Source organism: Ixodes scapularis, unplaced genomic scaffold (genome assembly GCF_016920785.2).
Source record: "Ixodes scapularis isolate PalLabHiFi unplaced genomic scaffold, ASM1692078v2 PGA_scaffold0__279_contigs__length_252992795, whole genome shotgun sequence".
Classification (NCBI taxonomy): Eukaryota; Metazoa; Arthropoda; class Arachnida; order Ixodida; family Ixodidae; genus Ixodes; species Ixodes scapularis.
Window position 1 is genome coordinate 100,268,953 of NW_024609835.1, and position 129,088 is coordinate 100,398,040.

At 44.9% G+C, this 129,088-nt stretch overlaps 2 protein-coding genes across 2 annotated transcripts; one reads left to right on the forward strand and one right to left on the reverse strand.

Moving 5' to 3' along the window:
- The first annotated feature begins 24,285 nt into the window (after window positions 1-24,285).
- Window positions 24,286-86,588, forward strand: LOC8024035 (hemicentin-2). The gene is made up of 9 exons (XM_042289237.1): window positions 24,286-24,413; window positions 29,072-29,342; window positions 41,355-41,690; window positions 48,004-48,273; window positions 67,814-68,089; window positions 70,779-70,957; window positions 72,183-72,360; window positions 74,370-74,468; window positions 86,258-86,588. The coding sequence occupies exons 1-8, from the start codon at window positions 24,318-24,320 to the stop codon at window positions 74,453-74,455; spliced, it is 1,692 nt and encodes a 563-aa protein (XP_042145171.1). The 5' UTR covers window positions 24,286-24,317; the 3' UTR covers window positions 74,456-74,468; window positions 86,258-86,588.
- Window positions 86,589-92,062: 5,474 nt separating this feature from the next.
- LOC8024036 (brain-specific serine protease 4) lies at window positions 92,063-104,694 on the reverse strand. Its single transcript, XM_042286235.1, has 7 exons — window positions 104,668-104,694; window positions 104,239-104,442; window positions 99,275-99,375; window positions 98,659-98,747; window positions 95,980-96,260; window positions 92,684-92,859; window positions 92,063-92,292 (listed from the first exon to the last, which is right to left on the reverse strand). Exons 2-7 carry the CDS (start codon window positions 104,324-104,326, stop codon window positions 92,134-92,136), a joined length of 894 nt encoding a protein of 297 aa, XP_042142169.1. The 5' UTR covers window positions 104,327-104,442; window positions 104,668-104,694; the 3' UTR covers window positions 92,063-92,133.
- Window positions 104,695-129,088: the final 24,394 nt, after the last annotated feature.

The window sequence follows — 129,088 nt, forward strand, 5'->3', positions numbered from 1 at the left end:
CGCATACGCCTTTGCAAAGCCGGACTCCCCCGCGCACAAACCCTGGTGCGGATAATCCGTTCATGGGAGCACGTTCCCGCTTCCAGCTGCAACTGTATACGAGCGACGATGCTTGTTCACGTAATCCTTCACGTCCTTCCGACCATCCATGCCTGGGAGACCTCCTTTTTGTTAAAAACTAGAGTGCCTTCATGTGCGCTTCGCATAGAGTGATGCCAACTGCCTGTTTCCCTTTCCCACACCCTCTTCCACCGCCATTTTGTTTCTCTCATTGTTTCCCCGTGCGCCGGAAAGTGGCCTTTGTGTCCATCGGTAATCCCATCCGAGGGGGAAAATGCTAATCCTCCCTCCGTAGGTTCCACAACGCTGCTCCGAACTTCTGAGATAAGGTGCTTGTTTCCGGGAGGGTTATAAGCCCTACGGATTATCGCCGAGGAACAAAATGGCTGCTGGTTTGTCGGCGAGTGGTATTACAAAGGGTGGCATCACCCTAGCAAAGCGCACATGAAGGCTCCCTATTAAAAACGATTCGGGCGCGTCAGAATATTGTAGTCGCCGGCGAAGATTGCGAGTTACCCTTGGGAGATCCTTTTGTTGGACCCGGCTTCAGCGGCGAAGTATACTTCGGTTCATCTTCTGTTAAACCAAAACAATTTTTTTTTTTTTTTCAGTAGCGTAGCACTAGCACTACAACGGGACGGGCAGTCGTCCGGATGATCTCATCGTCGTAGCGCGAGACTTGAACCCTTGACGGTCTGGTGCACTCGCTCAGCTTACTCTCAGAACGACGTCGGAATAAAGAGGGGCCAGTCATAACAATCTCAACTTGACGAAGAAAAAAAAACAGAGGAAAGTTTGTTATTAAAGACCCTCTACCCGAGGCAAACCTCACAAGTTTCGTCATGGACACCTAATATGCCGACACTCGCTTACCCGACCCTGCACAGCCTGTTTCTCAAATTCAACGCTGCCGTTCCACCCAGCCCGTCGGCGGAACGTCTATTTAGCTGGGCTGGGGACGTCTTTAGAGGGAAAAGGGGAAAACTCTCCTATCAAGAACTTTGAAAGTCAATTGCTTCTGCGAGCGCGTAAACTATTTTGGCGAAAACGCAAGCCATAAATAGACTGCATTTATTTTAGGCTCGCAGGGTTTTTCAATGATCAAAACTGCTGTTCATTTTGCTACCACAAAAATATAAAAAAGTAACTTCGAAAGTAACTTCAAAGTAACTCGCTACTTTTTACAGTAGTTAGTAGTTTACTCAATTACTATTACGAATGCGTAATTTCTACTCTACTCTAATTACTTTTGGCGTCGATACTCAGTAACTTAACTTCACTACCTTTTTTGAGTAATTTGTACATGTCTGCGCCGATGCCATCTGTCAATAAGCGCGCCAAGGCCCCGTAACTCGACCTGGTCGTCTGCGTCGCCGTCCTCCGTTGGCGAGGGCAAGTTTCTTGGGCCTATTTTTTACAGAGACAAAGCTACAATTTGTATATTAAAAAAAAAAATAATAATAAAAAATAAAAAATAAAAACGACCCGTGAAATACATTTGCGACGAAAATTTTAAATTGCTTCGTGCAGGCGCCAATTATTACGGTCCCTTTTAGACCAAGCCTGGTGACTTAGGACACCATTTATAAATATATATATGTATACAGCATGTAAACTAACGCCTCTTAGGCACTTTGGACGACCCGCAAAAAGTCGGTCCTTCAACGCATGGCGTTGCAACTTATTACAGAGGTGCAAGCAGGTGGTGAAAGTTTACAGTGACAAAAATAAAAGAATGAACTTACCTCGTTCAAAAGAAATAAAACAAAAACATGTCCTGGACAACCTACGCCGCCCCTTTGCAGACGATGCACGACTAGAGAGAAGTGCTGCCGACAGATGGCGGCGAAGGTCGTCCATGACATGTTTTTGTTTTATTTCTTTTGAACGAAGTAAGTTCATTCCTTGATTTTTTCAACGTAAACTTCCACCACCTGATTGCAACTCTGTAGAAAGTTGCAACACGATGTGTTGAGACCGACTTTTTTCGAGGGTCGCCTAAAGTGCTTTAGGAGCGTTAGTTTACATGCTGCAGTATGTATGTTTTTACATTCTGCCACGTTTTAATTCTAGTTTTAGACACATGTAAAAAAAAAGTATATATAAGCTTTAATTGAGCAGTCCCGTGTAAAGTATTTATTTAAGCTGGAGAGGTGCATAGATACTCATACTTGTTGCGCCTTGTATTCTAAGCTCTCTGGTATATTTTCTGGTTCTCATCCCTGTTTTGCGGTGGCGGATCTTTTCTTATCAAACAAGGAAAACGAACAAAGGTCTCCTTGCAAAATGTCATTTTTTTTTTCTCTCTTTTTGTTAGGAGTATACGACGTTCGCGCAAGTAAATAAAAAATAAAAATTTATTAAAAAAATACGCGCTCCAGAATCTTCCCAGCTGTAACAGCAACGATTACAGGTTCCACAAGTTTTTCCTTCGACGACACTTGTGTCGGAGAAATATCACGCCTCCTCCGCAGGTCCCACGCTCAACGACACTCTGGAAAATGTCCCATCTTCGCCGTCTTCCTCCCAATCTGCCCTCAGTCTCAACTACCCCCGTTAAAAGGCGAGACCCGCAGGCAAAGAAAAGACAGAAAAAAAGAAACAGAAGGGAAAAAAAAGCGTTTGTGCGAGAAGTGCGAAACAACGAAGAAAGTGGCCGTTTACCCTTCCTTCCCTGGATCCTATGTCTGGGGCTTGTTGCTGCTGCTCCCACAAATCACAGAGCAGTTTCGTTGTTCTTTCGCTTTCCAAAAACAACAAGAGCGTTCGTGGCGCACTCGCGATCTCGTCGTCGCCGTGCCCTCGGTGGTGCCCCGTTGCGCCCAAAGGTCCCCCTCGCCCCGCAAACACATCTCCGTCAAGATCCCGTGAAGATAGGACCCTATCTCGACGGCCCGGCGACGCTCCACTGAGCCCGGAATGCTCGCCTGGATAGATGGATGCTCGCGGAGGTACCACGGCCTCTTCCTCAGCTCCAGGCCGGTGGATGGACGAGGCGCGGCGGACCCGGCCAAGAGATAAATTTGGAAGGGCGGTTGGTTGCTGCCGTTGCCGCCAGTGCGCCCCTTGCTCTCGCTGGCGGCAGCGGTGGCTTGCTAGCGCGCCCGCCTTGGCAAACGGTGCGGAAAGCGGCGGCTTCCCCTTCGCGAACCCTCTTGCTCGTGTGTTTGCTTTACGGCTCTTTAGAGTACTCCGTCATGCTTCCGGCTTTTATCCTCGTTTTTTTTTGTTTTCTTTCTTTTTGATTTTTGCAAAGTATATACACTATTTCTTCGCTTGCTCGTGTTTGAGAGTTACCTCTTTCCGGCGTGTTCCCCACGGAGTGAACTGCGGCTGGTGAGAAAGAGTGGGAGGTGCCGAAGGCGCGTGTGGACTTTTTGACTGATAGACAGATCGTAGCGGTTGCGAAGCTGGGGGTTGGTAGCGGTTCCGTCTCCATTTTAAGGGTTTCTTCTCGTATTTGTCTGGTGCTAAGTTGTCGGTCGGTGTTCTCAAAAGTTTTGTTTGTATTTTTTTTTTTTTGTAGGAACTACGTTTAAGCTAGGAGGGACATGTCGATAGTTTTAAACCAGGCTCCATTTTTTTAAAGTTTCTATATACTAAGTGCCAATGACTATAATGTGTTTCACTCTACATCCGACCGCTATCGACGCCACGCACGCGAAGTGAAACTAGTTTCTGAAGGCGAGAGAGTCGTTTCGTCCCGCTTTTTGTTAAGCATCCAAAACAGTGGATTCAATGCGAGAAACTCCGTTTCACATTAAGTACGACCGCGGCCGACGCTATTGTTGTAGCCATTTAAACCGCGCAAAAAGTGCATCGTCACGGCGCTCGTCGTCCTTGTGCGCTTGTAATTCCCGGCTAAACAAAACAGGTATAGTAAATGCCCAATAAAACTGCGTTCTTTTTTTCCTTTTGGGAGTAATGGTTAAGCCGGTAATAGAAAGCGCACAAAGACGACAATCAGCGGGGCGATGTGCTTTTGACAGGGCCTAATTGGCCCCATGGGATCGTAGCATCGGAACCTGTCGGAGTTAATGCAAAAAGGGGCTATGGTGGTCTCGTAATTAACCAATTTTCGAATGCTCAACGAAAATATAATCCGCACGAAACAACTTTTTCGCCTCTGGAAGTTAGTTTCACTCTATGCGCGAGCGAAGATGATGATACAAGTACGAACGTTTGGCTTTGAATTGTGCTGGCACCGCACGTGCGCACGAGCTTGCAGGGGCGCTCAGAGCCGTATATGTAGAGAGTTTGGTCATTCGTTGGGAAGTATAGCAGACAAATGAGGAGGCGCCACTGGCCGAAAGCGGGTTGGGCGTGTTCCAGGGCGTCTTCAGAAATTCGAATTTGGCCATCCAGAAGCCGGAAAAAATACCCTGGTGGTGGTCGCGAGAAGCAAATCGGATAAGTGCGTCGGAGTAACTCTCGGTTACTGAAAATATGGTGCACGTAATGTTTCAATCTTGGTCATCAAAAATCATGGTGGAAGAGTTTGACTAGCGAAACGATCGACATAACTCGTACGCCAAGCGCCGAGGGCCGGAAACCTGCCGTGCGAGCAGTCACACTCTATTCGAGCAAAGCAGAGTCAAGCGGCGCATTCGTTTCTTACATCTTTCTGGATGATCATGATCGAAACATCACGTGCACCCTATTTTCAATTATAAAGAGTTACTGCACTTCGCTCTTACGTGCTTATTAAAACCATATACCAACATATACGTTGGACCAAAACAGTTTCTCGCTACCACCGCTAGGGGTTGTTTTAGGCTTCTGGTTGGTCAAGAAAGCATGGCAAGCCCACTTTCTGCGTCTAGTGCGCGCCCTGGCTCTGCCCGCGCCTCCCATTGACGAAACTCTCTGTATACACGGCTCTGGGGGCGCTGAAAGCCCGACGCTTAACCCCGCCTCATCTTACGTTCGACCGCAGAGGGCGGTACGAGTCACCTCAGCCTATAGATACGGTTTCGTCTTTTAGGTTAAATCCGAAAAAAATCCGACAACACTCGCCAATAAATTTTCCGTCGATTCGGATTTCTCGGAGGAACTCCTGATTTCGAGGTCATAGCGACAAAACAAACAGCAAAATGGACGGAGGTTTACGACTAAGCTTTATAAGAGCACAATGTGAGTGGTCCCGAGGAGATTCCACTTCAGTTTCCTTTGAAATGTAGAACTACTGACAAAAGGGGTTTGCCTTTTAACACGTCGAGGTTCTTTCGGGACAACAAGTGATGGTACCCAGACCTTATTTAATTTGTTTTTTAATTATTTTTTAAAGATTTTTAGCAATAAATTGAAATTTGAATTAAAAAAAATATTAAGAATCCAACAAAAATAAACTCCGATAAACCCGTAATCCCCTGCGAAAAATAAACAAAAAAAAAAAAAAAAACACACTGCGAATTTCACGAGAAATAAACTCCGAAAACACGAAATCCTACCTATAGACTGTATCGATATGATCCGCTTCCGAAGCAGAGTGCCGCAATATGGTCCTCCCAGGGCGGCTATCTTGGATGCAGGGTGCGCTACGGGAAGCGACCGTCGCACTTGCAGGACCGGCGAAGGTGCGGCTGGCGTGGCGGTGAGGCAGCGTGCTGCGGCATGCGGAGCGGTGAAAATATAGTGTGGCGGCGCGCAGTGCTTGCGCAGTCGTCCCGTCATTCGTCGCCAGTTTCCCTTTATGTCCTCGGTAGAACGCAGTGGCCGACGAAAACGTCGTCTATTTGCGAGCCGTAGCTGTGCATGTAGTCTGGTCCGAGGTACTTGGATGTGGCGGTCGCGTATCACTCCGCGAGCGCCGCAGATGCGAGCAACGCGATCGTAATCTGACAGCTTCCCAAACTTTGAAAACATGTCTTAAAATATCGCTGGCGTTATAAAACAACACGAATATGCTGTACCCAGTGGCTACCTATAATTTTCAATGATCGAAAAACCTTCCAGCTCGTTCGATTTTGGTGTAGGACGTACGTTTCACAAACGCAACATGAGAAACATGCTCTGCCCGAAACTCGGCTCCTGCAAGGTCACTCTCCCGCAGGCAAGTTTGATCCAGCTCTATGCACGTGACCGAATCTCCAACAATACAGAGTTAGCGCCGGAAGAGAGGGGAAAGCGATACTCTGATTCTACAAGCAGAGTCCATGCAGTTGCTCTATCTCAGCCAATCCAGCCCACTGAACGCAGCACGTGACTAGGCTTCGCGCGCGTCACGGCGCTTCCTCTCGAAGGTTACGGGAAACTCACGCGGCCTTGGACTGGCTCCGATGGCTCATCGCATCCACTACGGCAGGACGTAAGGTGACCGTTAAAGGGGCCCTGCAAGCACTTTTTTACTAATTTTAATTTGCACCAAACCTGAGCGCACTGACCGTAGTAACTTAATGTAACTTTTCTTTTCTTGAATTTCGCTTTATTTTAAAAGTTATAGGCAAATTAAAATTACAAAAACAAGCAAAAAAGAATCTCCCTCATGACGTCCTTGGTTGCTTTAGTGGCCGTGAACTATACAGGAGGGGTAGTGAGCTCAACGAGCGCTCACAGCTGCCGCGCTGCCGTGTCGACGGCGCGAGAGGGCGCCACTAAAGCGTGTTCTGGATAGGCTGTATACAGCGGGCAGCTAGAGCGGCTCTCATTGCGTTTGCTGCGCGATTAAACACTAAAGCGCGAGAGACATGGACGGAAGAATTGTGCGATCCGACGTCCGATCCGACAGTCCGAACGCCGCTCCGAATCGCCGCACGCGACAGTTTGAGACACACGCTTCCGACCTTGCATGCGACACGACGATCCGTTCGGTTCCGCCCAGGAGATCCAGGCTCTCCACCGGAGGTCCGCGTTCACAGATCTCTGGTCCCAAATTGACGGTTTAGCTCACACGAGTAAACTTAGAAGCTCGTTCTCGTTAGCGCGTGGATTCTTTATTGGGGATTTCGAATGGGTCAGCGGGATCCACGCGTCCGGCTTCCCGTCGCCCGTCCCGTTTTCTTATTCGTCCCGCCAGACTCAGTACGTCATCATGACGTTCGCGCTAGCTGTGCTGTCATTGGCTGGACGCATCCGACAATCCGTCCGCTGTGCGAAACTATCTGGCGCGTTGGACGCATGTCGGATCGCCGATCCGACGTCTGAAGCGACCAAAGTTTTCGGATCAGGCAGTCGTATTGCCGGATCGGACGTCGGATCGGATGGATTTTTGGCGCATGTGTCTCGCGCTTAATTCGGCATGACACTTCATTGGCCACAAACGACAGCAAACACGGGGTAAAGATCAGTTCAGAATGGGAGTCAGTTCGCACTGCCGTACCGCGAAATGGCCAAAACGCAAGACAAAGCTACTCGCTGAAGGCCTTCGGAACGCTCGGAGCCGGTCGGATCTTCCAGTCCGTAAACGACCGCAGCGCCGCCGCGTACGTCCGGGACCTTTCCGTGTCGGCGCCTGATCCCACTACTCTTTTCTAGTATGCGCCGCCTTATACACCGCTTGGTGGCGGTTATGTCGACGGGTCATTTCTTGTTGCCGTACTTTATAAACTGCATGTGTTTCTTTTCTGATCTAAAATACTGAACAAAAACTACTTTTATAGATAATTGAAACGGTTCGCGCCACTTATATTTTGTATTTCGACTAAAAAGAAGCTTTTAGCGGCTCTGACCAGTAGTAAGCCCAGGACCAAAGACGTCACATTTCGCGCGCTTTTGGTACCACGGGTCGCCCCCGTCGGCGGAGGAGGTTTCCGCGTCGTTCGGTTAAAATATGATACACTGATATTATATTTAGTTACTCTCTCCGTGCCCGCTGGCTTGCCCGAACCCCAAGAGACGTGGAAACCCCAAAAAAGGTAGACGCTTAAATATGATTGCAGGGCCCCTTTAAATGGAGTATGTTCTTGAAGCTTCTGCTACGCCCGCAGCTCAAACGAAACGAAGTACGGAAGGCATAATAGTGTATCTATAAAATACTATATTGCTTTCTGTTTAGAATTACCACAAATAAAGTGCGACAAAAAAGGTGTCTCTTCTCCAATATTTGTACACGCTTCTTAAAGGGAAGCTGAAAAGCTTTTCGAAAAAAATGAGTTAATGGTTGATTCTGACGTGTTTGTGCATGCTGAGTCCAAATATCACAACCTTTTGACCCAAAATAATCCCTAAACGCGAAAAAAAGCGAAGAAACCAGAAGCGATCGCCGCAGTGGCACGCCATTGGCTAGCCACCCGTGACGCGCCACTACGTCATAAAAGGACCATCTCGATTCTCGTTTGCTCGGTCGCTTGCGGAAGTTGCCGGGCGCCGGGTCTTCTGCTCTTGTAAATCGGGTTCGGCTTCTGATTTTTCAAAATCTTTCGGTGGATCCGAAAGACGAATGTGTCCAGACGACCCTCGACGTGACAAAGTACGCGTTCCAGCCGTTGGAAAAGTAGGAAAATGACCCCCGCTGTAATAAACGCAAACACGAGGAACCGCTTGCGCGGACGCGACATGGCAGGCTTCATACCTCCAGGAACGTACTGACTGCTACTTATTGCAACCTAAAACGTTGACAATAAACGGAGTGCTATTGACGGGACGCCTCAAATACTTTACGAGCCTCAAGCCGGATTAGCGTGACCCTCCCCAAAACGGTCGTCAAAGGACAAGAATTCTCCACACATCGGCGTTCGTGCTTGGCAGCCGCTGAACGCGTGAGCGTGCAGGCTGCATTGTTCATCAAGGCTGAAGTGGTTTGAAGGGATAGTATAATCGGCTTCGGGCGACGGGAGAGCTTCCCCTGAGATGAGACGGGTGATAAGATAGGGTGGCCGTTATGCCACCGGCATGTCCTTGCGCACTATGCGAATAACTGCGCAGACTATTACGTAGAAAAAGCGGAGATGTGTGCCCAGCAGCCTTTAATTTGATGTCGAATCGTGAAAGCTTCCTGGGCCTCTACATTCGCGTACTTCTACTAAGATTTCTTGACTACATCACACCACCACCAAGCATTATCATCGTCCGACCGCATTTCTACGGCACAAAGAATTGCTGCATGATACAAACTTTATACGAAAAACATCGCGTAACTTGTAAAAATAAACCTCAATTCAGAACAGAAGGTCACATGCTTTTTATTTCCGCAAAGCTCTCCTGAACAGAATATGAAGCTTAGGAAGAAAAATTTAACAAAATTTATGTTTACGTTTAAAAAATATGAGACCTCAAATAATGTCAGCAACTGTAAAAAAAAAAAGTTTATGCTAAAACAAGTTGCCCCGTGAAAGTCGCATTATGAATTGCATGACCACTTATTAGAGCAAGCCCTCCTCCCCTCCCAAGTGACTGAATAGCCGAGTAGATTAAAAGCAAAATAAAGTAACCTTGGGCTACCCCATATTTCCTTTTGTTTCCCAGATTTCCCGGACCGGAGTCGGTCCGGAAAATATGGTCACTTCAACAATATAAGAAACCAACACTAAAACACTAATATAAAGCGGTTAACACAAGAAAGCCAGTAGAAACCCGCTATTCGGCTAAATGATCGCGGCTTTTCTAGCACACTGCACAATTCTAATAACTTAATATCTTTTTTATAAAACAGTCGACTTACAATTCCTACCTAGTCACGTTTCCTCTGTGCTTGTGACTTTTAATCCGCTGAATTGCCTTATTACCTTCAAGGATGGTCGGCAGAGCGTCGGGTTCAGGCGAGCCTTCTTCAGACCAAAACCCATACGTACATAGTTTTCATACGCGCCGTCCGAAACACGTTTCGAACAAAAAACGGTGTACTTGCTCAAACCCACCCACCCCTTTAAAATCTCGGTGACAAAGTTGAAAAGACGGTAAGCGGGAAGAACAACTGCGACGAGCGCTGTTCGTGAAAGCTGGCGGCTACACATGAGTACGGCATCGTGCAAAAGCACGAGTCAGTTAATTCGTTGCCACGAGAATTCTGCAAACACGTGAACAAACAAGAGAACAATCAACACGTCAGGCGATTGAGTCAATAGCATGACCGGTCAAGGGACAAAAGCAAGCGCTATGCAACGGCAGAAGGACGACGGCTCGAAAAGGCACTAGAGCAGCCTACGAGGAAAGCGCGGCCATCCGCGGCGGGGTCCCCCAGGCGGTCCTTTTGTGACGCCGGCCGACGGGCTTCCTCCTCTCTCCCCTTTCCCTCTGCTTCGGAGAGGCGTGGCTTCGGCGCTACTTTGAAGGCGCTTTTCCGGTTAATCCGCGCAGAAAACGACCAAACGAATACGATATTCGTGATGGCTGAGGTTTCATTAACTGGGCTCAGGTGTTTTTTCTCATATTTAAAACCGCTTCAGCTTCCCTTTAATACCTTGCCTGGCGGGTTTTGAAGGACATAAGGCTAGGTGGCACGATTTGACTTAGTCCTCCGTCTTTTTGTCTTCAAAATCGCCATTGTGTAATGCGAGTTGCCAAGACGATGGAGCATGTAGAGTGAGTGCGATGTTTTTTTTGTTTTTTTTCTTGCATTTAAATATCATTTTGCACTTAAGCAATAAATAAATGGAAACAAGGAAGCAAAATCGTAAGGAAGGATCAAATAATAAATAACAAGATCTTGCTTCCGCGGTATATTCTTGAAACCTACACGAGCACGATCATATTCCAAATGCGGCGCCACCAGAATTGGCGCCAACAAATTAATATCTTCGCCAACTTCAGTCACTCCTTCCCACTCTTTCCACCGCTAATATCTTTCACCCGCGCAAAGCCGTCCGTTATGCAAATCGCACGAAGAAACTAGTCCCGTGAGGAGAACCATAAAAGTTATGCGGTCGGTAATGCTCAGTCCGGTGTGACCGTGCACCCAGTGGCGAGGGGAAGGGGAGGAAAAGGGGGGGGGGGGGGGGGGCGCCGTCATTAATTAAATATAAGACGCCGCGAAGCGTCTGTTTCACGCCACAGTTCCCCAACCTCCGCTGCGCTGGTGGTTGGCGTTCACCGAAAGATGGCTGTCTTTGTTTTACCCGGCAGCCTATCCGGTTGCCAGGTCGAAGCAATCGATGTCCCTCGCTGTCCTCCCTAAACTGACAGTTCAGGAAAAGCTACGTCCTCGTGAGACCAGTCATACGTCTGTCTTTGGCCGCGTAACCACGTTCCCGTCTCATCCTGCGGCGGAGTAAGCGGGGTCAGCTGTTTAGAGGGAGACGGCTCATTGGTCCGGTGAACGCCACGTAGCGTCCACCGTACTGTCATCTGGGGAGTGAACGGAGTATAGGCCTCGGGACACCCACGCTTAATTGCCAGTTCCGTTCGGGTAAGCAAACCAATTTTCCACTTTTCCTTGGTTTTTATTCGCCCCGAAGAAGCTATGCCTTCCGTTCGTTGTTTATGCGCCCCGCAGCTCTGGTTTGTTTCCGTGGCAAGGCGTGGCACAGCCGCGAACCGCGTGACTTGGGAGTAGTGTTCCCGCGGCCATTTTTGCATTTTTTTCTTCGCAGTGGCGGCGCGGGTTGCCTAAGTGCTTCATAAGGGGGCCAGCAAATTAGGCGCAGCTGCGTTACGCGACGTCGTTCGAAGTTAACGTTGGGGTATGCAACTCTAGCGCCAGATTTTGCTCTCCCATCTCGCGGGCGTTCTCCGCAGCCACTCCCACAAAGTTGTTGGAAAGTTGTGCTGCGAGGCTAACGGCGCCTCGTAAACTATAAGCGTTCCGGAGAGTATCGCGGGTGGCGGAAACGAGCCTCCGCGTGCTCTCGAATTCATCAATGCGTCCATGCGCGAAACTGGTTCGTTTTCCTCTTGATGACGCCGAGACTTGTTTCTCCGGAGTAAAGTACGCTTTGCTAAGTGGCTTTAAGCTCACACCCGTATTTACCTCAGTATTTGCCGAGCCTGAAGTGAGAACGACTGAAAGACATTGGGTGAATACGAAACCCTTGGTGACAGAAGCGAGAGATGTGTTGAAGTTCATGAAATTTATTAATCTTTGTATTTGCCGGGGCTTGGTGAACTAAATTGAAGGATAGTTTTGTGAGCCGTCAACGTCCGGAGTTAAAAAGCAAAGGGCGCTATATAGTTCACGATGCCTAGTCCCACTTGCTCTGCGATCAAGAGTAGATCTTAACCTGGGATCTTAACCAAAGGAAGATAACATGAGCGAAGTCGAATCTTTGGAAAATTCAGGTCGCGAGCACTGTAGTAAATGCCGTGGGAAAAAGAAATTCTACCGCTATGAGTCCCTATTTCCAGCCTTCACAGTTCTCTAGTTCAATGATGTTGTCTGGGCTTTTTGTTCACGGTGCATACACAAGAAACTAAACACATGTCCGGTGTGAATCGAGGGATAAGCAAAAACACTTTTCAACCCTATAGTTTGTTACTGTTAGCGCAATAGATGATCCACTGACGCTTAATCCTGCACACCTCTTGCGGCCTGGCACGAGGCGCATGATGCGAGTGAGGACACTACCTGCGCCTCAAACACGGCAAGTAAATATTACGCCTTTATTTTTCCCTTTTAGGGGGAGTAGAGAGCAAGTCTATATTCGCACATGAGGTGAATAATACGCGACTGAGAAATGGTAATAGAAATCCAGCAATATTTTTTTTTTTTAAATTCAATTTAAGATTAGCATTGTAAAAAGAATCAACCCAAAAATACGAGACCGAGGTAAACATATCGTTAAGAAATATCATTATCTTGACTCAGAAATTCTAGCTTAGTCCGAACCAATATTTTGCTGCATGTGCGCTAAGCGGTCGTGTTTAGTCCGCTTGCTTTTTGCAGGAAGACAGCTAATGCAAAGTGCAACACTATGAATTCAAAGGCAGTGGGCGCGTATCCTGCAGCAATCGAGAATAGAAGTTAGTAGATTGAATATAAACAACGACAGTAACAGCAAGAACAAAAACACGTTGCTTGGCATTGTCTTGACCACTGCCAATCTACAGATTAATCACGGCCATCATCAGCCTGTTATACCACAACATAAAATTTTATCTTTTTGCACTTGCGTCGGCGCACGCTTCCAGTGGCTACTCAGTCATCCCCAAAAATATACCTTTGTACTTAAACTCTCACACGAATTTTTATTCGACCTTAGAGGACAAACAAACGTGTATACTTTTACGAACAAACTGAAATTGTGCTTGATACAGCAAGATTAAAAAAGGTTATGAAGGGAAATTTCATCCCCATTTATGTCCTTCTTTTAACTTGAGAAAACCAAAACTCATGACCCATTCCCCTCTGTGAAAGTGGATAAGCAACGAAGCTGTTTAGACACAGGCGTGGCAGAAAATTTTGAACAAACGTATGAACACATTAATGCACGATCTTCATCTGTGGTGTTTGCCGCCCACCGCCGCCGCTGACATTCTCGTTGCCGTTCCCGCCATTGCTCTTCGTAGGCGCGTTGCTCTTCGGAAGGCCGGACTATAGGCGGCCTCCCCATTACGACGAAAGAAGAGAAGTGAAATTGAAAATAGAGAACAAGCTACTTGTCGTTCTGTTTTTTTGTTTTTTTTATATGTACACTCGCGTTGACGACTATTGCCGACCCGAGGAGCCGGAGGAAACTGGACATGCGCGAGAGGTCCGGCACCCGGCGGAAAGTAGACACGCGCGACGCGACCGGCATTCGGGGAAGGCGGAAAGTAACTAGGCAAGCAAGCGCTTCGAACGACGACAAAGAGAGCACGCTGCGAGTTTTCGTCGACGCACATGAAAAGTCCAGGGAATCCTAGCTATGAACAGCTTCGCTGTAAGACTAGTTTTCACACATAAAATACCTGTCAAATTGCTTTTACCAAACAAAATATAATTCGCGGCGGCTTTAGTTTTGTTGATTGAACGAAGCGTGAGGTCCTAACGCCGGAATGTACAGCACACAATAATTAATGGACAAGGTGAATTACCGTACGACTTTACTAGGAATTCAGGTTCATTTTATTTAAAAGAGGTGGGTTTAAATTCCTTACCGTAAGCACACCAATCTAGAACCCGTAAGGGTATGTGAGTGGTCTTTGCTATCGTACGTACGATAAACCTTGAAAATGGAATCACATTTCAGTTAGTGACACATGCAGTTATTGCGAATACGACGTCAGTGCTTTTTCGCATTGCATTGAAATGCACACTCTGCACCTGTAGTAGTGTTAATAACTATCTTTAATATTGTAAAAAAAAAAAAACGCAGTCTTTTTGTTACTTTTTTGCCGTAAAAAAAATAAGCTTTGCATCGCCGACTGCCCAGTCTCCATCCCAATACAACACTAGCGGTTTGGACCAGATTTCAAAGTTTTCAAGTTTACAGTTAAATGATTAAAAAGTAATAAGCGTTTTTCGATACTTTTCAGGGAGGAAATGACGACCAACAGAATCCACGAACACAAGGGGGCGAATGGCGTCTGCTTTGGGGAACGGAACCCTTTTCCTTATTCAAAATATGCGAAAAATCGCCCAACACTTTTGCTGTCAGTATCCCTTTTCGGCGAGATCCGGCGGCGTACGAACGCAAAAACCCACGTGATAAGGGGAGTGGGTGGGCACCACATTATCGCCGCAGCGCTATCGCTTCTCACCACTACCGCCGTCCCTCGCATAACCACGTCGTGTCATGCCAATGCAAGACGCGCTATCGTTCCTTTTTTTTTTTTCCCTGACCGCAGCCCGCATAGTAGCTCCGAAAACGAAAACGTCGCCGGCACCACTTCGGCCTCCTAGAAGATTGTCCGGCGCGTCTACAAAGAAAGGCGCGGCTCAAGGCGGCGTTCGCGCAGTTCGGCGGCAGCGGCAAGAGAACAACGAAGGGCGCAGGAGCCAGACTATCGCGCAGGAGATGCAGCGCGTAAGCGCCCGAGGTGTCATAACTCCCATGTCATCAACTAAAAGCAAATCTACCAAAGTACATTTATGAACAACACAACAGCTGGTGCTGTCAGCCGCAACACACTTCTTGCGGATCATTTTGTAATTTATGAATCAGATGACAGTATGTTCCGATACTTTTGAAGGAGTGGCCAGTCATCGGCCGATTCTAGCCCGATGGCTGATGGCCAGTGACCATTGGCCAATGGCCAGAGAAAGGCCATGCATCGGCCGATGGCTCGCCATTGTCTGGCCACAGGCCAAATGGCCATTGCCAGGCATTGGCCAATGATTGACCAAATCTGTGTTGCTTGGGCGGTTCCAAGGGCTAGTGTTACATTTGGGCAAAGAGTGAGTTATCGGCGACGAGTCGTTTATTTTGCATAGAGAGAAAACAGGTTTCCCTTTTCTCGCAGACGCCCGAGACTTCACGCTTTGTAGCATCTCTGCGTTAAAGTGTAAAAATGCATTGCGGGAACTCGAGCGCAGAATTTGAAAAAAAAAAAAAAAGTTTAATTCGTTGTGAAATATTGAGGTGTCGTGCAATATTTCGCGCTTGCCTCGCTTTCCGAGGCAGCCCCCGATCGTTTTATATCCTGCAACAACCCATAAACAGCCTGCTAGACAAAAATAGAAATGAATAAAAGTACTTGCTCGGGCCGCACGCCTCGTGTGCTCCGGCAGGTGCCATGTTTACAAGACGCTCGCTTTTCGCTAAACGGCGACGGAAGGCGTCGTAACCCTCTCGATTCACGTTCAACTGAACATAAAGCTGCATGTCGCCGCGGAAGGACGGTTCCTGGAGCGTGTGTTCACAGCGTCTTCGAAAGTGGCCTCTCGATTTCAACCCAATGACGTCATAAAAGTGTCACGTTGCTTGCCGCGATCCTAGCGGTGGCACAGACAGCAGTGGAGTGGATGTGGCAGACGCCCGTATTGCAACGGGTTCTTCTGTAGTCAGACAGTCGACGCGAACCAGAGCAGACACGGGTGGAGACGACGGGATGACAACGACCGTCGCGGCTGCCCCGCCCTTTTCTCGAGCATTCGTACGACAAACCACCAGGATCGCGACATCCGACAGCATGACAGGTCAACTCCTGTAACGCGATTCGTTGCCACTTCGAAACCACTTCGAATGCACGGGCGGGAAAGACGCTATGCGCACCAGTGGAACACGTTCTGCTGACACCAAAGCGCTGATACGTCATAAAACGATAATAATATAGGAATATTAAAATTGAAGACAAACTTAATGTGGGGATGATGAAGACAGCTGGAACTACAGTTTTTCGTGAAATGGAGTAAGGTGACCTCTTCGATTCCTTTCGTTGAACAGTCTATACTCCGCGACAACTTTTTTTGGCAGTGCAGTGGAAGGTACAGGCCCGCGTCCCCTCTCCCATTTTGAGTGTGCGCGGGCTCTCCTCCTTCCCCATTTCCGGGGAGAGGAGGAGAGGCCGCGCACACTCGAAATGGGAGAGGGGACGCGGGCCTGTACCTTCCACTGCACTGCCAAGAAAAGTCGCGGAGTATAGCTATCAAATTAGGGCTGTTGACCTGGAGCCTTCAAAGTCCGTCTATGAAGATTACATGACCGCACGACGGGACAATGCGCTTTCTAAATCGAAATGGGTGATTGAATATATATATATATATATATATATATATATATATATATATATATATATATATATATATATATATAAACGCTTTCGCTAGCACGTGCCCATTTAACTACTGAGCGGCTAAAAAGTAGCAGAAATAAGAAAACAAGATACATTCTGGCTCTCAGACTTGTTGTTGGGAGTTGCTAATTATATATTTGAAATTATATTTTTGTTGGATGAAAGCTCAAGGACCGTTCGAAACGTGCCCGAATGCATAAGCCAAAGAGGGTCCCTTACAATTAGATTACGCATCCCGCGTTTATGTTTTTGTTTTTCTCTGCCTTTTGCGCGACGTTAATTAAGAGATCCAAGAGAGAAGACAGTGGCATCGCAATAATACTATTACGAAACAGGCCCTTCTAATTCAATTTACGCGCAAATAGTCTCAGTTTACAGCGTTGCTATTTTTTTTTTCCTGTTATTAAGGATATGTGTGAATCGAGGAAAAATAGGTATATTAAAAAAATAGGCAATTATTCCCTCAAGTGGTTTCTACTTCGTTGTGTTTTTATTTCTGGCTTATATAAATGATTTTTTTTAATCTCCATTTTCGCGAAAACGTTCTCAAAAGAATGTGATCCGGTGGTTATCATTTCTCTAACTATACTCTATATTATTTTACATATATAGTGAAAAATAAAAACCATTGTCATTACTGTAGCGTACAGTGGCTTCCTTTCATGTAATCGATGCGTTATTACGTTTTCTTTCTTTTTTTTTCTTACGGAGCGCTTTTGAACACGCTCACGATCACTGATAATAGGGAGTTTTAGCAGGTCGTTTCCACACGAACGGTTCGCCCTCGAACGCATCCGCGACGCCACTGCGCATGCGCGCGCGAGTCGTTCGGGGAGTCGGGAGGCTCTTCTCGTTCGTTTCTCCCATTCCGGCCGCTCGAGTCGTCACCGCAACGCAGCCAGCACCGTTCACGACTCGGGTAAAAAAAAGATGGCGATCGGTTTGGCGACCGCCTTCGCCCACCCAGACGAGCGTTAGGCTTAGGACAGAGGGAGGCGATTTGTCGTCCTGTTTAAATCTGCTTCATTTGAGAGGTTGAACCAAATCATTTCGAGGACTGCTCACAATGGTAAGCGATCGTGAATGCTGTAAACTGCGCATGCTAGTAAATTTTTGCGATCTGCGGGCAGACTAGCTGCCGTGGCGACCGCGAGCAGACGAAATGATTTGGTTCGACGGCACACAACGTGAACGATCGTTCAAGTTGAAGATGACGGAGACACACCACATACCTTTACGGTCGTTCAGACACTTTTTACTCTATCTAGCTTCGCAGTTCTTGAAATTCCGACCGGCAAATGTTACGTTGGCCGTCTTGTTTACATCAGTCGTACGCCGGAAGCACGAACCGCCTCCACGGTGTCCGCCACCATCGCCACTGTTTACACGTTGCAGAATGTTTCACATGTTTACTAGAAGATGGCGCCACCGTTAAGCCCAATCATCATCATCGTTTACACGGTCGTGCCACTTTCACGATTCGCTAAAGTATGTTAAATTTGAGGTACGCTTTCACGGAACGAACCAGCTGTACCGTTCGTGATTTCGGAACCGTGTGCTTGAAAAACGACTCGCTAAAACTCCCTAATAAGGAAAAAACAAACAAATAGTGACTAGTTGTTCCTGAATTTCGTTTCCACTTCAAGCTTTCTTTTTTATTCTTTTACGGACGACACACAAGCAGACTTGAACGGCACTCGTTACAAGTAAAATTACTTATGATCAATTACAGTAAGGAGTAATTTTGTTATAATTTGAATACATTTATTAGAGCAGTAATCAAAAATTTTTTTAATACTTTTGGAAGTAATAAAATAACTTGTGACCGTTGCGACTTCTCCTTTCCTTTCTAAGGGTGCCCTTGGTCTCAACCAAGATACACTCGAAGAAAATTAACGAGAGGAGGCTATTTCACCTACTGTCGGTAAATTAAGACGATGAATATCTTTATTCACCGACTTCTTAATATCTGGTGATAAGGTGATTATATTCCAATAATGAGCAGCAGTAAAGACCAGTTTTAAAACCAGTGGAAACACGTGACGTTTTGAGAATCCGATCTAATTATAAAAGTAACGGTGATTCTTTATATGTAACGGCTAATTAATTGTTTTCTCAAGTACTTAAGTAATCTCATTTATTAGTTTTTAACCAACAGCGCCAGGTAGAGACCGATGTTTCTTTTTAGGTGTCCTCGGTATACTGAGAAACGTAAGGCCATCCTGCAAAGTTACCTTCCGCACGACTCAAATATTTTGAGCTCTTTCTTGAAATTTGTCTAAGGGAGAGAGAAAAGCAATATTTGTAGAAACCTTGATGAACAAGGTATTCCCAAATATTTAGGAAAATAAGGTTGTTGTAAACTCGTTATTCCGTCCCCGGGTGTAGCATGGTCGTCCGTGAAGATCGTGGAAAAGGGGCAAAGGGAATTCGTCAGGAATATGAAATCCATCTCGGCTCAGATTTGATTTCTGGGACAGATTTGTCATCATCTTCCACGGGGACGTGAGCAGCTGGCGAATGGACGCACATCTAAAGATATTTTTATGTGCAATAAAGGCGCACGTGTATGAAAACTCAACCCAAGATTGCATAAAATTTGGAACAAGCGGAATTTTTTTCATGTTCTTTGGGAAAACCGACGGTATTCACTGCACATCAAGGTATTAATTTAACTTTTTTTTTTATTTGCACACAATAAATGTTTTGCGTTTTTTTTTACTTTTTTTTTTCGGAGCGTTTTTTTTTTTGTTTTTTTTGAAGTCACAGATTTCGCTTGTTTTACCGTTGTTTTTTTGTACACGTGTTCCAGCCTTTAGCTGGACAAGGAATGAAAATTAATAAAACAAGTGTTTTTGCGTAGATTGGGTCATTATCTTTGTTTGTATAAGAAAAGGGGCCTACTCTGGTAGTTACGTCAGGAATGGCTGATCTCCACAAAGTCTTGCGATTTTTTTTACAAATAAGCTCCCCTTTCATTCGTTTCTTGATTTGCCCTCGAGGACAGAGCCGGACTAAGAAATTTCGCTGCCTTGGGTTAAAGCTGCTTCTGAGGCATTCATGATAATGATCATGATTATGATGATGAGCACAACGAACGATGGTGATGACATCACTAATTAATAAGGTACATTTTGGAAAGCCCAAGTTAATTTAATTTTTTTTACATTTATTTGTACCTTCTTGAGTTTCATTTATGAGCAACGTTATCATTGAAAAAGAGGAGAAATGTGATAACTTCAAGAAATTACTTTTATAGGTGAACGGATTGCGGCAATCTAATGACTGCCCTGACTTACATTCCAGCGAGCGCTCTAAGTCAGAAGTGCCGAACTGAACTGGCCACAAGACAGCGGCCTTTTTTTTTTCGCCAACTTTAGAACACAAAACCGGTGAACCGCATTATCTCTCGGTCTGCTCTGAACCTCGAACGATTTGCGCACGAAACAGAACACACGCTTTGGGCCGTGAGGTGTTGTTTGGACAGTTTCACTGTGACTAGCGGCCTTTCTTACAAAAATGCAAGTGTCCTCTTTCTGAGAAGTAGGAGAATATACAGGTCAATTTGAGAAGTGTTGCGATTCTTTCTCGATGCACTGGGTTCGAAAGTTATCAGGTATGGCGGCAGGCCACTTTACCGGGTCGCTTTCTACGCGGATGACTCTTACCTCGAGGAGTTACGCATATAATTACAGGCAGTTGTCAGAATCTATGGAAGGAGATGCAAGTATTTCTGAGACACCTTTACTTTCATGGACAGCAACTGGCTCCGGTACAGTTCACTGCATATAGCCACTGATGCGTGAGAAACAGTGTTAAACACGCTGATGGAGGGACCCCTAGAGGCGGTCTTCGCGGCTATGAGGGCGTATTGTTAGGTGGCCCGTGGCGGGCGCACACACGCAGTAGTAAGCGGGATTGAACAGAGCAGATGAACCAGCATATCAGGTTAGTCTCCTTGGCAGTTAAGTTAGTTTTTATACTTCTTAATAATCTTGACGGCAGAGATTTTTATTTTTTTTTTCAATGTCTTAAGACGACCGGGGACATATTAGGTAAAATTCGATAGCTTGTGGGATTCTAGTTTACCCCAAAGTCCTCAGTGAGGCAAATACCCACTCCGTAACTCGTCGGATGCAATAAAGTAGGTTTCGACTTACCTTGCTGATCGCTGTGAGGCAACACCCACTCCGTAGTTCGCTGCTATGGCGGCTACGGCCGGGTCCGTCCGTTGACTGCCGTTAGGCTCCGGTGGACGGGAGACCACACCAAACACAGGGATACCGTAGAAACGTGTTTATTGGCCTTACGCCACACGCTTTGCGCCCGTAGGCGGAACAAAAGAGAAATGAGGTTGGCGCTGCCTTAATTGACAGGATCACCAGGAGAAGGGTCCGCGCTGCCGGAACTGGCAGGATCACGGAAAAGGGGGAACAGGAAAATAACGATGAATACTCCGTCGAGCGTAGCCCCCCCTAACCAAGAGCCCCGGCCACAGGTGGGTGGCCGGCTTATGTAGCCTGCGGGAAATAGACGCGCCCGGGGAGGCCGGTAGAAGGTCACTCGAAAACGGGACGCGTCCATAATCACTCCCAAGGGTGTGCCGATGGCGCGTTCACCCAAAAGGGCAAGGGAGAACCGGCCCCTTCGGGGAATTCGGCCTCGTGGTTCCTTGTATCCGGGAGGCCGACGCCATTGGTGACGACGACTCCCACGGCCTGCTTGAAGCTAGGCCTAGATAGGGATAGAGGGAACCCAATGGTTCCCACAAGCTTTTCTAACTTTCCTCTTTTTGAAACTGTGATTTTCTTTTACACGCAGCAATCACATTCTTGTGACATGATATTTCGACTGCGAATTTAAAGGAAATGTGCCACCCGAAGAACAGCCTCGTCCGAATAGCCAGTTTTCGTGACACAAATCAAAGCACTGAAATAGGACTGGGGCAGTCGAATAAGTGATCTGGTTGGCTTCTGTGTATTTTAACTCTCTGATTCAACAAAATCGGACATTCAGAGGCAGAAACATGAAGCCCAGTAGCTAAGAATATCCTCCATTTTGCTGTTTGCAGCGCTGTCTTCTCTGTCGTTATTTCTTTTTTATGAATTCCCAAGAATGCTCCCACACACTAAAAAAAGCCCGTGCGTCTGCTTTCCCGCACAACACTCGGAGAGTCAATCACTGCAACTTACGTAGGCAGATCATCGAATGAGGATGCCGAAACATATGTTTAGACCAAAAAACGCAGTCTAAGTTGTGACATTAAGCAATGCAAGCGTGACGTTTTGCATTGCTTAATGTCACAACTCAGAGTGCGTTTTTTGGTCTAAACATATGTTTTGACATCGTTATTCGCTTGGCTGCTTCCGTAAGTTGCGCTGATTGGCTCTCCGAGTGTTGTGCGGGAAAGCAGACGCACGGAACTTTTTTAGAGTGCATATGTAACTTCTTCCGCGAAGGCTGACGAAATTTCTTCTGGCTTGTAATAGGCGGAGGCAGTTCAAACTCATTGTTATAGAAACACGTTATCCACTTTGCTCAATGGTACCTGCTTTTTAAACGGTCCAGCATGGAAACAGTGAATACTTTGAGAAGTAAAACCATTTGTGCAGCTTTCAGCGTAAGCACGGATATGGCTGAAAGCACACTATTGTTTTCAACCCCCCCCCCCCCCCCCCGCCCCGCCCAAAAAGAAAAAAAGAAAATAAAAAGGTATAGGCATTTTGCCTAACTTTAATTTAAAAAAAAAAAAAAAAAAAAAAAAAAAAAAACTTTGCTTAGATTTTTGCAGAGACAACACCTCTGTCCCCTCCGCCGTGGAGCATCGAGTTCAAAGGCCGCTCTTCAAGAACACACTTTTGCAGGCACTGTGAAAGTAGGCACGAGCACAATATTCACGAGGATAGAGGGAGACACCATTTATGGTGCTTCCTTTTTATTTTTCCAAAGAGGGCTTTTTCCTCAAAGCTGTCTTGAAAAAAAGAACATGGAGAAGTAGCATGGGGGGCCGGTCACACTTCAAATTTATGGGCTTTTCTCTACAAACAGAAAATGAATTAGGAAACGAAAATCGCCGCGCAGTGTTATTTAATTTCGCTTGCAGTGCCATCATACTTGTCATGCCTGTCTGTTCGAATGCAGCGGGAATGTTTTTCAAAATATGTTGTCTTATCTTATTAGAGAAAAAAAAAATACATATATATATTTACTTATTTATTTATTATTTTGTTAGAAATATTTTTGTTTATTTTTTTCCTACGACTCACAGCATTGGGCCTCTGAGGTTCGGAACTCCTGCGTTGCAGCTCCCTTAGCCCGTATCTTATTCCGAACCTGCTCAAGACAGGAGGCGATATTTTTGTTGTGGTTGTTGTTTCACGAAAAAAAAAAAAAAGTAAGACACTTAAGACTGCTAACGTGTCGGTATCCGAAAGTATTCGTATATGTAGCGTATTCTTCTAAGCTACTGAGCTCGGCCGTGCGGCCTCACAGGAGTCTGCCCGGACGGGCTCTGCTGGCTCTGCGGCCGGCCGCTCCCTCTTACCTGCAGCCGGCCCGCTGCGCCATGGAGAGGGCTTGTCTGTGGAGTGGTGTTCCTTGGAACTACGCCGCGCTCTAGCCAAAGGGATGGCTGCTATAGACTACAGGCTTCGCTACATGAGACAGGGAAATTTATGCGCCGTTTGGGGCGGCTTCAAAAGTCGAAAACGCCGCTTCGCTCCGTGTGACAGCTAATGCTTTTAGTATTAATAGAATAAAATAGGCAATGCGGCACAGTGGTATTAATTTTTGGCACCATCTGCTAGATAAATTTGACCTGTGAAACTTAAAATTTTTTTTTGCGAAATGGCTGCTACCTTGTGGGTAATAAAGTGGCTTTATGCATTCTTCAATATTAGTGCATTTTGTGTATAATTAAAACCTGGCATTAGACGCAAGATAAGTATGAGACTCCTGATTGGCTAATTTATGGGGCATTACTGCGAGGGACGAAACAGGAACTACCCAACATCACAAAACGAAATACAAACTGAGCTGTGCTGCTCATGATGGCATGTAATATCCACTTTTTTCTAAGTGAAACATTTTCGTTATGACAAAAGAAAAAAGCCATGTTTCATTAGACAATTTTATCATAACGTTACTTTTTCACCGTTACATTTGCCGCCATAACGAAACCAGGCACCATAACGAATTGCGTAAGAAAACGTGTTTGCAAACTGCCCAAAAGGAAAAAAAGACGATATAAAATGAGTTTCCTAAACCTTTTTTTTTTACTATTATTTCTCAGCTAAGTGACGGCATAGCGGTAACGTTCAGGATGTGACGGTAGCAGTCTGCTAAATGTCTGTAATATGCCTTCACCACGACCTTATAGAACAGGTAAAAAAGAAAAATCTCAACTCAAACATGGATGGCCGTGACAGAGTCGAATTAGTTCCTCTCTGTTAGTGAAGGAGTTATACCTGGGAGGCCAACATTAGGCTTGCTTGTCGCGGCACAGGGGCACGGATGTTTAGTGGTATTCATATTGCTTGCACTTTTGAAATATTCGGTAAAGAACGAGTAAACTATTGATTCAATAATGGCTCTGAGCTGAGCCGGAAACGTTCTTTTATCATATATCTAGTATGATGCAGTAATAACGTGATGTGTTACCTTGGTTCATATTTCTTTTTCCCCCTTTTTTTCTAGGGCGCACCTGTCGGAGCGTCCATACTCTTACCATCCTTATGGTCATCTTTCGTGCTGCGCATGTCGCTTACGCAACAGCTGCTGGTTTCCCGTCTGGGGCTGGAGCCCCTACAAGCGCCGAGCCACCAGAAAAAGTAACGAAATTGATTTTTGTTTTAGTACATTAAGATGGTATTGGGGAGTTTTAGAAAATCGTTGGGTTACCTCCGATAGCGACACACGATAACGATACGATGCTTGCTCAATGACGTTAGCGGAATATCGGGTATCGTTATCGGGGTTATCGAAACGATCTACTAAAGCACTCGTTTTGTCTGATTCTGGCTAGCACGTTAATGGTGTCGAAATTCCGACCTAATTCGAATATTCAGTCTCGCAAATACAATAAAGATAGCACGTATCTAACCAATTTCTCCTGTTGCGCCCATACCATGTAAACGACAACCACCCTTGTCCAAAGAACTTGTTATTTAGGAGCTGTAAATATCTCATGCTGTTCTAAATTATGGCATTTGGCAGTCAGGTTTTCAGATAAGTTAATAGTGGGGAGTTGTGTGAATATGACAAGTTGTGTTCTGTGATGACTTAGAAAGAAAGTTCAAAGGTCGTATTTACCTAAGAATATGCTTTTAAAAGTCTAGTATTATGATTTCTTTTAGGTAGGCCTAGCCGATGTGCCACATATATTGGCGCTCACGTTTTATATTAAAACGACTAATATAATTAAACTTTCTGTCCATTCCCCCCCCCCCCCAAAAAAAAAGGAGGGGGGGGGGGCATTGAGAAAGTACGTTATTTCTTTCCAAGCAGACCGGTCTGGAGAACCGCTCCCGGAATATCCACCCCCCTGATTCTGCTCACTCTCATATTGCAGCAGGTCTGCTCACTTTCGGAGAAAATATTGGCGAATTAAAACCAAGTTCCGCAAATGTAAAATCAATTATTGGAAAACCGATATCTATACACGTTTCTTTCTTTGACAGGAAAGAGTAGGTCATGATATATATATATATATATATTGAGTAGTCGAAGAGAAGCACTAAATGCACTGAAGCTATACTAGCTTTGAGTTCTAGTGTGGCTAAGGCAACGAGCAGTATGGGCTTGTATTGCTATTATTAGTACATTAGCTACGGTGTGTAAAAGGCATTGAGCCCCACAGGAGTTCATGTACATCGGTCGTCAGAACGGGGAGAGCAATCGCGCATCACGCGAGAGTACTCGGATCATCTTTCTTTTTTTCTGATGTACTTCTTTCAGGACGAGTTCAAAATCATGCTTTAGAACAAAAGCTTCTGGAACCTAATTACCGTTCTAGCTGAAAAAAGGGACGCGCGTCTTATAATCTTTTTTCTTCATTTATGTACTTCGCACATGGGTTTGCTAAAATCCTCGCTAAACCTGGGGGTTCCTGCCACCTAATTGTTTACCGTTGCCTCCATACGGGATGAGCAATCTGAGCCCCATATTGATATCGAAATGTGCTAACCTTAAAAAAAAAAAAAAAAAGTTTCGCGCTCCGATCAAATTGTCACGGATAGCAAATTAAACAAAAAACGAACAAATAACTGGAAAGAGTGTTTAATAAGGCGAACTTGTGCCTACAAACTTTAAGATAATGTATCAAGCATCCTGCGTCGGCGACGGAAGAGTCACTGACCCTAAGCCGCGCATTACCGCTGCTCTCATACAGGCGGTATGCTCAGGAATGTGCTGAACCACAACACGCGATTACAGCCAAGAATAGGCTGTAACTTCTCAGAAGATTGATCGATTAAAGAAAAAATCAGGCGGAGTGGATTCGAACCGCGTTCTTCCGCGTGGCAGCCGTGTGCGTTCCAACTTCTTCACGCTCGCGTGAATATATCAAGTGAATCCTATAAGCCTCTATGCGGTGGCGTAGACGCTAAAAAAGTAATTAGAGAACACCTAGAAAAACTAAATCTGAAACAAACAAAGAAATTTAAGGGCACCTAAGAACTTCTTATGAGTTGTGAATGCGAAAGCATTAATGTCGTTCTTCCGCTCCCTTGGTTCGTCTGCGGTGTACTGGCGTGGATGGCTACGTTCGCTACTGCCGAGGTTGCGGCTGCCGACGATATTGATGCCACAGGCGCCGCCATGTTCCTCGGCACGAGAGGAGCAGAAGCGGCCGCAGTCCCTCACCCCCCTCCCGCAACGCCTGACACGAGAGCAACGGCCAAGCGCATGTTTTCGCGAAGCGGTCCGTCTTACGGAGTGAACTATCAAGGCGTAGTTTCCTTCCTGGGAAAAATGAGAGCAAAAATTCGTCAAGGTTTACGTTAGGCCCGTCTGCGAACGGCCGAGTCGACAGCGCAATTAGAGTAACTGTATAGGCTCTGCTTGCAGAGCCAGAGTATCGCGTTCCTTTTCCTTTCGCCGCCATCTCCGTATTGGCGGAGGAGTGGTCACGTGCGCAGAGCTGGATCCGACCTTTGTGCGGGAAAGCGGCCTTCTAGAGCGCCGAGTTTCGGGGGAACATATTTTCGGCTTTGAGTTCGCAATATATAGATCCTAGACTAAAGTCGAACGAACCGAAAGCTTAATAACTCATTGGACACTATGTGCGTCAACTGGGTACAATACAATCCTGTTTTTTTATAACGCGAGCGATGTTTTAGGATATCCGTTTCCAAGGTATGGAAAGCAGACGAAACGGCCGACGATCGCGTAGCTCGCGTCTGCGGCTCTCGCGGAGTGATGCGCGATCGGCACATCCGGCTATCTCGGCGAGTCGGCGAGCTCTCGTCCCTCTCGTCCAAAAGCGAGGGGACGGCGTTCTCGTCAGCCGCACTATTTTCCTTACGTAGCGCGCCGCAGCACGCCACAGCACGTCGCCTCGCGTCCGCGCCTTCGTGTCCCCTGGGAAAACCGACCTTGGCTTCCCGCAGTGCTTGGCTCCAGAATGGCACCATTGCGGTACTCTGCTCCGCAAGCGGAGCGCAATTAACTTGCTGCACCATCTGCCGACAGCCGCAGCAATCAGACAACGAAGTGCGTCGTCTGCTGGCTGCGCGTATCGGTAGATGGAGCCACAAGCTAATAGCGTCGGTAAAGCCCATCCATGCGGCATTAAAGGTCGTAATTAGGGATGTCGCGAACCGGCTCAGGTTCGAGGTTGACCAAGTTTGGCTTTTTCGAACTTTCAACGTGATGTTCGACAAAGATTCGACTGAAGTTCGACTTTTGTGCGCATGCGCAACAACTAAAAAAAAAAAAAAAAAAAAAAAAAACAAGAAAGGGTTGACTTTATTTTTAACATTTTGGACAAAACCCCCAGACTGGGGGAAAAAGGACAACACACTTGATTTGTGGGAGAAAAGTCCAATATTTGTTGGGCGTATTGGCATTACTGATTCATATTACTAGCTAACGAAATTATTAAAAGCGCTTATTTTAGGTTTTATATGGTGTAAATATTGGTAACCATTGTATAAAATATAAAATAAACTACTTTCTAAATTATTTATTTCCCAAAATTTGAAATACACGTGTAGAAGCCGGGAAACACTGTCCATAAGTCGAACTTCTTTGAACTTTAGTGAAAGGTCGAAGGTTCGGTAAACCAGTCGAACCTCGAGGTTCGACATCAAAATCGAAGTCCGACAAAAGTTCTCTACAGTAACAATCTTCACGGACTCACAAGAAACAATGAATGCCTGCCAGACGCACCACAAAATCACCCCTTTAATTAAAGAAATCCAGAAATTAGACATAATGACGAAGACAAAAGGCACTAAAGCAGTCTTGAAAGAGATCCCTGGAGCGGACATGAGGGAATTAGGCGCAACGAGATCGCTAACGGTGCGGCGATAGCGTACCACCGTCTCCTCCTCCGCAACACCGATGTTGGCAAGGGTCCCGGTCCATGCCTGCTCCATGCATGGCCAGGGACTCAGACCGCTGACCAAACCACTGCTCCTTACAACACCGTCGGACGGATAGCGAACGGCAACGCCATCTCAAAAACGATTAATTAAACGAAATAAAGGGAAAGACAATCCTACTCCTAGATGCTTCAGAAGATACTAGATAGTACTCCTGCGAAGAATCAGGACAGAAAGTGCCGATGTACAAGTCGAAACGAAGAAATGGACAGACACCGCAAGCTTACGGAAAAAGCCAAACTTTGTTCTTACAAAGGCAACAGGCCCATTCTGCAAGGCCCAGACAGTACCCGAAATGACTCATTTCATGTGGAAGTGCTGCCACTTTAAGAACGAGCTGGAGGCCGCTCCTGCATCAATCGCTGCGCAAAACAGGCCGAAGCAGTTCGAAGACTGGTTGCACCCGACAGGTGACATCAGCCATAGAAGCAATATCCTGGGCCCTGTTCTAACTACCTTGAGAGGACGAAGCTCGGGAATGAAATCTAAGCCTCTCTCCCCTCCAAACATCCAACAACGCAATTTTTCCAATAAAACTTTCACAATCCACTCTCGTTACACCTCCTGTACGTCCCCCTCTGACCCTACCGAAGTGTTATCGCCAGAGTAGAATCGGAAATCAATAAACGTTCTTCCACTCCACTCCACTCCGCCGTCTGCGAACGGGCCTAACATGGGCTTTAGTAAGTATTTTGCACTTATTCTTTTTTTGCAAAACGTGATCTGCGCCTTGAGATTTCACACGGTAAAACTAACCTACTCACTGCACATTCGGTGAAAGTTTAAGCTTACTATCTGTAGGCGCCGATTTTTCTGGCACGTTTTACAGCCGAAGGTCCGCTTGAGACACCCTACACCTTTTTCCCGACCTCGACGTCCATCAGGTGGTGAACCCCGGGGAAAGCCTGAGCATCCCGTGCTTCCTGGAGACGCCCGGCGGCAGCGTGCAGTGGATGCGCAACGGCCACCCCGTGGTGCTCGACGTGGGCTCGGGTGCCGGCGGCCGTCGCCAGTGGAACATCTCGCGCGACGGCACGGCCGCCCTTACCATCACCCAGGTGACCAGGGCAGACGACGGCCTCTGGGAGTGCCGGGAGTTCGGGGACGACGACTCTGTCAGGAGAGTCACCAAGGTGCTCAAACTCGTCGTCACCGGTACGCTAGCTGTCTTCTGCCACGTTTTTCTTATTTTGTATTAGGACCGAAATACGGTCAGGTGTTGTATTATACGAGAAATCTGAAAAAGCATGGGAAATCCCAGCACCTAAATATTACTCTTGCAAAACTAAGGAAGAGCTTCTTCGGGCAGGGGAAATGGGCATATAAGGAACTTGAAGCATTGTAGGTACAATGATTTTGACCGTCGTAAAAAGTCTGAATGAGCAGAATTGTGTACTCAAAAGGCTAATTAAGGTGCAGGGAATGCTCCTTAAGACATCGTTGAGATAAAGAGAGGTAAGGGTGCGTCGCTTGTTGAAACAGACGAAGATAAAATAATCTATTTTCGGTAACAGATTGTCACATAAGAAGGAGCCAAGAGCGAAAGTCATAAGTAATCCCGCGTTATCGCAGCTAATTAGTTGCGAGTTTACATTTTTCACTTAGTGTTCACTTTTGGAGCAAGAGCGCTCGATAATTGCATTTTTGTATAAAGAGGAAAGGTATTGAAAATACAATGTAATAAAATACCCGCTCCTAAATAAGGCATCGCATATCTTTTTTCATGGCTTTTCAAATCACTTCTTTTGCGGTCGCGTTTACTGAACTCCCGTGATTTCAAAGCTTTCATCAAATGTGATTGGATACTTGAAGCCAGTAACATTGAAAATAGCGCAAGTAAAAGTTATACTAAATATTTGTCAGTTGCGTTTGCTTTAAATAGCACAAAAATAATGCGTATTATTTTTCCTTCTTTGTGCGTTTCGTGGACGAAACTATTCTATTTCGAATTAAACTGGCTGCTTAAATTGAAAAAAATGTCATAGCTTATTTTGCAGAAAATTAACAATATATATAGGGCTCGTTTTGTTTTTTCCTTCGCACGTGCGGGGATATTGCAGACTTCAAAATATGATATGCTGTTGACCTACATATTCCTAAAACGCGCGACTGAACTATGGTAGACTCACAGACGCAACTGATTCAGAATAGCGGCATTGGGCTTTCAATGCCTCCTGCAGATATAGTTTCGTGTTTGGTTCTCTTGTCAAACAGCGCAGGCTATTCTACGCTGATTTTTTTGCCGTCAGCAGACATAGAAACTGACAAGTTCCATCAACGTCTGTTCATCAAGGGCTTCAAGGAATTTAGTGAGCATTCACGCATTGACGTTTTGGTGGTGTACACTGCTTTCATTTGGTAGAGAGAAATTGCGTCTTTCAGCCGCGTTTCTTTTTTTTTTTTCAAGCACTTTCCTAGCCAACAAAATATTCATATGTTACGTTCGCAGACAACTTTTGCTTTTGCGTTCCTTCCAGAAAACTGTTTAAAATAATAGCCTCCAATATTTAGCTGTATGCCAAGTAGCCCGCTAATCGTTTAAGCGGATAAAAAACGTCAATTCCATTTTACTAAAGACAATGTTCACGCGATCCGAATGATGGCAAGCTTGCCTGGGCCTCGGTGCCTCGTCGGACAACACGATCGCCTTCGGCGCCAAGAGCCGTTTCAAAGAGTGTACCCTTTGAAATAAATAAACCGAATGGAAATAAATTGAGGACAGTTTTTTTTCTTAGAAAACAGATCACGGAATGAAAGAGCGGAAGAGGAAAAGATGGGAGTTCGAGAGAGAGAGCTTGAGACAAAAGTGAAATCATTATCCGCGAAAACGACGCGTTCCTTTAGGTGTACTTGGGCGGTGAGCATAATATTCCAGAATCATTACAGTACTGACGCAATAGTAAACATGACTCGTGAGGCTGTACAATCCGGTAAACGCTGATTTGTTATACTATAAACGCCTTATTTCTTGCGAAAACCTAATTTTCTCGGATTTCGCAATTTTTGAATTATCGCGAAAAATAGGTCCCACGAATATGTTTTCTCATGGTGAAAAATGCACAGCATACCATTCTTATTCGCAAACTTTTGTGGCCGCGAACTTTTTTTCAGAACTATACAATGCGCCGAAATCTGGAAATATTGAGCCCGCTAAAATGAAGTCCTTTACAGTATATCTAAAATAAAAGAGTACACTCTGTCGAAGAAGGTAAGTTTAAAAAAAAAATTAATCATTGTTTGTATCCGAACAGAGGCGCCTCTTTCAAAATCATAATGACGGGGCAGAGCATTTAGTCAATAAAATTAACTTTGACCTCGGAGACAAAAACGCAACATCGTGATCGTGTTTCAGTGACGTAACTTCCTCTACTTCGTCCCCTTCTGTCCCACTTAAAGGCAGAGCCACAGGCAGCTAGCGTACCACAAAGATATAGGTTTGAACGTTTACACATTTTTTAACTTAATCATGGGGTAGGAATAACATACTTAATAATGTTTGAAGACTGCGATTGACTGAAAAATTATGTGTATTTGAACAACTCCCTCCGCAATGTGAAACTACTTGAATTGACCTCAATAACGTATCTACGAAAAAATAAAAAAAAGTTGAAGTATACGTCTATGACAGGGCTCGTTTTATTGTTACGAATGACAATTGACGAGGCGTGAAGTGACTGGAAGAAACAAAACGTGTAATGGGACAAATTTATGCCCAAAACAAAATAGAAACAGGCTAGCGTCGCAGGCGTCGAAGGTGGCGTAACAACAGGATCAAGCGCAGGCATAAGAGGGACTCCGGCTCTCCACGTGGAGTTCCTTAAGTAGTACACGCATCGGCTTCTGGAACGATCGGCGTAGAAGGTTCCGCGTGTGGAATATTGGGTCCTCGAATAAGCAACATAATACTCGAATACACCAAAACGCGACATTCAGAGGAATAACAAAATGTTGCGTCCGCTCCCAGTCATCGAACATCGGCTCTTTGTGTGGGAGCCATGCGCGGTAACAATTTGGTCACGGGTGCGTTGCCTACTTGGCTGTCTGCGCGCGCAGCATTACTCTCCCGTTAGAAAGTGCATGGACCCAATGCAACAAAAAACAAAGCAAACCGAAAGAACGGCGCACTATAGACTAAGACGGAACACGAAACGTCCTCAGTCCTATTCAGCATAGAACGGCTTGAGGCGAACGATGTAAATCACCCCTAGTCCCGGCCGGCGGCATGAAGAAAGCTGGGTTCTGTGAAGCGCCACTTCGTAGTTCAAATCCCCTAGGCGGCGGAGACTCTTGTCAGGTTCAAAGGTACCTCTTTAACAGCTTCTCACTCAGGCTGCGGCGACGGATCGGTGTCCACGCCCAAACCCCCGTCTCCGGACTGCAAGTGGACATCCCGACGACGGAGGTTGTAGCATGCAGCGTCGACACGTTTCTGGTCTTGAATCCTGAAACGGGCGAGCTGGAAGACTTCTGCCCATTGAGCAACTACTTGGGCGTCGTCGCTCCCGTCGGCATCTAGCTCGTGGGGCAGCATAGCGTTGTGCATCGTTGTTACCTTGCGACTGTGACCGATCTAACATGGTAAAACTACGGTGGTCTTTTGAACCGCTTTGTTGTCTGCGAACGTAACATACTGCAAAACTTCGCCCCACGTCTTGTGTTACACGTCAGTGTACATTAACATTGTGTCGGCGACGATCGTGTTCAGCTGTTCCGTCAGCCCGTTGGCCTGGGGATGGTGCGCCTTGATTCGACTTTGACTGGTGTGGCTGAGAAAAAGGACCTCTTGCGTTCGCTGCGCCATGAACGATGATCCTCGGTCTGTAATCAGGATCTCGAGGGATCTGTGCCGGAGGACGAAGAATTTAACGAAAGACTTGGTGACTTCCACGGTAGTTCACGATGAAAGGGTTTTCGTCTCAAAGTATCGTGTTAGGTAATCGGTTGTGACAATTATCCACCTGTTGCCTTGCTCTGAAGGCGGGAATGTGCCGAGAAAATTCATTCCGACCTGCTCGAACGGAGTGGTCGGTGGTGCAATGAGTGAAAAAGTCCTGCCGGCTTCATCGGTGGTTTCTTCCGTCGTTGGCATTCGTGGCAGGACCTCGTCTAGTTATGTACAGTTTTTGGAGCTTGGACCAGTAAAATTTACGTATCCTGGCAAGTGTTCCGCTTTATCCCAGGCGCCCAGCCGTCGGGTCATAATAGCATCCTTGAAAGACACCTTTGCAACTGCTGGTAGGAACTGCTGTTGCCAAATTTCTCTTTGAACAGCACACCTTGGCGAATGGCGAAGGTTGGCACAGCTCGTAAGAAGGCTTGCTTGGGGAACTGTAGTCCGTCGTCCCTCTTAGAGCTCGATGGGGGCTCGCAGTTGAGGATAAGCTCATTGAAAAGCTGCCATGTCGCTGCCGTTTACTTCGCCGAGAAAACACTCGTTGTCATCATCGTCGGAGCAAGCGGGTTCGGCTTTGACAGGGGCCCTTGACAGACAGTCTGCGTCACTGTGCTTCCGGACGGACTTGTACACCAGGCCAGGGTCATTTCAAACTCCTGCAGTCGTAGGCTCTACCGATCGAGGCGTCCGGAGAGGTCCTCCAGATTCACGAGCCAGCAAAACGAATGGTTGTCTGTGACCACGCGAAAAGGACTCTTACATAAATACGGGCGTAACTTCGTTATTTCCCAGACGACAGCAAAGTACTCCTTTTTAGTCGTTGAGTAGTTCCTCTCCGATTTACGTTCTGACTTGAAAAAAGGTGATCACTCGCTTTGCTCCCTCCAGCCTGTGGACCAGTACCCCGCCAAGTCAGGTGTTACTGGCGTCCCTGTGAATCTGTTTCAGCGAACTAGTCGGAATTGCCAAGAATCGAAACGTCTGGAGTCTTTGCTTGAGCTTATCGAATGACCGCTGGTGTTCTTCTGTCCACTCAAACTTTACGGCATACTTTTTGAGGTGCGTCAACGGTGCGGACAGCTTTACGAAGTCTGAAAGAAACCATTTGTAGAAGGCAAAAAGTACCGAAAAATTTCGTCCGGCCTTTTTGTCAGATGGCGGCGTAAATGCGGCTACGGCGCGCGTCTTTTCGGGGTAAGGGCAAACACCTTTGTTGCTCACGACGTGGCCCAGGAACTTTAGTTCACCCGAGGCGAACCGACATTTTCTAGGCTTGAATGGCAGACCGACACTTTTGATGATCTGAAGCACGTTTCGAAGTCGTCTTAGGTGTTCGTCGAAATACCGCAGAAATACTACCACGTTGTCGAGGTAGACGAGGCACCTTTGCCATTTCAGACCCGCCAAAACTGTGTCCACAACACGCTAGACGGTGGCTGGTACTGTAAAAATTCCGAACGGTATCACTCTGAAGTCGTACAGTCCGTCGGGTGTGACGAAGGCAGTTATCTCGCTGTCGTGTTTGTCGACTTCCGTGGACGAAAACTATTGATAGTGGCGCAGACGGTCCATAGTATCGTCGATGCGGAGTAGTGGATAGACGCCCTTCTTAGTCACAGCGTTAAGTCGGCGATAGTCTACTCAGAACCACAGAGTTCTATCCTTCTTCTTTACAAGGACGACAGGGGGCACCCACGAACTTATTAATGATTGAATGATCTCGTCGTGGAGCATTTCCTGGACTTGATCTTAAATCACCTTCCTTTCCTTCGATGAGACTCGGTACGGCGAGCGGTGGACGGGGTGCGCGTCTTGTGGTGTTTCGCTACCGTTGTTTGCCGCACCCTTGACGTTATGGCAAAATGCTCGTCAAACTAGTTCAGAGGGTCAAGCAGCCGTCTTCGTCCGGTAGCTGGAAGCTTCGGGTCGATGTCAAGTTCATGGGGTGGCTTTCTCTTGTGCTGCGATGAAGTGGGCCATTCCGAAAGTGCAGCGATTGCGGCTGAGTTCTGAAGTTCTTCGATATGGCCTAGGGCGATACGTTTCGTAAGGAGTTGCGACTCATGGCGGAAATTTGTAACCAGGACCATGGCACACCAGTCTTGAAGTTCTATTACTCCTCTTACGACACCGATTCCTCATTCTAAAAGCAACTGGGCCTTTTCTCGAGCGGAGCTTCGCGCAGGAATCTTCATCGGCTTCGACCTGTACAAAAACGCTCGAAGGCGGCTGTACCTTTACGTGGTTTGCAAGGACTGGGACTGCGGATAACGCCGCTTCGCGTTCCTCCGGGGATTGGGCAAGTTTTGGTAGCGTCAGCCGGTTTGCTACGAGATCGGTTACGGCGCCGTACTCGCATAAATAGTCCATTTCGAGGATAGTGTCCCTCGCACATTCTTGCAGAATAACGCACTTCAGATGGCAGGTCTCACCATGGATGTGAAATAGTTCAGTTCACATTCCAGTCGGCGTTATTAGCTGACCTCCGGCGGTACGTAATTTCGGTCCATCCCACGGCGTTGACACTTACTGAAGACGGCGTGCAAACCTCCCGCTCAAGACGGAGTAGTCTGTTCCGATTTGAGTCTCGACGCGTAATGGCTGTCGATGGTCACGCTGAGGCTGTTGGGCACCATCGCAGAAGCGTCGCTATAACGCATGGCGTCGGTCGAGTGGGAGGTCTCCGGCGTTTTTGGGAGCTCTTTACGTCGTTGGTTTACGGCAACTCCACCTCCAGGGGTTGCCGTGTTTAGTTTTCCCGGCGCGAAAGGGGCGACAGATTCTCACGACGGGGTCGGTGTATCGGTGAAGCTGCACGTCATGGTGATGGCGACCGGGACCTGCGGCGAGGTGCACGTTTGAAAGACAGGTTGTCGAAGGTACTCTTCGAGCTCCCGCGGTCGCTCACAGTAGCATGGACATGGGTCGTTCGGGTGGATGTCGCACAGCCCTATTTGCCGGCAGGGGAAATTCCGGTAGTTATGGTCGGTTTCCCCGCAGTGATAGTACGACGGGCGTCGATCGGCCGTCCTCCACACGTCGGTCTTCCTTGGCGCAGCTTGTTCTGGACTGACGTGCGCCCGATCTTCCTGGCGTCGTTGATATTGCGGCGCCGGGGGTTCATGTCGGGGGCCACCATGCACGGACGTGGGGCTGGTGGACCACTGCGGCGTAGCTTAGTACTAGCTACTCGGGTGCTGCTACGGTGACGTGAGCGTCAGGCTGAAACACTCAGTGAACCTCCACTCGGACGACCTCAGAGAGTAATAGTGATTACGGGTGAACAGTAGCGGGTAGCATCTTGCGGAGCTCTTCCCGGACGATATCCCGGGCGATCTCTCGAAGCCTGTCGACACCGGCGATGTTCAGGTCCAGGCGGGAAGCTGCGACGGTTGTAGCAACACGCAAGCTGGAGAGTCGGTGGTAGTGGCCTGCTCGGGCCGTCAGTGCTCGCACGATATTGGTGGCTTCAGTTACAAAACCTTCGACAGTCGCTAGGCGATTTCTCACTAGGCTTCGGAAAATCTCACTCTTCAAGCCACGGATAAGGGCGCGAAGTTTCTTTTCCTCGGCGGCCTCCGGATCACCTCGGGCACTTAGGCGCAGGGCATCTTCAACAAAGCTTGTCACGCTTTCGTTGGGTCTCTTGTGCTTGCTTGAAGAGTATCCTCCGCTTGCTGCCGACGGTGATGGTTGATGAATATTCACTTCAGTTGGGGTGGGCAGAACTCCCATGAAATAAAGTAAACTTAGTAGTTCTCGAACCAGTGTCTCGCAGTGTCTTCAAGTAAAAAGTAGAGGTTCTGGAGGCGCTGCTCAATCCTCCATCCGTTTTGGCGGGCTACACGTTCATCCTCTTGCAGCCAGTCCTCTACATCCACGTGCGCTTCTCTGTGAGAGGACGTCGGATTGCGGGGAGTGATGGGTAGGACGACGACGGGCGGGGGGGTAGTCATCGTCGCGGTGTTCTTCCGCTTCAGCGGCACGAAACCGAATTCCGGGGGTTGACCTTTGGTACGGAGGTTTACTCGGGTTTCCGCGTCTTTTGCGAAGGGTAGCATTCCCGGGGTTGATCACCTGAATGGGCCGGGATGTCTTCAAAGGGGTACGCGTCACGTAAATAAAATTTGATACCTAGCACCTCCACCAAAATGTCACGGATGACAATTGATGAGGCGGCGAATGGCTGAAAGAAACTAAATGTTTAACAGTTCGAGCTTGTGCCGAAAATGAAATAGAAGCAGGCTAGTGTCGCAGACGTCGATGGCGGCTTAACTGCAGGATCCAGCGCAGGCGAAAGAGTGACTCTCCTTCACCACGCGGAGATTCATATTAAAAATAGCGCAAAAGAGACGGGACAAAAAGACGAAGAAGCACACAGGACAAACGCTAGCGTTTGTCCTGTGTGCTTCTTCGTCTTTTTGTCCCGTCTCTCTCATGTAAACGCGTGTGCTTCTGAAACAATGGGCTCAGAAGGTACGGAGCATAGAACATTCGGACCCTGAATAAGCATAATAGTTCTGGAATAAAACAGGACACGGCATATACAGAAATAACGAAAGTGCGTGTCCGCTCGCAGGAATCGAACCTCGGCCGTTTACGTGGGAGCCAAGCGCGACAATCATTCGGGCATGGGGGCGCTGCCTGCTTGGCTAGCTTCGCGCGCAATATCCTGTTCTCTTTACTGGAGAACGCGTGATTTAATCACTAAATGCCAATTGCTTTTCAAATTGCCTAAGAATACTTAGAAAGCGAATGTATATAAACTTGTATAGATTTAAATGTTCTAAAAATACGAACAAAAATGGTCATTTTCCAATCGATGGACAATCAATTTTTTCATTGAAAAGAAATCCTGCATGAATAACACAAAGCATTTTTTTTACAACCTGTGAAAGAGCCTTAGCGAGACTTTTTGATAATAGATAGAACGGTTTTCAATTCAAAATATACATTTCCTTTGCGTAATGTTATATTTTTATGACACGCGTAGTCATAAATCTTGCTTGTGCAGATATATCAACCGGCGGGGGAAACACAAAAACATTAATTTTTCGCTATAGTAGATAACTGCGTGAAGATATGAATATAACTCTCCTATCTAAACCCTAAACTGTATTTTAACTTTGACAGAACATACATAGGTAATCGCATTTTGAAGACACATCCTCCCATATTGAAGTGAGCATGGCTACGATACATAAATAAAAAGGTGAATTAAATTATTCTCCTTTCCAAGGATACGTATCGCGCTGTTTCAATTTAATTCAGATTCTCATGAACGTCTGCCCCCCCCCCCCCCCCCCCCCCCAAAGCATGGACAGTTCTCAATAAGACGTTCAAGTTGCAAAGAAAATCTTTTCTGTTCTTGATTTGTTCCACCGGGTTTCGGTGCATCGTATTTTACATGTTATCGCTTATATAAAAAAAAACCAAATTTAAGCATAGTGATACATACATTTACACACACTTAGGATAACACGGGTTCTACCGCATTGTGCATACCAACTAACTACCGCAGTGTGCATACCAAAATAATAATTTGCAAACTTTTTTTTGTTTTTGTTTTTTTGCGAGAGGAAGACATTGTACTTAAGCTTGGCGTACCGTCTATCGTACAATATGCGAGGCATGCGCATCTAGTTAGAGTACGCTAACAACCTCCGTTCGTGAAATGTCGCTCTCGGAGTAATTGATATCGATTAGACTTGTCCGCCAAAAATGTCAATCACATTTCCGGTGGGTGGTTAGCGGCTACGACCTCGAGCTAAATATTCGACAAGAAGCAGTGTACACAAATTACATTCCTTATTAATTGCGGTAGAGAGCACCAGACAGCGAACGCACGATGAGAAGAAAAAAAAAAAGAGAGTATAAAAACGTACGTCGATTTTCCTGGAAGGTTGTTAGCAGAGAAGCCGTTATTTACCTTCGCTGCTCAAATAAGAATGAGTACAATGAACTCACCCAGAAAATATAAGTAATAACGAAATGACCAAGTAAAAAACAAATAAGGGCACATGAAAAAAAAAAAAAAGAAAAAGAAGACGAATTAAGGACGAACTAAACGATAAAAAATAATTCTTAGTGCGGCGGAAACTCCGACTTTTTCTCGGACTCAAATTAATTGACTTCTGGGCACACGATAATACGTCTGAGTGCACCGTTCCGTTGAACTCTCCGCTAACACTCAATCTAACCACCCGCGCATACGAGGTTACTCATTAAGGCTCCTCCTCACACCTGCTTAATTATGGCTTCGTCAAAGTTCGCCGATGAGAAAATTAAAACTTTTTTCTTTTCCTTTCTTCGCTTTACTGTTATCTCAATTCTGCCCTTTCGCTACATTCGGAAGTTCGGCAAGTGCTTTCTCGTGTTCCCCGCTGGCGCCAAGGAGGAAGTGACGTCATCCGAGGGAAGCTTCTTCTTAATTGAATCGGGATAATAAGGGCAGCAGCGTTCCATCACAGGGAGCGGAAAACGAGAGATGGTGTTTGCTCTTGGAGTAATCAAAGGGCGGAAATGCGGGAGGGTCCAATACGAGTTCGTACTGCTGACTCGCTTGTCGTCCCGTCCTTCGTCTTCAAGTTTGTCATTGCTATTTTTCTTCTCACTGGGTCGTCTGATATACCGGGAGTTCCTGAGAAGAGAGAACCGTGTTTCTTCGGTCGGGTAAATAAACTATGCATCAGAGGAATCCCAAACCCCGTGAAAATGTGAAGCTAGCGGTTGGTATAGAAATGGAAAGTTAGACAACATGACGTTACCTGGAACAGAAGATAATTGAAAAATACGAAATTTATTTATGAGCCGACGTCCACCCAAGCCAAAACTTCTGAAAACAGGAATTGACGTTGTAGGCGCCTGTGGCATCTATTTTGGCGAAAGAAAGTTGTCAGCGAGAAATAAACAATATCCTCTTTCTTGCTGAGAAGTGTTTTCCACTGGTATAAATACCACAAAAATCCACAATGCGGAGTTTTGTTTTGACGATATTAAGCTTAGGTGGACGTAGGCTCATAGATAAATTTCATTTTTTCAACTATCGTTTTACGTAGATAACATCATGCTGTCAAACTTTCGCGTTCTATCCTAACCGCTAGCGTCAAATTCTTACGAAGTTTAAGCTTTCTGAGGTGCATAGCTTACTTACCCGGGCTGAGAAACGCGGTTCACGTTTCTCGGGAACTCTCTGTATCTGTGGTTCTAGTCGTTCGAGGCTACAATTTGAGTGCGTGCTTTTGTAAGAGACAAAAAGAAATAGTCAAGTGCCTTCTTAATGGAAACGCGAAACCGATTGCTGCCCCTCGAGGAAAAAACAAACATTCAAAGATGCAACAATGGCGCGAAATTAGAAAAATAAAATATAAACTACGTTCTCGTTTTTTGCAATTTTTTTTGTATACGGCTACATTTCTGATTTGTCATATTCGCGACTGCAACTAAGCGCCCCCGACCTAGAGGGCTAAAAAGTAATTGTAAAAACAATAATGGGAATATGTTCAATAAACACACGAAAGCCCGTACGTTAGTGCAGTAATTTACATAGGAGTCCTATATACTCTAAGTTATTTACTGGAAAAAACATAATATATTGGTATGTGCAAAATGAAATTGCCTCTCACACATAAAATCGTATGACAGGTGGACGCTCTAGCATTGGAAACTCACAAAATTTATTCATAAAAAATATTCTCTTATATATTTGCAAGATGAGATTATGTCTGAGTTCTTTTTATTTTATTTTTTTTATTTTTTTTTTTGGGGGGGGGAGGGGGGTTAAGTATTTTTGAATTGCACGAAAAGGAGTGTAGCATCAGCACACACAAAAGAACAAAAATAATCAGTGGGCTATTTTTTCTTCTTTCTTCGAGTTGGTAGCGAGACGTGTCACCTGTTCCAGACTGTGACGATATCAGTCCCATAACGCATAGGCGGTGTGCACCTACTCGGCGTCACCATGTTGCGCATTGAACAACAATTCCTTCAAATATCGAATGTTCCTTGTTGCTTCCTTTCTTTTTATGTTCTATCTGATATTTGTGTTTTAGCATCTGGTTTTGTATCGTTCTTCGTGAGGTCCTTTTGTTGTCCCCACTGTAAAACAAAAAACTTAAAAAAAAACATCTATATTTTTTTTGCATGTATGCTGTTGACATGTTTCAACGTGTCTTTCTTTTCCCTGCAATCTGCGTACCAACTTGTTTATTTTATTTTTAATCTAAACAAACGAGTGCATATTTGTGTCAGCAATCCCTCTTTCTGCTGCCTAGGAGCCCCCGAGGAGCCCTTCATCACGCTGGGCGGCGATCGTCTTAAGGACGGCTCCAAGATCACGGTCCAGGAGCGCGACGAGGTGGAGGTAGGCTGCGTGGCGCGCCGTGCCGTGCCCGCAGTGCGCCACGTGCACTGGATGATGGGCGACACCAACATGACGGCCGCCAGCCACCTGTTCGTCGAGTTCTCACCCCAGGAGGACTCGTACACCACGCGAAGCGTGCTCAGCCTTAACGCCTCCCGGGACCTGCACGGCGTCCAGCTCTCCTGCCACGTGTACCACGTGTCCTGGCCTACGTCCGCCGCTGTCAGCGCCTCTCTGGATGTGCTTTGTGAGTACGCGTCTGAGTGACACGGCAGACGTATAGTGATAGCATATTCAATTCCAAGCTTCTTTCACTTTCGACGTAAATGGCTTAATTGGCACCGGCGGGTATTCGTTCAATTGCTGCTGCGCCGTGCAAGTTAGAAACCCGCGGTTAGAACCTCGAAATCGTAGCTCACAGCCCAAATTGTACCTTTACAACGAGTTATGGTTTTAAAAAATAATGTCTGTGCTACTTCGCATTAACAGAAGGGGATTACTTCGGGGAGTCTGGCAGTCTGATAGCTGCTGCAACATCGGATGATAGTCCGCAAAATAATCATTTAAATGTGTTTTCGTTTCTTTTTGTGAGAAAGAGAGAGGGAGGGGGGTTCATGGGAATAAAATCGAGCAGTTCGGTAAGACAGGCTTTTTTACACTTTGTTTTTCTGACATAATTCCACTATGCTAAAACAGGTAATCCAAAGTGCACGCCAACACAACAGAAACCAGAGTATTTGCCACATGCACTATCTTAAGCAGGGCTTTTATCCACAAATACAGTATTCTGAAGCCGGTTGGCGAAAGTTTAGCTCAATGATGGCTACTAACAAGAGGTTTTGGCATGTCTGGAAACAGTGCTTCTTCACTGTTGTTTTCTGGAATCTCATGATTCAATTTCATTGTATGTCATACTCACCTATTGCTTGTAGCCAATGTCACGAAGCTAGGCCTGCAATTATCAAGGGTGAGGCAAGCAAGAAAATCGCCACTTTCTCGCACTATGGTGGCAAAGGTAATAGTAGCACTGAATATTAAGCAGCGGCAAGCTACATGCTCAACGTCGCCTCGCATACTGTATATTATACACAAAAAATAAGCAAAACATCACATGCAAGGTTGTTTTGGATATCTATTTTACACAAAACAACGGCGCTGCGTGTTGTAAAAAATTAAGTTGAAAAGCACTCGAACAATTTCAACTCGTTGCCGCAAAGGGAACACGCCTAAATTATTGTTTGCTTTCTTTTTTTGCTTATCTTATTTGTCGTTCTCTATCGCGTTATTTTTCTGGAAAAACCCGGTGATCGCTCTGTCAACGTCTGCTATAAGAAGCGCGTCACTTTATGTTTGATCACGTGATGTGATCCATGGGAGTAACTCGGATCTACTCGAGCAAGTTTTGTAGCACAGCGAACGTAACGACGAAAGTAGCTTAACAAAGCCTGGAATATCTGTAGGGCACCTACGAAGGGTGTACAATAATTTCTCTCTCCCAAGAAGGGAGGAAAGGAGCAAGCCTTTTGAAGCGTTCTTTCTTCTTTATTTACTGCCACTTTGCGGGATTAAATAAAGAAGAAAGAAGGAAGAAAACTCGCAGCTTGTTAGCTCCATCTTCATAACAAAGCGCCCTTTCACATCTCACGTCAATCACAGGCTGCCATGAGAGAATGTTATGGGGGATCAAGTATAGCTGAACTATCCACAGTACAGTACTGGCCTGACTCCGGCGAATTATTTTCTGTTCGGAGGTTTGAAGCAATCTTTCCGTGGACGGTAGTTTTGAAGGGATGAAGGTCAAACGGGAGACTTTTTTTCTTCGTCTACCGGTTAAGATCATTGCAGTAAAATTGCATAAAGTGTATAGAGCTATCAGGGAACTGTATTAAAATTAAAGTAAACTTTAACTCTTTTTTTCTATTGAGGTGGATAAATTACTAAGGCCAGCGCGGAGCACAGATCGGACACCAGTTCAGCGGCAGCGTACGGTTGAGAATTGTGTTCAATCAATCAGTGAGGAAAAATATTCCAGCCGAGAGCTGATGTTTTCTCTTCACTGAAATGAGAAGCTGGAAATGGTGAGATATCAGCCATATAACACATTGTATCTAAATTAAACCATAAATACATTTCCTAGAAACTGATTTGGTGGTCGAATTGTGAGCCCCTACAAGTTCCCAAATTAATAAGATTTACGATATCCGCCTTGGCACAGCATGCAGCTGTTCACGAAGATATGAGTAGTTCTTCAGATGTCTAGCTCCGTTCAAAAATACGTTTAATCTGCACCGGACGCCCACCATTTGAATAAACTTAAAAGCACCAATACACTTAACATATACATAAGATAACAAGGTCTGTATTAATTTGCTCATCTTTGTGTTGTATCCTGCGCTAACGTATGACGAAAAAAAAAAAACACTTACTAAAAGCGAGAGCAATCTTCTTTGATAGACCAAAAAGGACGACTTGAGTACGTATGAGCACGGCAGGAGCAGCAAGTGAAGAATCCATGACCTTATAAATCATTTCGTGTGATTGCACGCGCTTCGCTTAAAAGTGCACGAATCTGCGAATGCATTAGGTAGAAAGTTGAGATATAAAACAAAACCAAATTAAACGAAATAAACAATCAGACATTAGCAAATAGCAGTACGTGACAATAAAGGTCTTTAAAAAGCTTTTTGTAAGACGTTATGCAATTTATGCCATCAAAAATCAGGTTGACTAATTTATGTACGAGTAAATGCAAACAAACTTAAAAATTAATGGTCTACTTGGCAATTTAAAAGAGGCAGGCAGTTAACGTACAATTCTTCTTAATTTTTACATCTACCATTTATTTGTTTCATTGCCCCGAAGACATAGATGACAATGCCGAAACAATTGAACACAAAAGGACGAGACAAATGAATGCATTCAGAGACGTGTTCCTGTCTATGAAATGAGAGTTTTTTTTTTTGTTTTTTTAAGTGTTCTTGATAAGTTGCTTTTTCTTCGATTCATTATGGATGTTACCGGAAATTTGCCCCACCTTTCATGGTTTTCCCTGTACACCTCTTTTGTTTATTTTTTCTATACAGCTGTTCATACACTTAACGCAGCACAAAATAACAAATGGTGCAACACACACCAGAAGAGCCAAACACGTGAGAGTCTCACATCAAAAGCGACGACATGAATCAACCATTTCGTCGTTTACCCTGAGTCTGGGTTTTTTTTTTGAAGAGCAGAAGTAACAGAAAAAACAGACAGGTTCTTCCACCAGCTCGCCTGTACTTTGACTCTTTTCTCGACAGGAATCACTCTGACAGCTTTAATAAGCATTAATTCTTCGAATGGAGTGGAGGTGATAGGATATTTTGCGTTCCTTTTTTTGTTTTTATTTTAAAAAAATACTAACAAAATTGTTTACTGAACAAATTTATCAGCCGAGTAAAAAAAAAAAAAAAAAACTCCGCATTTTGATGCGGAGGTTGTCACATTTTCAACCTGTTCCGAGACAGCTTCAGACTTTATGGAAATACTTCTCCGAACCAAGGAAGCGCACGCATCTAAAGCTACCTACGTGGGATTGAAACATTGTCTTTACAAAAAACAAAGTACAGAAAAAAACAAAATGACAGATGTTCAGAGTTCACTACCGTATTTGCTCAAGTAATATAGCCGCGCAGTTTATGAACTAAGCTTGTGGGGTTTTTTTTTTGTTAACACGGAACACGGGAACAGTGAATGAACACGATTGATAGAAAAATGGCAGCGAATTATGGGGCAAAAATAACGTCTTGACGCTAAATGCTATCTGCTCAGATCGCATTTTACGGAGAATTCTGTTTGCAACCTCGTTTTTCGCTGCGTTTTTTATCCAGTACGTAACGATTGACTGTACGTGTGTTCTGCAAAAACGTAGACGCTACGGCCTTGTTCATAAGAAGTGCGGCCATTACTCGAGCAAAAACGGCAATTCAAACATCATCTCTAAACGCAAAACAAATTCCCCCGAAACTTTTATGACGAATTTAGACAAAACACAGTATCTGTGCCCAAACTGACGCTTTTGAAAGCATTATAATTGTTTCAACTATTTTCCTTCGTGTTTTAAGTTATAATGTTTTCACCTACGTATCCTCCTGCATTTCCTGGGCCGTCGGTATGCGCGTTGACGGCCTCATAGTAATTTTTCAATGGAACATAACTCTGTGTGTACTCTCTGAGCTCCAAACATTTCGCTATAGCCTACTTTTGCCATTTCGTAATATATTTTTAGCTAATTATTTAAATACTCTATAGCACCGCGTTACACTTCGGCATTTTCCGAACGCCTAATGATATAACGGAGCACTCATTGTGCAGATGCTATTACATATTATATGCCATTTTCAATAAATATTTAAACTAAACATTACGCAGGGAACAAGCGCAACAAGTTCAGAACGTTAATATATAAAATGGTCTCCACTGGTTTATTTTTTCTGACTTCTTTTGAGAAAAGGCGGGGAGGGGGATTACTGTGATGTTCATTTTGAAAATGAGACCGCCATAAAAGTAGCCGATATATATTTTGTTTATTTCTCAGATTCGGCCATAATAGGAAGCGCCATTTCTAGACTCCCACTAAAACCAGGCTATAAATGAGGTACTTCCGGTTGACGAGGAGGATTTCCGCCTAAAATTTTCTCAACCGCGCGATTTCATTTCGCAAATCTGGAATCAAAAACTCTAAAATACTAATGATGCAATATTGAGGCCATTCATTCATCTTGTTAATGCGTCTCCTATCTAATGAAAAAGGAAACTGGGAAGAAAGAAATGTGTTGCGGAAGCCTCTCATTAGAGATGCATATGATACGTTTTAGGAGAAATGCGAGATGCAGTCAAAGCATTTTATATTATTTTGTATTTTGTCGCTTTGGACCCCAGCCTGTTTGGTGAAATTTATATAGTTGTAGTCGCTGCTGTACCGTAAAAATAAATTATTCAATTTAACCAACCAATCGAATATTTGGGGCAAAATTGAAACGACGAGTTATTGCGTAAATCCGTCAATCAATCCGTTTAACTTGTTTTATCAATAAATTGTTTCGGTGTACGTAAACAAGGAGTATTATAATAAAAGTATGTAGACAAAAATTAAGCAAATTTCACAATGAGCAATGCAGTTAACAATTTATTACTAAACAAATGTGTCGCCATGCCGTCAATGGTGGGAAATCCACGGCTGCATTTATTCACGAAATGTTATAAGGGATGCTTTTTCTGGTATTTCGTGAGAACGAAAATTCGCGAGTAAATTAACGCACCACCTAATTCCATTTATGTCAATTTTGTAATTCAATATATCCAAAAGCAAATAACTTTTATATAATTCATCCCTGCTACATCCAAATTAGGGTACCGCTACTAGAATCACGAGAAATAAAAAGAATATCGAAGTTTCACAAAGCAATACAGCTAATAGTGGTGTGAATATACTAATAAAGCATTTTCATATCTTAAACGCCGAACCTGGGCACATGAAGACATAAAACAGCTCAAACAAAATTCATGGACATACAAACGTAGACGACGACAAGTGTAACAAACTAACGGGATAGACCGCGGTGTTTTTCCGGGCTCATGTTGAAGGAACCAGGCACAAGCCTAGGAATCTCTCTCATCCAGGGAACATGCCTGTGACACAAATACTTGCAAATCATCCCTCTACAAGTAATAGAAGGAAACAATAGATGTGTGGCGGTTCCTGAAGAAAGCAGTCGCCTAGCGGGTATTTAGTGAGGGCTGTGCGCAGGCTAAAGACCAAACAATGATAGCAGTAGTTAAAAGATTTTTGCCACGAAGCGTGGTGTCCTTTCACCTCAGTAAAGCTTTAACTTCTTTTTTTTTTTCTGAGCTTTTAATAAAATTGGGTTGGGGTTAATTTTCGAGGTTTATTGGTATATGTTGAAAATACGGAACCCTATTGTAGGTCCAGACTTCAGACTTCTATTTTTATTGGCCAAACATAATTCGTTGCTCTCAAATTCACACCAATGTTAGCCCCAGAGATGGTCGCTCTATATTGCATTTCACATTCGGCCATGGGCACCCAGCTAGGCAAGTAGGCAGCGGGCTGTGGCCGGATGGTTATCGTTCTTGGCTCCCACGCAACGTGCCGAGGTTGGATGCCCAGGAGCGAACGCGCCTTTTCCTTATTTCTGTAAATGTCGCGTTCTGGTGAATTCGAGAACCATGGCGCTTATTCGAGGATCGAATGCTCTACGCCCAATTTTCTACGCCGGTTGTTCCAGAAGCCCACGCGTGTACATAAGGAACTCCTCGTGGTGAGCCGGAGGCAGTACCGCCCCAGAACTCTATCGTACTGTTTCGCCGACATTGACGCTTGCGACGCTTACCTTCTTCTATTTTGTTTTGGGCAAACGTTCTCCCAATTAAACACTTAGTTTCTTTAGCTAGTCGCCGCCTCATCATTTGTCATTCGTGACAATGTGCCACCAGTGTATAGCCAGTCAATGGACCACGTGTCTCGTTGACGATCCGCGCTTCTCTTCTTTCCACTGCAGACGTGCCGTCGTTCTCCATCAGCCGGGAGCCCGGCTTCGGCTTCCCGATCCTCGAAAAGATGCCGGTGTCGCTTCACTGCGCGGTGGACGCCAACCCGCCGTGCCCGCCTCAGTGGCTGAAGGACGACGGGCCGCCTCCGGTGGAGCAAAGTCCGGACGGCTACCTGAACTTCTCATCCATCGAGCGGCAACACGCCGGCTGGTACCGCTGCGCCGCCGTCCACACACTCGGCACTTTCGCCTCTTTCGGCTACTTCCTCAACGTGCGATGTGAGTGGGGAAATAATACTCCGTACATCTTCTCCGCAACCGGCGCGGGGAAGTTGAGGCGTTGTTGGTTTGATTGCGTGGCTCATCAAAAATTCAGTACGCTGCCTTTTCAATGTGCACGCGCATGCTGCAGTTCCCTCAGCATGAGTTCACGCACGCTGATACAACGTACTGAAAACACAGCCATAGCCAGTAAGAACGCAAATTAAACGAATGACGAAGGAAACAAAAAGAAAACGTGAACATCAATAAGTCACGCCATGCCTTTCTTTAACGTATAATGAGTATAGAACCCAATGTTGTTACGCTGCTGAGCGCAATCTATGAGACATTGGCTATAATTGTGGCGGACAGCTTAAGGAAGGAAGCTATATAGCGCCTCTCTGTTAAATCGATTTCGCTGCATCTTGAAAAAGAAGCCACTCTCTCATTTGCACTCGCCTGTGACGTACGGTTTTACACCTCGCGGAAGTAGTAAACAGCCCCTATGGCTCGTCGTTACAGGCATTTCAGCGTTGCGGAATAATTCACTTTTTCCTGTCGGACCGCCACGTGTTGATTGCGTCCATATATTGAAAATACCGTCGAGGAGATTGTATCTGCCTGGACTGTCAAACCGCAAAAATTTCCAATACAGAAAAAAATGTGCCTCATTATTATATTTTATCTTTTAGGTCAACAGGTTTCGCAGACAGAGAGACACTTTGATTGCGCTACGTTGTCATGAACAGTATCTTGACGGGGTCATGTAAACTGACATGAATAGCCCGCTTTTTGTCTTAAAAAAATTGCAGACTGATATTTATATGGAGACCCGATTGTGTAGCAGCGCCCCCCGTAGTAGTTTGCAAGTTTGAATGACCCAATGATGTATGCGTATTGTTGTACTCTTGCACCGAGGGTGTTCGGTAGAGAAAAAAAACAACCCCGGTGTCGGTTCATATAATACAGCATGCTTCTCCTATGCGTTTTGTACACAAATCATAAGCCCGCATAGCGACCCGAATCACATGATCTAACCGGCTTTAAACAAATGGCGCTAATTCAACCTTTCGAATGTTTTAAAACTGTAATTTATAAACCCCTCCACCTCCCTCTTTCGCAAAGAAAAGAAGAATATAAAAATGTATTAGATGGAGCGTTAAAAAAAAAGTCAAAATAATAAGCTATAATGAAAAGTTAAGAATTAAAACTGAAGTTTGCCTAGTATTCAAGAATCAACATGACTAAACAGAAAGAATATACATTATTTGTGTACCAAGTCCGGCGATTTGTTACCACTCCTCTGAATCCCCGCCTTACGTGTCGGGTTGGTAACCAAGATGGAGTGAATTCTTTCTTTTCAAGCAATTACGAAATAAATGTTGAAGGCTTTTTCTTGGATTTGTCTGGACAAAAAGGATGCAAAAGGGACGTCAAAAATTTTTTTATACTTAAAGAAATGTTGTACCGCACTTTTGATTTCGCAAAATAAGGCCACAAAAGCGTTGAATGGAACGCTACGAACTCGAAAACATCACTCTTACATCAATATCTCAAACGGATGGCCGTATTTTCATAAAAGAAGGGCGTGATCAAGCGAGGAATGGGATGTCACGATTCTCTTCGAACAGATGAGAAAGAGGGGAAGTGGTCTTGCTTCTTTCCTCCTCGCTGTGGTTAACCTGCTCGATGGCACGAAACGAAGGGGAGAGGGAATGAGAATCGCGATGTCGCATGTCTCGTTGGCCGTGTTAATTCGCTAACCTTTCCAAAAATACGGCCGTCCGTTAGAGATATCGCTGTATGAGTGATGTTTTTGGGTCTTGCAGCGTCCCGCCTATCACTCCAGACTTGTTTTGTGAGCTTTAAATTTCGGTTCAGTATCCCTTTAACACGCCCCCTTCTTCCCTTCCCCTGTCATTTTTTTTAATTTTATTTTTGGTGAATGAAACGATATGGTTGGCAGCTACTACTTTTTTCCATTGCGGTGCAAATGACCTAGCTTTATATTGATTCACTGGAAAAAAAAGTAGACTCTTATTTGTTATTTATGAGGAATGGAAGTGCTTTCATTTACCGCTTTAAAGCGACTAACGCACTACTCTCTAAGGAATCTGCAACGTCTACTTTCCCGCCAAGTACTCGGTAGTGCCAATGTTTTCAATCTAATGGGTGGAACTGAGCCAATGAGAAACTCGTAACATGTATCAACATAAAAAGAAAATGTTTGGGTTGTGTTATTACGCTTGGTGAAACATCATACTTCGTGCCACGGCACTTACTGTCTTTTTTTTTAAATCTAAGTTTAAACATAATACTAACATTGTAATTGGCCGAGCTTTCTTTGTACATGCAGCGATTAGCTCTTCCGAGTATTGTGCGGGAAGGTAGATTCTCCAGATTTCTTTGAACTTCGGGAGAGTTACTGTGCATCCAACGTAGGTTGTGCTATTTATTTAAGGTGGGTTTGATTGTTTGGCCAATTTTGTCGTGTTATTGTAAACTATTCATAAAGATGCATCTGAAGCACTCCGACAGCCGCTGACTTTGCAATGTGTAGAGGCGGCTTGGGGGGCAATCGAAAAACAAAATTGCTTCATGACTCAACAATCCGATGTGCGCGTATAAAGGGAGCATGTGCAGGTTCAGACTCCAGTATGTCTCAACCTGAGTCACTTTCCTGAATTAAAGCACTCATTGGGAGTCCTTATCTCGTGGGCTCCCTAATTTCATCCAAGTGATCGGCCAATCACTAAGGTCGTGAGATGCCGCTTTTCATAACGTTTTAGCAGCCTTTGCTGATGAAACTTGCTTTTCGTACAGAAAATGGCAAGGGGACCCTACCTATAGGGTGTCTCTGCCATCTTCCTGATATGAGAGAGCATCCTTGCTATTAGGGTTCGAATACAATAGAAACGTGATAGCACTTAAACCGAATGCGCACAGAAGGGTACTTTTGTTGGATGTGGCGCGTTTCAGCTTGTTACGAAGCATTTTGACATATTCTTTTTTTACTTAAGCTCTTAGTCACTCAAGTCGACGCGTCATGCATACGTCCAAATTATGCCTTTGTTCCAAAGTTCCAGCGAATGAAAGCTGAACTTTGTTGTCTCTTCCAAAAGCGACGTTTGCTTTGAGCTTTAGTTTCCCGGCTCCGCGTGTAAGCTGAACGGGCTTAAAACAAAGGTTCGTCGAATCCATAAAAGGAACCCCTCTAAAATTAACTTTCCGCGTCGCTCGTCTAAAGTTTAACGATATACTGAGGAAACCGAAACCCTCCTCTCGCGCGAACAAAGGACTCAAAGCTGAAAGCGGGCGTTTTAATTTGCTAGTTTCATTTTGATCGACGAACCGCGAAGCAAGCAGACACGCCGTAGTCAACTTTTAATTACGCAGTTGACTGCTGGGGCCTTGCGTGCGCTGCTGCTCTCTAGCCTCCTCGACATCCTTATAATGAGGGAGACACTTGTCTTGGAAACCTCTTGTCGTGTGAGTAGCTCCTTAAGAAGAGGGTGCCTGTAAGGCAGCGTCTACATGTCAAGCGTTTTCTTCTTCCCGAGGCTAAGTTCTGAATGTAAACTTAGCATGCCTTAGCTTGTTGCGTATCTTTTTGCTTCACTATGTGGCTGCTGGCTTGGCAGCTGCTGTCTGCTTTCTTCTGGTTAAGTCTTCTGCCCACTTTCGTGAGTTTTCGCTCCCCTTGTTTATAAAAAGGCACACATAAGGTCGACCGGCTACAAGCGGAAACGTTACTGTGACAGCTTGTTCCAACGCCATTCTGCCTTTGCTTTCTCAATAATTTGCATATGGAGAAAACTTTCACAAACACGTGCGTGCGTTGATGATAGACCTAGCTACATCATTTAATGGGTTCTGGCACGATTCACTTGATAACGTTTTTGCACGACAGTAGGCAAGCTTTTGGAAAAGTAGCATACTACAACTTACCGTCACAAAACTATGGTCTAATTCGGGGGTTCATTTTCTAGCAAAATATATTGGCATCTGTTCTGCAATTGCGTTCGCGTGGTCAGTGGCGTGCTAGGCCGCCGGCACCCGGGGCCCTTATGTTTTTTTTAGAACCCCCCGCTCTCTTCACTCCCCCAGATCGCAACCTATAGCAGTGAAGCAGAGAAGAAGGGGGGGGGGGGGGGGGGGGCGGGGCTGGATGCTGCCACTTCTGGCAGCAGCCAGCACCTCCCCCCCTTCCACTCCCTTACGTCTCTAAGACGCCTGGGACGCCTGGTACCTATGGCCCCCCGCCTTACCGGTTGATACACCAATGCGCGTGGTTAAAGGCTGGCGATTGCGCGCCGTTCAGGTGGAGCTTTTCTGGCGTGTGCCGGCAATTTTCCGGCACAATTTTTGCCCGAGCCCCAGGAGGTCGGGCAGGTTATCTGCCAGATTATCCGGTATCGTCATATCCGTACCGGAAAGGGAACCAGAGGAAACAATGCTCGCCGTTAGCGTATTCGAGTAGAAAACGAAGGCATTGAGACAGACACTTTTTTGTGCTCCGAGACAAGATAGCAAAAACAATGAAGATAACGATAAAATATATTAAAGGCAGCTTGCGCAAGGTCAGTTTACTCTGGGACATCGCCCTCTTATAACCTCGGCCACGGTGGCCCTTTCCTGTGTTCCTAGGAAAAAAAAAAAAAAAAAAACCCAACAGCACTCAAGGCCGCTCAGCGGATAGCGTGGCGGGAGAGACTGCAAGCACTCCGCAAAAATAACCCGCAACCTCGGCCAAAATGCACTTACTCCCCCTGGGAGACGGTCTGCCTCAGGAGGCTACGCACAGGGACCGCGATGGTTCCAAAAAGAACGGCTAAGTACGAGTGCCCCAAGAGATAAATTGTGGCCCTCGCAACTGGGTTCAGACAAGACAGCACAGATTCCGTACATGATACACATACGCGTTTATGCGCACAGTGCAAAGTAGACGACACAGAAGAACACATATTCTAGGAATGAAAGCACAACTCCGCCAAGAGAACCGAAGTGCTCAAGCGAATCCCCGCGGATCAGAGAATGAAGAGCTGGGAGGACTTAGCAAGACCATCTGGACCTACCAAACACCGCAAGGAAATACACGACGCCCTCCTTCGCTTCGTGAAGGAGGCTGAGCTTACTCATATTAGTTAGATCCCGTTACCCACCGCAGGAAGGCACCACTGGCCCGAGTCCAGTCTTTCAGCCCTCTTTTCCTTATCGTTTCAATAAAGACATTTCAAGAACAACAAATATGCTCTGAGACACAGGGCGTCATTAGAGCGATGTAAACAAAACAAAAATGTAATGATAGTGCTACAGCTGTACAGTTGAACGCCGCGCTCGTAAGCCTTCTGGGAACCCTGTAAAATGGCAACACTTCTTTGGAAATCCAAACAAGATATATTAAAATTTCCCGCACGTGCAGCACACATATTCATTATTCTTCTCTCCTATTAAAGTTATAATTTAATACCCTGTAAGCTGTGCGGGCTGAGAGAATGTCTGCAAGAAAAAACAATTTTGTGAAGCCATTTTTGTTTACCCACATCTCAGAGTCCGAATATATGTTGCTGATGCATACAGCGTGCCTATTGTACCATAAAACACTTTAATAAGTTAACAAATTTCACGCACGGCACGGGCAAACCAAAACGTCAGTAACCGGCGCTTTGTGTTCAAGCGGAGAGGGCCACGTGGTGCGCCGCTGGCGCAGTTTTGGTTGGCGTTGCCGCCGGTTAGGGCTCGCCGGCGATTGATTAACCGAATTCGCTATAAGTGAACCAATTCGATTCTTTCACGCGCTATCGTGCTAAAGGCAGCGATAACATAGATTGCATCGTGTGTTGCTTAGCAGTAACGTGTTCCGATGTATGTTCAAACTACGGACGCAACGAGCCCATCTTTCATAACACACGCAAACGTAAGTGCAGCAAGCGGAACGATTTCGTTCAGACTACAAGCAATTGTACACTGAACGCACTCGTTCCGCTTGTTGCGCTTAGATTTACGTGTTATGAAAGATTGGCGCCTTCCGTCTGCAGTGTGAACATAGCCTCAGTGGTGAACATTTTACGCTTGTTGTGCCTTGATGACGCGAACATCGTCGTACGTAGCGTCTCTGAAAGAAAGGCCCACGAGTTCGACTCTCTTGCGGTCGCCCGCGCACCCTAGCTTTATAGCCTCTGTGTCTCGCCTCCCCTTTTTTCTCCGAGCACGTTCTTTCTCCTCATCAGCCTCGCCTCATGCATGCTTCCCCACCATGTGTGCAAGCGCACTCGTTACCCTATGACGACATTCCAAACTTGGTTTTCCATCGAGCGCTGTTTGTTAAGATATTCTTAATCAATCAATTTCGGGCGTATACTCGGCTATTGCGCACTATAAACTTTTACCGGCATTAATATTTTATTTTGTTTTTTGGTGTTTTTTTTTTTCCTGCACATATTCTGAATCACGAAGAAAAGTTCACCGGAGGACAGCTCACCGCAAAACCGGCGGGTGCGGAGAAAAGTTCACCTGTCCTTGAGCGGATGCGGAGATAAGCTCATGGATCTTTTTTTTCTTCTTTTCATGGGAGGCTGTCGGATTGTTGTAACATACATCAATTTATTATAATTAAAGTTCGTGTGTTTTGCCAAAAACGAAAATGTCCCTTTTTGTAATGTTTGTGAAGCTTATTAGGTATATTGCTCCCAAATAAATAATAGTAGCACTGGTGAGGCCCGATGAGCCCTCAGGATCCACACCCCCAACTCCCAGCCACATGAAGGAAGCTGCTACAGGGGCCAGGCACAAACGATCACATACAGGGAATCGGTCACTTCGGCCAAGTACAAACCGAATGAGGCACATGAATGTATGTTTTGAAAAGATGGCGGAGCTCCAGAAGAAAAAAAAAAAGTGAAGAAAGATGAAAGGGAAAACGTGGCAGCACAGAGAGAAGCAAGGAAGGAAGAGCGCCACAAGGAACTGCTGAGTGCTCACTGAGAGCACATCCAAGCAGCCAACAAACTGCTGGAGTGCAGCGAAAAACCTGCTTGCTAAAGATACCACCGTCAATTTGGAATCTTGAAACGTAAATGGCACGTCCTACATGATGAAGAAGTCATTCACACGGAGTTTTTTAAACTTTACGTCAAACAGAAGAGCAGAAGGGATCTACGAAAGCGTCATTATTCAACCAGGACGTCTCATCTGCAGAGTGCGGTCGGTAGGTGATATTGTTGTCGTAGCTGTTTCTGGGAACCCGTACATCTAGCGGCCGTGTCGTCGTGTTTAGTTTGGAGCACAGTAAACTCGCGATAATTCAAACTAGGATATTCTCTACTTCCGGTTAATTCAAACAAATTTCAAGAATTTTGGCTGCCCCGCTATGTTTTCGATGCAATAATAAGTTGCTTAATTCAAACAGCGTTTTCACTTCATGTATACTACGTGTTGATCACAGCAGGCTAGCCCCGTAGAGTGTGCTTCTCACCAAGCACCTGCTTATTGCGGGAAAGCAATACCCATCAAGCTTGCGGGCATTGGTTTCCCCCACGGCACGGTAGCTCGGGGTGAAGCGCACTTGATGCGACTAACCCACCGGGATTCCGCAAGCAGTAATGTCCTGATAACCTACGTTCATTATCCGAGCTTGTTTTTTTTTTTTTTATATATTTTTGGGGAGGACAAGTTTGAAATTTCTTGGAGTCGAAAATGAAACGGAGTTCCCTTTTAAGACCGGTCTACGTTACCATCTTTGGCAGACAGAACAAATTTCCTACTGGGTGCCTATATACCCTTCTGCAATTTAAGAAAAGCAGGACGACCTCCTACTCCACTCTTTCCACTTCAGCAGAAAGTGCTGAAGAGGAGGCGAGGAAGGACTCGCCTCCTCTACAGATTTTGCTCTGCAAAAGTGAAAAGAGGGGACGGGGAGCCTGTCCTGCTTTTCTTAACCTAAAACACGGTATAGTGACATATTTGAAGAACCAAGAGGGAACTTCTCCGGGATACTGAAATAACATTGTGTTATGCTAGTAGAAAGACCCATTGAATTTACGTGGGTTAAATATAAAAGGGCCACAATTCCGAACAAGTATGTAAACCAGAATTTTCAAAAAACTTTTCACGATCCTTTCAAACATTTTGTGAGAACTTCAGAGCAGTGTGTAATCTTGCCGCAAAGTGTGGTAAAGAACTGTAAATGGAGGATGTGAGAGTAGTGTGGGCCACGTGTGTCTGACAGTGTGACAGTGACAGGCCACAGCACATCTTCGAGCCCGAGTTTATCCTATTCGCCTAAATGTATCACGGGCTCTATCAGCAACGGTTTTATTTATGTTTCCTCTTTACATACAAATATTAGATCAACTTGACAAAACACATTCTGAAAAATAAAAAAGCATCAAACTTGTAAAAGCAAGTAGGAAGAACTTGAAAATAAACGTCCTGGGAGCATCACAGTGGTAGCAGACATTTCCCTTGGGGATTAACCGTCGTTACAAAATGAGTGCTACCCTTCTCACCCTTTCAAGGAATATCCCAGTTTGGTATTTCCTCTCCTTAGTTCCATTAGTCGACCAATCTCCTCAAACTCGGCAGCCAGGGCCTCTATGTCACGAGGAAACTTAACTACGTCAGTAGCGTCGTCCCAGGGGAAGTCCATAACTCGTTGCACTATAACGAACTCAGTCGAGTCGCTTGTATTAAAACGTCCCCCAACTTCCCTCAGGCATGTCTTGTTTTCGGAATACCTGAATAAAAAATATTAATCTTAAAAAGGTGTTAACCAATCAGTTGGCTACTCTAGAAGTAACATATAAGGTCATTACATAACACTTGTTACAGAAAACGACTAAGTAAGCGTTCAAGTTCTGCATGTGTAGTCATTTGCACCATCAGTGAGGCAAATGTTTACTCTACTAGCCTTAAGCAACAGCTGAGATAACGAATTAGTAACTTATTTTCCACAGTTTAATGTCAGTATCAGTGGCCTGCTGAAATCAGCTGCTCAATAACATATAGATGGTATTTAAAAAATAAAGTCAATATTTCGTAAGTGCAAGTGAAGTCTAAACTACAAGCATCAGTATGTTATCTTAAACGGTGCAAACACCGTGCAAATGTGTGTGCATGACAGCTTGGATCAATGCTTGGACGCGCGCATCTAACTTACGAAACCAAAAAAAAAAATATATAGGGCATTCTGAATGAGGTCATGCGCATTGGGTTAAAATAACTACTAGAGAGCAAGTACTTTCGAGTATCCGCCACAAATATTTCCTTTTCTTTGGGTTCCGGAAGGTTTTTAGACAAGGTGAATAATCTCCTACGAATAATTGTAAACGTGCAGATGAATGAACCGTACTGATCGAATGGGATAATTGTACCGAAGTCGTCGAAATGAAGAAATCTTCGGTGGTGCTGAGCTTCATACAATGGGTCTTATGGTAAGCCAGTGGCCATTTATATTTTTTTCGAAAACCCGAACTCCAGGGGCAGATGTAGAGACCGGCACCAGACAGAGCTCAGCTGAGCCAGATGGGAATAAAGGCTGCCACGGGTGTGGCAGCCTTTATTCAGGGCTTAGAAACAAACATAACAGTAAGGCGGTGCCCTCTATGATAGTGTTTTAGAATCATGTTAGTATTGTTAAGAGAGACGCCTGCCGGTAACAAAAAACACTACAGCAGGGAGAGAGGAATACAACATGACGTATAGCAGAACGGTTATATAAACTCCCAAATAGCAAACATTGTCAATAATGTGTCGATCCTGGGGCTCACTGTTCAAGGTACGCTACCGCCCAATGTCTTCATGGCCCTCGTGGTTGAGTTTAAGTATGTTTTTTTGAGATGATGACTAAGAAGTTTTTTTCAGCAGTAATCTGTCTGAGACCGTAATACTGCTTTGCAACTTGTAATAGTCACTCAAATAAATAGGAACCTTCTATACTTTCTTTGGCCAGCCGTAACTACGCAACCGAAGCTGCTTTGCACATACAAGGTCTTCCGCCTGGAAGAGGCAAAGACTTTCAAGATGAGACAATGTGAAATATTCAAAACCCCTACCCAGCTTGAAAAAAAATATTCGCTTGTCCAATACAAATATACTCTGTCTCATTGAAACCTCGCAGTACAGCCGAAGCTACAAGGCGAGAGCGTATCCGAACCAGTTCAAGAGGAGGGGAAGGAGGAGCGGGAAAAAGAGGCAGGGATTCCCAGCCTCCGTCGAAATTAGTGTACGGGCTGCTTCTGCCTGCCACAAACGCTCGATTGATCGAGCAGAAACAATCGATTAGCTTTCGCGAGACGTTGCTATGTCAACAATATTCCTGTCCCTTCAGGCTTAGGAATGGCCAAAATCAGAGGACGATCTAACAAACGGGGCTAGATTATCGCTCATACTTCGTGATTTAAGTGAGGTAATGCAACGCGAATGTCTGCTACACCCTTCATTTCCGACGAACCTGCCGAATAGTGCAGCGCTATGACGCATTTGTCCTAAAGCGAGCGATGCTCGCTAAGGAGGGCTCTGCCATGTTTGCCACCGCAGCCTGACCCCAAGCTGTTAGGCCGCCCCACGCCCTTGCTCTGCAAGTAACGTGACCTAGAATTCCCCCAGGTAGCTAAATCCAATTAACTTTCTGCCGTGGTTAAAGTTAACCAGCTTCGAGCAAACAGGACCGGGGTTCAGTAGCATAATGAAGTGTCCTGACCCGCGCTTTGCCAATAGCTTGTTGAAGCCCGAATCTGTAGAGTCCCCGAACAAAAGCACCCGTTTCTCGTAATTGCTGGGATTCCAGCGCTCAAACTTCGGTGGAGGTGTCAGTTCCACTTCAGCGAATAGATGGGCTAGTACTGCTATAGCAGCGTGAAGAACTTCCACTCTGCCATCGTTTATGTAGGAAGGTGGTCAGTTGGGCGAGATCGCACTGATTGAACATAGTTAAAGTTGCGCACAAAAAGACTGCGACAGAGAAGAGGAGCATGTACATGACAGATATGCGCACGCTCTGCGTGGCTAGCGCTCGAGCTGATTCCGTGCTTTGCAATTCTTTCATTCCTTCTTTCTTGTAATATATGCGAGTTTTGTGCGCGCACTTACCTGTCGTCTATGTGTTCCTCTTCTCTCCTTTTGTGTGCAACTTTGAAATCGTTTATGCTATAGAATTCGGGCTATAACCAACACCTCCTAGACAGCTTTGAAGCCTGCGCGTCACGTGACGTGACATCACGTCCCGGAGGCCTGCACGGGCGCTGATTAGATTCCAGTGCCGCATCAGCCTTCGCGTGGGACTATGATAGGAAACGAGTCCCACGCGAAGGCTGACGGGGCACTCCCATCCAATCAGCCCCCGTGCTGGCCTCCGGGACGTAACGTCATGTCACGTGACGCGCATTCTTTGAAAGCTATTTAGGAGGTGTTGGCTATACGTGGAGGCCGCTGTTGTGAGCCCCTTCTGACATCATCTGGGGATTAGCACGAGCTAGTCGCCCATATCTGGGAAAGCGGCACCCTTTTGCAGTAAACGAAGCATCCAAGTGCACTTCATAGGAAAGTGTGGCGACAAAGATAACATCATTATCGTGGCGCATGCACCTCGCCCACGGCATATTGTGAGCAGCGTCATGCTTGTCACCCCCGCTACAGTCGGCGACAGTAGACGCGCATGCAACCCAACTGCCCCCCTACAGTTGGAATCAGTTTTTTATCGAAGACCTACTAGACAACTATACTTTATCTTACAATACTTCATACACCTCTAAAGTGCCGAGGTAGCAAAAGTAAGTCAGCTGTCACGCGGAAACATAGGTCCGCATAATCCTTTTCGCATGAGCGAAAAACTGGTTAACAAGTAAACCAGTGTGCAGAGTGCTGTCCGATCGTGCTCTTACATAGCTTTCAAGTGCCACCTGACCGGGCTCCTACCAATATATGCCTTGCACGTGACGTCATATGGCACAATAAAAGCCGCAATTCTCCGTACCATGCACATGTGCCCGTACCTTCTGCAGCATGCATTTCGCACAATCAAATTTGTTCTTCTCGGTAGGCCTTGCTGAGAAGAACAAATTCACCAGCGCGAAATGAAGGCTGCAGAAGAAACGTGCACAGGAGCATGGTAGAGAGTAATGGCGACTAATGTGACGCCAATGAAAACCATTTATTGTTCAAATACTGTCCCTTAGCAAGGAACATCATGCTAATCGACATATAGTGGTCGAGTTTACTATGCCTGTTTTTCCTGCACATATAGTTGTGCTCGAATAGCAAATTATGAGCACACTGAAAATAAATATTTCAGAAAACTTTCTTCATGAATAATGCTGAAAACTAATATTTATAGCTCGCTTCAATAGCGCAATGGTTAGCATGCCTGTGATCTCCCCAGAATATTCAGGCTTGTTGCTGCACCCCTCGTGTACATTTTTTTGTGCTTTTTTTGACAAGTTTTGTTAACTTTGGTGACAGCAACTACAAAAACTCTGTTTTTGTAGTTGCTGTCACCACCACCAAGCAACGTAAGATCCAAATTCAAATTTATTTTAAATTACACAGTCGTAGCTTTCGTGAGTAAACGTGCCAGGCTAAACAAACGCGAATAGCCCGAATGGTTGTATGGCGGTGACATAAGGAAAGAATGGTGCTCGTGGCTGTGAATTTTGCCTTTGTCGAGCTTAGCGATAAAACAAATCAGTGGCAAGAGGGTGATGGAAAACACATTAGAATAAGTGTAACGCCTTCGGACGGCACTTGAACGCTCGTAAGAATGCCGCCGGAGCACTTCAGAAACAGCGTCGCAGTAACATGTTTTTGATTTATCAGAACTGCGCAGATTATTCGTTTCCAAGTCGAACGTTTTGACCCATGGCCTAGGAGACTGCCCAGTACGTGGAAAAGAAAAGTACGTGATCCTCGACAGACTCGGGACTCGCACCGCCATGCCGCCTGTCTCTCGGACAAACCTCGGATGTCCCGAAACGAGCGATCAGGTCGTCGCACACGGCTCTTTCCAGTCGAAAGGTCCTGCAAAAGTGGGAGATTAGGACAGTAATGTGCGCGAGTTCTTTCTTGTTTTCAGGCTTCATCATGCGTGCAGAAAATTCAAGAGAACACTACCAGGTAATCCGAGTAGGCGTGGACGACCTTGTCAACGTAATTTTCAATCTTAGGTATATGCTGCGGCACGCTGAAGTGTTTCGCAAACCTTTCAGCGTAGAACTGGTTGTCGTTTTCTGAAACGCTGCTGCCTGAACTATCGTCGCTATTGACGTTCGCTGAAAAAAGTGGCGAGCACAGTGCTGCGCGCAAGGCGAGCCCCTAACGCTTCGCCATTTTCAACGTCGTCTTCCCCGGCTTGTCGGTGAGAGTCGTCACAAAAACCACGTGACATGTACCACGTGACCCCGGCTCTCGTTCCAAGACCACGCTACTCCGACGGCCCGAGCGAGAGTCCGCGGCTAAGAGCGCTCTCGGAGGGTAGAAAGTCCTCGGACCGAACCAGGCGATTACGTCGCCGCCCTCTTTTCTATCCACCCGATCTGGCGCGCGCTGCAAAGAGCGTTTGAGAGCGCGCTGAAAGCACCACACGAATTCGCCACAAGTATATAAGGAGCTACCGCTGTGACACATTGCATGTGAACACCAGACAATTCGAACACATTGTCGAAATGCCTTTTATTTTAAGGCGAGAGCCTTATACGTCTCATTACGCGAAAAGGCGTCAACGGAGTTGTGCCAGAAAGATGGTCATCAAGCGCGCGCTGCTCAAGCTCAAAGCGGACGCGCCTCAGAAATCAAGCACAAAGAAAAGCATAGAAACGTGAATGCTTCGTCACGGAAGCTGTGAGGCCGGCGGGGGCGCCTAGCCTGGGCAGTGGGAGAGCGTTATGTCATTGCCGGGGCGCCGTGTGCAAAAGCAAGACGTGTCGCGCTGTTTGTAGGAATGCGCTGCGTGTAGGAATACACACGTAAGCAGTCTGAAGTGTCCTCGGCGTGTTTTCAATTCTATTGAATGCACCAGGTCGGATGGTGCACGGTACAGGTCCATCATTATTTTAAATAATAAGATTCTCGCTGCCCACATAAAGAAACATTTTATTCTAGTTTATAAGTCGGCGGATTTGGAGAATACTCTTTCTTTGCCAATCGCGAAAAAGGCGACGTGAAAATAAACTCTGCCTTAAATGATTGCGACAAGCAGACAAACTGAATGATATCACACTATCGGCTAGTTCACTTTTTTTGTTTCTCTCGAAATGTTCGAATGGAACTGGCAACGTCTTTATAAAGTATTTTCTTTTAGTGGTCTTAAAGGCGGATGCTCATCTTGGTTTTAGTATCGCTTCGTGTCCGGAATGATGTATTCAAAAGCTCCCGGTTTTTATTTTATACGTCTAAGAGCTGGTCGATCACAAATTCAAACGTTGTAATCGCACAGCAAAAAACATACTTTTTTTTATATTATCGACGTTTGGAAAGCAGCTTCAGCCAAAATATAGGAGCTGACTACAATGCCCGTTGATTTACATTTACGCTTAAAGATATGAGAGACAACGTCGTCAAAGCGGAAAGACGTCGTTTATTTCCCGGAGCGCAAAAAGGGTTCAAAGAGTCATTTATCTGCATGAGTCATGCAGAAAAAAGGTCCCCAGAAGGAGGTCTTTGAGGCTCATTTTTTCGCTCCCTGAGTGCATAATAAAAAAATAAAAGAATGTTTCATCATTTCCGCAATTTAATCAATGATATGCAAAAAAAAAATAATAGAACTAACCTCGAATTTCTTAAACTAGCTCGTATAAATATGCTCAAGATTGTACGCAAAAGTTGATTACATTTTGACGTATGTGCTTGCTGCATTACACAGCTTTTTCATTATTAGAAATTCATGAAAATGAAGTTTCCCTTGTGACATAATAATTGTCCACCATTTAGAGAAAAAAAATCAGTATTTACCAGAAGTACTCTATACATTTTTGCGTGTGGGGGTGAACTGTACAAATAGAGATTGTTCGCATTACAGCAACAATATTTGTGTTATGTCGTTCTCTGGATTTCCAAGCACCTTTATAAAAATGGTCTTGAAGGCCTTTTTTTTCTCTCCTATAGTTGTAAACATTTCCCTGATAATATCGGTAATCAAGAGCAATACCGCTGATCTTTTAAAAGCTAAAATTGCGACTCATGATACTGGTGCTAGCACGTTTCCTCGTGACAAGAATGTGGAAATATTTAAACCGTTATCTGCTGTTAGTTTGTCTCGACCACCACATGTTATGAATAGAACTCTTCCTTGCTTACCACCACTGAATGCCCAGCGTCGATTTCCCATCTCATGCCATACAAAATGACGCAAAACGTTAACTTTGAAGTTCAATAGTGCGTTGAACGTGCCAAACGTCTCTGACGCGTGTACGAAGCTACGCTTGCGTGAACTTTGACGCTATTACCGCAAATGCAAGATCAGCGCTACGTTTTATATTACAGGTTGAGTGCCAACACGCTACTGGGCACTCATATCCTTCCAAATTATACTCCGACTGCATGTTCTCTGATCAAAGTGGGCGGAAAGTGGTGATGTCTGCGCAATGCAAACCCAATGTGTTCATTACGCCTGACCACCGTTAAAAAAAAAAAAATACAGGAGTGCTGCGAATGGCGTAAATAAAAAACGTTCCCGTTTTTATGTACGATTTTTCACACAGCTAAAAAAATTTACTTCTAGGAGCTACTTGGCTACGTACCAGTGATTCATCGTCCTTGTTCGCGACGTTGACCCACACGTTCCTGACAAAAATGATCAACGAGTTTCAATGGAGTTTCTAATGTACTCCTATGGCGTCTATTGAAAATAAATATAAACTCAAGACCTAATGAGTGTGATCATAAGAAACTAAATATTGATTCTATTAAATTTACTCATCAGGAACGCAATTGAGTTTGGTCATAGAAACTGAATAATAATTATATTGAATTGACTCATTAGGAATGCAATTCAGTTTGGTCATAAAAATTCAAGATCGATTATATTGAATTTACTCATTAAGAACGAAATCTAGTTAGGTCACTAAGAAATCAATATATATTCTTTTCAATTTACTCGTTAAAATTAAACTGAGTTCGTTCCTTGAAATGCGACATATATTATTCTGAATTTACTCATAAGAATACAATTGAGTTGGCTCGTTATAAACTCAATATACATATTTTTGAATTTACACATGAAGAATGCAATTGGGTTTGCTTATTGTGAACTTAATATCTATTTATTTGAACTTACTCATTGCATATGCCAACGAGGTTTATCATCAAGAACTCAATGTCAATTATTTTGAATTTACTTAATATATTTGCAAATGAGTTTCACTATGATTTTAAGTTTAGTTATTATATATATATATATATATATATATATATATATATATATGAGGTTTGTCGTTTAGTTTTTTAATTAGTCACTGGACATGCACTTCTATTTTTTTACTTGACAGACATTTTTTTTTTACTCATAAGAGATTCAAACGAGTTTTTATCATTGAGTAGTTGACATCAGCTGGTTTGCGCCCCTTGCTGTTGAGGAACCTAGCGAGGGCGCAGCTGCGAATAACCATGAGTACTCTTAAGTCTCTGAGGATAAACATATTTGCTCAGGTTCATTTGTGCAAGAAATGGAATCCAAAACTTTTGACGCCTTCGACAGCATAGCTTGCATTATAACAACTCTAGGGTCACTAACAAGGTAAGAACAACTGGGAGCGGCTTCACTTGTCTCCAATGTGAAAAAACGGTAAAAGGCATGGAATCATAGTGAACAGAACCACACACAAAAAGACAAGGACAGAGAAAAGAAAAATGCACGACAAACAACTCGTACGAACTCGCCCAGCTTACCACACTTTTGAAGGCATGGAGCGCGTGCTAAAGGCCGGGTGTTTGAAAGACACGCCATGCTGTTTTTACTCTTTCAATCATTTTAGTGACATCATTGAGTCTATTCTAGTGGCCACCTTGTAAACGAAATAAGCGAAATGAAATATTTTAAAGTGAGCAACTACCGTGCCTCGTCCTGTCCTGAGTGGTGCTATGCAGAGAAGCGATAACACACCGACTAAGAATTGCTTTTGTGGATTTAGCGACTGTACCGAACGAATATTGCTTGTACCAATATTTGTTTTTATTAAGGGATAGAGTTTAATGACGTCGAAACTCTATTTAGCATTTATCAAACTTCCGAGAAGGAGATAGCGTACTGGGAACCTTAATAAATTCTGAGGTAGTCACCGGCCAAATGAATAGGTTTCATATGTAGGGAATATAGGCCGGAGGGTCGTATTCAAGGGAAGTGTGATTAGTGTGTTGTGAGTGCTTTATGATGGTTGTGCTAGTTTCCTCTGTGTTTCACGCTCTAAGGAATTATAAGATAAAAATTCCGGACAAATTGCAAATTTTTTACACCCTTGCAAAAAAAAGAAAAAAAAATCCATTGAATCGCAGTTGCAAAAATTTTATTCACACTTAATTTCAAAGTATAGAGTGAAACACATTTGCAAGAATTCAATTAAAGCACTATCATCACTAATTGTATTGAAACACAATTGCTGAATCAGGTTAAAACTCGGTGGTGGCGGTTCAATAGGAACTTAAAAGAAAAAACCTATTAAGTTTCAATCAGACTTGTACCGTACGCATTACAAGTAATCAAATTACTTGTAATCGATTACTTTTTGGAGTAATCTTGTAATCAGTTGATTACTTTTATTAGGCAGTAATCACAAGAGTAATCTGATTACTTTTTGAAGTAATAAAATTACTTGTAACCGTTACAATTTGTCCACGGGACCCCCCCCCCCCCCCCCCCCCCCCCCCCCCCGGGCACACGACTTTTTTTATAAAATAACAAAAAAAAATTTGCTTTTTTTTTTTTTTGAGCGGAAAAAAAGAAAGATTTTTACGGAGCTGTAGGAAACAAGGTCAACCACTTTGTATGTATAGTTTCTGTGGAATGTTCGGTTTTTTTGTTTTTTTTTTTCGAGCTGGGACTGGGAGTGGGAAGCCCCCGGAAAGCCAGTGTTTGACAAAGGCCACTCAGGGCGAAGTTTGAGGAAGCAGAATGTAGCTTTGTGAGTCCTTCGTTCGAACTAGCCTCCTCACGCACACACACAGAGAAATAAACAAAAACAATTCTGCTAAGGGTACCTACTCGCAGCCCGTAGGAGAACTAGGACCGAAGAATGCCTAAAGCGGATGCAAAATGTAACAAAGGCAGTTGAAATATTTTCCCATTTCCCTACGTGGTCTTTGTGACAAGCAATGTTTCGAGTTGAGAAGTGGTCGGGCGATCTCTTCCGCTAATGAATACTACACATGATCCGTTTCAAATCCTGGAGCTGCTGCTCTTTTGTATAACATGCGAGCTCATCCACATGTGAATAATAAAATGAGCGACGCAAACTTTGAGCGACAACCCTTGCTCAAGCTTAACAAGATCTAGAATTCCCTCCGCTTCCCCCCCCCCCCCTCCCACACACACACACACACTGGCGAACGCCCAAATCATTAAACATCTTCAAATGAATTCTATGCTTGTGTCCGCATTGTGAAGGTGCAACGACCACGAAGAGGGAGCCAGTTTTTCTCCTTCAATAATTGTGCAAATGTGAAATATAGGTTGGAAGTAGTTCATTGTTATGAGCGCTAAAGATGTGTCTTCACACAATAAAGTAATCGGAAAAGTAACGATTACTTCCTTAAGTAATGTCCAATTACTTTTGCCGTCGAGTAATCAAGTAATCTAATCGAATACTTTTAGCCAAGAGTAATAGTAATTGTAATCGATTACTTTTTTTTAGTAACGTGTACAAGACTGGTTTCAATTGAAACTCAACGCGGTGTACTGAGTGAATTATTTACACTTTCAATTGAAACTCGCTTCATTTTTTTTGTAAGTTGTATTTTTCGCCGCTCAACCAGGGACGGACTTGAACGCGCATTTTCTTACCACATTTTCTCTCACCTATGAGCAATGAGATTGTTTCTAGCCACCTGAGGACGCGACCACACTACCCTTTTCAGTACTGCATGCCTCAGTTACCTTGAACATAAGTTTCAACCGCCGTCTTTGAAAACGGGTGGTAATATAATCATCTATAATAACTGCAGTGCGCTCATACGAAATGTTTTGACTTCCAGTAAGTCGATGCTTTTTTTTTTTAAAGGTTTATTTTTCGGGAAGACTACTAGAAAAAGGTGATCCGCGTAAGTCCCTGCAGAAAGGCTGTCTCATCACACGTGACTAACTTCTCTGGGAATCGCTCTAGCATAATTAGAAGCAAAGGGACCAGCACCAGGAAATTGGGGTGCCTCCACAAAAGGGGTTTAGCGCTTTAGTAAGTGTAGGGTACTACACCTTATCGAGTTGCGGCGGCAAGGAGATATGACACCGAATGCGAAGGCCGTAAGAGAACGTGCAACTTCACTCTAGCCCGGCCGTGGCTCAACCTTTTCAGATATGTCTTCCTCTTGAGCATACTTCATGTAGCCCAAAATGGCTTTGTTCCCTTCCTTCGTCCAGCAGATGGTCCAGAGATCGTGGACCAGCCCCCGTCCCAGGTGAATGCAGATTTCGGCGAGCCCGTTCAGCTGGACTGCAAGGCAGATGGGAAGCCTCCCCCGTCCTACTGCTGGACCCGCGTCCGGTCGGGCAGACTCGAGAGCATGGCGGCCGAGAGCTCGCTCGTGCTCGATCCAGTATTGTACTCGGACGCCGGAAGCTATCAGTGCACCGCCACCAACCACCTCGGATGGAAGGAGGAGCGTGCCAGGACCAGGGACATCCTACTCACCATTTCAGGTGAGCCGATCGACTTTCCCAAGTCAAACGGAAACTTGCGATGAACATATGTTAGCTGCCGAATACTTTCCCTCGTGTAAATCGCGTTTCTTTTTCTCCCAGATTTCCGTCGGTGCGTCTTCTTCAATGGTGTGACGTGTCTCACCTAGTTATTTTCTGCGCTTCGGGGAATTCTTATTTTAAGTGTCAATAAATATATACGAAATTCCGTATTTTAGCTGAATTGTACCATGTTTTCTGACAAGCAACACTCCGTTCACCTCTGAGCTGAGAGCACGGTGGGGGCTGCACGCTAGCTGGACCGGTCAACCGCCTCTTTTTAATCACCTGGCCCCGCTCTCTGCTAATGGGTAAGGTGGACAGCGTGATCACGTGACGAAAGATATACGTGCGACTGGCCCAACGAGCAAGCACTTATCTTCCACCACTCTTTCAGCTAGCGGTGGACAAAGTATTATCAATGCACCAGAAGCTCAGTTACGTCGAGACGGGAGCCTGTGCTTCACTTTTTAAACCGGACCTCTTAAGGGGTGTCCAAACAGGACACTACAAAACGCACGACTCCGACAAATCGTGAAAATTGAAGCGGGCGCGAAGCGGGCGCGTCCGCTTAAATTTTCACGATTTGTCGGAGTCGTGCGTTTTGTAGTGTCCTGTTTGGACACCCCCTTAGGCGCCCGTTTCCGGCTTGAGCGGCGTCGCCACCGGCGTCGGCGTAACCGCGCGCGTTGCATTAAGGGCTGTTTATACTCCGTCGTAACGCCTACGAGCGCGCGCGCTCGTTCACGCTCGTTGGCGCTCTCTGCGAACGCGGTGTCTATACCCCAACGTCAAGTTGAACGCGGCGTCGCGCTGAGCAGCTCGACGCGCGACGTCGTAGCTCACGACGGACTTGGACATGCTCTACGTTCGACGTTGGACGTCGGCGCTGCCGACGCAGGCTATCCCAGAAGCCCTCGCGCGAATGCCTCATTCGAGAATCCGGTTGGCGGGGTCGTCGGGGCCGGTCAAAGTGTTGGAGATGCTGGTTTCTAGGTTTTGAACCTGTCGTTCTTTCCGTGTGTCGTGTGCTTTTGTCGTGTTCCCGTGTTGGTGTGCTTATTTAACGTTCGTGCGCTTGACTGGGCGGTTGTGTGCGTGGACGTGGACCGCTCCGAAAATGCGCTACCCTCGATTTTCGATAGGCCTATCGACCTAACGAGCCGGTGGTGTTGGGGTGCCGGCAGAAGTTGGAAGCTCGATGACGCGCCAGAGGTAGGGTTAACTAGAATTAAGGGTGACCTAGTGTGTGTGCTATTTATGATCATGTGCCAATCGCACTCACCGGCAGTCGTTCCCGATCGAAAAAGCGTCGTCGAATGTACGGGAGCGGCGGTAATGGAAACCTCTGAACTATTTAGCCGGCCAGAAATTTTCGATTGGGCTGTCCCAGTTTGTAAATGGTCTCAGCTTGTAAGCTATTGTAGCGATACGCGATGACGATTGGACTGAATCCTGTATTGTTTGTATAGGCTTTGTAAAGTGCGTTACCATTTCGAACGCGAACATTGCGTAATTTAGGCACCGTCCGCTCTCTTCGGTGTCCGTTTCTTAAATCAGCATGAAAGTCTACTATGATAATAACATACCGGCTACCTGTCAGAAAGAGGTTTCTGTGGAGTATCGAGTGCATGGATTTCATTGAAGCATTCCGGCGAAATTGGCGGGGTCGCTTCGCACGATTCCGGCGAACCTGCAAGCAGCTAAATTCGACATTTATCGGCTTTTTTTTTTCGTTGACATTTGTGTCGCATTTAGGAGGAAATAATTGCTGGTTTGCACTTGTTATCACAATCATTTGCTTGTTTTTGAGCTGCTAACCGCTACCCCGAATGGTGGTTTTGAAGCGTGACATGACAACATGAGGACGAACCACACTGACCGATTGCCTCTAGACTAGATGGCGCAAGCTACCGCCCATAGATAACCAGTAGAGACGATGCGGTTGCCTCGGAGACGCGCATGCGTAAAGTGGGTCAGTTCGTCGGGGCGCGCTGGACCAGCGTTGGTCTGCGCTGGACTGTAAACACCATCGTTCGCGCGCTTCTCGGCGCAACGTAGTGGCCGACGAACGTCGTGTCTGCGCCGGCGCGCGTTGCGTCCGTCGACGTCGGAGTATAAACAGCCCTTTATGCAACGTTTCCCACCTTAATTTTTGCGGGTTACGTTTCCCGTCTAAATTTAGCGAGTTAAGTTTCCGCGATGAATTTATCGGGGAAGTGGACATCACGTAACTTCGAAACCAATGCAGTTTCCCCGCTAAGTTCAACGGGGAAAATGACGTCACGACTTCGTGTCCCTCCACCCATGAACAAAGTCAGCGGCAGGAACAGAGGAGGAGGAGGAAGGTAGGAGAAGGAAGAGGAGAGAAAGAGGCTAGTAGGAGGAGGAGTGGAGGGGAGGGTATGGAGAACGAAGAGGGGCATACCTTCCTCTCCTCCTCCTCAGGAGCTGCGCTCTATTTTCGAATTACAGAGATTTGTAAACTTTTTTCATTTCTTTTTACAGAAATCCAACTTTTATCTCGAAAGTTGATACTCGCGTCTCGGTTTCCAAACTTCGTTTGCTACGTGCCGGACGCGATCTTTAGCATTTGACAAAGCTTCGCAAACCGCATGTTTCAAATGAACCGTCTTCTTGCGCCATGCAGGTCGCCCAGATGTCAAGGCCCTGAACAAGACCTTGATGGCCATCCTCGGGAAGCCCGTCAGGGTGTCGGTGCTTGTCTGTGCCAATCCGCCCCCGACTCGTGCCTACTGGATTGTAGGGAGAACACTTCTCAGCCCCGGAGACGTCAGCCGTTCTCAATATATAGCCCACAACTACAGTGTATGTGCTTCGCTTTCTGCAACTATGGATAGTTTTATATGAATAATGCGGGTTTATAATCAAATATTCAATAGAGCTGCTAGTAACTTTATTTTACTGTCACTCCGCTACGTATAGAGAGATTATATATATTTTATACAGCACTATCATCAATAAATAAAACAACGTTTTACGATTTCGGGTTTTAATGTTATGCCCAATTTCCTTGACTGTAAGTGTGCTCTGCACACGACTGCACAAAGCAGAGATAATGTGGACACGCACAAGTCCTGTTTTTTAGTGAGTCTAGCGAGTCAAATATATTTTTACAGAAATGCATATAAATGTTCATAATAGCAACTGAAGCTAAATTAAAATAACGAGCAGTCAGTGCCTCGTGAATGAGAATATAAACCTAGCTTAAATAATAAAAAGCACTGGTTGTCGTGCTTATACGTTATTGTTTGTACTCGTGTTTTGCATGTTTGTCATACATCATGAAGATATACGAATATTTGCATTTATTTTAAAGTCTAAACACGCAGAATAAATCTTCGATCTAGAAGTGCAGTAGTAATGATCATTTCAACCTTCAAATAGTCACTACATAAAACAGTTTTAAGCTAACTGCAAACTGGAATGTTAGAGCCCACAAAGACCTATTTGGAATCAACAAGCTAATGCTTGTTCCTAAAGAAATCACATGCACTGAACAGATAAAAGGGACAAATTTTTGCTATACATACTTTATCTAAATGAAGCAAATTTGCGAAGTCTCGGAAACATTTTGGCCCAAAGATTAGTAAACAAACCTGGCAGCGAACGAGAGATTAGGCGTACATAGCTTTTACAAGGTTCACTGAATATAACCTTCATTGTGTATAATCTGATTCAAAAATGTTCTCAGGTTTTAGAGCGGTTTTAGATACTACCGACTCGCTGACTGTATTAAACGGTATCATAGATGTGCGCTAAAAGGTACGGCATTTTTTTCTTTTAATACATTTTAGATGATCTTACATAGTTATGCCTCGGGCTAGAAATACCGAATTAATATTTGAAACTACTCGTCAGAATTTTCTTGTTCTTTTTTTCTTTTAAGGCGACGTAATTGCGAATTTTACCCCGGAATAAGAGGAGACCAGCTCAAAGAGAGGCGCAGCTACAGAACACTCATGGATATGTTTTGTCTCCTATTGGAGAGATGTTTCAAATATTACGATGATGCTCTTCTGTTTTGTTCCAGAGCGCCGATGCACCGTTTTGCCGAACGACCTCTCTGGAAATTAAATCGGTGCATCACGAAGATGCCGGGGAAATATTGTTCGTTGCCAGAAACGCCAAAGGCATAGACGATGCTATAATCATCCTAAATGTCACCCATCAAGCTAGCTTCTCTTTTGCCGAAGATAGTTCTTCTGTAGGTGAGTAAGATTATTCGCAGATTATGACGTCTGCATGGCCATCAACATAAGTGGACGCTCTTGCACGACATTACTAATTTACTACATAAAGATACATTACTAATGAGCAGTGGCCAAACAGGCAAGTTTAATAACGATTAAAAAATTAAAACTACTTCATTTGAGCAGGACGCTATTAAACTTTGCCTCAGAGGCTGCAAGCATGCCATTTTTAATTAAGTATAATTATACACACGTTTATTAAAAGAGCTACCGCCCTTTTTTTGTGTCGCGGATTTTTCCAACTCTGGAAAATGCTGCTAAACAATACTCTTTAATGAGAAAAAGAACAGTAGCCCATAGTGTTTACATTTAATTCCACTATTTATTAACTTGTCTAAGCGTTAAGTTAAGAAAACTGCATAAAGAAGATATAATTACTGCCGAAATTTATAAACTCTCATTAATTGAATATTCACCTAAGATTAAAAACAAAACATTAAAGAAATTGTCTTGGAAAAGCAACAAAACATTTAAGACAATTTACTTAAAATATGATCACATTAATCTCACTTTCAACTTGTCTAGTTCACTTGATATCAACATCTGTCTACGGCGTGAACCGGTGTTGTCATAGTAGAGTAGTCTTGCCTCAAGCCGCCAAAACAACTAATCCTTGATATGCTTGGTATTGTTAACCTACACAATATATTGTTTTAACTAATCACTTAAACGAGCTCTCCGCTTTTACTTTCTCAGGACCGGACATTATACTGGGGTAATACTCTAAACCCTTTATTTCACTGCCCCTATTTTTCGCGAATTGGTCACAGAAGACTTAATCGCGGTCACTAAAGTTCGTGAATTCCAGACGCCTGCATTGAAACTCTTAAGGATCGAAATTTTCGCGTGCCCTCACATTTCGCGAATTTTTTCAATTCGCGAAATTTGCAGAAATTAAGTGCTCGCGAAAATTAAGGGTTTTACAGAATGCTTGTTGGTGTCTGGGAACTGATATGTAATTTTTGGAGGCCTTTGGCAAATATGCCTAAGACATGATCTGAGTTTAAACACTTACTAGATTCAGATTTTGAAGCAAGGCTTTTATTCCTTACTCAATGACATCAGAACTCTCGTTCCAAAAGCAGGTTGTTCACTGCAGGTTACTTACGCCCCCTGCTTCGTTGGAGGGCAGTATTTTATAGATACGAGTAAATGACGTCTTGTCATCTCTTATTCGTCTATTTTGAACTAGCACGGGTTAATCTGTATTGTTCTTGTGTATTTATAATTCTAAAAAAAAAACAAAAAAAACAACAACATCGCTCTTATACGTAGTCCGTTCTTCAACTTATCCTCACTTGCTCTCCGATTTGGTCTTCGTGCTGGAACACTTGAATGAACCACGCACGCATAAGTTTACACACGAACGCGCGCGCACACACACAAACAGACACGCACACATACGACGAACTTGAACTGCAAAGCCGGTAGACTGTCCAACTTTCTCATACTAATATAAAAATTCCTGGAACCATTCAACCTCCAAGAGAAAACATTTTATTCGCAAGTTCGTTTAGACTTCGTGGTAGGATTCACAATACGGGAGTAACTGTATAAAGAAAACACACCAACACTGCAATAACTGCACTACTCTAATTTTCTAATCAAGAATGTCTTTCCCAGCAAAGATACTCTAGGGATAGCAAGTCTTCATAGTCTTCACTCTCAAAGGGAAAATAATTTATTGCCGTGAAAAGTATAAATTATTGAATGGTCCTTCGACGATGAAAAACGCACCTCTCTGTCGTCTGCTATATTTGCTCTACCAATGCCCGAGGCGAATCCAATCCAGGAAAAATTCAATCAGTGATCCCGTTTAAAGTTTTGATGACTACTTGTTTTTTCCCAGGGACAGTTACAAATACGCACGTAGAAAAAGGGGTTGACCAAAGGTTTCTCCAGCCTGGTTACCCAATCAGTCATTGAAGGCAAATAAAAAGGTTAATGTTGAAATTTTTTTTCTGCAGGAAGAGCCAAAGCAAACTGGATGGTGGCAATGTGGATTAGTTTAACATGGCATTATTTGGACAGACTACAACACTCAGGCAGCTGACACCTGCTTTGAGGTATGTCGTTTTCTTTGGGGAGCTTTACATTCGTCTACGAAGCTCGAAAGCATATACATCAAAAAGTCGTGGAGTGCCTATTTAGTTATGACTTCCCGTGCTTTTTAGACACAGCCACACAAAGCTCGTACAAACTTTGCGATGCCGACTTTTATATCTTTCTGTGTATCAAAACTTCAAAGAAAAATGACTTAATAAAACCTTGGTTTGGGCTAGTTGGTTTATGGTAGGTATAAGGTTTAAAAGCGCAAACATATAGGGACGATAGAAAATAACACAAACGACAGGGACAAGGCGCTTCCCTGTAGTTTGTGTTATTTTATATCGCCCCTGCCTGTTTGCAGTTTTAAACCTTAAAAGAAAACTTTGACTAAACGTTATGTTCTTTGCAAAATTTTTAATACATTTACACAGCGAAATATAAAGGCTATTCTAATTTCCTTAAGAATCGCAAAATTATGGTGTCAATAGACAACACAGCAGTCAATCATGTTTTTGATAATGAGTTCTATATTTACTGAGAAAAGCAAAGTCAAACTGAAATCAGACGTGAGATTTGACGGTATATGCCGTAAAAAAAAAAAAAAAAAAAAAAAAAAACAGAAGAAAATTTGGCTTGTTTGCACTCGCTACAGTTCGTTCAACCTATGTATTTGAATCAATGTAATTTTAATTCATTAAAATTTTGCTTTCTGAAATATATTTTTAAAATAAGGTGTCCCGGAGGCCCTACTACTTGCAAATATTCTGAGTTTTGTGTCATAATGTCATGGGACCGAAGGAAATACAGGCAGAATCCTTCTTCACCAATTCACGACGTTTACTGAAGTATCCTTCAGCTCAAAATCGGACCAAGGAAGCCCCATTTTCAACTGTCCTTTTCCGATAAAAAGGCCAAAAGGATAAAAGGAGCTCGGTCATATCTGATTTTTAATAGAAAAGTTTTGACTTTTTAGCCTAAGGTCCTTATCGTTCTGCCAAAATATTATGGCCGATTTTTTTAATGCCTGAGCGTGGTTTTAAGTTTTAAAATGGAAGTAAAACTAGGCATCATTACACTCGGCGTGCAAGTTCATCTGCTCTTCGTGCACCTCGTGCGTTTCTTAGCTCCCCAAATATGCCTTTATGTGCTTGTGTCTCCCCTGACCTCAATCAATGATGGCGCGCGGTTGGCTGCCTTGCCATCGCGCGTTTCGTGTGGATTCTGCCAGTTGCCTTTGGATTGGCGCGTCCATCCTTGCGTTTCGATGCGCCGAAGGCTCATTTGGAGCACTTTCTCGCCGTATAATAAAGTTTTAATTTTATTGCGAAAGAATTAACTGTCTTATGGCTTTTGAAGCCGCTCCAAACGTCCCATGAATTCCCCTGTCTGATGGAGCGAAGCCTGTAGTCTGTAGCAGCGAATGATGGATAGACTCCCATTGGCTGGCGCGCGGCATAGTTTCAAGGAACGCCGCCCCGCTGCCATGGAGCAGCGGCCCGGCCGCCGGTAAGAGAAAGAGGGTGGCCGGGCTCTGCGGAGCGGGTGGCCCAGAGCCCGCCCGGACAGCATCCGCAATAGTTGCCCAGCCGGGCTCAGCGCAGCGTGCCTTCGTAGATTTTTTTTTTTTTTAGAAGCGCTTCACAAATTATTTTATAAAATTCTAACGGTTTTTTTGCTTGCGATGTTGTGATAATTATAAAACTTTTATTGTTAAAATATATTTAAACAATGATTTTAAAACGCAAAGAAATTGTATAGTTCTCAATTTGTTTCAATTATCGCTTTCTGCCCGGAAATTATACCTTTCGCTATTGGAAGCCCTATAATATATTACAAATGAAAAATGCTTGGAACACTGCGACTAAGAACTTAAAAAATAAAATTTGAAAGTTTCCAAAAAAAGTCAGTTTTGGTGCCTAAACAGTCGTTTATTTTACCTTGAGGTGGTTCAAGTAAAAACACACAAAAAAACGGATTTTCGAAAAAGAGTTTATTGCTTGTTATTTCTGAACGTTTAATAAAAAAAATTATTTCTAAAGTGAGAAAATACAATATTGAAGTTGAGCTTCCGTGTCGCAACCTGCCATTGTCTCTTAGCGCCTCTTCACCGCACAAAACTCCACCAGACGCGAGAGCTGACACTACAGTTTATGAGCATTGGGCGCACTCAAGGCAATTGCTGCTCGGGAGTGTGATTTTCGCAAAGGGCTCTACGCATGCGTATTCTTGACTCGCAACTGCATTGCGTATACAGTCACTCTTTACAACTGAAGACGCGCCACAGTTCCCCGCGGTCGCTTTCACTCCTTTTTTTCGGCTGTACCGCAAATAACAACGAATATGGTGTGATAATCGTACGTGCCGCCACTGCATAGCAGGGTCGTTGCGCACTTTGTACCGATGTCAGCTCTCCTCACTTCGAAACTTGATGCCTAACTGCGTTGGCATCACCTGACGGGAACTTCTATCCAGGAAACGCTATAACGGTAGAGCGAAACCCTTACCGGGTCTTAAAAGGAAAGGACCGACGGCAAGAAAGGGCAGAAAAAGGAGGGGTTTTGTTTCGAACGACCACTAAGTTAGTTGCACTCGGGAGCTTGCCCAAGAAAGTTTATTTTTTCGCTTGAGTACGGTGCCATGTTAAAGCAGATCACTTGGCACAGGCAAGTAATTCTGCGGTTTGTGCGGATGCTGATGAGGTTAAGTAGGAAAATCTGATTGTTTTGTTTTCTCAACTATGAGGATAGTTGTGTCGTGTTTACTCATCGCTAATGTGTCACCTGACACACACGGATCGAAGGCTCCCTTCTCTTCGCTCAGCCGGGCCATGAGCAAAAAGAAAGGAGCCGTCGATTTTTGTCCGTCAGGTCTTAAGCATCAACGAGGAGCCGCCTTTGGCGTTCGTAACTTCGTGGCAACCACTTGCATAGAGAGAGCACGGAAGAAGTTCGGTTTATGCAAACAAACCATAAATGTTTACGGCACGCAGTGCACATAAAAGAAAGCACTCTTACCCACTCGGACGATTCGGGCACATAAAGGAAAGGTCGTTCATGACACAGGCCAGTATTGTGTCCAAACCAGTATATTCAGGTTTAAAACTTTCTCACTCGTTTAGTGACAAGGAAGAGGTGAATTAGGTTAACTCCAGAAAAATCAATGCATTATTACAACTTTCGCTCAGATAGGTGTTACATAAGCATAACAAAGCGAAAGGCGTACAATTATTTTTTTTTCTTTGCGGTAGTTGATTTGCTAAATGCACGAATTGAACCGATGGAACTGAACAGAGGCGGTGACAAATTACTGATGAGTCAACACGACACCAGCTATCTTCCTAGATTAGAAAATAAAGCAATACGGCCTCGCAAGTGGCCTCATTTTCGTCTTCTGCGCATGAGAAAGGAAGTAGCGGTGACGTCAGAACGCCGAGCCCCGATTGGCTGATCGCGACCCCCTATCTCAGCGTCGTCTGCTCCTTTGCAATGTCGTCTGCTCGCAACGTCGTCTGCGTCTGTCTTTCCTTTCCTGCGACTTTCGGAAGTGCAGGTCTTTCTTTACGAGCGAGCTCGACTTCGCCTTTCAGAGAGGGCAGACGAAATAACTCGAGCGGTACGCTGTTTTTGGCTAACAACTAGCAGACCCGCATCAAGGAGGGAAGTCAAAGGACTCACTGGCGAGGTGTCCCGAGGCGCCGAGGTTTGTTTGCTAAGAACCGAGAGTGAGCGTGTTAGTGTCCGCAAGTTTCTCCCAAATACTTTTTCTCTCCTTTCGTGTGCGGCGCGACTCCTCACTCTTTAATGGCGTCGGCAGGTTGGCGCAGTTAACGTCGTCTGCTTTACGTCTGCTAGTCAAAGCGATGCCTGCTTTACCTTTCCTGCGTCTGTCGGAGATTCACCGCTTTTTCACCGGCGAGAGTCACCGTTGCCTCGGAAAACAAGGAGAGGAAAAGAGGAAGAGATTGACCTCTTAATCTAAAATTGAGGTCAGCGATCGAAGTATAAAACGGGAAGGGTTCACAAGGGTCGCGCGGGCATATTCCATTCAGCACGCCAGCCGGTCGTGGGCAGACGGTCGCCGAGTCGGAGTGCCTGCTAGGCCTATCTGCCGAGCTCGCTTGGCCGTTTTCGGTAGAATCGGGGCCGTTGGAGCTTTTCCCGGGTGTTTGTGAATTTCGCGTTCTTGTTCGTCGTGGTCTGTTTCAAGTACTTTTTACTATTATCTTGCTGCTTGAAGTCGGGACGCGTGAGAAGCGCACGTAGAAAAATAAATGACCGTTGATCGTCGCGACCGCGACGCTGTCGGCCATGTTGATTTGATCGTAAGAAGTGCGTAAGACAGCTTCGGAGCTGTCGTAGGATTTCGTCGTGTCCTGCGGCAAACTTACGAAAATACGAATTTTTTCTCAAGTTTTGTCTTACGCATATTTTTGGGGTAAGATCGTTTTGTGAACCTGACCTCTGGCCTCTGCACTTTCCAAAGTCTCAGGCAAGGTAAGAGAGACGCAGACGACGTTGCAAGCAGACGACGTTGCAAAGGAGCAGACGAGGCTCAGATAGGGAGTCGCGATCAGCCAATCAGGGCTCGGCGTTCTGGCGTCACCGCTACCCCCTGCGCAAGAAGCAGACGAACTTGCCCTCCGCATTATAATGTTCTACTTAACCTCGTCAGCATCCGGACGAACCGCAAAATGACTTGCCAGTGCTGAGTGACCTGCTTCTTTTATCAATATGGCACCGTCCTCCGCAGAAAAGTAAAATTAATTCGGCAGATTCCCGGTTGAAGCTAGAAAGATGCCGTTCGAATAATTTCTCCTCGTTTTTTTGCCATTTCTTACCGCCGGCCCTTTCCTCTCAAGGCGCCAGTAGGGATCTCGCTCTATCGTTATCGCCTTTTCTGAATAGATGAGGTCCCCGTCAGGTGATGCCGACGCCGTTAGGCATCAAGTTTCGAAGTGAGGAGAGCTGGCACCGGTATAAAGTGCGCAACAAGCCTGCTATGCAGTGGCGGCACATACGATTATCACACCATATCCGTTGTTATATGCGTCACAGCCGAAAAAAAAAGGACGAGTAGAAGCGGCCGCGGCAAACCGCGGCGCGTCTTTAGCTTTAAATAGTGACTATAAGCGCACGGCAATAAAATCTCAAGAATGCATATATGTAGGCGTTAAAACGCGGGAGCGCGAATTTATTAATAGTTTTCCTCGTTTAAACAAATTATTAAGATAATTGAACTTTTTGCAATGACGGCAATAAACTCAAGTTCTAAAGTCGTTATTTTTTACATTTTTACCGGGACCACCTCAGGGTAGAATTAACAGCTGTCCAAGCAGCCAAACGGAATACTTTTCAATTTATACTATTTTTTTTCTGGTAAGCATTTTATGTTACGGCTTCAAACACTTTTCTTTGTAATATTTTTACGGGCCTTCCCTTAGCGAAAAGTCGTTCAAAATCAGTATACTGAAAGTATACTAATAGTGAACTTAGGGTATGTACTGAAATCGTACTAGTTTCACACTTTTATGAAACAAAATAGTATACCTTTAGTACACCCCAAGTACATATGTAGTATACCATAAGTGCACCTCGAGTGTACTTTTAGCATACTATAAGTGCACGTTTAGTGTACTACATGTATGCTTTTAGTGTACTCAATGTACACTACCAGTACATATATGCAGAGTGTCCCAGATAACTTGCACCAAACTTAAAAAAAAAACAAAAAAAGAGCGTTCTGCGGGAGTGAAACTAACTGTAGACTGTTAGAAAGTCTCTTGCGAAAGTGCACGAAATTGTTTTAGTGTGCCTAGTTATTTAATTAAGAGTAACAAGCTAACTTTTGAAATCTTCGTTTAAAAGCTGAGGTGTGAAACGGAAAGTTGCAGAGCGCATTAAGAAACACCCAATTAAACCATTTTCAACAAGGTGCACTTTGCATGCTCCTTTTCCCTAGCCTTCAAAAAAAAACGCCCGCGAAATACAAAAAAATACCGCGTGACAACTCGCTTCCCCAATCACGGCGTGCGAGCGCGCCGCGAATGTGCGTTCTTTGAATGCCGGAAAAAAGCACGAAAACGTATTATGTTTCAAGCACTTTAATTGGATGTTTCTCAATGCGCCCTGCAACTTTACAATTGACATCTTGGCCCTTAAAAGAATATTTGAAAGGTTAGCTCATTAATCTTAGTTATTTACATAACCAGGCGCATTAAAAAAATCTGTGCACTTTCTCAAGACACTTGCTAACGACAGTTGATTTCACTCCTGCAGAGCCCTCCGGTGCTTTTTAAGTATGGTGCAAGTTATCTGGGACGCCGTGTATGTTGGGCGTTCTGAATGGAAAGAACGGTCTCAAATTGACCAGAAAAATCGGCGCCTGCATTTAAAAAGCTGACTTTTCAAAGGTGTCTTTTTGAACGGCTGTATTCCCAACCTGTGAAATTTCATCTCATACAGCTCCATTCTCGTGAAATGTTAAGAAACGCCGTTGACAACTCAATTGATGATGATAATGCGGAGGCGCCACCATCGGGAGATGCACTCTTAAAAATGAGTCAGGAAATTAACGAGGAAATCTTTGGCAGCTCTATTCCTCGTGAGAATGACGTACCGGCGTCTTCTGAAACTGTGTGAGAAAAGCCATAAAGAAGAGGTGCACTGCATTTTTCAACTGAAAGTATGTATGTGTAGCATACAAACATTATGATCAGTGTTCTTCGCGTAACTGATAAGACAGAAATTGAAATCCTACTTATCACTTTATTCAAGTTTCCGAGCCTGCCTCACTGTACACTCTCGTTTTTGATGATGGTATGCCATTACATCCTGCGTAAAAAGGGAAGATAAAATTACCCTATGCCACTCTATGATATAACATCACATAATTCGCTCAAAGGACCACTATGTGAGGAAGGCAAGATAGTAACAACTTCATCCTGACAAAAGGGCGAGGAAAATCGGACAATATCGTTTCTGAAAACCTGATACCTGAAAGAAGCTCTAACGCAGAGCAAACAAAATGATTGTCATTTTCTTAATGCCTCCTTTTCTTTTGCTGTGAACACACATACAAGTCATACGCTATTACACATTCAGTGGTGCGGCTTAATTTACGATAAATGCTTTTTTTTATATAACTTCGAGCTTTTAGAGAAAAGATTCAATATAATGGGCCGGACATAAATGGTTGCTATGAACTTTACACATAAATGGTTGCTATGAACTTTACACACATTTATACATTATCTGATATCATAAAAGCACTAGAGCAGGGTAGGGCTGTACTGCATCAATTATAAATTTCTAACCAATTAAAAGTTGGCATTTATTTAATTTATTATTATTGGCTATTATTCTTTGACAAAGAATAACATGGGCGAGTTGGTACGTTGGTAGTCTTTCAACTCCATCGAATATTCAGGTCCTTTTAACATTTTTTTTTATGCTTTTGCTTTTTCTAACTGCTCTGCCTTTTGTAGCGGCTTTCGCCGCCACTAAAAAACGTGACATCCAAACTCACTTTATTCACAACACAAAATCGCAAACTTGGAAAGCGTGCCGCTTCGGCATACGCAAAGAGATCGTCCGTCTCTACGGCATAGGCATCAGCACGGGCAAGAAATGCTGCTCGCTCTTGTAACGTTTTTCACGCTCCCGCTTTATGAAACAAATCGTTGACGAGAGACTGTCGGAGCCACACCTCAGAACTAGCATGACCTGTGATTGCTTGAACTGTCGTCAGACTGTACTCGAACGCTCCGCAAAAGCGTCGTCGGGCGACCGTCGTAGGGACGGCGCCCAGGACAGGCCCTCGGCTGGCCCTCGGTTCCGCCGCACGCGAATCTTTCTCACTCTGCGGAGAGAGCCATAAATTCTGAAGATACGCTCTTTTCAAATAACGAAATAAAACCGGGTAGAGCATAGTGAGAGTCAAGCATAGCTTAGCAAGCACACGGTACAAAACAAAGTTTGAAACAGCGGCGCACTTCGCAGAAACAAAAGGAACTTGCTCACCTTCGCTTGCACCAGTCGGCCATGACTGTCCGCCACTTGCGACGCTGTGTCTCACAGCTCTCAGTAATCGCTTGCTATTATTGAACACGGTATTTGTCAGTAAGGTATCTAAAATATCCGCAAAAACGGCTAAAACGTAAAAAGGAAGCCATGCTCGGACTCTCCGGAACTCCAACGGCGGCCGAACGGAAGCTGCGGAAGCCGCGGAAGCTGATTGCAATAGCGATGGTCTTGCGCAGTTTTCAAAAGTCTCTTCTTTTTTTTTTTTTTTGAAGACAAAACTAAGCAAATCAATATATTAATAATAATAATATCACTTTATTATATTCGTAAAAAATTAACAAAACGTTTAGTCTATCTTAGGTTTTATCTAAACTTTCGGTTTTATTTTTCAGTGTAAAACCGAAACTATCTCAAGCAATTTCTCCCTTGTCGCCAAGGCTATTTTGATTCATCAGCGCATGGTTGCACCGCTGGTATTTCGGCTTTTCTGGAAGGATCGGCTCTCGCGGACATAAATGATGAGGGCAACCTCGTGTTTTGAAACAATGAGCGTGCCCGTCTTTTTTGACGAGGGAAAGACACGTTAAATTTACGTCGATTTTTTACAGTGTGGAAATCTCGATCGACGGTGTTGTTCGTTGTTGCAATTGTCAATCTCTTTTCACGTGAATTGAGATGTCAGAGTTTTGCAAGATACATCTACACCATGAAACACTTTCGGTGAAAGCTTGAGGTTGTGACATAAAGGCGCCGATTTCTCCAGCCAATTTCAGAGCGAGCTTTCATTCATAACATCACTCCGCTTACGCGGTTCGGAAGTTGATTTGCGCTGCATGCGACCATGCAAGGTGGAGGATCTTATGTCCCCATTATTAGCCGTGGTTTCTTTTGCCTTCTGTCCTTTTGATTGTTGTGGATGCAGATATCTGAAACAGCGTATAGTTACGCTGAGACCTGCATTACAAAAACACCAGATTATCCTGCAAACGTAATTTGTCTACTAGCCTATGAGGCAGAACGCAAGTGGCGGTGCACTTTGAAAACAAAGTCATGTGCATGCTTTTTCATCAGCAGCATTAAACACTTGGTGCGATTGCCCTCGATCGCCCAGCTTCCGAATAGTGCTAACAGTTTTTTTACAGTAAATTCTTATTCTTCAATAAAGGTAACAAATACAGCTCAGGGAAAATAAAAGCTATCTTTGCAATAAAAGTAGACTGTTCAATTGATAAATATAGTAGAAATGACTAGCTAAAACAATTATTGACAAGTTAGAGAACGCTAATTTCCGTGGCGTACAATGTAGCTAATTTTTCTATTTGTGCTTTTTTTTAGGCGTAAATCCATGTTGTATTTGCGACGTAAGTATGCTCTGACAGTGCCGGTCGTTTCTCCGGGGAACTTTTGGACCACGTGGTCTGCAGTGAAATGAGAAATGAAGCATCCCTTTGTCACATTACGTCAGCTATACCCGGTGATATTTTTTAATCAACTGGTTTCAGGAAAATTGGGGGCTCATATCATGTTGATGCACTCTTCATGTGTGTCGTGCGACTCGGCGGACATTACATGGGTGAATAACCGTGGCAACATCTTTTTAAGTAATTAAAATCCGTAAATTTACTTTTTCTTATTATTGCTGTATTAGAGGCAGTCGTTATTGGAGCCTAACACAATCAAAACTATTCACGAAACAGCAAGGGGCTTTAAGATATTTATTTATCAAATTTCGCACTTTTTCCCTCGATTCAAAAACCACGCGCGGCAGGGGCGGGCAAAGTGGAGAGTGAAATTAGCAGTTTTGACATGGCATATCGGTGATGGCATGTTTGTTTGTGTTAGCGAGAACTTCTCATATTGGAGTTCTACGCATTATTTAATTTTCTAGTGAAGTTACAACCCTCATAAAGTGCTGTCGCATTCAGCATGAACAAAGTTGTACTCTTTTGAAAGCGTGCCTTTGGTGGATGCTCCAGCATCATACTTCCAACGGTTCGACTGAAGGAAATACGTAAGAATAGCATCCTGCGCTCTGTCCAGTGCGCTGTTTTTAATCAGGCGACGAAAGGCAGGGTTTTAGCTATGAATAACCCAAAACTCGTCACCTTTTCGCAAATTGTTTCAGTTGGGCTAGAGTTTATTCATAGCCCCTTTAAAATTGAAAATTCAACATGATCAATTACACTGTAAGTTAAAAAAAGTTAATTAGACAACGTACTGTTACGTTTCTTTACTCATCTAAATTCCTCCGGGCTCTACAAATATTCTGTGAAAACGGCATCGGCCTCTCCATCACGTTTTTAAAGTGTTGATGTTAAAAATCGCACTATATATATATATATATATATATATATATATATATATATATATATATATATATATATATATATATATATATATATATATATACCCGTTATTATAATTTGAGTACACTGACTGCAAGCACTGAAAGTAGACCTTTAGTATACTTAAGTGCACTTTCGGTATACTGATTTTGAACTACTTTTTACCGGGCGCACTACGATTCTACTACATGTACTAGTTTTGTACGGACGAGTATACTTTCAGTCCACCGCCATTTTTACTGGAAGTATACTTTAAGTACACTTAAAGTATACAATCAGTACAAAGACCGCACTGAAAGTATACTTTTAGTATACTCCAGTACACTTCGAGTGTACTGATTTTGAACGACTTTTCGCTAAGGGTTCCAATAGAGAAAGTATCAGTTGCCTGTCACAAAGCAATAATTAAACGAACATAAGAAATGTGCAATCTTCTTTTTGATATTTGACGAATTTTTAAGAATTTTTTTAACAATAATATTGGGATATTTATAACAACATAACAAAGTTAAAGACGTTTAAATTTTATGAAACAAATTGTGCGACGTTTAGAAGAAATCGTGTTTTTATTTAATCATTGAACGATGCCTAGTTTTACGCCCATAAAAAAATCAAACAACTCTCACGCCAAAAAATAAAAAAATAAAAAGGAAATCGGCGAAAATTTGTCAGGAAGAGTGTGAATACCTTGTGGTAAAAAACCACGACTTTTCTTTTAAAAATCGGGAATGGTCGAGCACAACGTCTGGGACTCTTGGCATGGAATGACCCAAAAGTGACACTGATATGAGTACATGTAGCATAGTTAATTGGTATTTCACACGCAGTAACATCCACTACAACAAGAGAGGACACACCACCCATCGTAAAATATGCGAGGAAGAAGAGTGGGAAGCAAACTTGGATTTACCGGAATATTCCGAAAAATGGCCCACCTATAGCTTGAGAGCAAATTGTGTGAAAATAAGTGGTGGGGTAACTTTTGATGCACAACCAAGAAAAGTTTAAAAAAACAAAAAAACGCTCTTTTTAGTTTATGTTTTCCTGCCAAACAAGTTGTAATTGCGACGGGGGACAATCAAGCAAAAATGACTACCTCCCAGTGGGCAATGTTCGCTTACTATATCCCGCCATAGCTAACTAGCCCTATTTACGCCGAAGCAACCGCTGATCAGAACACTACGATTACTAGGAGTGAGCTATTTTTCGGTGTTTAAAAGAAAATAGCAACTCAAGCCAAAAATAGGGGTGAGTTATTTTTCGGTGGTGGGACATCTCTCAAAATATTACGGCAGGAACCTAACGATAACTTGCACTGCCTGGTGACCGAAATATGGACTAGAGGAAAGATAATGAAATGCACATGGTTGAAGTTCCGAGTAAGCGTTACGTGGCGGCATATAAATCGGGTAACACATATTTAACGTCATTTATTTTCAGGTACCTTAGGTCTACGTCGAAACCTCGAACGTCCTAGACATGAAGTGAGGAGCGTAGCTACCAGAATCGCACTGACTGAGCGTGCAAACGAACTCCAGGTGGGAACCCTTCGTCCAGCAGGGTACACCCTACCGCAAACGCCAACTCCGAGCCCCACGGCGGTCGAACGTCCAGACACTGGTGGCACAATACCACAGACAAAGTCACTATTTGTATACAAACATCGCAGGAAGCAATGTTGTAATCGAGTCACTACAATATTGTATATGACGAGAGTATGTTGTAAATGTTATGTTACAATGATGTTTTAATAAACTGTGAACACTTGTTACTACATTCATCAAAGCTGTAACGTAATGTCGGCAGCTTGTGCGGCATGCATGACTAGAAAGTACAGAACATTTTCAATTATGAAGTTTAAGCAAATCGTCTGTCATTGAATAGCAACGGGAGAAAGCAAGGCGATTCGTCATCACTTCTTAGAGTATACAATCGATTTCAATTATTTCGCCTATGTTCGTTTCCACCGAAAGGAATAAAAATATAAACATGCGAAATCAACCTAAAGCCTACTGAAATGCAAGAAGTGCGCTGACTTTCTGCAAAGTCGGTGTTCTAAAATTAGTACCTCAAAAACGTTTAATCAAACTTAATATTTTTCGTGCATTAAATGTGAAAAGTAATTTGTTAACCTAAAGGCTACATGAAGTGAGCTTATTCAAAATCAAAACATGAATAATCATTCTAAACATGGTCTTCTAATTTCGAAGTCCCTTCTGCTCTGCGTTGAATGAGATACGTGTTAGCATATTGGATATGCACTTTTTGGAGTCGGGAAGTGAGTTAGAAATGATGGCAATCATGTTTTGATATGTCTTATGCCCTCACGTGATACGACAGATCTCACATGATATAATATATGTATTCAATGTGATGTGCTCTCACATAGAATACACTTTGAGCATAGTGAAAAAAACAATTCCAGCTTTGTATTACGTAAGGAGGGCCAAACATTATATTTTAGCAAAATGGTGCGGCGCTGACTATCTTCGCACATTATCATCAGATGTGCGGTGGTACATAAAATATAAAAACAGGTTTCGAACTATTAGTGTCCCTGGAATACTCGGCGCTATTCTAATGCAACTGAACAACGAAGTTAACAAGGAAGAAAATATAGCTACGTATCCGCGCAAATAAAAATCATGTTTATCTAGTGAAAAATGTGATTGATCCGGAGTTCGTCTAAGCACCAAAAATATTACTCTTAATGAAGCCGTTCACGCTGAGTTGGTTTATTGTGGCATAAGATATCGTCATATCGAAGAGCACTCGTATGTATCAAATTTCGTGTAATGAATGTCTGGAAAGTGGGAGGATAAGCCTGAAAGTTGGACAATCGAGGTTTTAATTTACCGATGACCAACGGGAAGATAAGTGCTAATCTCTAACTCCGTTGGGATCGTTGAGGACGCTACCCGGGGTGACCAAGCATAGATATATTTATCCCAGAAGTATGCTATACGTAATGATGTTAGGGAAAACCTATCTTTTATCTGTACTTCAAGATGGTATTGTTTAACTGTGCAGATAACAGGTTTGTTTTACCGAACGTCTCATGATCAGATTTTGATTGTAACTTCATATACACGTAAACACAAATTCTGTTTAGTTATTGAAAAATGTGCTTAAGACTGTGTTTGTTTGAGCACTCTTAAGCACTAAAATATTGCTTTAAATGAAGCCGTTTACGCTGAACTGATCTATTATAGGATAAGATATCCTATCGAAGCGTGCTGGTATGTATCAAATTTCTTCGAAAAAATGTCTGAAAGTGGGACTATACGCTGCAAAGTTGGATCATCGAGCTTTTAATTAATCAATGTCCGACTTGAAGATAAGGGCTAATCTTGAATTTCATGGGGTCATCAGGGACGTTACCTAGAGCGACGAGCACACACGCACACACGTATATATATATAAAACGAAGTCTGCTCTGTGGCATTACCCAATGCAAGCATGCCTCTTTGCATTGCGTAATGCCACAGCGCAGACTTCATCTTTAGCTCTAAACTGATGTCCCGCCTCATCATTCGCTGAGCTGATTTCGTAGATCGCAGAGATTGGCTCTTCAAGTGTTTTGCGGGTAAGTAAACGCGGAGGCATTTTTTAAAGTGCAGCAACCATTTCCTTTTCCTCGCTGCCATGGACGTAGAGCCGACATGTGGAGAACCCTGGACTCGACCAATTTGCTTTTCATTTGGTCTGGTTGGATATGTCGCTCGGTTTTGTCGACGTCGGTGCACTGGAAGCTGTAGTCTCTCCCCCCCCCCCCCCCCCTTCCCACCCCCATCACCACCACCACGAGCTTACTATCGACCAGGCTTCGCTGGCAGTTGTCGAAGTGATGCTTTCCAAGATTACTCTGACTACCAACGACAGCACCGACCAAGCAGATCTCAGTGTCCCAGACTTCGCTCGCTGTCTCTTCTCCGCCCACGTACGAGGTCTCCTGCTCTAGAGGGAAACTGTTAAAAGCAGTTTTAGAGACTAGAACTGCAAATCCTTCTACATCCTTAGGTCCTCGGCATATTACACAAAATAGGATGGATATTCTAATTGATGGTTTGCACGTTCAAGCATTAGTTGACACCGGCGCTGCAGTATCAGTCATTAGAGCTGACTTTTGTAATCGCTTGAGGAAAGTCATGACCCCTTTTGCTGGACGTCCGTGCGCAAAACGTTGTCCCTACCTGTGTCTGCACAGCACCCATTGTTATTCAAGAAATATGTTACTGTGTCGAAGTTGTGGTGCTTCCTTCCTGCTCTCACGACGTGATTCTTGGTTGGACGTTTTGGAAGCTACTGTTAACGTCCAGAAGCGGACTTTGCTGAAATTCGGCTTCGTGAAGAAATTGACGCTGTCGAAACGATCAAATTACTGCCAATAGAAGACAAAAGAATTCCTGCATTTTCTTTTGTGTTCCTACCGATTCACTCATCTAGACTCGAAGTGCTAGTCCTAACGGCATCCCCATCTGCAGTTTTTTTTCGCAAGACACGTCGCCTTGGTTCCCTTTCCTTGCTCAACCTTGACAACGGTCATGGATTTATTATGGCTGTCAATGTCTTTTTTCCAAATAGTACTTCCTGCCGGTCCCTCTCCTACATATTGTTGTACATTAGTCCAGCAGCGACATGACGAAGACGAGTTTTTGTCATCCACTGGAGATGGCCACTTTACCAATTTACTGCGTAAATTTAACGCCATATTTGATCACACACAGTCTACTTTGGGCCGTTTCATGTCTGTAGTCTACCACATTGATACGGGTATGGTGCCTAGAACGCGTCTCCGACTGGTGTGTTTACCGCGGCCAAAAAAGTGGACCCTCGATTTTCGCCTGATGGTGTCATACAAGTGTCATGCTGTCGCCGGTCGCGACCCTGGCGGCGTCCCAATGGTTGTGGTATAGTGGCAGACGCCTGTTCCGCTGCAGGTCGCTCTCCACTGTGACAGTCCACGGAAGCTGAAGCAGCCGGAAGTTGGGACGCCTGGGACGCCGTGAGGACAGCGACACTCGCGTTCGCTCGTGCTTTTCGCCAGCTTTTCTACGGCCAACCGCCAGGATCGCGACAGGCCACAGCATGACACTCCGTCTTGAGTGACGTCCTTTGTTGCCACTTCAGGACCACTTTTGATATATAGGCGGGATAGGACGCTAAACATACCAGCCGAAGACGCGATCTAGCCACCATTATACAGGCAACGAGAAACCCTTACGTCACCCTTCCATACCGTGTCTCAGCATCTGAACGAAGCATAATTGATGAAGAACTTAACGACATGCTAGACAAAGGTGTCATCACACCATCTACGAGTTCGTGCTCTTCCCCAGTCGTCTTCGTCAAGAAGAAAGATGATAGGATAAGATTCTGTGTTGACTACCCGCGGCTGAACAAGATTACGCGCAAGGAAGTATATCCAATGCGAAGAAGCGACGATGCCCTTGACAGCTTACAAGGAGCCCAGTATTCTTCTCCGTTCAGACCACTGGCAGATTCCCATGGCCTCCAACGACCGAGACAAAACCGCCTTTGTTAAATCGAAAGGATTTTACGAGTTCAACGTCATGCCCTTCGGCCTATGAAACGCGCCCGCGACGTTTCAACGTATGACGGATGCCGTGTTGCGCTGCCTTAAGTGGAAAATATGTCTGTGCCATTTAGATGACGTAGTTATATTTTCAAAGACATTTGAGGAGCACCTCCATCGATTATCAACCGTGTTGTCCTGTCTCAGTCACGCCGGCCTCCAGCTAAATGCCAATATGTGTCGATTAGCGGCGCGGCAAATAAAGGTTCTGGGCCATCTCGTGTCCAAAGACGGAATTCAGCCGGATCCTGAGAAAATTCAAGCCGTTTCCAACATGACAGAGCCAACCACAAAAAAAGAACTTCAAAGATTTCTTGGACTATGTTCCTATCTTTTCCGCTTTGTGACTGGCTTCGCATATGGCGGTGGAATACCGCTGGCGCACAAAACTATTTGCGACCTGGCATCCTTCGAGGTCCTATACGATTCTGACACATGAGCCACCCTAACACTATCCAAAAATAAGACACTATTGTAATTAAAAAAAGAAATATACATTTTGCTCTCAACTGTTTGCTTATATCGTCACAACCGAGACTATATTAGACACCATTACCTTTCTGAAAACCAAAACCAGATACACCAAGCGTGCTGCTTACTCAACGAGAACCCGAAATTTTCAGTCTTCAGGAAAGTATGATATTGTAGTTGGCTCACACTTAACTAAAAGTGTACAAAAAGACGTAAAGAAAACAATCTTAGATCCTGTGTAATAACCACAAATACACTCTCTGGAATGAAGGAAAAATGTAGATATTAACCCTGCGGGTTCGTTATAATAAGGGTTCCGTGTTTTAGGATAAATCCGAAAAAATCCCAAAAACACTCGCCCGTAAATTTTCTCTCAACTGAGATTTATCCGAGAAACTCGGAATTTTGAGGTCACAGCGGCAAAATAAAGAGCAAAAACGACGTAGTTTTCCAACTAAGCTTTATAGGAGCACAACGTGAGTGGTCCCGAGGAGTTTTCACTTCAGTTTCCTGTGAAATCTAGAACTACTGACAAAAGGGGTTTGCCGTTTAGCACGTCGAAGTTCCTTCGGGACAACGGGTGATGGTACCCGGGCCTTATTTGTATTGTTTTTGAATATTTTATTTACGCAGTTAAATAAAGTTTGAATTTCAATACATTGGTAGTCTACAAAAATACACTCCAAGAAATCCCGAATCCGCAGTGAAAAATAAACTCCAAAAGACACCCTCCGAATTTCACAAAAAAATAAACTCTGAAACACGGAATCCTACTTATAATGTGTTCATGTATGTACGGACAGACCGTGAATGCACATGTGAACATTCAAATGTGGAGAGAGTTGTATTATGTCGGAGCCTTCTTTTATATAAATTATTAGTAGATGCGACTAAAAAACAAAGGAGGAACCTTGAAATGGCCAACACGGCGCTTTATTTCTATCGGAAACGCTGGTAAGCGAGGCAAGTTGACTAGCTTTCACAATGACAAACAAAACACATGAGCACATATTTACAAATCTGAATGCCCTTAGAAAAAAAATTAGGAGGAAGTTTGAAATAACTGTTCATAAGCACCTGAGCGCTTATCTTGTATATCAAGACGTCCATGAGCACATCTCCGTAAAAAAAAAGAAATCAGTTGTAGTGAGGGCGCAGATTCACGCACAGTTGAAACCACTGGCCGAGTCCAAGCGCAAAAACACTAACAGCGTATCAGTCCGCGACTAACTCCTCCCTTGTGCCTTGCTCAGGAGTTGATGTGTTTCTCGAACCATGAGGTGTACTCAGATACCCTTGTATAAAGTCCAGGGAGCAACGGCCTGGCACATCCGAAGCCAGCCGATATGACGCCGATAAGCACGTATCTTGAACCATCGTAGAACATCATCGGACCTCCGGAATCACCCTGAAAGGTAAGAACATCCTTCAGTAAAGCGGGGGTTGATATATCTACGAATTTTACGTCAGGTGCCTGGCGTTTAATAAAAAGGCGGGGAATACAGGGACAATTGAGAACAATCTACTGAGTTTACAATATAGTTACAGTTTGCCTAATGCCCATCAAAGCATTGAGTTAGCCGTAATCAAATTATAATTACAAAGAAAATATCTTGAAATTCAAAATCAATGTCTGCGTTCGGCACTCTGGATGCTGGTTGGGACAGAGTGCGCCACAATCGTCCAAGTCTCTTGTGACTGCTTACGACCGGATGCGCAGCCGCTCGTGAGCAGTCGCAAATGTGTGAGGCAGTTATAACAAGCAGTGAGAGAAGAATTCGACTTGTAAGAGACAACACCTGACAAGCGTCTTTCTTGCCTTCCTTGAAGCCCGCGCAGATCTGTGTCTTTTGGAGCAGAACCAACTTTCCCGACTGGGCGTACCAGGAGTTGCAGACCTCGTTCGAAAGAATGGGAACCGTGACTTTTTGAAGGACATCCTTTCGGGCTCCTTGGAAGGCATCCACGAGGGAGTCTGCGAATGGGACAAAACGATTTTCATTAGGCAGCGAATCTCAAAACTGGGGAAGAATTATACTAGCATTCCGAATGCAGTTACGAAGATTTTGAATGACTCTTTGCCCTAAATGACCCTCAAGGTACATCCTCACTTTTGTAAAAGCCAGGAGTGGTGCTCCCCACGAGCTGCACAATGTTACAAATCCAATGTACCCGAAAATTGCCGATATATTTGGGGCAAGGAATATAAAAATAAAGTCCTTAAAACAGAAATTTTCGCCGACTACGAAGGCTCTAGGATTCCCGCTTCCTAGTATATGATGATTTCAAGGCCGACGTATACAGGGGGTACCGAAACAAATTTACAGGTTGATTTTCTTACTTTTTACCGGAGAATAAAACTACGCATTGCCTAACGCTCTTCTTCCCCCGAATGTAGTCGTAGCTGTCCGAACCAGGTGCCAAATTTTAAGAAACAACCGTTGTGTTATTTTAATATTGTAATTGATATTCTGAAATCCTCAATGGAAAAATGGCGGCCGGCAGAACTCTCAAATACATGGAGCTGAAAGGCATAAGTTACCGAAAACTGGCGGAAACTTGCCCTATTTTCCCATTGATATTTTCGGAAAATAACTCATAGCCTTTGAATGATATAACAGGTAGTTCTGAAATTCTGGCACAGGGTTCGGTCCGCTAGCGCTATACTTGGGTGGAGAATGAGCGCTGAACGATGCGTAGTTAATGAAGAGTTTTCGTAGAGCATTTTTGCCGTCCCGCAACCCGCTACGATAGCCGAAAATGTACAGTCAAGGCCATCTACGCCAAGCGCAATAGTGGCTTCTTCGTTGCGGAGGGATTTGCGGGGGAACGGGGGGGGGGGGGGGGGGGGGGGGGGGAGAAGGGGGAAACGCGGTCTACAAAACTCTGTAATGTTTCTGGTTAAAAAAAAAAAAATTGTAGGTGGAAGGGGCGAGAGACACGCTGCATTTGCTTGCTCTTGTCTCGTATTTTTTCTCGTTCAAGATTTTAAAAGGGTAACATTTCCCGCGAATAACCAAGTTTTTACGACTGTCGTTTCCATTCAATAATCGCAGAGATCTAAGGCATCTCAGCTAATGCCAAATGCCTGATATTGCAAGCACTGGAATTGACTGCGTTTTATTTGTGTCTGCGCGTTCACGTGTGCGAGCATAAACAATCGGGACTGACAAACATAATGTACCTCATTACAAAGGTAATAGTATGTTTTCATCATGCAGAGATCGGAATTTTTTACACGCGATAGTTGAGGCGTTGCTGAAAATATGTTGTTTACTGTGTATAGTGTTCTCTCTTTTTTTTTTTTTTTTCCATGGCACGTTTTTATTTGCGGATTCGCAGGCGGACTGCGGAGACCTACTGATTTAAATTTTACGCCAGGGTCGAGTCGATTTGGCCACCTGGCTCCAAAATCCACTTTCTGCCTGCCTGGATCAGTTTGCGAGTCTGCGAGTGTTAACGCGCCAATTATACAACATTCGCACTGTCATTTGAATCAGAACCGTAAAGTAGATTCACTCTTTGTGGACACAAAATACGTGAAATTATTTTAAATCTCTCGGCCGCCGTCCGTACAAAAAAAAACAAAAAAAAAACGAAGTGGAGAGCGTTAGATCTCGAGAGCTTACATCGCTGGCCCCGAGAGAACGAACATATATGGGAGCGACGGGAACGCAGGATTATGCGTTCTCAGATTGCCGCGACATATTGGAAATGTTCATTTTCTTGTCAACTTCAGTTGTCTTGATTTAATCCCGCAGACACGACTTTTTTTCTTCTTTTTTTTTTCAAAAATAAGAATAAAGCTACTGATCTTACAAGGGGAATCTCCATATCAGTTCCTTGCGTTTATTACGCGGCTTCACCGGGTTATTGTTTATTACGGGGCTTCACCAAGCGAAATATGCGAGGAGGTGGCAGGCCATTTTTCTTAAGTGTGTTAAACGAACCTTATTTTAACAACTGCCTCTCGAATTTCAAGAATTCACTTCACCTGCCATTGGAAATGCAACATGTGTTTTGCCATAAAGCAAGATTGATACCGACTATAGTCGATATCGATCTTGCTTTATGGAAAATCTTCTCCAACCTCGCTCCGCTTTATCAAAGAGAACGACGGGTTCACAGATGCAACATGAAAGGTGTTAGAAGAGTTCTGCGATGGTCTGAATCTAGTGTTTATTAATTTGCATGTCCATTGCGATGGAAAGATAACGTGGGATAGGAACAACTCCCACGCAACAACTGACTACAATCTATTGTCCCACAAAGTGTACAACAAATTAGTAGGCATGGAAATGTATAAGAAAGGTACACGCATTATAGAAAGTGACAACAAGAGAATTCATTTTTAATTTTGAGATGCAGAACCCGAACAAGCTCAGGAACGGGAAGGTGAATCAAGCCTAAATAAAACTTATGAAACTCGAGGCACTATGAAATTATAATAGATACGAAGTGGTCAGGGACATATGGAAAAGAATTATGGTGCCCGGACTGTCACTTGGCCATTGAATACTGTGCACGAAATGAGAGGTTCAATCAGGATGGGAAATTCGACAAAGGAGCGTTGGCAGTTTAGCACTTTCGAGAGCAGGGGTAACACACAAAATGAAATTTCCACGGTTTCTCGCCCTGTATGCGTCAGTGGCGCCATCTGTCGTTATCTCTGCCAACTAGCGAGAGGCCGGTGCTGGTTCTCGGCGAATATAAAACTAAACGCAGATATTCGTACTCAGCACCAAAAAAACAAATATATCGAAGCTAATCCTCTTCCTTATTATTTAAATTGCCGATGCGCTGCGTATCTCATTAGAAATACTGTAAACAGTTTGCTCAAAAAATAAGCACTGAAAAAATTTAGTGGTTCGATGCACTAGATGCACTGCAGGAAATGACTGGCAGAGATTCAATACTTCCTAGACAGAAGAACTGTACTGCTGTATTCTCGGCGCCACCTAAAGAAAGCTAACGTGAGGCAGATGCCGCTCGATCGCTGGACGTTTATCATCGCCCCTTGTTACGTAGGAGGCATCGACAGATCCTGGGAAAGCACAACGTCCGAGGAAGAATAATCAACAGCAGACTGCCTCACCTTTCTCGACGTCCTTGATGTTTCCCCACCCGGCGATTGTGGCCGATCTCCCTGTCAGGTTGATCGTGGTGTTCGGGAGGCAGATGGGGATGACGTAGCGGTTGAACTCGATGTCCTTGGACAGCTCCAAGAGAGCGATGTCGTTATTGTAGCGCTTCGGGACCGAGTATTGCGGGTGGATGACGTAGCGCACCAGGCGAATGTCTTGGATGGCATGGTCGGGCTCAGCCTCTCTCACGTTGTACTCTCCCAGCCGCACCGTGAAGTAGCGAGGGGGTTTACTGCACGCGCATGGAAGAAAAAAATGACCGCCATTAATAAACCATGAAAATGTGCAAAATGTTCACACAACTTTGCCTTATCGCTATTTTAAAATATTGTAATAGAAAATCAAAAGGAGGTGGAGGAGTCAGTCATGTTGCCTACTCCGCATTTAGTGTTCTTGACTACAGCATTACCTGAGAGGCTTTTTTGTCCCTAGTATAGTTTATTGACTAATGAGCAAGGTAGTTTAAATAACCTACACTTAGTAAGGTAAAAATTACGGCGGTCCGCGTGCATTTCAAATATATATTGAAAGCCATTATATTTCCTGTGGAAAAGAGACACATGAAAAAGGCGCACGAACATCCATGAGAAGAAAGATTGTCTAACATTTTTTTCGCTAATATTCCTCGTTAAAAGCGCACTTTCACTGCGCTTATTTCTCAATTGATTATCATATGTATTTCTCAGAGTCGGGGCTCCTATTGTTGAAGGACTAAGAAATGTAAAACACGTTAAAGTAAAATTACAGATACTCGCTCACCGAAGCCCTTAAATAGAGAAGACGCAACGTTTCCAGACAGGCTCGGTCTTCTCTTTATGGCGAAACTCTCTTTCTTCCCGCCTGGGCCGAATCGCGTCATTAATTGGCGCAGAGAGGTGGTAAACTCCGTGAAACTTGTTATCTCTCCTGGTGCAGTCGGCTACGCCTCCATTTGTTTTCTTAGTGAAGCAATGTCTCGGAGTAACGCGAAACGTATGTATTTAAAATACTGGGTGTTTTCTCGTTGCATTTGTGTACATTATTTTACCGGTTTTATTACTATATTAATATTTGCAGCAGACGCTGGTAAATCACACCTCACAAGATTTTTGTGGAGTTCACTCGGCAAATGGTTCTTAATCTTTAAATGGCGATCTTACAAATATTGAGGCAGTAAACCTTAAACGATCGAAGAAAAAAAACACACACATAATCAGAGTTCACACAACCTAACATTTAATACATACGCCTTGCACTTGACGTCATGCAGCGAAGGACGGGGCACTGCGCCATGCAGGTGGTGTACTTCACGCCGCGCGGATGCGCTTACCAAGGCGTAGGATGGCGTTAACTGCCCGGAAATGCGCTGGGATGCACCATATCATTCATAAAGGTAATAAGTTGTGTTACATGTGAACTTTCGAAAACGTGCCGAGCTGACGATGATGACGTTCAGACTTCTTCGGCACCGGTGCGATTGCACTACGAGCAGAAAGTTTTCATAAGCCGCCGACAAAGTTTTGACGCAAAGTGCTGTAGGGACGCACCCCTCCCTTCAGGAAAAAAATCGTGCGTTTTAAAAATTTACAAGCAGCTCTAGGAGTCGCTTGTAGAAAAATGTTTATGATTTTCGAAATATTACGGAATTTTCGTAGACCGCGTTTCCCCCCTCCGCAACGAAGAAGCCGCTACTGCGCCTGCGCGCCGATGGCCTTGACTATAGGAGTGCCGGGTACCGTAACGGATTGCGGAGGGCGCTGCGGGACGGCCAAAACGGTCTACGAAAACTCCCTACTTATAAACAACGCAATGTTACCGCCTAAATCCTGAAACAAGGATAAATCAAATAACGGACAAGACAACACTCATTGTCTCAAGGTTTATACTATGATGTTTCCTAACCGGCTCGCGTGCATACTTTCGCTCCTTGCAAATGTTCCCGTCTCGCGGACGGAACACACCGATGCCCCGGGGGCGGTGTCTCGGCCAGCTTGCAACACAGGGGCCGCAGTCAACCGATCGCCGTGTGGCCGGGCTCGCGGCGCGACAGTCGCTCGTACTAGGCCAGAAGCCCCGAACGTGCGCTCGAAGCGTGGAAACGGCGTGATGTAACGAAAGGCAAAGGGCACCTACACCACGAACAGGCGAAAGCCGATGCAAAGGCATGCGCGAACGTAAACAACGGTAGAAAAGTGCCATCGCTCGCCACTATGATATGCGCTCTACAAACTCAGTAATCCGCGGCCGCATCCCGTTCATGCCGCTCATTTTTTCCTGACTTGACGGCTACTCTGTCTCGCGGGACATGACGACGAAACTATCGTCGAGATACGTAGTAATCGCTATAGGGCCGTCGAGGCAACCCCCTGCATGGTGTTCACCGGTGTTCGACGCCATCATGTGACGTTGGTGCAAAGCATTTACAGAACTGTTATCATCTTCGTTTAATGATCATAGAAACGAAGAAGAGAAAAAAAGCCTGCTAGACATCACTATTCCCGGAGACTACAGAACATACAAAGCAAAAGAAACAACGAAAAAAGACTAATATTTATATATTAAAATAGATAGCCAATTCATGTTATCGCACTCTGTAGCCAAATATAAAAAAAAAGGAGTTTGCGTAAAGTGCACTTGGTTACTGCGCTTACCTCCGTAAGCAATGAGCTGCCGTGACGATCCAACGTTTGTTGAGGATAGTCCCTCCGCAGAAATGTTGTCCATAAAGTCGAACAGATGCCTGGAAGAAGAAAACCCTTTGAGAAACAAAATCTTAACTGTTAAATACAAAACACCCTCATCGGCGTGGTTGCTGATGTCAGCCCGCTCCTTGTTTTAAAGGCGGAAGTGTAATCAGGGCCGTCGCATGAACTATATTTTAAAGCAGCTTTCAATGATTTTATGACTTAACCAATATTAAAAAAAGAAAAAAAACTTGACAAAGCAAGCATTAGTTGTAAAACACCGAAAAAGGTTTTCCACGTCGGACAGGGACAGAGAAACTATAGTAAGGTACAGATAAAGAAGGTAGGGCGAGGGAATGGAAGGCCGGGTAGAAGAAAGCAGACGGAACGTTTGAGGAGAGGTGGAAACCTCCTCCTTTCTCCAGAGTTCTGTCTGCTCCCTCCTCCCCTTTCTCATTTCCCTACCTTCTTGAGTTGCAGGAGACTATAGATGTTATCACGAGAATGAAGAAATATGTACGCGACAGCGTCAAAATATTCGAGAGTGCCAGCCGCTACTTAGAAACAGTAAAGGAATACTTACAATCCACGGGAATTCTCCATCGTAGGCGTCGTCACCACCAACGATTCTGCCGTCCCTGATCTTCTGTCGACCGCAATCCGATAGCGAAGGAAGGGTTGAAACTAAGTAAAAATAAAAAAAAATAGTTAATTAGATTGGTACACTAGTTGTTGGTTAGTGAAGCTAAGCAATATCTTTGAAATTATTTCATGGTTGATTAGAATGAACGTTGCACTTTATCAGAGGGAAAGACAAGATTAATTAATTATGTGGTGGACATTGAAAGCAACGCCCCTTCATGAAACGCCATTTCATCGTGGCCGTTTCATCAAAAACCGCCTAATCAGTACAGGCTCCAGTAGTATCGATTCTCATCGGTTTATATATTTTGAATGTATGGATGCTAATGGATGTACACTTTACAACTGGTGGTATCATGCGCTACCTAGCATAGAAACCTAAATACCAAAGTATCAATTAGATGTTACTACGTTAAGTGAAAAAGGAAGTGCAGAAAAATTTAATAGTGCCATTTTTTTATTTGGCCATATATTTACTCTTTCGAACACTACTACCCGTTTTCCTTTTCAAGTAGACTACCTAGCATAACAAGGTCATGCTCATCATGAGCGATTGCAAAATGATTGTTAGATTCGGTAGTGTCTATTTTCCCGGGATCCTAAAGAATGATTTCCTGAAATATTATCGACAATCGCCTCCCAATAGCGGTGACAACCTGTGTATCAAACGACGTTTCATCGACAGAGTGTTTCAGCGACAGTTCAGACTAACTTTTTTTTTGTAATTAGCTTTTTATGTTTTATTTTGCAATAAGTTTTTTAGGCTGCCGCCGCAAAGCGGCTTGTACGGGTGGGCCAGGTGGGTTAATATTTGTTGTAATGAGCCGCCGCGGACTGTCGCTGCGAAGTGGCGTACACAGGTGGGCCGGGTAGGCAACACACGCCAGAGTGATACACGTGCGACAAAATGTCCCTACAGCGTGCAATTCACTTAACGAGTCTCGGCGAAACCTGTCGAGGAAGCCAGTGTTCATGAAATGTGTACCTCCGAAAACGTGTCCGTGAAACGTGTTTCTGCGAAGTGCCGAGAGAATAAGGAAGGCAGTAATCTGCCGGTAGTTTGCCTCGTGATTTCAGACATCAAATGAGAGGCCACTGCCGGTAGAATTTCGCGGAAATTATTCTCCTAGCTTCCGGGCGAATAGAGAGTGTTTTAAAATATCCTTTGCTTTTCAAAAAGAACTAGTGTTCAGATATAATAGTGAAAAAGAAAGCGTCAACATGCCACACTAAGACCCTGTAAATAACGTACATGCGACCTGATTACTCTAATTGAAGTAATGCCAACTTGTCCACTAACGTACCACATTTTGGTTCCAAAACCCAGAATGAGCTCAATAAACAAGGTCATAAAAATCAGATCCAATAGCCGAAGCTCACTCAGTGACGGGACGAAAACTGACGAACAACACGTCCCGCAAGCGAAACCAATAACAAAAGCATTAGGTATTGATTAACAAAATGAACATACCGCCCACAAAACGACATATAAATTAACCTCCTGACAGTTTTCGATTTAACTGGCGATCTAACATTCAACAGATGAAATTGCACAAGTAAACTGCGATCAGAAACCAACAATGCACACACAGAACTCTCAGGTGAAACAACAGTACAAGAACTGAAGGAGATGATCAAACGTTAGGGTGGCTCACAGGGTCGGCTGACCATTGTTGACCTAAACGTTTAGACAAAGACCTCGAGAAGGTATAATCGTGTAGCCTGATCGAACTACAGCGACATAATCATGTATTTACTTTTCAATACGGTCAGCTCACTAGGGTCATTTATCTTGTCAGACAGAACATCTAGACCCACTAAAGGGAGGAAGCAGGAATTCTGCTTGTCAACCGCTGTCCAAAGCCGCACCTACCACAATATGCGACTTCCAAGAACATAGCCGGACGTCCAAGAGAGAGCACGACGCAGATAAGCAGGACTTGGAAGGAGAACACGCCTTCGGGTGTCAGCAATTATTAAAGGCTTTATCACAGCAAAACATGACTATAAAAACCTAGAAAACGTGAAGACTGCGTTACCATCGGAGGCTTTTTCTTAGTTAGAGGTCTACTTCAACACCGGCGAACATTTCGAGCCAGAAAACGCTGACTACTAACACAAACCAGCGAAGGTATATTTGAATTTAAAAACAATCATAATCACGATGCTGAGCGAGACACGAGACACCGCCGACTGCAGGCCACGCGTAAACAGTACGTTTCACGAAATAATGAATGAAAGAAAGTTCGGTAAGATGGTTGCCTCAATTGTGTCTTTGAAATGAGCAGACGAAAAGCGAGGTTGAAACGTGGTAGAATTATCGATTACAATGAGCCAAAGCGACGAAAAGGTCGAATACAGATATCGTCAAGGATTGAGAAGCAGCAATGTAAGATACAGGAAGAACTCGATCACAACAGGATGAAAAAAGCAGCGGAACAAAAAGTATCTGCTACAAAGTAAGAGGACAGATCAATAAATGGTAACACCAAGAAGGCGGGCCGCGGAAAGAAGTAACACCTAGAGGCGACTGACTCAGTCCATATCCAAACCACCCGGCCGCCAGAGAAAGCCTCTGGAATTATCTCACTTTGCAAGACCTGATTGAAAGAACCGCAACCGGGCTTCTAAAACAGGAACACGAAAAGTGCACAAATATGATAAGTTCAAGTAATGGTAAGTAAGTGAGTAAGAGCTATACGTCCGTCTCGCAAGTCGCACGCACTATGGTTTAGGTAGGATCTACTACATTATGTTATTGGTAACGAGAAGACTGATAGAACCGCAAAAGCTGCCGAGGGAAACATAAAAAAAAGTAGTGGTTTCGGCTCCAACTTCGACGAGCGGCCAGGAAAAAAACGACGACACAGTGCTTGTCTTTACGAATCCCAACATCGTATTTAAATCGCCTTGAATCCTTGACGATCCCGCACACCCTATTTTCTGAACCGCATTGGAAGAGCGACGAGACTGTAGAACATGCAACGCACCAAAAGCGATAAAACACCTGGTCATGGTTTGCACTCACAGCGTCAACGAGCAAATGGCCTAATTAGCAGGTCAAAACAAGATAGACTTTCAAAATGTGACCACTAAAAAAAATCGATAACTTGATTGAATATTTAATCCGACCGTCATACCGAAGCGCAGTACAACGTACCGTCGAAGTGTACTCTTCCTGCATATAGAACGGTCATGTGTTTAACCCCGCAGGGAGCCACAGTTTCAGCGAACGGGAGGACATCCGACCAATATGGCATAATATTTTGCTTTATCCCTGAAAAAGAGCTACCACCGTGTTCTACGTTTCTTTCTTTTTTTTACCTTTCAGCGTAATGGAAGTTATAAAAGGCGCTGCATATGGACGTGAATAAGATATGCTACAGATTTTTCTTATTTCGCTCAAACTGAACAAAGCGGAAACCTTATTGCGGTGACGATCTTCCGAACTGTATCGCGAAAAGTGTTAACTTTCCTCCAAGAAAAGGAGTCAGGTATCCAAATAACCACACCACACCGCTGTTCGTCACTGATGTCAGACCGATATTTCCTTTCTAGTGATATACAGATTGCTCATTTGTCTTACAGGAGACAAACGGTCGGCGAATAGAACAGCAATGAGTGCCAACTTTTAAGATATTTGAAATAAAGATTATTAATTAAATGAGAACAGCCAACGAAGAACATCAAAGCAAAATATGGGGAGATGATCTGATATGAGTGGAGTTTGTGAAGCGGTGGGAAATCAGACAAGGACGCCTTGTGCCCTTGTGCAAAAAATAGCTTTAGGAAAATACATAATTTAAAGATAAACTAAGCTTGTGCGGATTATAGGACGACAATCAGGTATTGCGGAGGGTACAGAAAAGTTCGAACGTAGGCGCTTCAGCACGCCTCCCAAAAAAAAAGAAACAAAAACAAATAAAGGCAGGTAAAATAACATCGACTAACCTTAACTGGGAGGTTCAGTCAGATTTAGTATAACAATTAAACATATTGACATGACTGAAACAACAAACACATATGAAAGAAACCTTTAAGGTGGCCTTGCGTGTTGCGTACCACTGCAAATGCCCAGCAGGGGAAGTTATTTATTTACAAAAAGCGCCGTACGGATAGATAATAAATAAACCCGGAAGGGGGGAATTGTGCAGCAGTGCATAAAGCATCATGATGCGCTGACAGGCTTTAGTCCGTGACCGAGACGATTGTCTTTCCACCCCGGTTAGCTTATGGCGGCAGCCGAGTCCTCTCTTGGAAAAGAGGGAAAGCGAGTGTCCTCAGCCTGGAAGCAGGAACTGTTGCGAATGCGCGCCTGTTTTGTCCGGGCGGATTTACTCGCCTCCGTGGACGTGATGGAAGCTAACCAGAAGCAACGCCGCCCCTCATATACGCGCATTAAAACGAGGAACTGATGGCTCTGCTCAGCCACGCATAGACAACACGCAACACGAAAACGACAATTACCCATAAATGCAAGCTATGTACGGGTGCGGAAATGGCGGGATAAAGCTCCGAGAAAAAAACATACACACACAGAAACTTGGAAGTAACGCGTCGTGGCCACAGAATTTCAAGGCAACAATATGGAATACAGAATTCTTTGCTGACACTAAAACTTTTTTGCACATAGTGAAAAATATATAGATATATATTGCAAAACAAGCTGGGACATAAATATCGAACTCTTGGCTTAGCTGTAGTTCTGCTAATTTCAATTTTATCTTCCGTAAGTGGCAAGTGCGAAGATATTCCACAGACGAAAAAAAACGCAACTTAGTGTTCAATTTCCAAAATCATTAAAACAATCTCGCTGCAAAAAAAGAAAAAATGCCGCCTTCGGGAAGATGAAATAAACAGTAATACTCAAATTACCTATACAATAAAAAAATGATGCGGTCTTACCCGACACAGAAAGGTGAGTTGTCCACGCAAATACAGCAGCGATGATCCAGACGCGGCACGAAGCGCACGGACACCACACACTCGGCATCCCGCACGATGCGAAGAACTTTCCCTTTGCAATGTCAGTCACGTCCGTAGAACACAGCTTCTCGTCCTCGCCCAGAGAGAAGAGACACTTCCGGAGAAAGTAATGTCTCAATTCACCTGCGAATGACCGACCGTCGCCCTTATCAAAAACAGGAAACGTGTTTGTTTGGCTGTGAAAACGATGTTTCTGTGTTCTTCGACAGGATTCGTCATCGGGCATGCTGGCTGTCGGGGGGATCGTCACCAGGAGGCGGTTTTGCGCGTGAAGAGGGAGGGGGGGATTACAAGGCGAAGGGAGAGAGTAAGCCGGGAGGAGTGCAGCGGGGACTTCGACCCACTGACCCCGATTTTTGGAAGCGGTGGCAAGTGCCAAGCCAGGCAGCCGCTGTCCGGACAACTCTCTCCAATCTTGTAAAAAAAAAAAAAAAAAGAAAAGCCGTGGTTGCGGGGTGTGCCGCCGGCGTCGTTACTGCGGGGAAGGTTAGGAAAGTCAAGCGTTAGCAGTTACCTCTTCTAGCTGGAGGGAAAGGAGGGGCACGTAGAAAGTTTGTACGCGTCATCCTATTGTTCCCTCTCAGGAGAAAAACTGAAAGTGAGAACAAACTTATTCACTTATGTTTCGTTTTTATTTTCTTTCATTACTTTTTTTTTTTTTCTTATTGGTTACGCGGTTGGTTGTTCAAGGTCCAGTTTTTTGTTTGCATCCTGAAGGTCACCCGTGTCTGTATTGATGAGTTCGTGACCTTGTTTGCCCCAAAAAGTTGAAGGCCTATTTAGTGGATTTAGATTTAACACAACAAATCTTCTTACAAAAAAAAAGAAAGAAGAAATCCGTTAGAAGTTTTGATGGTGTAGACTGAGGTCACGTAGCCGGCAAGCGAGAGAAAGGAACGAGGGACGTCAATGGTATTGTGTAATCCCAACACCCGTCATGATTATGGCGCCACGACACCTTTTTCGTGAAAATATATTGTATTTTTTTAGTTTGTTTTAGTATTCAAATAAAAAACTTAGAAAAAATATTCCGACAAACTGGCAGCAGTTTAAGGAAGAGCGCTGGTTAAACATAATGCCATTTGGTTCTTCCTTTTAGAATGCGTTTCGGCTACAACGTCCCTTTTTAAAAAAATTTCCTGCACCGACATATGGGCTTAAATGTATTCCTGATGTACGAGCTTTTCGGTCACAGTCATTATCAAGCAGATGCGCATTGTTTCGTTTGATGTTTTTGACTTACAAGGGGACTGGACGCATAAGCAGCCCACCTTGATTTGATAGAAGCATAAGCCTTCCACCAATTCTTAGCCAGTTTTATTTTGAAGACACGTGGTTTTCGGCTTCTGATCTTGCAGTGATCTGAATACGCGTATTTAAAATAAGGCTACTCACGCCGTGTACGAAGAAGTAATCGTTGAAAATAATAAGTTTGCCTGTACCTATGTATATGCAGCAAGAAGTCCGTCAATGAACGCCTGATGTCTCAACTGCAGATATGCAATTTAGCCAGTCCAGTGCAGTTGCTATCCAGAAGTCTTTAACATGCACCACGCCGTAGTGATACACGACCGCACGCCGGTACGAATCTCATCCAGACGGAAACGGGCAGGTGTCAAAATTGAGGCCAAGATCTTTGGGCTCTGCAGCACGAGCTTCCGCTCCACGTGCTGGTGTGCGCTACCCCCCTCGGATACCTTTCCATCTAATTGTGTCAGGTTCGATGCCGCGCCGGGGTTAAATGCTAAGTCAGAAATTAGATGTTCTCCCTTCTCTCTATTACCCAATTTTCTCGGGTTACACTTGGACGCCTTAAATATTTTAATGCTTTCACTGAATTGTTACGTTGGAGATTAGGTTAGCCCACGTTCAGCGTGTTGTTTATTATGTGTCTGCATTTCGTAGCACGTTCTTAGAAACGACCTGAGCCTTCTTGTCCAAAAGTGTATCATATTTACTAATACGATGGGCCTGAATGAAGTTCGCATTATTATCGCGAAGAAAAAAAAATAGCTGCGATCACGAGCGTCGTTGTTGAGGTAACTTCATCTACACATATGCATCACTTAGGTGACAGACTTCCCCCATTGATTTATTAAGTGGTGAATAACCGGGTTGTAGAAGTCCTCATTTTTACTCTGAGGAAGTGTTCCACCTAGAGTCTTAGACAACCGCCTCGTCATCGTTGTGGAAATGCTTGCCGCGCAATGGATTTTTCATTAGAAGCAGAGGTCACTAGGTGCAAGCACGGGTAAATTTTGCGTTTCAATTTTATAGCCCAAAGCAGCTGCATGCATTAGTGGTGCGTTTTGGTGAAGGAAACGCATCCCCTTGGTCAGCTTCCCGCGACATTTTCTAGTGAGGAAATCTCAGTAATAATTCCTTGTGGCTAATGCGGGAGACGACGGGGCGGAGGGCACGTGACATGTGGTCGACCGAATAGACACGAGCCGGCGCGTGAGAAGGCGTGCTGCGAGAGGCTGGGGCTGGGCAGGAACGATGGAACCGGTCTGGCCCATGACGATCCCCGGAGCGGTCCACCTGCGAGTTTTGGACCAGGACCAACGGCAACGACGTGCCCTGGCCATACTTGCCTAGGTCATGACAATCCCGGAGTGATTGCACAGCGAGAATCAGGCTATGATAGCCAGGAAATGCCAGCCTACGCGGCGCTGGCATGGGAAAGACTCTCCCCAGGCTTGGACAAGTCATCATCACTGCGAGACCTGAACGACGGTCGACAACCAGGGTCGGCAGGCCCGGACTGCTAAAGCTCGAGGACGGGCAACCGAGAAATACAGTGAACTCATTCGCTGTCTTCTTATTGTGTTGTGTGTGTCACTTCTTGGGAGACGAGCGAAGCACAGACCGACCGGGCGGCGATTGTTATAGAGCGACCCCACACTCTTGGGTCCTCATGGGCCATATCTATCAGGTGCACACCATTGCAGTTCCAATAACGTTAATAACCTTCTTTTTCGACGGTGCTGAATCCGCGTGCTTTAACTGCTCGCTTTGTTTGTTTGTCTTAATGTCGTAAAGGTACACCGAATACTCAACCACACTGATCAGGCGGTTTAATAAGTAGTCGTAGTCGGCTTTTTCAAAACTGCAGTTTTTCCACTGTAAAACTTTTCGGCACTGTCTTTTTTTTTTACATGGGCGTGATCTGCGGGGGAATTCAGCAGGCAAGGATCTTTTTCATGCCCGAATAATTGGACGTCCGCAACTTATTTGGCAGTGCTGGAGGGGCATTTTCAACGTGGCGGGTGAACGAGGACGCGAGTTTGTCACTCAAAGCAATTTTATTTTGTGATATTCTCTACCCAGAGCTCGCCATTAATATAGACAAGAACTAGGCTCTGGATGTGTGCCCATTAAATTAGTTTCCATCATAAATGAAGAACATTATAATTAAATGCTCAAAGCTGATGGTGATCAAGAATCATCTAGTTTCAGTTCTGTGTGAACAAGTCAATTGTGTTCTGTTCCTTTGCATATTGGTAATTCATCACGAATCTCAATACCGAAACTAAGAACTAGCATTTAAAACTAATTTACTATTTGATAGCCGGAATTCGTGCCGGGACCCTTCTTGCGAGTTTGTATGGGCTGAGACAGTATTTTCCAGCTTACTCGGGTTCTCTGGCGCTGTGATAGACCATGGTTCCAGAGCAACCTGTAAAATAAGCTGCATACATTTGTTGGTACTCAATTTGGCGCAGGGCGCATACGGGTATTTATTCGCACTTAAGACAAAATGCTGGCTGTCGGTGGACACAAGTGTAGACGTTTAGGACTCGGAGTGTGAGCAAGAAAGCCTACTTTGTTCCGTTCTTCGATAAAATGGGAAGACAGAGGTGACTGGGCCGGGGCGTGACAACGTGGGAGGTCCGCGGCCGGCGAGACCGCAGAGATGTCCTGTGGTGACGAGGGTTCCCTTTCCTCTCGCGGGATCTTGAAGGGGAACCTCCCTGCCACTTCAGGGGCTACATTAGCCGATGCTCGGACTTCTACAGACTCCTTTCTTCTCAGTGATCTTAACCGAAAGAACACGCCCCGACCGCCCCCGACCGCCAAGTAGGTATATCCGGTATGGGCGACGAGAAAATATTCAAACGTTTCAACCTGCGAATAGTAAAAAAATAGAGGGGAGACAATATGAGAATGGGTGACGGTCACGCTTATCTCCTAAATGCATTCTATGGCGTGGCGACGGCAAAACAATGTTTTGGCCCATACTGGAAGTGAAGATATTTCAGGATGGCGGCACCCTTGTGAAAAGGGTCTATAAACGTCTTCTTTCCTTCGTGAACGCTTCTTCAGCCTCTTCGGAGTCTTGCGCTCGGAAGCGAGGGGATGCTCGGCCCGGAACCATAATAAATGGATGGCAGCGGTGGGATAGTCTGTGCAGAGTCCGGGTCGCTGTGTTGGTGAGTATTCAGCTTTCTCTTGGGGTTTGCTAGGTTTCAGTAGATGGTGAAGTTTGCTTAAACGTGGAGGTTGAGATGCCGGGGTAGTTGGTTTTATTTGAGCACTTCTCGGCACAGAGTAAGGTGAAAGATTGTCACTCGAGAACAGCCATGGATCTGAACAACTTGCTTAGAACAGATCTGATTCATCTGAGTAAAGAATTGGAGTTCGATTTGGGGGGAGTGCAAAGAAAACCTCTCATAATCGAGGCGATTCGGGCGAGTGGTGCCGGCGGCGCGGAGCTTCGGGAGTTCTGGGAGCTAATCAAGGAGAGGGTTAAGAAGGAGGAGGGAAAAGAAGAAAGAGAAAGAGCGTCTGTACCGCAGAGAATTGGAGGAAAGAGAGCTCATAAAAAATAAGAAGGAGGGTCTCTACTGCTGGAAGTCAGAGGGAAGGAGGGTAGAACGGAAGAAGTTAGGGCTTCAGATAGCCCAGGTGGAGGCAGAGCGTGCAGGCCGAGAGACACCGAGTTCTAGGGTCGGTCAAGCCACACTGCGACTGAAAATTAAAAAAAAAAAATCCCCAACATCCCTTAAAGATTAAAGATGATATCGGCTTGTTTCTTGTGAGTTTCAAAAGAACATGTCAGAAGATGGACTATCCGCAATGGCTCTTGACAGTACTGCCGTGCGAGCCCTCCGACGTGGTGGCCCGGCTGGAAAGAGCAGAGGCAAGCGATTATGACAACGTCAAATCGGCTCTCCTGGAGAAGTACCGCCTTTCCGCTGACGCCTTCCGTCGCCGATATCGCACTGACGGAAAGAAGTCGGATGAGTCCTTCGAATTCGCTTACAGCCGTAAATTGAACCTCGTAGTGTGGCTGAAAGGAGAGGAAGCTTTGGAAGACCAAGAGGAGGTGATCGAGTTTATCGGTCTCGAACAGTTTTATAACTGCTTTACGGAGGGCATTCGCCTGTAGGTGGAAGACCGCGGGTCAAAACGTTGGAGCGAGCCGCCGACCTGGCAGAATATTTTGCTTTAAAGCTCGAGACACATGGACGGCAGAATCGTCCGATCCGACGTCGGATCCGACAGTCCGAACGCCGCTCCGAATCGCCGCACGCGACAGTTTGAGACACACGCTTTTGACCTTGCATGCGACATGACCACCTGTTTGGCTCCGCCCAAGAGATCCAAGCGCCCCAGCGGAGGTCCGCGTTCACAAATCTCTGGTCCCAGATTGACGGTTTAGCTCACACGAGCGAACTTTGAAGCTCGTTTTCGTTAGCGCGTGCATTCTTTGTCGGAGCCATCTTTCTCGAATGGGTCAGCGGGATCCACGCGTCCGGCTTCCCGTCGCCCGTCCCGTCCTCTTGTTCGTCCCGACAGACCCACTACGTCATCATGACGTTCGCGCTAGCTGTGCTGTCAATGACTGGACGCATCCGACAATCCGTCCGCCGTGCGAGACTATCTGGAGCGTTGGACGCATGTCGGATCGCCGATCCGACGTCTGAAGCGACCAAATTTTTCGGATCAGCCAGTCGTACTGCCGGATCGGATGGATTTTCCGCGCATGTGTCTCGCGCTTAAGGCGCGATTCTGAGGAAAGCCGGGTTATGTCTCAGGGTGAACGCAGGCAGGGAGCCGACTAATAAAGCTGGCGGGAACGGAAAATAAAATGTCGGGTCGCAAGGAGAAAAGAGATGTGACAGGAAAGAAGAGTCACCTGCTCCTGCCAAAGAAAGGGGAATCGAAAAGAAGGCAGAGTTTAAGAAAAAGAAAGCGTATTAAGCTATGGAGCCTCTAGTGTGTTTTAGATGTCAGGAACCGTGACAGATTAGTGCTGGCTGCCGGAAGTCTTGAGTGGTTTTCTCGTTCGCCACTGACGACGTGGAGAGCACTCAATATCTCAGGGACTCTGCAGCTACATTATATATCATCCATCCCGACTACGTTATCGTACGTGACTACACTGGCGAGTGCGCATGGATAAATATTCCAAAAGCCGGGAATCATAATGATCAAAAAAACTGCTCCGACTTTACTCAACAAGATTAACAATTTAATCAAACGTTTCGTCTCCCATGCATTCCTGCTTGTAGGTTTCACTGACGATGTTTCCTGCATGGGAGACGAAACGTTTGATTAAATTGTTAATCTTGTTGAGTAAAGTCGGAGCAGTTTTTTTGATCGCGCATGGATAAGGCAGGTCGCGGAGGAGGGTACCGTCCACCTTCCGAAGGCGCGTGTAAAGGTGGAGGGGTCGTTTGGAGTGCTGTGCACGTTAACGGCGCTGTCTCCAAACCTTCCGAGGCTCTATCCCTATTTATTCTCCAATCGGTCAGACGCTATGCTGGGGAAAAAAAGGTTTGAGCTTTCCGGTCGCCACCCCTCAGTTACCGGCCACTAGCAGGGCTCACGAGCAGGCAGCGCCGTCGAAGCCCGCGGACAGAAGCAAGGTGGGACATGCTAAATCACCTCGCAAAGACGAGACAGGCGTCCTTTCTGAGCCAGAAGTGCTATACTCCGTTTCATTTCACTTCCGAGCGCAGTGGGTGCTACAAGCCATCGTTGCCAATGCAAGCCGTGTGAGTGTCATGTGACCTTGAAGAGCGGGCACAGGGACGGGCGAAAAGCGTATAACGGGCCAGGTCCACAGAGCGGGATTGACTAGGATAAAGGGCTGTCCAAACAGGACACTACAAAACGCACGACTCCGACAAATCGTGAAAATTGAAGCGGACGCTCGGAGTCGTGCGTTTTGTAGTGTCCTCTTTGGACACCCCTTTACTCGTAGCGTCCTCTGCGTCCGAACGTAAGGTGAAACAGAGTATAGGGATGCGGCGGTGCAGGGATGCCACCCTTAACGCCGCGTAATGGATTACCACGTCGAGTTGCGCGACGCTTGGGGCGGGGGACTCTATTGCTTTGACACCGCGAGAGGGCCTTTGTGGCGCACCACGGGCTGTTAAAATGTCGTGGCCGGCCGAAGAGGAAAGTGGGCCATATTCGAAAGATAGGGAATTACGGGGAAATAATGTGGGGTTACAACGTCACTCAGAGATGGGGCCTTCCCGGCCTGACGACTTAAAAGGAGGAGATCCAATTCAGCGGGTTTATGAGCGGGCGGATTGAGCTCATATTTTTGGCGACGGGCCCCGACCCTCGCTTTTCGGAGCAAACTCGCGCGTTAGTCGGGGTCGGGCAGTTCACAGCTAGATAAAATTTCGATACAAAACTTGAAAGTATAAAAACTGCGGGGACGACGACGGGAACAGGACATCTTTCATTTGAAAAATGTCCTGTTCCCGTGGTCGTCCCCGCTGTTTTTATACTTTCAAGTTTTGTGTCTATTAACCAACACGCTCGTTCTGAATTATAAAATTTCGACTTCATCGATGGTTCTGGAACTCCTCGCGAACCGCTCCTACCTTTTATTGAAGTTCAAAAGTTTTGCGTATGGTTTTGTTGCTTCGCTATTTTAGGGTGTATTGTTCGGCTACAGCAGTTTCCGCTGTTTGTGCGTGGTAGCGCACATACATTTGCTTTTTCTTTGGTCATGAAAGATTTCCTGAACCAAAGCTTGAAGCCGGGCCCTTTCGTGAACCAATAATTAGGATTGTGTTGTGAAAATTCAATCTGTGTAAAATATAAGCATAGATCCAGCGTACTCTCGAGTGACAATGTTTTTATTTGAGTGATAATGTAAAGACGGCAAAGCTTCTCGTGTTGTTATAACAATCTGGCGGATCCCGTGATTGGCTGCGCACTTACGTACCTGCGATCATGGGCAATGTGCGGCCAGACTGTTGTTTGTCTCATCTGGAACACTGACGAACGAATGTGACTGCTGCAGTTTCTGACCGACAAACACTTGGCGAACGACCAGGGGTTCATCGGGAAGCAACGGTGGCTGCAGCACTTTCGACCCCTATTCCCCAGCGGCGGAGGAGCTCTTTATGACCGTCCATGATCGTTTGGCTTCCTGGCAGCGCCATTGAACACTCGTCGACTGACCAGGGTCTCGGGTTTGGCATTCTGGCGCCGCCGAACATGCTGAAGGACGCGGCGTGGGTGGGGTGCGGCTTCCGGGCGACGCCGAGCGTGCCACCCGGCATAGTGGGAGCTGAGTCCTGACCCCCCTGACCCCCCGCTGAGAATTGGAGACCCTCTTCCTCGGCCTTCAGGGCCGGGGGCTGACGGACGAAGGACACAAGTGGAGACTTGGATATCGGTGCACCTGAGAGGAAAAGTTGCTCCGTTCCCGCGTTCTTCCGGGAAACGGGACGAGAGATGCCTGGTCCGGGGTGTGACCACGTGGGAGGCCCGCGTCCGGCGAGACTGCAGACAAATACACGACATGTCCGTGGTGACGAGGGTCCCCTTTTCCCTTGCGGGCCCTTGACAGGGAACTCCTTGCCACTTCAAGGCGCTACATTAGCCGGTGCTCGGACTCCTAAAGACTATTCTCTATTCAGAGATCTTAAAGGGAAGCTACGGAGCTTCTTGGAAAAAATGAGTTAGAAGTGAATTCTAGTGTATTTTTACCTCGTGAACCCGAATACCCAAACCATTTGCTGCGTAAGTATTGTTAAACCCGAGAAAAATGCGAAAGACTGTCGCTTGTCGCTCTCCGTGACGTCATCGACGGCTCTTTTGGCTGCCCAAGGCTAGGGGGCGGGGCTTCAGCCCTATTTTGAAATTGCTCTTGTGGCTCTCCGGCGCGTCGCATTGAAATATAAATTTGATATCTTTTATTCTAAATGCCAAATGAACGCAATTCAAGCGTTTTTTCTCAAATGTAGAAGTGCCCCATCTTCCCTTTAAAGGGGCCTGCAATCATATTAAAGCGCCTACCTTTTTTGCAGTTCCCACATCTCTTGGGGTTCGGGCAAGCCAGCGGGCACATAGAGAGTAATTAACTATCAGTGCGTCATCTTTTAACCGGACGGCGCGGAGACCTCCTCCACCTACGAGGGCGACCCGCGGTGTCGAAAGCGCGCTTTATGTGAGGTCTTTGGTCCTGGGCTTACCACTGGTCAGAGACGCTAAAAGCTTCTTTTTATTCGAGATACAAAATATAAGTGGCGCGAACCGTTTCAATCATTCATAAAAGTAGTTTTTGTTGAGTATTTTAGATCAAAAAAGAAACAAATGCAGGTTATAAAGTACGGAAACAATAAATGACCCGTCGATATTCCCGCCACCAAGCGGTTTAAAAGGCGGCGCATACTAGAAAGGGATAGTGGGATCAGGCACCGACGAGCGACGAGCGTAGGAAGGTCCCGGACGTACGCGGCGGCTTTGCCAGGATCCGACCGGTTCAAAGCTTTCCGAAGGCCTTGGGAAGGTTTGGCTTGCGGTTTGGCGGTATGGCAGCGCGAAGCGGCTCCTGTTCTGAACTGATCTTTACCCCGTGTTTGCTGTCGTTTGTGGCCAGTGAAGTGCCATGCCGAATTTGTGTTTAATCGCTCAGCATATGCAATGCGAGCCGCCCTGGCTGCCCCTTTATATAGCCTATCCAGAGCATGCTTTAGTGGTGCCCTCTGGAGCCGTCGACGCGGAGTGCGGCAGCCGTGGGCGTTCGCTGAGCTCACTACACCTCCTCATGTTCACGGCGACTAATGCGACCAAGGCCGTCATGAAGGAGGTTATTTTTTACTTGCTTTTTGTAATTTTAATTTGTCTATAGATTTTAAAACAAAGCGAAATTCGAGAAAAGAAAAGTTTCATGAAGTTACTACATTCAGTGCTCTTAGGTTCGGTGCAAACTGAAAACGAGTAAAAAAGACCTTGCAGGGCCCCTTTAACCAAAATATCACGATGCAAATGTTCCCATGTATAAGCCTAATCTTCCCGTCGTGAACGCTTCCTCAGTCTCTTCGGAGTTCCCGCGTTCGGAAGTGAGGGCATGCTTGGCCCGGAACCATATCACCGCTGAAACCGAAACCATCGAAATTGAACCACCCTAAAAGGACACTAAAAATATATATATATTTTTTTACATTGTCTGGGGGGACACATGAGTCAAAAAGAGATATTTTATGCGCACAATCTTTTTTTTAGAGCACTATTGACGGCGCGAGACGCAGAGGGCTTGGTAGCACAGTTCCAAGCAGGATGGTTTCTAATGTTCTTTTCATTTTTTTTGTTAGTTTTTCCTTCAATGTTTATGAAGTTTTTTGTTCGTGCCCTCCCTATCATAGTCCCATGTAGGGACTGATAGTATTTTAAAATAAATAAATAAATAAATTTAGTCGTTAGTCACCTCCAATCCACTTGCTCTCTCTCTCTCGGCATTTCCGGCGCCTGAAGGAGAGGTGGATATGCTTGGCCATCACGTTGAGGTGGAGAGAGTGTTTGACTATCTCGTTGAGGTGCAAAGTGTGTATCACCTTTCCGTGACGTCATGGACTTTGTGCCCAGAATTTGATATTAATCTCGCGCCTTCAATATTGCTCTAAATGTTTTTTCGGAAAAAGTCAATTTCCTTAGATTTTTGTCTCAACCAGGCTGTTTAAAAGAAATGTATATATATATATATATATTTTTTTTTTGTGTGTGTGTTTCTTGTTAGGGCGTGTACCTTTGTCAGCGCCAATTTTCCCCTGGTCGCTTAACTACTGAGATGAAAAAGGTCTACAGAATGCTTTCACAGCATAACCAGCATATAGTCGGGCGTGGCCTGATTATGTTCGCGCTTATTGCATCGGGATTCGTTCTCCAACGTTCTCGTCGGCTCATGTCCCAAACTACTTGACTGCCGAACCAGAATAAGGTGATTAGGAGCAGGGTTCGGCAGAAATACTCAATAAATGTATTTGCGAATACAAATACAGGGATACATTAAAATTGTTGCTAAAATACTGATACTAAAATATATCGGTAAAAATATATCGTGATACGTATGGGAAATAGATTTTAAATAGACAGAAACATTTGAAAATTCAAATGCAGGAATACATTTTTGGGAGGGCGAAAATACAAATACAGAAATACTGGTACTGCAATGCATTTTTCAAACTTATTTGAGACGCCAGCTGAGATGAAGCTTGAAGTTTGAAGTGGAAGTTTTTGATCCCGAAATTACTTTCCCGTAGGCTTGGTACTTTGCCTTGAAGGTGGTGGTCTCGGACGGCGAGGAGCCTTCAATAAGCTAAAAAAAACTTTCCGTTAAGGATTGACCGCAGTAACTTCCCTGACACCCTGCTTGTCAGACGAGGGATGCGAAAAGACGTCGACCTCTAAATAGATTCGATGTCAATCTAAATCCCATCAAAACGTCACAACGCCCCTTTCCAATAAGGATGCCCCTGTCAACATTGATCACATGACGTCATGATAGAATGTTCTTTTATTCTTTATTTGTAGGTTTGGCCTTGAACATGAAACTTTCCCACGCTGCTGTAGGAAAGGACAATACGTACCTTCGTTGGTTACCTCATTGAAGATCGTGCAGGCAGTGTCATTTTGAATTTTCGAGAATAGTAGACCATCCTGAAGCATCCTGGAACACATGTCTTATCGTCTGTTATGGTCGAAAAAAAATGATACGGTGGCATCCCTGTTGTGAAGGTCTTTTCTGCCGACCCCTCCCACCGACGCATGGATTGCAGTCCTCAAGTCTCGCCTAGCATCATCCAAAGAGAGACCTCGTAGATAGCGACTTGATATTGCCGACACAAGTGTGAGCTCTCTGAGAAACAGCGCGCTCGAGACGGGTCGCAAATGTACGAAGTCCGGGTCGGCACCGCGAGGCCACGTCTGGCCTCCTTCCTGGGTTACAAATCACCAGAGCAGCGGGTCACGTTCACGTCGGCTGAAGACGTACCCTTGAGCCGTGCAATATTACGGGCGCAGCCACAGACGCATTCGAATATGGGGTGAACTTCACTGCATGAGTCATCCTACTATTTCAAGCCAACCACCGCCAGGCTCGTGCTGCAACGGACTGTAACTCAGCTTTGCTGGCTGGGTGTACTGTGTACGCTAAGGCAAGAGAGACGGTTCGCAGCGGGCATTGGATGCCAGCAAGTAATAACTCAAGAAATCCCTACCTAAGAACCTGCGGCAGAAGAAGCTCTGACTTCACTCCTGGCACGCCACCTGGTTCGAGTCCCCAACTACGCAACACTTCTCAGAAGAGAGAAGAGGTCGCATATAAAAATAGTTTGGATAATCGAAATTAGCCTTGGTCAGCATAGTAACAATGCCCCAGTATCACCTTTACCCTAATGCCCTCAAAAGTAAAAAAAAAAAGGTTCAAACATTTTTTTTTTGGAGGGGGGGAAGGGGCGGATATTTCTTAAGAAATGTAACGAAATACATTTCATCCTGATTTATCGCACTACAATGGAACATTCCAAATAGATCTCGATACTGGAATACAGACACTGCTGAAAAATATGTATCGCGATACAGAAAGACAGATAGGAAATGTATTCCTAAAACACTATCGCGATATTTTTGTATCGCGATACTGCCCAACCCTGATTAGGAGTCATTTCGGTGCAGGATTTCTTGGTGCACGGATACTTCGGTGCACGAACTTTTTTAATATTATTTGAAATTCTGGTTATCGTTTGATGGAACGGACGTTGAAGGTTTTATTACCATACGGGGTATACTTATATCTCCACACACTATTTATTTTGTCTTTGGGTATGGGACATTCAATATTACAAACAACTTTACAAACAACATTCCTTTTTTGTTATGTTTATTAATCGAATGACTAAGCAATTATTTTCGGTTTACTCGTCCCCACTCGCTACAGTTTCCAGTATATATTCGGTGAATTTTGTATGCCGTCGTTTTGCCTCATAAAAGCGAAAGCTCAACGCATCCTTATTATACACTCAGAGTGCAACAATGCCTGCCGGTAAAAAAACACGTGTTTCTTCTTTTTTTTTAAATAAAATGCTTTGTTGGTTTAAAGGGATCATGAAATTACCTTTGTACTTTTGCCAGATAACTTTTACATTAAACCTTCAACGTTCACTGAATGCCGAACAGGTATCCGTTTTCGTCTCGGTTTATTAACTTCTACACAAAAAAATTAATGAAATATCGACTTCTTCTTTCTTTCCAACTGACCGCAAAACAAGTTGCGGCGTAATTTTGACGGTTGTAACGTACCCTGGCACAGGAACCGGAAGTTCTCTCGGCTGTAGGAGAATGGGAGCGTTAGCGGGGGCGAGTTGGGGTGGGCCGGGAGGTTTTACTGCGCTGATGGCGCTGATGTAACCGACGTATTTTCTGAATCGGCACCTCTCATCACCGCGATAGCCGTGAACACATCGCAGCCGAGCGAAATTCAATGAGATATGTTGCGCTACAGCGACAGCATGGGACTAGTCCCATACGCCGGTATGCCTGTTGGGAAGTACGGCGAGCCTTCCGGTGAAGACTGCATAAGTCAACTCAACTGTCCTTGTTGTTAAAAGGCGGCCCGTGCTAGTCGTTTGCAAAGCGAAGTAAATGGAAACAAATTGCCGCGGTGTTTTTCGCTGCCTCGGAGATGCAGGAGCGAGCCGACGTTAAAAACGATACGGTTGAACTACGGCAGTGTCAGCAGGAGCCACGTAAATACCTGTTGACACTCGGAGCGAACGCGCGCGTTTGATGGAAGTGCTGTATTCGCGCTGTTGGTAAGCGCTTCGGGACCGATCTTTTACGATTGCAACTCGATAGTGACGTGACACTCGGCAAAGGAAGGTTAGACCTTCATTGCACGTAGCTCCCACGAACTGTTATAGCTCGACAATGACGCGCAGTCATGCGAGAATAAAAATGGCATACTAATAACAACGTGTACATACCCTGTTACGAAGGTAATTAATACGGCGTTTATTTGGGCTTCATATCACACAAAAAAATAATATAGAATCGTCGAGAGTTCCTTTTTGGCGACAGTGCTCGTCAACACTGCCTCGGAAAACAAGGGGAAGAGATTGAGCTCACCTCTTAATCTAAAATTGAGGTCGGCGATCAAACTATAAAATGGGAAGGGTCCACAAGGATCGCGCGGGCGTATTCTATTCAGCACGCCAGCAGGTCCCGGGCAGACGGTCTTGGCCAAGTATCGTTGAAGCAACGTTGCGCCGAGTCGGAGTGCCTGCTAGGCCTCTCTGCCGAGCTCGCTTTGGGGGGGGGGGGGGGGGGGGGGGGGGGGGGGTCGGTGGATCCGTGGCTGTAGTAGCTTTTCTCGGGTGTTCGTGGATCCAGCGTTCTTTTTCGTCGTGGTCTGTCTCAAGTGCTTTTTTCTTGCTGCTTTAAAGGGGCCCTGCAACAACTTTTTGACTGGTTTTTAATTTGCACCGAACCTGAGCGCACTGAACGTAGTAACTTAAAGAAAGCTTTCTTTTCTCACATTTCGCTTTATTTTAGAAGTTATAGGCAAATTAGAATTACAAAAACAAGCAAAACATAACATCCTTCATGACGTCGTAGGTCCTGGCTTGAGTGGCCGTGGACTTGAAGAGGAGTAGTGAGCTCATCGAGCGCTCACGGCTCGAGAGGGCGCCACTAAAGCACGTGTTGGGTTGGATAGGCTGTATAAAGCGGGCGGCCGGGGCGGCTTGCATTGCATTTGCTGCGCGATTAAGGACTAATTCGGTACAACACTTCATTGGCCAAAAACGACAGCAACACAGTGTAAAGATCAGTTCAGAACGGTAGCCACTTCGCGCTGCCATACCGCCAAATGGCCAAATCGCCAGCCAAGCCCACGCCGAAAGCCTTCGGAACTCTTGGAACCGATCGAATCCTCGTCGCCTCGAGATCGAACCGTGTCGCCACCGTGCGGCCGAAATTGGAAACGCGCGAAAGCGGGGATGCCGCCGTGCGTCGTCTGTTACGGGCGCACGCTCAGAAGCATGAATCTCGACGACGCAAGCCCGTTTCAGGATGAGCTTGACATTCCTTATTAAATGTTTTATGTTTTTATTGCCGTTTCTTCTTACTAAAGGTTGTGTTGTATCGTTTCCCATGCGTATAAATTCAGCAAAGCGATTATTATTAAGGCGGAAGTTTCCATAATCTTAGTGTGTTGGTTTGTATACAATCGCTGGTCCCAAGTATTTTTGTTTCCTCGCACAAACCGTGGCTTTCATAAAGTATTGAATGTTGAGTGGGTCTGTGGTCTGATTAGAAAATTAACCCGACTGATTGCTATCCTTTAATAGACCAATCAATCAATAAATCCGTATGTTGATTTTTCGTTGGTCATTTTGCGTCAAAGAACTACACATTTTTTACTGGTTTTACTATGCCATAAATGGCATATTCTAAACTTCACGTTATGAGTCCTACATAAATATGAACACGGGAAGCCTTTTAACATGAAGTATTTTTTAAAGTTATTATTTAAACAGTATAATCACCCTCGGTGAAATGACAAGCACGCTGGAGTGGTTTATTGTGCAGGCCAGTGTCACAAAAGAAATAAAGACGTCATCCGGCAAAAAAATGCTATTAAAGCATTACTTGTATAATCTGAAAGTTAATCGATGAACTGCACATCCCGATATACGTTAGGTGAGGCGGAGGGTGATCGGAAAGTCTCGTGAAGGTCGGGAGCCCTCATCAGTAAAAGAGTATCACTGCGGCCGATACTGTCTGTTTCGTGGTGCGCGTTGTTTGTTGGGGTTGCAGAGTCTACTGTGTTTGAATGCAAGGTTATTTAGGCAGAAATTTATAGTATTAGCCTGTTGACATTCGCGGCCCTCACCGAGAAAATTGAAGCGGGGGAACCCACACTACCGAGAAAAGCATTTAATAACAGGAACATTGCTGCGTTGCTCGGTTATACCCGTTTATTAGTCACGGCAGATATATTAGAATAGTTTGTTTCAGTCAGGGTGTTGAACCGGAACCGAACCGAACCGAAAACCGGAACCGAACCGGTATTTTTTCCGGAACTGAACCCGAACCCGAACCGTTATGTTGTTATTGCGATGAACCCGAACCGGAACTGAACCGGAAAAAAATAACGGTTACCGGCTCATGTCAAAACGGTTCGGCCACGCGCTGTTGACAATGAATGTGCTATCAATGCCATTTGTTTTTTAAGTGCCGTCAACTGACACACACCTCGCTTACATATTTTTCTTCTCCACTCAGTCTTAAGAATATAAACGCTGCATCCATGAATCTTGACATAGGAACCAGTATTGCGCTGGTCGCGGCTTGCACGGAAAAAAAAATTAAAAGGCTGTGCAAAAAAAAAAAAAAAAAAAATCGCGTCACGGGATTTCATTTTCCTACAATCTCGTAAATCCTAAATGCTGCTGTGTGCTCATTTCATAAAACGTTTCTAGAACGCGCGAGTTCTTGAAGCTTGCTTCCATCGGAATGAGTAAAGAAAAGGCTGTGGAGTTTGATAATAATGCATCCGGTTTCGTATAGGCACTTAGAAGCTAACATATTTGTGAGACAGCGAACTGTTCAATTTTAATATTTATACTATTACGTCCTTCTGGCGTTGCGTTCGGTGAAGTGTTTTTCATATTCCGTATCTTGTTTAATGAAAACTTCTTTAAGGGTCTAATTTGAGTTACCGAAGGCTAGTTCAAATAAAGAAAGCTGTATTTTCTCCCCACTGTTCCTTCAATTCCTTACACGCCGAGGTGGCGGGATAGTTAGCGAGTTCTACTTGTAAGTGGGTTTGTAAGGAGGTCGCGGATTTTACAGCTACTGCGTCGGACCCAATTCGATGAAGTCCAAATGCGCAAACGTCGGTGAGGTAGCCTTTGAGTGCACATAAAGAAACCATTCCTGGTAGAAATCCCTGAGCCTTACACTACGATGTATCCCGTTTTGTATGTGCTGATTTCAGATGTTTTATTCGTAACTTATTTTGATGTTGCAATTTGTCATTTATAATTTCCGAAACGGTTCGCGAACCGGTTCAGCGCCCCGAACCGGTTCACGAACCGGTTCGCGGATCGAATTAATCAAACCGGAACTGAACCGGAACAAAATAAATTTACCTGAACCTGAACCGTAACCGAACCCGTATTTTTTTCGGTTCGACACACTGGTTTCAGTTGTCCTGCCAACTGTGCAGTTTGCAGATCTTGACTACAGAAGAGACACCCTGTCCTCATTGCAACGCAGTAGATTTTGCAGACTCCAAAAAACTTACCCACACTATGGCACAGTAAAAGGGCAGAGGAACACAATAGCATGGTAATTTCCAATACAGCGCGAACGTATCTTCATTCTAAATATTTTTTTACTGCAAAAGCTAGAAGTTAAAAAAAGCATAGAAGCTGCGATTTCACAGCCCACAGTACCAGTATTATGTTTTCATTTTAAAAGAAACAAATATTTAACGTAAATATTCCAGTTCAGTCGGAGACAGGCATCGGTCGAGGTGATCCATGCTTTCCAACGTCTGGCTAGAGCAGACGACGCACACACAGAAGCGATTATATAAATGTAGGCCCAACGCTGGCTACACGATTCGATCTTCGCTGAAGCACCGAACAGTACCGTATCCTTTTCCGCTAGAATTTTTTTCCCACCGATAGTATGCGACAAAATAAACGCAAGAATATACGCCGTCTCGTGCGCGAACGTGGAGAGCCTATGGGGCGGCCGTTCTCCTATCCCCGCTTTGATGATGATGATAGCGCGACCGTAGCGCCACCTCTAGGTCGATCTCGAGGCCAATACGACCGCAGCGCCGCCTCGTACATCCGGGGCCTTTCTGCGCTTTCTATTCGTCGGAGCCTCATCCCACTAGCCTTTTCTAGGATGCGCCTTTTTTTCCGCCGCTTGGTGGCGGGTTTGTCGACGAGTCTTTTCTTGTTTTCGTACTTTATACACTGCATTTGTTTCTTTCTGATCTAAAATACCGAACAAAAACTACTTTAATACATAATTGAAACGGTTCGCGACACTTATATTTTGTATATCGACTAAGAAAAAAAGCTTTTAGCGGCTCTGACCAGTAGTAAGCCCAGGACCAAATGCGTCACATATTGCGTGCTCTCGGCAACGCGGGTCGCCTTCATCGGTGGAGGAGGTTTCCGCGCCGTCCGGTTAAAATATGACGCACTGATATTTAGTTACTCTCTCCGTGCCCGCTGGCTTGCCCGAACCCCAAGAGACGTGGAAACCGCAAAAAAGGTAGACGCTTAAATATGATTGCAGGGCCCCTTTAAAGGGACCATGAAGGCAGTTTCGAAGTTTTATTCGACGATTGAAATGAATAGCAGGCACGTCTCAGATACTGTTGACCAAGTTCTAGCCCGAACAGAAGTTTGGGTGCCGCATTAATCGAGCAAACAGGCGCGGTAATAATAGCGCCGGGAACGATGCCTGAGACACCACCGAAGCGGCGGCAGAAAGGTGAACTGAAGTGCGCCGAAGCGTGACAACGGGCACCTCGTCTGGCGATTGGTTTAAACGATAGACGCGCTCTTGGTTTTGATTTCGGTGGTGAGATGGGATGAAAAATTCTTATTTGAACTTTGGATAATCTTTTGAAGTTGTAGTTGGGAATTAATAGGTTTCATACCGTGTATAAAAGCATAATCTGAAGCGATCCCTCCGTTTGTCACTCGTTGAACGCATCCCGCACTGCTACCTCGGGCGCGTTAAAAGCATCGAGCAACCATGGACAAAAAAAGAAAAAGGTACGAGCGCCGGGGGCGGCGGACTTTTGGTTTTGGTTTCGTGCGTCGTCTTGTGTTCGCTTTGCGAACTGGTGTCTCACCAATCATGCCGCGTTTATGTGCAGTAGTAGGTTGCGCGAAAGGTCGGCTAAAGACGTGCGGTCGATCGGGCGACGTTAGTTTGCATAAACTGCCGACCGATGCAGCAATGCGCAGCATTTGGTTGCGCGCCGTCGTCTTGCGTAGAGTTGTGGACAGCGGTGTCAGGATTTGTTCATTGCATTTCCGACCAGAAAACTTTGAGCAGCACCTTCACGTCAGCCGGAGTCTGGGTAAAAGTGGGGCGGGGAGTCGCTCTAGAGGCGGCGACCGATGAGTTGGTGGCAGGCAGCGGCGTAGAGTTTCCATTTTCCCGGGAGGGGCAGACCCGGAATGTGGCTCAAAAAAAAAAGGGGGGGGGGGGGGGGGGGAGACTGCGGGGGTGGGGGGGGGGGAGAGGAGGAGAAGGTCCTTGTTTTATTTGTTCCGTGGGTTCTCCCCATAAGGGTCACCTGCAGCAGTCGGAGCCTTTACCGAGCATTTTGGTAAACCCGAGACTGGAGAAAAAGGGACAAGGACATAAACAAACGGACACGGACATTGTGACAGCTAACTACCTGGTGTCCCCAAATAAGACGCTCCGCAAAAGAATGACCCGGAAACTTCAGCGGTTTGACGCATCCAGTAGAGATTTCTCTGAATACGTGTTTTACTGGCCACATTTATGCAAACATATTGCAAGACTAAACTACCAGTACAAAAAAGCGAATCTTTTTTTTTCTGCAGGGGTAGTTTTACACAGGATACCGGACGAACTGTCACGTTCTTAGCCGAGTCGGAACTGGGCGAGTCGACTTCCTATGAGAACGGCTTACGTTTCAAGAGTGTCAATGGGTTCTGAGTTTAGGTTTCATTTGCGGTGTTCGTGTCGGCTCACGGTTTAAGTTTCAATTGAACTTCGCTTGGCCCCGCTCGTTATTCGGGGACTCCAATCACGATCCTTCAGTTGCTTCCGTCTCTTTGTCAAATAAGCCTCAACCCAGGGAGTTAATATAAAATAGTTTCCACAGGGAATAAGCTCCGGTGACCTTGCCTCAAAGGAAGTGATCAAGCACTTGCTATTCTACTGACTGTTTGCGGCGTATATGTATGAATGCCTTCCCTGGGAATGTTCGTGAAGCCTATTCAGAATAAAACGGAAAAGGGGAGCGGATTGTGCCGCCTAGCGCCGCACTGTCCATACAAACGTTTTAAAAATGACAAAAGGAACACGTATCGGGCATGATGATTATTCTTTCCCCAAAGTTGGCCTTCGTAGAGACTCCGAAGGCCCAATCGCTCTCTTCCCCACAGGCTTTTGTTTCAAAGCAGTGTCCCTTTGTTTTTGTTGTGTTTTGCGATGCTGTTATTTGGTTTCTGGTGTGTATTTTATTGTCATGTTTTGTTTATTTTGTTAACACATGCAGCAGGGGAGAGTGGGGTAATGGTGGCACAAGAAGCTTTAATTATACGACTGACTTCAATTTTAAGAGGGCCAAAAATAATTCTCAGACGGTAGCCAAGACCATTTGATACCACTATACCTTGTGCGAAGCTGGGGTTACAAATTTTTCCGCAAAAAGTTGTTTTCTGGACGAGTATTCGAGTCGCTGTTCGGTGACAAGACTGGTAGTAAAGCCCTTCACTGACCAATCAAAAATGTGTACAATATTTTCTTGGCCGAAAGGGCATTCATTTGTAGACGCGCAAGAAATTAAAATTTTTTTCTTGGCGAGCAGGTCTGCAGAATCAGTCACTGACTCACTGTGTCGGGGATGCTTCCTATTCTCAGAAACATTTTTGTTGTCTAAAAACCGGCAGAGATGTCGCGACGCTTTCAAGACTTTTTTTAGCCTGTCATAGCTGAAGCGGGCACTTCAGCTGTTCATTCAGACAACATATTCCGCGCATCTAACTCCGTCTGAGGGGAATTTTCCACTGAATGTCTGACCTGTCACTGTCCCGAGATCCACCATTTAAAAGCCTGAAAGGAAATAAGAAGCGGGAATAAACAGGCCCCTGTGAAATAGCTGCCAGTCAGGACGGCCAACAGTCCACTGTCGATGGGCGCAGACCCAAGCCAAGCTCTTTAAAAAAAATCCCGGGCCGGGGCAGGGGGGGGGCTCTGCCCCCCCGTGAAGCCGTCCGGGGGGGGCACGAGCCCCACTGCCCCCCCGTAGTTGGCGCTTATGGTGGCAGGTCTAGGGCGCCCTCGTAAAGCACAAATCCAGAGTTCTGCGTCCTTAGCAGCATCTCCCGTTCAGTCGGCGTGAGGTCGCTGAACGGGAGCTCAAACTCGTTTGCGAGCGCGGCGTTGTCGTCGATTTCTTCCAGGTTTTCTTCACGGACCGCCGTGCACTAGAGCGAACCACGGGAACCACACTGAGTGTGCACTAAATCCTACCGATGCCGACAGTGCTCCCTGACGTCACTTCTCTTTCCAGAGGCGAAAAAGGGAAGAAATCGGAATGTTTGTTTCGGTTTCGCAAATTTATTTGCAGGTACAGAAATAAGAATCACAACGTTCTAGAAAAAATTGTGTGGCATGCCAGGACCCCAATGCTTCCGAAAACAAATTCTTAAAAAAAAAAAAAAATTGCCTTGATGGTCCCTTTAAGTAGGGGCGCGCGATAACACGTGAAAAATAGACGTTCGTTGGTCGTCGCGACCAAGTGTAACTGAGCGACGCTGTCGGCCCTATCGCCCTACTGCGCACTTGCAGTAGTTGCTTTGTTTACCACACGATAGATGGCGCTTGGCTCTCAGCATCATGCAATTTGGCAATTTTCTTCACATCTCTAATTGTGCTACAAAAGGGGATATGAATATTCTTTAACAAAACTTTTAGAAACCATTCGCCGGCTATTTATTGTTTACGATAGCGGTGCTGGTGAGGTAGACTCTTGCCCAATAGTCGACGTGAATTCGGCTGACGTGCTGCGATTCCTCGGATGCATCGCAGTGAAAAGGCAGAGAGATTTCGAAGGAAAGAAGGCACAAAAGAGTCCAGTTTTCTTTTAAACGTTCTATAGCGAAGCATTTTTTTTTTCGGCTGCCTATTTTTGTGTTTTTGTGTTTATTTTCACACCTTTTACGACCATCGGTGGATGAAATTCGATTTCAGAATCGTTTCATGGTCCCTTTAATTTTCTCCACGATGACTGACTTCAGAATTGTGTTCAGATATCTTTCCGTGCGGTAAATTGACTTTTAGCATATCATTGTTGGATCTGAGAGGCAACTAAATTTTGTTGTTCAAGTCAACATTTCTCATATTTTTCATAATTGCAAAAAGTAAACAAAAAAGAAACAGCTCAATAAAGATTAATCTGAGATCCCCATCAATACATCATGTACCTTGCACGCATCAAAATATTAAAGTTGACAACAGTATATGCAATGGCTGGGGGATCCTTGAATCATCTCCAAAACGCATATTGTATTTACACCCAAATATGCGTACACTGAAACGGTCGTACACCGAAACGGCCGTGCGAAAAAACGTCCGTGCACCGAAAAGTCCGCACCGAAAAATCCTAACGTCCTACAACAAAATATCCGACTCCCCCTGAAAATGTACACGGATTGCCTAAATTAGAGGTCTCTGACCCCGGCCCGCGGGCCAGGTCCGGCCCGTGAAGGTGCTTCGGCCTGCCCGCGGAGAGCAGGGGTCTTTCCAATGACGTCCGACTCAAGGCCCGCCGCAACTGAAGCAAAAAACATGCGCGCGAAAATCAAACTGCGCCGCGACGCGCACGAAAAGCGCGATCGAGGAAATAAGGAAAGAAAACTGCACCAAAACATGGGTTCTCTCGCAATAATATTTAGTATATAATTGCCATTACCAGTATTAATATTTGTAGTCCCGTGCTTTATATCAGTGTAACATGTTAAAATTCCTCTGCCGTTCTCAAGTATATCAAGCCTATAGAGTCTTGTGTCACAACTATTGCATATTATCGTCATCATGCACATACACCAGTTTCATTCTATAGTATGCTGTGTCAAAATGTCAAAGTTCCCATCCATTTGGGTTTATGCCTGGTGAGTTTTCAGGGTCACAAATATTTTTGTAACGTAATAAGTAGAACCATAAGGATTTATATATAAAGTATCTGCATCATACCCACTAGATAAAAACAATCTTTTCTCGTCTAGAGTTTTGTATTGAAATACCGATTTATGTTCCTTAGTTTTTCGTAATCCGTGTCTTATTTATTTTCCAGCCCCCGAAAGTGCCACAGATTCAAATCCGGCCTCTTTTTTCAGAACGGTTGGGAACACCGGAACCAACATTACTAGAACACTCACTTGAAAAACTCACTGTTGAAAACTGTGCCGCTGGCGCTCACCGAGACCGAGGTAAACACGATAAAAGCGCCACCGTTTAGCAACGAGTTAAACATGAAAGTTGCCCTATATGGCCATAGGGTTATTATAATGTACGCTAGAGGTTCAACTGGCGCTAGTGTCTATGCGACTTCCGTGACGCAAATTGAAGCAGACAGCAACCAGTCTACTTTTGCGGTGCTCCTGTGCATTCCTATGGGAAAACGCGAGTGCATTTTGTCTCTTCGCCGAAAAAAAAACACAAAGCACTTTGGTTACTTGGGTCGTACCGAATAGTATGTACATTGATTAACACTGTAAAATTGTAATTGCTTTAGTTAGCGCATTTTTCTTCATTGATCAGTGAACGATGTTTAACTTCGCTACATTTCAGTCCCAAGCATATGTTCCGCAGCCGGTGTGTAAAAACAGGCGACGATTCAAAGCAAGATTACAATCGAAAGGAATATAGAGTGCGTTCAAGGCTCGCCAGCATTCCGGTGACGCTTACATATTGATAATATGCCAGTCAATTCACTATATGAGAATGTCCCCGTCGTGCTTGAGCCTATAAAAACATTCAAAACGTAAAGAATAGAGAACGTGGGCTATGAAAGATGTCGCTTCGTATTGTTTTCTTTGCAGTGCAGCTTTTATCGGGCACTTGTTCTCGAAGATTTCCGGCGTGCGGGTGATATTTTTAACTTAGAACAAGCATCTTCGCACAGAGCAGAAAGAATAAAGCGGTACCTACTTATTTAAAATCGGAATATATTACGTGGCCTTCAATTTATTTTGATCGTACGTGCACGGGTAGTGGCTGATCCAGTGCTACTGCGTAGTGCTTGCCGTCTCCTTTAATTTCCAGATGTCCTTCGTTCGTTTGGCGCGTATATCCCTCATGCTGAAAAACGCCGACGTCGTGTTCGCGCTAACTGTGTCCGCCAGTGCACATAAATACACGTACGAAGCCTTTTTAGCACCGTTTTTATTGCGACAAATTAAAAAAAAAACAAAAAAAAACGTTGTAATTGAGCAATTATTTCGTCGGCCTGACTGTGAAATGTTCCAAGCTACCTAGTACGTACGAATTATTCGGGATATTTGCTCTTATGATCGAGCGCAGGGAGAAAATGCACTCACTTTTTCCTATAGACCGTTTTATCGTGGGTAGCGCCATTTTGAGAACGAGAGAGAAGAGGGGAAAGGGCTACCGGCGCTTTCCTCCTTTCTGATTCTGTAGAAAGAGTGAAAGTCCCGGATGAGGGGCTTGGCCGGTGTTGGATGTCTGCAGCCCCCCAACTTCGTTCGCGCTTTATTCC

Coding starts and splice junctions, on each gene's coding strand:
- LOC8024035 (XM_042289237.1), top strand. CDS start 24,318: ATGGTCATCTTTCGTGCTGCGCATGTCGCTTACGCAACAGCTGCTGGT. Junction 24,414..29,071: donor GCGCCGAGCCACCAGAAAAA/GTAACGAAATTG, acceptor GACGTCCATCAG/GTGGTGAACCCCGGGGAAAG. Junction 72,361..74,369: donor CGAAGATAGTTCTTCTGTAG/GTGAGTAAGATT, acceptor TTTTTTCTGCAG/GAAGAGCCAAAGCAAACTGG.
- LOC8024036 (XM_042286235.1), bottom strand. CDS start 104,326: ATGCCGAGTGTGTGGTGTCCGTGCGCTTCGTGCCGCGTCTGGATCATC. Junction 96,261..98,658: donor GCAGCTCATTGCTTACGGAG/GTAAGCGCAGTA, acceptor ATGCGCGTGCAG/TAAACCCCCTCGCTACTTCA. Junction 92,860..95,979: donor CATCAAGGACGTCGAGAAAG/GTGAGGCAGTCT, acceptor TCCCATTCGCAG/ACTCCCTCGTGGATGCCTTC.